The sequence below is a fragment of the Cervus elaphus genome, chromosome X, assembly GCF_910594005.1.
Source record: "Cervus elaphus chromosome X, mCerEla1.1, whole genome shotgun sequence".
NCBI classification, from domain to species: domain Eukaryota; kingdom Metazoa; phylum Chordata; class Mammalia; order Artiodactyla; family Cervidae; genus Cervus; species Cervus elaphus.
The window spans coordinates 27,536,076-27,670,845 of NC_057848.1; the positions used below are offsets into that span (position 1 = coordinate 27,536,076).

The following is a 134,770-nucleotide window of genomic DNA, read 5'->3' on the forward strand; positions in this document are numbered from 1 at the left end:
CATATTTTAGATTCCACATATCAGTGATATCATGTGGTATTTGTCTGCCTTCTTGTGACTTACTTCACTAGTATAATAATCCCTACCTCATATTCTTTTTTTTTTTTTTTTTTTTTGAAGAGTTGTCCAGGCTGTTATTTTATTATTTTTAAAATATTTATTTGGACATGGTATCTTCCATCTTCATTGTAGCATGCAGGAAATTTTTTTTTCCAGTTGAGGCATGTGGGATCTAGTTCCCTGATCAGAGATGGAACCTGGGTCCCACACATTGGGAACGTGGAGTCTTAAGCCACTGGACCACCAAGCAAGTTCCCAGGCCAATCTTTTCTTATGTCTATTTTTCTTAAGGAAAATATTCCTCTAAGGTGAGCCAAGCTCAGTGGCTCATTTTAACTTAGAGCAACTATTTGCTGCTTCACGTGTTTCAGCCATCTAACAGGATTCTCCTAAGTCAGCTCTCATTCCAGCAGTGCTCTGCATACCTGCTTGGGAAGCTCTGAGGGAAGCAGATGAAATTAATTAGGATACAGCCCACCAAAGCCAGGGCAAGTATTTTACCAGCTGTGTACAGGGACCTTCTCACAACCATGGCAAAGGCCACAGAAGAAATATTTTTACCACTGAGAGTTCCATAGTCACTGTCCTTTTTGACTCACTCCTCCTCTCTTCAGCTCTCTGCCCTGACAATCTCAGCCAGTCCACCATGTTTGTTCTCCCAGGGGCATAAGGATTTCTTTTTAGCTTATTTTTGTGGTTTACCCAACTAACTGGGAAATCAGGCCTGTTGGGACAGAAGGTAAAATCAAATAAACAATTCTCTGAATGTCTGGGAAATGGCTGCTGGGTGGTCAACTTCAGGAGACACTTGGGCCAGCTGTGCTCTTCTACACAGGGTCCTACTCATCTGTCGCCACGTCATCACTGGTTCATATTCTTTTTTAAAGGAATGAGTTTGGTCAAATGAGTTATTAGCACCTACTGATGTGATCAAGCTGGTTCCTCTAACTTGCTGAGGAATAATTTCTATGAAAAGATTTTCTCACGTTGAATTACCTTTGTATTTTTGGACTAGACGCTACTTGGTCATACATAATATCCTGATCTTTTGTTACATTGAGGGAATCCACACAGTTATTTTTTCTGTTTGCTTATAAAAAAATATAGGCAAGTATCTTTTTGACTTCAGGGTAGGGAAGGACTTCTTAAACCAAGCATAAAAGGCATTAATCCTTTAAATTTTTTGGTATATTTAACTATGTTAGAATTGGAGACTTCTGTTTAGCAAAGACTCAAGAAAGTGGAAAGGCAGGCCACAGACTGAGAAAATATGTGTAACATTTGTAACTGACAAAAGATTAGTATCTAGAACATAGAAATAATTCTTACAAATTAGTGGATGGGTAAACAAGGGAAACAGCAACTGACTTTATTTCCTTGGGCTCCAAAATCACTGCAGATGGTGACTGCAGCCATGAAATTAAAAGACATTTGCTCCTTGTGTTGTAGCCACATGTTCCAGGAAACAAACTCACTCAGAAGGACAATGCAGATAGTGGAGTGCAGTTTATTACACCCGCAGGCCCAAGGGAGGGTCTCCTCTTAGCCAAGGATCCTGACCAGTTTTTGTGAAAACTTTATATACCCTAAGTGTATGTGCCCAAACCCACATCCCCAAATTCCCTGAGACTAGTCTGAACAAAGAAAAAGAAAGAAACAATTAAAGTTAACCCGTGATTCATTTGCCTCAAGCCTAGGTAGTTAAGAGTGGACAATTATCAATAGCCCTGTGGTCATACCCCAATAAGCATAATAGAATTATGATGCTATTTGGTTACACAGATAATTAGGGTATTCTTTTAGGGAGAGTCTAGGTATGAGCCCTGGGGCTCTTCCTTCTGGGGTCCTGGTTTTCTAGTTGGTATGTTGTTTCCATAGTTACTGGGTGTATAGCTCGAAGTCCACAGTCCAGCCCAAGATGGAGTCCTGCTTTCAAGATGGAGCCTGTTCTGTCTGTTTCCTCCTTCACTTGGAAGAAAAGTTATGACCAATCTAGACAGTATATTAAAAAGCAGAGTTATTACTTTTTTGACAAATGTCCATCTAGTCAAAGCTATGGCTTTCTCAGTAGTCATGTATGGTTGTGAGAGTTGGACTATAAAGAAAGCTGAGTGCCGAATAATTGATGCTTTTAAACTGTGGTGTTGGAGAAGACTCTTGAGAGTCCCTTGGACTGTAAGGAGATCAAACTAGTCAATCCTAAATAAAATCAATCATGAATACTCATTTGAAGGACTGATGCTGAAGCTGAAGCTCCAATACTTTGGCCACCTGATGTGAAGAACTGACTCATTAGAAAAGACCCTGATGCTGGGAAAGATTGAAGGCAGGAGGAGAAGGGGATGACAGAGGATGAGATGGCTGGATGGCATCACCGGCTTGATGGACATGAGTTTGAGCAAGCTCCAGGTGTTGGTGATGGACAGGGAGGCCTGGCGTGCTGCCATCCATGGGATCGCAAAGAGTCAGACGCTACTGAGTAACTGAACAACAGCAAATCAGTAGGCAAATGGAAAAAAAAACACTACAAAAAAAGGGCAAAAATCAAAACCAGGTGCAACATAAAAGAGAAAATGCAAATGGCCAAGAAACCTGGGAAGGAAAGATTTGCCTCACCAGTGTCAATGAAAATAATCAATAAGCAATCTATAATAGAATAGAAAAGAGTTTTAACTGAGCCAAAGTGAGGACTCTGGGGACCCAAGGATGAAAATGCAGATAAAACCAAGGAGGGCCTTGGAATGCAGGAACAGAAAAACTACACCCTTATTGTCCTTCCCTCCCCCATGTAATTTCAGGTCCTCCTGAGCAGGATAACCTGTCTCCCTCCTACCCCATAGGGAGAAGGTATTTGCCTTACTCTTCCCTCCACCCTTCCATTGTGGCTCAGCTGGTAAAGAATCTGCCTGCAATGTGGGAGACCTGGGTTCTATCCCTGGGTTGGGAAGATCCCCGGGAGAAGGGAAAATCTACCCACTCCAGTATTCTGGCCTGGAGAATTCCATAGATTACAGTCCATGGGGTTGCAAAGAGTCAGATACAACTGAGTGACTTTCACTTCACTTCACTTCCCTCCACCCAGTATACGTGCCTCATACAATCAGCGAAGGACCCACAAAACCCCTATCCTACTCCTTGTACCCCGGGTATAAAAATGTGAGAGTTGAACTATAAAGAAAGGGGAGTGCCGAAGAATGGATGCTTTTGAACTGTGGTGTTGGAGAAGACTCTTGAGAGTCCCTTGGACTGCAAGGAGATCCAACCAGTCCATCCTAAAGGAGATCAGTCCTGAGTGTTCATTGGAGGGACTGATGCTGAAGCTGAAACTCCAGTACTTTGGCCACCTGATGCAAAGAGATGACCCATTGGAAAAGACCCTGATGCTGGGAAAGATTGAAGGTGGGAGGAGAAGGGGACGACAGAGGATGAGATGGTTGGATGGCGTCACTGACTCAATGGGCATGAGTTTGAGTAAACTCTGGGAGTTGGTGATGGACAGATAGGCCTGGTGTGCTGCAGTCCATGGGGTTGCAAAGAGTCGGACACAACTGAGTGACTGAACTGAACTGAAGGACCCCTGCTCAATGTCAGTTCTCCCTTGAGCTGGCCCGCTGTTCTAACAGTGTCTCCCACTCTGATAAACTGTATTTCTCTCTCCTTCTGCCTCACGTCTAGAAATTCTTTTCCAACCCATAACCAGACCACGACAGGCTCTAGCCTGGAAGACAGCCTCTCAGAGCCAGTCAGAGGCTGAAGAAGTGCTCTGGAGAGGCATGGTGTTCAGAGAAGTTCTATAACTTGTCAGAACAAAGAACATCAAACAAGTCAAGGATACATTCCTTTAAGTTTAGAAAACAAAAATAAAAACAGACCAGCATGTATATGACGAGTCAGCAAGGCCTTGGCACTTGGGAAGGGAGTCTTTTCATCCAAGCAGCCCCAGAAAGGGGGGCATTTCATTTTTATTTTTATCATGGACATTCTTTACTTCTGGTCAATGTGTTCTTTTCTTTCATAATTAAGGCAGATGTACAGTCTATGTTCAATAGGCCACAAATAGGCTAAAATTCAAGTTAAGTCACACATAAGCCAGAATGCCTTCCCCAGACCTCAGTGCGTGAACATTTCTACCATAATCAGTAATCAGGGAAATGCAGGATCATAGTGAGAGACCATTTCCACCCACCAGCCTGGCAGACATGAAGTCTGAAAATACCCAGTGGTTAAAAGGCAAATTTTGTGTTATACATATTTTTTTCCCAATTTTAAAAAGCAAGAGAATGATAAATCCACCTGTGGCCTATTGTCACCATGGGGCATTGGAGCAGTGGGGTCAGGATGGTATATGGCCCTGTGCCAGGGTTGGGTGGTGACTTCATAGGTTTTAATGAGCTTTATTCTTTAAATAAACAAAATGAAAATGGGCCTTGAGTGGACCCGTCAGATAGTGAGTGATCTGATTCTCTGCATCTGCATTAAAAAAAAAAAAAGCTAGAAAAGCAAATACCCATGTTCCCATGATCCAGGACTTGTTCTCAAAATGAACACGAGAAGCCCTTTGGGTCCACCATTTGCTTCCTTTATGTCATCAACAGGGTGTTCAGTTTCGCTACATGGAATAGCAGGAATAGTCCCTGACAACTACTGTCAAGTGATCTTTGACAAAAGAGCAAAGGCAATTCAATAGAGAATAATTTTTTCAACAAATGGTGCTGGAACAACTGGATGTCCATATGCCAGAAAAAAAATTAATCTAGACACAGACTTTATGTCTTTCAAAAAAATTAACTCAAAATGAATAATGTGGAATTCATTGGAATAATGTGAAACTAAAAAATCTGAAAGATGATGACCTAGAGGAAAATCTAGGTGAGTTTACATTTGGTGATGACTTCTTTGGCTATACCACCAAAGGCATGAGCCATGAAAAACACAGAGGCAAACCCAAAGAATTAGGAGAGTACAACCTCTTCATTCTAGGATTCAGGCAGGAGGTAGATGCCCCCACATCCCACCTCCTGTAAACCAATCGGAGATTCATTTCCTGTGGACCAAAACTCCAAGATGAAAAGAGCAGGACAATTAAGGGAGGAGGCTAGGCCCTGACCACATTTCTCATTCTAGAATTCAGGAGACCTCTCGACCACACATGTGCAGAAAGGCACCTTGGAGGTCAAAGTGGGGGAGTGATATCAAGGGATGCTCTACCCACAGGCCTCTGGGATAGAATCCTTCTGGGCTAAGAAATGTGTGTGCACACATGGGAATATCCTGAGCTGTACCAAATATGGACTGTGAACCAGGCAAATCAAAATGATTGGCCAAAGGGATGCCCCATATAAGTGATTTTAAACTACTATGAGGGAGTGACTCAGGGAGTCTCCCTCTGAGTCTGCCCATGTGTCTACCCACACATATTATTGTCCTCTTTTCCTCTCACTAAACACTTTACTTCAATACTGTCTGTCTTTGTGGGAATTCTTTTTTAAAATATATATATATATAGGCTGTGCTGGGTTTTGTTGTGGTGCACAGGCTTCTTTAGTTGTAGTGTGCAGACTTAGTTGCCTTGTGGCATGTGGGATCTTAGTTCCCTGAGCAGGAATTGAACTCATGTCTCCTGCATTGGAAGGCATATTCTTAACCACTGAACCACCAGGGAAGTCCCTGTGGGAATTCTTTCCTGCAAAGCCAAAGGGCCAGGGCTTTTGTCACTGACCACTGGTCGAGTGGCTAGGATCTGGTGCTTTTACCACCTCGACACAGCTTCAGTCTCTGGTTGGGAACCCAAGTTTCACTCCAGGCCGTCACAGGCCGAGGCCACCCACCTGAGATCAGGATAATGGATGATAAAGAGACCAGGCTCTCAAGAGATGAGAAGCTGGACAGTTTCTGGGTTGTGCTCTGGCTCCTGCTTCCCTGGGAGCTCCCTTCTGGGGATGCCAGTGGGTAAAGTCATGAATGACTACTGGGAAACAGGACTCCTCAGTGGGGCACCTGGCAGGGCAGAGGTGAGGAAATACAGTCACAAAAGCACCAGTCCAGATCAGAACCTGGGCCAGGGTCACCTTGGTATTCGATCCATGGGGATTACAGTGGTGATAAACCCACCTTGTCTGTCTCTTGTCTCTTTCAGCCTGGTTGCCTGCCATACCTGTCACCCTCCTGCTCTGCTGGGGTGGTCCTCCCTGTCCTCCTCTTTGCTGAGCTCAGATCAAAGCCCCTGCTCCTGGATCCATAGTCGGCCTTCCATCTTCCTCTCCCACACTCTCAGGTTTTGTACGTTCGGATTGTTTTTTGATCGCTGGAAGACATGGACTCGACCTTCAGCAAGAAAAGGGATTTATTTGGAATGAGGCTGGGTAGATCACCCAATGAGCAGGATTTCTCATCTTAAGCAAGTCTCGAGATGCACAGCTATCATTTGTTTTGAGAGTGGTCCAGAGTATGAAAGGGCCCTGCAGAAGGTCAGGGCTGCAGACCAAGCTGCTAGGCCACTAGAGCTAGAAGACACAGCCACTCTAAAGTCTCAAGGGGATCTGTCCATGGTAGATAGTGATGCCGGGACAGAGTCTCGGGGAAAGCTTCAGTAGAAGGATTCCAGTACAGATCCATAAAGGTTTGGAGCAAGGACACATCTTCCATGGCAGAGCTATTCACCACTCAAAAAGCAGCTGCTGTCATGCTACTGGGCTGTGGTTCAGACTTCGAGCCTGATCCCAGGATATCAAGTGCCTATGTGACTGGTGATGCCCATCATGATGTAAATATTGGCAGACCCGCTGAGCTCTGCAGCCAGGAGGGCACGACAGCAATCCAGCAGAGAGGGCACCTTCCTGACCAGGCCCAACTGGGGCCCAAGGCCCAAGTCGGGTACACGGACAGGTAGTCAAGACCCCAGGTCACCTGCCTGCATTATACAGTACCCTCTCCCAGCTCACACCTGTGGGCTTCTGGGCAGAGGTTTCCTATGATGGACCCATGCAGGGGAAACACTCAGACCTGGCTCCTGGGTGTGTCACCGTGGTAAGGTGAGTACTCCCGGTGGGCAGGGCACTTGGCTGTCCCCTTGGTAGAGAGCTATGGCCTGAGATAAAGATGTCATGGAAAACAAGTTGACTGATTGGTCTGGGACCCAGGAAGAATAAGACTTGGTCAGTAGAAAGGGTTTTGCACCCAGTTCCAATGTGTGGTATGGAGGTCTTCCCCAGTTCAGATCAGTTCAGTTCAGTCACTCAGTCATGTCCGACTCTTTGCCACCCCATGGACTGCAGCACTCCAGGCCTCCCTGTTCATCACCAACTCCTGGAGTTTACTCAAACTCATGTCCATCAAGTCAGTAATGCCATCCAACCATCTCATCCTCTGTCGTCCCCTTCTCCTCCTGCCCTCAATCTTTCCCAGCATCAGGGTATTTTCCAATGAGTCAGCTCTTCGCATCAGGTGGCCAAAGGATTGGCATTTCAGCTATAACATCAGTCCTTCCAGTGAATATTCTGGACTGATCTCCTTTAGGATGGACTGGTTGGATCTCCTTGCAGTCCAAGGGACTCTCAAGAGTCTTCTCCAACACCACAGTTCAAAAGCATCCATTCTCCGGCGCTCAACTTTCTTTATAGTCCAACTCTCACATCCATACATGACTGCTGGAAAAACCATAGCCTTGACTACGTCTTCCCCAGCACCAAGCAATTCTCACACATCGGCTGGTCTAATTCAATGCAAGAGCAACACATTTTGAGTCTCCCTGGAGATAGCATCAGATCCCACAGGTTAAGGGCTCAGTCCCATGAGACTGCCCCTCACCACTTCAGATGCCAAGCACAAGCCAAGTTGTCATCTGTGCTTCTGACCAACCAGCTACATAGATGAGAAATTCCCTCGACCCCTTCTGAGGATTCCATTAATTTGTTAGAAGGACTCCCAGGACTCAAAGCAACATTTCCCTTACTAGACCACCAGCTTCTTATAAAAGGATATAACAGAGGACCTGGCAGATGGATGTGATGCACCAGGTGCCACTCTCCCAGCACGTCTGCTGTGTTCACCAACACAGAGGCTCTCGAAACCCCATCCTGCTGGCTTTTTATGAAGGCTTCCTCACACAGGCATTATTGAAGAAAGCTTAGGCCCTCTCGGGCTAGAGGTCCTGATTTCTGGGTCTAGGGCATTGCTTCCATCAGAGCTCATGGAAAGGGCTCTGTAGAAACCTGCCATCTGGCTAACGTGGACTCCTCATAGTCAGGGATCACCCAGCCAAGAAAAGACCTCTGTATTGGCAGGGGAGTTGACCCTGAGAACTTCAGGAGCTAGCATTGCTGCTCTCCAATGACAGTAAGAAGTATGTTTGTGACACACAGATTCACTAGGGGTTCAAGCCCTGGTCAGGGAACTAGATCCTGCATGGGGCAACTGAGTTCGCAGGCCATAACTAAAGATCCCACACATGGCAATGAAGATCCTGCAAGCTGGCAACACACACCTGGCACAGCCAAATAAATAAATCTTTAAAAAATATTAATAGATAAGCAATTTAATAAACTTGATTGATAAACAAAATAAGCAACTGCACAATGGTGGCCTAATAAAGAGAAAACAATTAAACACTCAGAGCTGTGGTGGGTAAAGGTCTGGTTCAGTCCCCCAGGAGAATCACCTAGACCAGTGGAGATGCTTTCTGAGGGGGAGAAATATCTAGAATGGGTGATGGAGGAGGGTACGGTAGATGGCAAAATGGACACATTGGAGTCTGCACTCACGTTCGAGACACTCACGGTCCTATCGACTGTGACTTTTGTCTCTCCTCCCACCAAGAAGCAGAGTCCATTTTGGCAGGCTGAGAAGCTGGACTTGCCGATGTGTAGTGAGTGGGTAGAGCTACATCCTCCAAAAAAGTTCAAGTTCCTTTAAAAAAATTAAAAACAATGTACAGATATTTAAAAAAAAAAAGTTTAAGTTCCAGTCCCTGGTACCTGTGAACATGACCTTCTTTGGAATTAGTCTTTGCAGATGTGACTGAGTTAAGAGGGGGTCACACTGGATTTGGGTGGGCCCTAATTCCAAAAGGATTCCCTGGTGGCTCAGACAGTAAAGTGTCTGCCCACAATGTGGGAGACCTGGGTTCGATCCCCAGGTTGGGAAGATCCCCTGGAGAAGGAAATGGCAACCCACTCCAGTACTCTTGCCTAGAAAATTCCATGGATGGAGGAGCCTAGTGGGCTATATAGTCCATGGGGTCGCAAAGAGTCGGACACGACTGAGCGACTTCACTTTCACTTTAAGTCCAAAGACTGGGGTCCTGAATTTGTATTGATTTATTTTGCTGCTCAGCAGTGAAAGTGCAGAGTCCCAACCACTGGACTGCCAGGGTGTCCTTAGAAAGAAGGAAAGTTGGGCCCAGACACAGAGGAGACACATGGGGAAGAAGGTCATGTGAAGACAGAAGCAAAACCTGGAGCCATGCAGCTATAAGGCAAGGAAGAGCAAAGATGGCTAAGAGCCCCCAAGCAGCTAAGAAGAGGCAAAGGAGGACACCCCTCCCCCCAGAGCCTTCGGAGGGAGCACGGCCCTGTCAACACCTTCATTTTGGACTTGGAGCTTCTAGAACTATGGAGAAAATACATTTCTGTTTCTGTTGTTTGAAGCCACCAAACTCATGGTCCTTTGTGGTATGGCAGTCTCCTCTTGGGGCTTCCTTGGTGGCTCAGGTGGTAAAGAATCCACCTGCAAGGCAGGAGACCCCGGTTCGATTCCTGGTTCGGGAAGATCCCCTGGAGAAGGGATAGGCTACCCACTCCAGTATACTTGGGCTTCCCTGGTGGCTCAGCTGGTAAAGAATTTGCCTGCAATGCAGGAGACTGGGTTTGATCCCTGGATTGGGAAGATCCCTTGGAGAAGAGAAAGGCTACCCACTCCAGTATTCTGGTCTGGAGAATTCCATAGACTAAGTTCATGGGGTCGCAAAGAGTCAGACAGGACTGAGTGATTTTCACCTTCACCTTCACCAGTCTCCTCTCCGGGTCTGGGGTAGACAGTTATATCCAGCCTGCCCCTAGCAGGGTCAAGTCCCAGCAGCTTCAAGTGCCAACCAGCTTGAGGACATACCCTGACATCGGTTCTCATTCCCCTGAGACCACTTTCTGACATATGCAACTTACACACCAGCCCTGACTCCAGGGGCATGTCCATCTACCTCCCATTTCCAGACTCCAGGCAGGCCCAGCATATTCCTGATTTCTGTTCTCTAAACCAGGAGTCAGGGAGGAAAGGAGGGCTATGGAGGGGCCTCCACCAACCGCTGCGGTGTAATTAAACAGCCCTATGTGGTTAACAGGATTCCATCACTTGCCAAGACCTGGCAATGAAGCAGGCAACAATTGAATCAAGTCATCTCTGCAGCCAGAGGGCTTGGACTCTGCGGCTCTCCCTGGCACCCCATGGGAACCCGGCCCTCCATCCAAGGTCGCTTTCCAGACCAAGGCCTTCCCTCTCCAGGCTAGTTCAAGGAAGCCAGGGCAGGTTGTGGGAGAGATGAGGGAAGAGATGGAGGGAACGTGAAAGCGGCACGCTGGGCGCAGGCGGGGGCAGAGAAAGACGCAGGTAGGTAGCCGATCTGGTGCGCCCCGGGCCCAGGCATCCCAAACCGCTCGGTTGGCTTTCCCGGAGACCCACCCAACCTCACTCTTTTCTCTCTTATTAAAAAAAGTTTTTGTTTTTAAAATTTTAACAAAGGTGTACGTTTACAACGACAGAGAGAGAACTGTTGAGTTGAAGGAGAGAAGCGATCGTTAAAGGGAAGCCCGAGATACGGATGCTGCGCGGAGGATGTGGGAAAGAGGCTGAAATCGTGACCCCCTCCCCTAGTCCCGAGGCCGCGAGCTCGTTGGGGGATCCCGGGAGGCGCTCCTCCACCCCGGACCCTGGTATCCCGGGCTGGCCCCGCGCAGTCGGCATATCCAGGGCCAGGTGCTCCGGGCCGGACGCTGGCGATCGCGGGGAACCATGGAACCAGAGACCCCCCCCCCCCCCCCCCCCCCGGGACTCGGGGCAAGGCCCAGCCCCTGACTTCCAGCGCCTGCTCCCGCTGCCTCCAGCCTCGCGCTCGCCCACCCAGACCCGCTCCCCTCTCTCCCGCGCGCGTGCGCCCGCTCCCCGCGCCCCTCCTCCGCTGCCGCCGCGGGCGCGCGCGCGCCGTGCCCGTCGTCCCAGGCGGGAGCCGAAGACTGCGGGGTGGGCGGCGGGCCGGAGAGCGGGCGCCCGGAGCGCCGGGAGCGCGGCCCGGCCAGGCGGGAGCGCGGGCGGGGCGGGGCGGGGTGGGGCGGGGAGCCCTGGCTGCGAGCAGGGTGGCCGCCGCTCCCCCCAGTCGGCTGGCCCGGACGCGGCGCCAAGCGCGAGGGCCGGGCTCCTGGGGCCGGTGGCCATGGGTGGGAGCCGGAGGCGGCAGCGGGAGCCGCGGAGCCCGCGGGCTGGGAGGGTTTCGGCCCGCGGCCCCTGACGGCCCCCAGCGGCCTGGCGCGCCCCCGCGCCTCCGGGGGTGGGGGGGGGGACGGTAGCCAAGCAACGCCCGGTGCGCCCGCCCATCCCCCGCTGCCCTTTTTTTTTTCCCCCCTGGCGGGGTGCGAGGGAGCTTGCCCGCGCCGGGCCGCGGACAGCTAAGGGTTAACCGGAGGGGCGTGGAGCTGCCCCCATCTCGGGGGCGTGCCCCCCTCCCCCGCTAGGCGGCCCGCCCCCGAGCTAGGCTATGGCCCCCGGCCCCGGCCCGGGGCCCGAGGTCCCGCGATCGGGCCAGTGAAAGGCGTTTTCCAGTGGCCGCCCTCCTCCCCTCGGCGGCCGGCACCATGGGATGTAATATGTGCGTGGTCCAGAAGCCGGAGGAGCAGTACAAAGTGATGCTGCAGGTAGGGCGGCCCGGCCGCGGGGGCGAGGGGCTGGGGGGCGTCACCTGGGGCGGAGGGCCCGATGGAGGGGCCGGAGGGCCCCGAGCGGAGAAGGTTACGGAGGCATTTTCATCCTCCGTCTCTGGGGCGGCTGGATGTTGGTGTCCGTGGGAACCAGGCATAGATGGGGGAGCGGGTGGGAGTCCCTGCGTGGAGATCCGGGTACGGGGCGCATCCCTGGGGCGCCCGATTGATGGCGAGGCAAGCCCTGGATCCCGATCGGTCCGGGTCGGGAAGTTGGGCTGAGCCCGGGTCCGCTGCGCGAGCACCCTGGGACCCGGAGCCCGAAACCCGTTGCCACCGGCGCCGGCGCGGGACGGGGGTTGCATAGCAACGGCCTGTGTTTCCCCAATCTCGCTGGCCCCGCTGGCCCCCGGGCTGGGGAAGGGAGGTGGGCGCTCGCGGAGCGCCGGGAGGCGGGGGCAAATCGCGGTCCCCTCGGGCCAGGGGTACGGGGGCCCGCGGGCTGCGCCCCGGGACCCCGCCGACGCCCGGATGGAGCGATCAGGTACCTCCCCCTGCAACCCCTCTCTGCTCTGGCCCTGCCCAAGCCAACGGTGGGCTCCCAGGCCTTTGGGGCCTCGAGTGAGCGGCCGTCGCTGGGTCTGCTAGAAGGGCAGCCGCGGCCGTCGGTGCCCGGTCCGCCCTGTGCCCCGCAGGGCCTTTGGGCAGTGGGTGGGGGCGTGGACCGGGCAGTGCTCGACGCCCAGAGAGATGGGAGACTCCAGGTCGCGCTGTCGGACCCGGAGCAGGGCTCCTTTGCCTGTGCGTGGCGTGACTTCGTGAGTGCGTGCTTGTGCCCCGTCTGTGTGTGCGCGGAGGCTCCTGCCACCCCGCGTGTGTGTACTTTCTCTGTGCGCCCTGAGAACCGTCTAGAGACGTGTCCCGGTGGCTTGGCCTGAGACGTTCCCCGGGCTCTGTGGAGGGAGTTCAAGGTCAGAGGTGGGGGGGCGGATCGGGACCCAGGGGCAAACCGGGCGCACCCAGGTATCCGTTTCTACTCTGGGTTTGTTGGTCCGCACCGGGCGCAGGTGTAGGTCGGAGAGGTGCTGGTTGGGAGAAGGGGGTCTCCTTAGAAAAATCGGGGAATCTCCTGCAGGCATTGGCGGTGGCGCGGGGGAGACGGGGGAGGACGTGGGAGCTTTGGGTGCGTGGTGGGAGTGTAGGTCCTTGGACCCACCCGGGCAGAAGCCGGCGGCGGGCCGGACGCGGAATCATGCCCCAGCCTGGTGGCGCTCCTTCCCGCCTGTCCCAGGCAGGTCTCAGTGGACGCGCAGGCCTTCTGCTTTCCTGGCTGGTGGCTCTCTGCCTTCTTTCTGCCTCAGTACCCCCTACCCTCCCGACCCCACCCCCACCCCAGCCCCGTGCTTGGTTTCATCTCTCCTTCCAGATGTTTGGAAATCTTGGCCTGGCTATTTCTATTTCCTCCTCCTGTGATCGGGTTGGGGAATGACCCAGGTTGGGGTCACTAGACCAGGCGGTTGGGTGGAATCCCAGTGGTCAGCACCAAGGCTCCGGGGAGGGAGGTGGCGGGGGGTAGATGGGTTGCCCTGGTTGTTCGATAAGGCCATGCGATCCCATCTTCACGGCTACCTTTTCTTGCAATCATTCCATCAAACGGGCAAGCGAATCCAAAGCTCTTGAGTTGGCTCTTGATGGTAGAACTTCATTAAAGGCCAACCCCATGGGGATAAAGTGGAAAGCAACCTGCCCCATGCTGCAGGCCTGAGTTGAGCCAGCCAAGCTTGGGAGAGGATGCTGCTGTGATCCTCCAGATTCCCCAGGGCAGGAGTGGGGGTCCTCAGGTCTGGCTGGGTCGACCTTCAGGGAGGCTCCCTGTTGGAGGAACACTTGAGGTGAACCTGGGCAGGGAAGTCCTGGGCCAGGGTTTTCTCCTGGAGGGAGACCCCCAAGCCCTAGGTGAGCAGCTCCCCCAGGAGATGGGTCCTTTGCCTTTCCTGGTCTTTGCCAGCCCTCACCGACTAGGCCCTGGGGACGTTGATCCCTTTTAAAGTTCCCACAGAAGTTTGGACAGAATCGGAGACTGGATGTGGTTTGATTTTACCTTTTACATCTTTACATTGATCTTTTAATTTTTACTGCGCTATAGTTGATTTATATTATTGTGTTTCTGCTGTATAGCAAAGTGAATTATTTATACTTACGTCTACTCTTTCTTGGAATCTATTTCCATATAGATCATTACAGAGTACAGAGTGGAGTGCCCTGTGTTACACTGTATGGGTGCAGTTTTTAAGAAAAGAAGCTGTCCTTTAAGGGAAAATAAAAGAGAATTGAATTGTAAAAAATCTAGAGAGGAGGGAAAGCCATTAGCGATCCCAGATGACTCCAGGTCCGGGGGCTAGCAGGGAGCTTCTCCCGGCTTGAACCTCTTTTCAGAGCGAAGAAAGTTTTTGTCCAGAAGACCAGCTTCCAGGACCTCTGCCTACCCACCACTTAAATTCTGGTGCTTCCCGGTTTCAGAGATGCTTCTCCATGGCTTGTCCATACGTGCCTGTAGCCCCAACATCTTACCAAAATAAGGAACCCCACCAGGACACAGCGCAGCCCAGAGACATGCACAAGGCCACCTATACCACTTGCCATGTGGCTTCCTTATGCTCTGAGGCTCTTTCCTAGGTCCCCAGAGGCCTCTGACCCCCAGGTTAAGAAGTCTGAAGTCTCTATTCTAGCCTTGATTCCAGACCCTTTTCTCCAGATGATTCACAGTTATTAAAAAAAAAATGCACACACACAGAGCTCTACTGATGTATAATCCACATACCCTTGCAACATGTACAGTTGAGTGGTTTTTAGTATATTCAGAATTGTGCAACCATCACCAATTCCAGACCATTTTCATCACCTTAAAAAGAAACCTCATACCCATTAGCAGTCACATGCCCATTCGTCCCAGTAGCTCCGAGGCTCTGGCAACCACTAGTTTACTTGTCTTTATGGACTTGCCTGTTCCAGACATTTCATTTTAATGGAACCAGTTTCATTTCAGGAACAGTATGATACCTGATCTTTTGTTGTCCAGCTTCTTTATCATGTTTTTAAGGTTCTTCTACATTGTAGAATGTTCTCGGTACGAAATTTCTTATTGCTACTGAATAATATTCCATTGTGTGGCTATATACCACATAATATTTGTCATCATCCGGTGATGGACATTTGATTTATTGCCACCTTTTGGCTAGTGTGAACAGTCAGCCTGTGCACATGAGTGTACAAATACCTGTTTGAGTCCCTGCTTGCAATTCTTTTGGGTAAATACCCAGAAATGGATTTGCTGGATCATATGGTAATTATGGTTAGCATTTTGAGAGCTGCCCAAACTCTTTTCCACAAAGCCTACATCATTTTACATTTTACATTCCCAGCAGCAGTGTAAGAGGATCCTAATTTCTTCACAGCCTCTCCAACACACGTTTTAGATTACAGCCAACCTATTGTTTGAGGTGGTATCTGTCTCATTGTGCTTTCCAAATGCATTTCCTGATGAGTATCCTTCCTGTACTATTGACTATTTGCTTATCTTTTCTGGAGAAATGTCTATCTTTATGCCTTCACCACAGCTTTTACTAGAGCTTTGTAAATAAATTTTGAAGTGTGGGTCTTCCAACTTTGTACTCTTCAAGATTGTTGTGTCTGTTCTGGGTCACCTGCATTTCCATATGAATTTTCGAATCAGTTTGTCAATTTCTGAAAAGCCAGCTGTGATTTTGTAGGAATTGAGTTGAATTCATATTGAATATTGCATTGAATAGATATTGAAAATGTATTGAATATTACATTGAATTTGGGGAGTATTACCCATGAACATGGGATGTCTTTTTATCCCACTTGTGAAATCTTACTTCCCTGACTAGGGATTGAACCTGGGCCCTTGTCAGTGAAAGCACAGAGTCCAAACCACTGGACCATGGGGAAATTCCCCTGGTCTTCAATTACTTTTGCCAATGTTTTGTACTTTCGTTAAATGTATTCCTGAGCACTTTATTCTTTATGATGTTATTGTAAGAGTTGTTTTCTTAATTTCCTTTTCATTTTTCTTGTTGCCACTGTATAGAAATACAATTCAGTTTTTTGTATTGGTCATGTATCTTGCAACTTTATTAAACCCATTTATTAGCTGGAATAGTTGTTTTGAGTGGATTCCTCAGGATTTCCTATATATAAGTAGAGATAGTTTTCCTTCCTTTCCAATCTGGATGCCTTTCATTTCTTTTTTTGGTGGAGCCTTGTGGTTCCTGGATCAATTAGAGATCAAACCCCTACCCTGTGGAGTGGAAGCACCAAGTCTTAACCACTGGATGAGTCTTAACCACTCGATGGCCAAGGAAGTCCCGTCTCTTGCCTTTCTTTTACTTGCCTACTTGCTCTGGCTAGCACCTCCAGTGTAATGCTGAATGGAAGTGGTCAGTGGACATCCTTGCCTTGTTCCTGATCTAAGTAAGGAGTCTTTGTCCTGTGAGTATGAAGTTAGCTGTGGGTTTGTCATAGATGCTCTTTATCAGGTGGAGGAAATTCCCTTCTATTCCTAGTTTGAGAGTTTTTATCATGCAGGGTTGTTAGATTTTGTTGAATAGTTTTTCTGTGGCCATTGAGATGATCCTGTGTTTTTTTTGGCCCTGGGTTCTTCTGATGTGGTCTATCACAGACATGTCAGAAGTGCAGCCTGTCAGAACCCCAGTTCCATTTCTGTTGTCCCAGTCTTGTCCTCCAATGATATTTAACCAAGTGTGGGTGCTGGGAGCCTGGGGGGCACAGGGAGAGCTTGGAAAATCTGGAAATGACCCTTAGTGGGGGGTCGGGTTATGCAGGTTGTTAGGAAGAAAAGAGGCCAGGTCACAAAGGGTAGAAAGGGCGATAGTCTGGTCATCGTACACTGAGACACCAAAGCGCCTTCGAGAGCCATTCCTGGTGTCCCTGTTTGTTGGGCCTGTGTCAGTCTCTCTGTCTGACACCATGACCCCTTGTCCTGGATCTGTCTGAGTCATTGATAAAAAATTCTAGAAAGGCAAACTATAGTGACAGAAAGCAGATACTGATAGTGTGTGTGTGTGTGGGGGGGGTCCTGGTGGCCTGAAAGGGAAAGTGTTAAGTCACTCAGTTGTGTCTGATTCTTTGAGACCCCATGGACTGTAGCCCCGCAAGGTCCTCTGTCCATGGGATCCTCCAGGTAAGAATACTGGGAGTGGGTTGCCATCTCCTTCTCCAGGGGATCTTCCTGACCCAGGGATTGAACCTGGGTCTCCTACATTGCAGCCAGTAGGGAAGGCCTAGTGGTTAGGATTTGGAGCTTTGACTGCAGTGGCCCAGGTTCAGTCCCTGGTCAGGTAACTGAGATGCTACAAGCTGGCCTCAAAAAAAAAAAAATGCAGATGGGGAACATGCAGATCAGTATTTGCAGGGATGGTGGAAGGGGTGGGAGGACCCTTTCGGGGATGATGGAAATGGTCACTCTGTTGATTGTGGCGATGGCTTTACAGATGTGCACATACCCCTGGTATCAAAACTTTTCAAACTGTATGCTCTAAATATGTGCAGCTAATCATATGGCAATTATACTCCGGTAAAGCTTTAAAAGCAAGAAGGCAAAAGGAGAAGGGGGTGGCAGAGGATGAGATGGCTGGATGGCATCACTGACTCAATTTAACATGAGTTTGAGCCAACTCCAGGAGATAGTGGAGGACAGACAAGCCTGGCAGGCTGCAGTCCATAGGGTCGAAAGAGTCGGACACGACTTAGCAACTGAACAACAACACATACACTTACCAAAAGCACTACCCTTACCAAAAGCACATGAATGCGTTTAGCTCAGCTGGGGCCCCTGGTAGGGCCAAGTAAGTCTTTCTTTCCTTCTCCTTCAGGGCCCCTGCCAGGGAATACACGGTGTGGAGGTACTGAATGGCTCCCTGTCTCAGTTCCTCAGCTTCTACACGTGCCACATGGGAATACAGAGGGCCTGCCGCCTGGCGTCACTGCCATTGAGAAATCAGCAGGGCATTTGGTCCCCTGGAATCTCATCTGGGTGGGTGAGGAGTTGTGGCCATCTGATCAGGCACTAAGGAGTGGAAAGTGGATGGAGAAATCCTTCCTCATGAACCTGTCACAATGTCCAGTGACAGAAAAATGTCCAATATTATTGTGAGGGTTTTCCTAACAGGAAAGAAGGGGGAGGGACTTACCTGGCCCTCTGGCAGTTAAGATGCCGCCCTTCCAAGGCAGTGTGTTTGGTCCCTGGTCTGGGAACTAAGACCCCACAGGGTGGGGTACAAAACCAGACGGGCCCTGAGTTGTGAAGTAAAACATATGAGATAAGTCAGGCACTGGACAGATACCGAGATGGTGGCACACTGAGTCCTTCTACATAGGAGCCATGCCAAAAGAAGGAAGACTGAGAAGCTGGGGTTCGTAGCTGGCTTCGGGTGTCACAAGGCATTGCCTTTCTTTGTAAGTGCAGTCTGTCTCTTCTCAGGCTTGCTTTGAGCAGTGGAAATAAAAGGAATATTTTCATTTTGCATTGATCACTGAGGAAGGCTTCATTTGAATGAAAAGAATATTTCAGTCTTTATGGAGAATATCATTTGGATTACTGCAAGACATGGCCTTTGCCTTGGGGCCAACCAGGTTAGCCCAGAGGTACGTTGGTGGAAGGAGGTTTTCCTTTGTCATCCACGGGTGCCTGGGAAGCTGTGAGCACACAACCAAGGATGACCTTAGGAAGTGCTTTGCTTTGTTTATCCATCGTGGCTTCAGTGGGGGCATCCCTCACTCCCAGTCTCTCTCCAGGCAGGACTTGAGAGATGCCTGAGAGGCCTGCTCATCCCTGGAAAGGCAGGAAGTTCAGGGTTGCTGGGTCAGATTTCAGCTTGCCCCTGAGTGGGCACCACCTACCCTTTGGGGAGGGCTTGTGGGGAGGAGAGACCCTGTGAAATCCTTGCCTGTGGTCTGAATCCCTTCCAGGTGCCTGCAAGTCCCGGATCCTCAAGGGGGCGCTCTGGGCCAACACGACTATCCTGAGGCCCTTGTTAAAATGCAGAATCTGCTTCAGCAGGTCCAGGGTGGGGCCTGGGATTACTCACATGCTCCCAGGGGATGGATGTCCACGCTGCTGGTCTTAGCCTACACTCTGAGCAGTGAGGACCTCGAGCGGGACTTTGGATCAATCCATGAACCCACAAATTCCATCAGTATCACCTAGCAAGTAAGTTTATTACAAATAAAAGGGAGGAGGCCTCAGCTCATATCTGTCAAATCAATTTCCAGGGATGATTGTCCATGTGGGGCCCCCAAGGGACATAATCTGCTCTTCCAGGCCACGTGCAGCTAACTGAGCCTCTTCACGTCACCTACATCCTTACCAATAACCCACAGGTAGCTCACATGGGAACCCAGACACACACACCACCCCCATACTAAAGGATCCGTTGAGATGAAAGCTTCCTGAGTGCTTCATTCTCTCCGATCCTGCCCCTGGGCAGAAAGGGTGGGTAGATTTTTAGGGGTGGATGGTATAGTTTGTCCAGGCAGCCTCAACTGGGAGCACACCATTCACTGGGTCAGTCGCATGTTGTTGGCATGTAGTGCGGTTTCCATGCTAGAATTCTAACAAATGAAGGCATTTTGCAGCCACCAGTGCAATTCATCCAGTTGAACTGATCCAGCTGGGGAGCATCCTTGGGTGGTCAAACCATGAGATGAAAGTTGTTGTGGAAAAGAGAGTCCCTGGGTCTCAAGGTATCACCCAGATGACTTGTGCATTAGGAAGGGAGAAGGCAGCTTTACCAGGGAGAGACTGAGTGATCAAACAGCCTCCCTCACACTGTGTGCAGAGGGACACAGCCTGCCCTGGGTGGCCGCTCTCCTCAGAAAGCCTAAGCTGAATCTAACCAGGAAGGAAGGAGGCGAATCCAGACCCTGGGACTTGCTATGAGGCCAGTGCCCTGGACTCTTCCAAGAGGTCAGTGTCATGAAAGTTGTTTTTCAGTGCATAGATTGTTGTAGATTACAGGAGACTAAAGAGGGAGAAGGAACTGGCAACCCACTCCAGTATTCTTGCCTGGAGAATCCCATGGATCGAGGAGCCTGGTAGGCTACAGTCCACGGGGTTGCAAAGAGTCGGACTCGACTTAGCGACTTCACTCACTTCACAGAGACCTAAGAGACTTCCCAGGTGGCACTAGTGGTAAAAGAACCTACCTGCCAGGGCAGCAGACATAAGAGACATGGGTTTGATCCCTGGGTCAGGACGATCCCTTAGAGAAGGGCATGGCAACCCACTCCAGTATTCTTGCTTGGGAAATCCCATGGACAGAGGAGCTTGATGGGCTACAGTCCATGGGTTGGCAAAGAGTCAGACACAATTGAGCAGTGGAAGTGACAAATAGATTAAAGGGATTAGATCTGATAGAGTACCTGAAGAACTATGGATGGAGGTTTGTAACATTGTACAGGAGGCAGTGGTCAAAACCATCCCCAAGAAAAAGAAATGCAAAAAGGCAAAATGGTTGTCTTAGGAGGTCTTACAAATAGCTGAGAAAAGAAGAGAAGCAAATGGCCAAGGAGAAAAGGAAAGATATATCCACCTGAATGCAGAGTTCCAAAGAATAGCAAGGAGAGATAAGAAAGCCTTCCTCAGTGATCAATGCAAAGAAATAGAGGAAAACAATAAAATGAGAAAGACTAGAAATCTCTATGAAAATTAGAGATACCAAGGGAACATTTCATGCAAAGATGGGCATGATAAAAGACAGACATGGTATGGACCTAACAGAAAGGGGAAAGTGAAAGTTGGTCAGTTGTGTCTGACTCTTTGTGACCCCATGGACTATAGTCCACGGAATTCTTCAGGCCAGAATACTGGAGTGGGTTGCCTTTCCCTCCTCCAGGGGATCTTCCCAACCCAGGGATCACACCCAGGTCTCCTGCATTGCAGGCAGATTCTTTACCAGTTGAGCCACAAGGGAAGCCCAAGAATACTGGAGTGGGTAGCCTATCCCTTCTCCAGCAGATCTTTCTGACCCTGGCATCGAACTGGAGTCTCTTGCCTTGCAGGTGGATTCTTTACCAACTGAGCTATGAGGGAAGGACCTAATAGAAGCAGAAGAGATTAAGAAGAGGTGGCAAGAATACACAGAAGAACTGTACAAAAAAGATCTTAATGACTCAGATAACCACAATGGTGTGATCACTCACCTAGAGCCAGACATTCTGGAGTGAGAGGTCAAGTGGGCCTTAGGAAGCATCATTAAGAACAAAGCTAATGGAGGTGGTGGAACTCCAGCTGAGCTATTTCAAATCCTAAAAGATGATGCTGTGAAAGCGCTGCACTCAACATGCCAGCAAATTTGGAACACTCATCAGTGGCCACAGAACTAGTCCATTGTTCATTCCAATCCCAAAGAAAGGCAATGTCAAAGAATGTTCAAACTACTGCACAATTGCACTTGTCTCACACATTAGCAAAGTAATGTTCAAAATTCTCCAAGCCAGGCTTCAACAGTGTGTGAACCATGAAATTCCAGATGTTCAAGCTGGATTTAGAAAAGGCAGAGGAATCAGAAAACAAATTGCCAATATCCGTTGGATCATAGAAAAAGCAAGAGAGGTCCATAAAAACATCTACTTCTGCTTCATTGACTACTCTAAAACCTTTGACTGTGTGGATCACAACAAACTGTAGAAAATTCTTCAAGAGATGGGAGTACCAGACCACCTTACCTGCCTCCTGAGAAATCTGTACGCAGGTGAAGAAGGAACAGTTAGAACTGGACATGGAACAACGGACTGTTTCCAAATTGGGAAAGGAGTATGACAAGGCTGTATATTGTCACCCTGCTTATTTAACTTATATGCAGAGTTCATCATGAGAAATGCTGGGCTAGATGAAGCACAAGCTGGAATCAAGATTGCAGGGAGAAATATCAATAACCTCAGATATGCAGATGACACCACCCTTATGGCAGAAAGTGAAGAGGAACTAAGCAGGCTCTCGATGAAAGTGAAAGAGGCGAGTGAAAAAGCTGGCTTAAAACTCAACATTCAGAAAACGAAAATCATCGTATCTGATATCATCACTTCATGGCAAATAGATGGGGAAACAATGAAAACAGTGAGAGACTATTTTGAACTATGGTGTTGGAGAAGACTCTTGAGAGTCCCTTGGACTGCAAGGAGATCAAACCAGTCCATCCTAAAGGAAATCAATCCTGAATATTCATTGGAAGGACTGATGCTATAAAGAAGGCTGAGCACACTGAAGAATTGGTGCTTTTGAACTGTGGTGTTGGAAAAGACTCTTGAGAGTTCACTGGACAGCAAGGAGATCAAACCAGTAAAGGAAATCAACCCTGACTATTCATTGGAAGGACTGATGCTGAAGCTGAAACTCCAATACTTTGGCCACCTGATGTGAGGACTCATTGGAAAAGACCCTGATGCTGGGAAAGATTGCAGGCAGGAGGAGAAGGGGACAACAGAGGATGAGATGGTTGGATGGCATCACTGACTTGATGGACAGGAGTTTGAGCGTTGGTGATGGACAGGGAGGCCTGGTGTGTACCAGTCCATGGGGTCTCAAAGAGTCAGACACACTGAGTGACTGAACTGAACTGAGCGACTAACACTTTCACTTTCAGAGAACTAAGAACCAAGTGTGTAATCCTTGATTGGGTCCTGGATCTGGGGAAAAAAAAAGGTTATAAGGGCATTAGTAGTATAATTGGAGAGATGATTGCATCGGTGTTCAGTCCCTGAGCACATTAAGGGTGTTGGGATTTCCTGGGAGGGGAAGCTTGGTGCTAGCTTTTTGCTTGGGAATGTGTGTGTTGAGATAGGAGGGAGCACGTGGGTTGGATCTGGGTGAGGGGCATGCAGACGTCCCTGGGCAGATGGCCCTGTGGGTTGACAGTTTTCCAGCTCCAGAGATGGGTAGGCATGAATGAGGACTTCTTTCTGGGCCCCTGAAAAGAGCCTGCCCTGCTCTGGGCATCTCCTTTCTGGGTCCCGCGGAGCCAGACACCCAGCTGCGTCCAAGGTGTTCCCTGGACACTGGCGATAGCAGAGCTGAGCTAGCCAGTGGGACTGGGCGCCAGGGCAGAGGCTAACTTTGGTTTCTGTTCTGCCTGGCCTCGGTTTCCCAATCTGCAGAGTGGGGTTGGGAGAAGCAAACCAGCTGTGGGCGCCCCTCGAATTATGGCGTCAACCCCCTCCTCCTCTGCTGACCCTGGGTGAAAGGGGCGTTCCCCAGACCTTCCAGGGGGCCGCGGGGCCTGTGGGACCCTGAGTCATCCGGTCCAGGGCTCTTTTCTCAGACTACCCTCCTCGCCCCGCTCAGAGATGATCAAATCAGAGCATCTGGGACGGATGCTGAGGGCCTTCCACCTGGAGCCCCCGGCCCCCTAGGGCCGGGGCCGGAGATTCACCACGGCTGGGGGCGAGGGCGGGGTACCGGAGGGGTAGGGGCCGTCGATCAGGCCGCGAAGCGCGGGAGAGACCCGGCCAGCGCGCGGGGGACCGGGCCGGCTGGGCGGCCCAGCCTCGCTCGCGTCGCCGCCGCGGCGCGCTCTTTGTCTGCGGCTCCGCGCCCGGGGGGGGCGGAGCGAGCGCGCCCGGGCCCCGCCCACAGCCGCCGCGGCCCCGCCCCCTCCGGGGCCGCCGCCGCCTCGCCGCGGGCGGGAGTTGGGGCCTTGCCTCTGGCTTCGCTGATCAGGCACCTGCTTGATCCCGACTGCGTCGCCGAGCTATCTGCGTTGCTGTTTTCTGACCCCTTGCACCTGTGTCCTCTCGTTGCCCTCATACCCGCACCATGTCCCACCGGACACCGCTGCCCCTTCTGCTGCTCCGCCGCCGTTTGCCTCGCTCTTGCCCCCTCCCCCCACCACGTGTTTCCCTGGATCCCCCCCCCCCCCACATATACCCCCTTTTCCAGGTCTGTCCCTCGCTCTTTTTTGGCATTGAAATTTTTTTCGTCTTCTGAACCTACCTTTCCCAACAAGCATTCAAATGCTCTCACGCGTCTGTCCCGGTAGAAACCAAACCTAGGGCTCTCCCACACCCCCAAGCCCCTTCCACCCCATTCTCTGCAAAAGCTCCCAAAGGCTGAGTCTATACAGGCCGGCTGGGCATCCCCCTCCCTGACTGCCTTCTTTCAACCAATCTAGAGGGCCCTTCTGCGTCCTGATCCGGTCCAACCTCCCCTCCTTGGTACACTGTCTTGCCCAGCTTCCCTTCTTCACTTTCCTTCTCTCTGGGTGACTAAGCTCTGTGTCTCTGCAACTGCTCAATGTCAAGGTGCCTTCGGGTCCTCCTATCTCACCCTACACTCAATCCCTGGCTGATATACCTCCATCTCAGCATTTATAAATACTTCCCTTGTAGCTCAGACGATAAAGCGTCTGCCTACAAGGCAGGAGACCCAGGTTTGATCCCTGAGTCAGGAAGATCTCCTGGAGAAGGAAATGGCCACCCACTCCAGTACTCTTGCCTGGAAAATCCCAAGGACAGAGGAGCCTGGTAGGCTACAGTCCATGATGTCGCAAAGAGTTGGACACGACTGAGTGACTTCACTTCACTTCACTTCAGCATTTTAAGTCAAGAACAGTCAATCCCACTTGAATTCAACAATAATGGTCATATGACATTTGGTTTGGTGGCTTGGTTGGAGACGCATTTAGATGGAATGGGGGATATCTGCAAGTCTCAGGAACTTCAAATCAGAGATCAAGGTTTGCATTGGGGCTTCCCTGGGGGCTCAGTGGTGAAGAATCTGCCAGTGCAGGAGTCATGGTTCGAGCCCTGGTCCGCACATGCTGCGCAGCAACTGAGCCCATGTGCCAAGAGAAGCCACCGCAATAAGCCAATGCACAACAACTCAAGAGAAGCCCCAGCTCGCTGCAAGTGGAGAAAAGCCCTCTCAGCAACAAAGGCCCAGCACAGCCAAAAATTAACAAATTAAAAAACTTATTTTTTAAAAAACAATCTTCATTGAGTAAAACCAGTTCCCCAAGTCCTGCCTCTCCCCCACCTCTGTGTCTTTTCCAGTGGCCCACATCTTTGTGAGGGTGCCTGTGGTCTCTGTGGGTTCAGGGAGCAGTTTTAATTTTTTATTGTGGGCAACGAGGTATGTCATAAAGTTTCCCATTAGTGACATTTGAGTACTTTCAATGTGGTGTCATTGTCACCACCACCTAGTTCCAGAACATGGTGATCACTCCCAAAGGGAACTTCCTACCATTATGCAGGCTCTCCCCACTCTCTTGGCCCTCCTCAACTTTCTGTCCCAATGGATTTGCCTATTCTGGAATCATACAGCATGTGGCCTTCTGTGCCTGCCTTCTCTCACTTGGCTGGGCTGCCAAGCTGTATTCATCCATGCTGTATTATTAGCATGTATCAGGACTTTGCTCCTTTATATGGTGGAATGATCTGCCGGGTGGACGTTCCCCCATTATGCTTGTTCATCTGCTGGTGGACATGGAGGAGGCTTCCAAATTCTGCCTATTTAGAAAAATGCTGCTGGGAATTTCCCTAGCAGTGCAGTGGTTAGGACTCAGTGCTTTCACTGCTGGGGCCCAGGTTCAATCCCTAGTCATGGAACTAAGATCCCTGCAAGCTGCGCCACAAGGCCAAAAAAAACCCCAGAAAACAATAGTGCCGATATGAGCATTTGTGTACAGGCTTTTGTTAGGGTGCCTGTTTTCCATTCTCGTGGTTATGCTGGATTGTATGGCAGCTCTAGAGTTTTCCACATCCACTGTTCTCCATTGACGTTCCTGCAGCCTCATGCCCTCTTTTACTTCGCTCCTTCTAATCCCTCTGAATCCTGGAGAAGCCCTGTGGAGATAGCATAGCAAGGCCTTGTGCCTGGAATCCTTGTTCTCACCCCCTGGGGTCCCCCTCAGTGCACGGGCGGTGGGCAGTGACCCAGGTACCCAGACTCACTGCCCCAGTTCAGCCTCTGATGCCGGGGGGCCTCCCCTTCCTTGCTCATCTCCCCAACACCCTGGATTGTTAGAAGGGTCTTCCCCTGCCCACCACAACTGCCTCCCACTTAGCCTTTGGAGCTTGGGTTGAGCTGGTCCCTGTGCCAGGTGTGTGCCAACTGTGTCTCCTCTCCCCTACTCCTCCCACCCTCGCCCCTCTCCCAGCTGCCACAGGCACCTGCCCTCCAGTTGTTGGAGGGGTCCTATCCCAGGGCCTGGCTTACTTTGAGGGGCTGGGGTGGGCAGGGCCCCCTCTGAAGGCAGACCTAGGGGCCTGCTGTGTTCTCCCCCTGACTGGTGCCTCGTGGGTCAGTGTGCCCCCACCCCTGGGGCCTCCTGCTGCCTTCTGCTCAGACACGGGGCTGGGGGAGCTCAGGGCCCACTCCTTGGCCACCCACAGAAAACCCCTTCTGCAAATGCAGCCCTAGAGCCAGTGGCGGGGTGCACATGGGGGAAATGGAGGGTGGGAGGGAGTCTGCTCGGTCCTGCCCTAGGCCTGAGACTAATTGACAGCCCCATGACAAGCCCCTTCTCGAGCCTTCCAGAACCAGCTTCCTGGTGTTCCCTGGGGTGGGCCTGGGACCCTCCTGGCCACTTCCCCTAAGGGTGGGCACTGCGATCCACTCAGGGGATCCAAGATCCTGGGAGCTGCCCCTTCTGTTTCAGGGACACCTGGTCAAGAGTGTGCCTCCCCCGAGCTTCCCCAGCTCAGATCTGGATGTGAAGTCTGATGTGACTTCATCACCACTGCTCCCAAGGGGCCTGAGCCCAAAGGCCGCACCATGCCTCACCCCCCTACTGGGCCAGGGCTGCCCAGGGGCCAGGAACACAAAGCTTCCCCTGAGCCTGGGGCCTTGGGAAAAAACTCAGAGCAGGGCACAGGCTAGATTGTCAGTTTTCTCTAGGTAGCCAAGTAATGTTTACAGGAGAAAATGCTGTAAAGAACAAAAGACAAAAGTCACCTAGAAATACTAATTCCCAGAGATAACCAACCACTGCTGGGAGAGTCGCTCAGTTGTGTTCCACTCTTTGTGACCTCTGTGAAATTCTCCAGGCCAGAATACTGGAGTGGGTAGCCTTTCCCTTCTCCCGGGGATCTTCCCAACCCAGGGATCAAACCCAGGTCTCCTGCCTTGCAGGCAGATTCTTTACCAGTTGAGCCACCAGGGAAGCCCAAGAACACTGGAGTGGGTTGCCTTTCCCTCCTCCAGGGGATCTTCCCAACCCAGGGATCAAACCCAGGTCTCCTGCCTTGCAGGCAGATTCTTTACCAGCTGAGCTATGAGGAAAGCCCCAACCACCACTGACATTCTTCCATTTTGATGAATTTCCTTCAAGTCTTTAAAGAAAGGATTGTGTAATAATACTGATGCAGGTACAAATGAATATATATATGTCAGGCGTGCCCATTCCAAATAGTTTTCACAGCCCCGTGCAGTCTCCAAGCTGCACACTTGTGGCACTATGATGCTCCTGTGGGCTCATATCTCCCTTCACACCTGCACCCCATCAGCTCTCGAAACTGGGCTCACACTGAGCTCTCCCAGCAGGTCCTTTTTGCTTGATAGTTTATTATGAGACTTGTCCAGCAATGCTATCTTTTTGAAGTCCATAAACAGTTTTTCAAAAAACAATTTAGCCATGGTATATAAAGTTGGGAAGAAAGCAAATTCTCAGATCTTCATTTCCTTGGAACAAATGTTTCTATATATTCTTTTGCAGTCTTTTTCTGTAAACATACATTTTACATGATAGTCATCAGAATTCATGTGCCATTTTATATCTTTTTTGAGAAACGCTTGTTAGAAGACTCTGGTAGGGCAGCTGTACATTTCCATGAGGCAAACACTTGTACTAAAGACTACTGTAAAATTTTTGGCATTAGAAATAATGCTGGTACCTCCATACATTAAATATAGAATGACCATATGGGCCCAAATATTTGAAAACAGGGTCTCGAACCCTTGGACACAAATGTAGTGTGATTCACAATTGCCAAAATGTAGAAACAAACCAACATGTGTTGAGGGATGACCTATTTGTCCACTCAGTGCAGTTTTCTGGAATAGGTTGCAATGTTACCCATAAAAAAATGAAGTACTGATGCCTGCTGTCATATGGGTGGAGCTAGAAAACATTTTGTGGAAAAATGCCAGACATACTGGACCACCTGTTGTAGGATTCCACTTAGGAAATGTCTAGAGGCAGTTGAAAGAAAGAAAGATTGGTGAGTGCCGGCCAGGGGCGGGGGTGGGGGGGGTGGTGGTTGGTGAATTTGGAGAGAATGGGTAGGGCATCTCCTTTTGGGGGCTGAAAATGTCCTGGAATTAAATAGACGTGATGGTTGCATGACCATTCAGAGGCATGAAATGCCACTGAGTTGTACACCTGAAATGGTTAAAATGGTAAATTTGATGTTTGCTGTATTTCGTACACACACAAAAAATGAATGCTGCTCTGTTCTGAATATCCTTATCATTCATGTAATCTAAATTCTGATTATTTTAGGATCTATTATTTATAAGAAATGTACTGGATAAAAGGATATGATGAATATTAGCAAGGTTCTTTCTAGTTATCAAAAGATTCCTCCAGCAAGTTGACCATCTTGTGTTCAGGGGTGAAACTGAGCCCAGGCCCACACAGAATGCACCTGACTGGGGATTGCTTCTGGGTCTAAGCAGGAGCTGGGTGCCCCAGCTCTCCCTGGGAGACAGACGCGGCTAACAGCCCTGAGGGCCACTTGGAGCACTTCTCCTCCGAGCCAGGGTTGTGCCATCAGTCCTTGGGCCTGCTGACATGCACCCTGAGCCTTTGACCTCCCACGCTGGGAGGCGAGGCCCATGGGTAGCCTCCAGAACCTGATGGAATGCGAGTCACCCTGAAACCGCCTGCTTGGCATTCTCCCTGGGGTGGGGGGGGTGTTGCCAGGCCTGGCATGGCTGTTGGGCTCGGAAGGGACACACCAGGGCACTTCGCCTTAAGTGAGTGTAGGTGTCCGCAAAGCAAGAAAGAAGGGCATTGGAGGGGGAGAAGGCACCACAGGGGCCCAGCAAATGAAAAAGCTTGGCTGGAGTGCCAAGACCATCCCCACCCCATCCACAGCTGCCACCCCAAAATCCCCTCCAACTCAGCCAAAGCCCTACCTTCTCCCCCCATCCCAGGGGTACCCGCCATCCACACATCCCCAGCCCCTACTATATATAGTCCGCTCCCTCCCCCTCACCAGCTGGAGATGCTAACCATGGTGGGCATGTCTGGGTGAATGGATAGTCATGCCATGTTCTGTTCTGTGTGCTTTTTGGCTGGTCCTGGAAAACAGGCACTAAGAGACATCCACCTGACAGATGAGGAAATGGGGGAGGCTAAAGGATTCACCCAGGACACAATGCCCGGGCCAGAAGCCTCTGTGCCCCAAGTCTCACCCCTTCCGCATCCTAATAGGTAACAGCAGCTGTCCCTCCACATGGACGTGTTCTGCATTGTTTCTCGAGTATTGCACGTGTACTGCCATCCAACCTCAAGGTGGGCCTTGTGGGCCTCAGCGTTCTTTCCATCCCTGACCCATTCCTCCCCTCCCCTGTCTAGGGGGATTCAGGTTTGTCACCCCGAGGTACATTTTCTCCTATCTGTGATGTTCATAAGCATGTGTATTGCCACAAACCATGTGTATGAATATACCTCAGTTTTTGGATCCATTCTACAAATGGCAGACCTGCACTCTTTCTGGTATTTACATCCCAGTGTCCTGAAGGGGCATCTTCTCAACCCTCCTCAAAAGGGTTCGGGGTCCCTTTTCCTGGAATCCCTGCTTCCCTACTGAGTTCTGGATTTTTCCAGTGTTCAGTTCAGTTCAGTTCAGTCGCTCAGTCGTGTCCGACTCTCTGCGATCCCATGGACTGTAGCACACCAGGCCTCCCTGTCCATCACCAACTCCTGGAGTTTACCCAAACTCATGTCCATCAAGTCGGTGATGCCATCCAAACCATCTCATCCTCTGTTGTCCCCTTCTCCTCCCGCCTTCAATCTTCCCCAGCATTAGGGTCTCTACAAATGAGTCAGCTCTTCGCATCAGGTGGCCAAAGTATTAGAGTTTCAGCTTCAACATCAGTCCTTCCAATGAATATTCAGGACTGATTTCCTTTAGGATTGACTGCTTGGATCTCCTTGCAGTCCAAGGGACTCTCAAGAGTCTTCTTCAACACCACAGTTCAAAACCATCCATTCTTCAGCGCTCAGCTTTCTTTATAGTCCAACTCTCACATCCAGTCATGACTACTGGAAAAACCATAGCCTTGACTAGATGGACCTTTGTTGGCATTGTTCTATAGGAGTTCTTTACTCTGGATAATCCTGTGTCCGTTCTATGCCTGTCCTAACTGTAGTTATGATGTCTTTTGTTATCCAGAAGTCTTATGGTTTAACACAGTCAGAGTGATACCTTTTTCCATTCTTGTTTGCCCATGTTTTATCTTCAGGCAATTCCCTTGCCATTTGGCGCTTAGGCCTGGGTGCTTTCGCTGCCATGGCCCACATTCAGTCCCTGGTCTGATCCCTGGTCAGGGAACTAACATTTTGCAAGTTATGAGGCCCAGCCAAAAGAAAAAGAAAAAATGGCTTCTCTATGTCTGCACCATAAAAACACTTTTCTCACTCCTCCAAATTAGTTTTAAAGCTTGATCCATTTAGGACTTGGGTCCATTTCGAATTGGCTTGGTGTGGGTTTGGAGCAGTGGCAGCCAGCCAGGGAGGTGGGGCGTGCCTCTGGCGAGTGTAGGCTGTGGTCTTACCCTGCGGGGGACTCTGATGGGCTGGCTTTGCGTTCACACCTGTCCAGACAGGAGCAGGGACATTTGAATGGTGGCTTGGCCCGTGCGTGCACGTCTTTCTCTTCTTCGTGGCTGAAGGATGAGGGAGCGTGAGAAGTGCAGAATACTGCTTTGATTCTTGCCCTGAATGTCGCCATCTTGTCGGTAGCCCTCACCCTCCCTGGGAGGGGCTCACATCTTACCTGTCTTGCCCTGTTCCTGCCCCTTATTAGCTCTGGGGATTCAACAGGATGGCTGAGGAGGAGAGGAGGTTGAAGGTGCCCCAGGAGCTTGTGGCAGGAGCGGCCCTAGAGCTCTAAGCCTCCGCACCCAGAGCTCTGCTTCTGCCCAGTGCCACATAGGTCAAGGATCGGATAGCTGCAGGGTTGTCACAGGGGTAGCCTGGATCTGCGTGTGTGTGCCCATCCCCCTCTTGACATCCCAGCCCACCCAGCTCTCCCCTCCCACTGCCTGGGCCCGGTTTCCATAGTAACACTGCGGCTGGGTACCGTTTCCAGGGAGAAATACATCCCTGTGTTTCTCAGCATCACCTGAGCGTCCCACTGCACATCATGAAAATGTGAAACGCGCCTCCTTCCAAAAATCCTGAGTGCAGCAGCTCCACACGTCCCCTTCTGGACTTAAGGGCAATGGGGTATCAGTTAATGTTCTGAAAAACCCTGGTTGGGTGTGTTTGTCGATTTCCGTGGTGTGAATATTCCCACCATGACCACCACCCTGGCATCACCAATTGCCGGGTTGGGAAGAAACGCGCAGCCACCCACCTCCCTGTGGCGTGTCCTTCCACACACCCTAAGGGGCCAGATAACTGGAAATGTAGTAGTTAGAAAGCCATGAGTTTGGACGATTCATGGCCTTTGTTTTTAAGATAATTCATTTAGTTGTACACTTGTACCATCGAAAGGTCGATACTGGATGTGCGTTAATGGATGCTTCAAACATTCCCTGACCCTTTTGGCTCTGCTAAGGGCTTCAAGGCCAGTCAGCCCATTCCCTTGGCCCCCAGCCTTAACCAGACCAGCCATCACACACCCCCTCATGTACACAGCAGCTGGTCCTTTTCTCCCGCGCACCTCCTTTCCCTCCTCCTTTTATAACTGCAACCTCCTTGGCTCTCTTGATCCTCTAGGGCTGTGCTGACCACATTCTACAACTAATATCTGTCTCCTTGATACTTTTTGATCCAATAATTCCACTTCTGGAAATGTTCTCCATCACCACCTAGATTATACAAAGACATACATAGATAATAGGTACAGAATGTACAAAAAAAAGGTGTCTCTGCAACCTTCTTTCTGACTGAGAACCACTAGTGATAGACAGTAGAGACCAAACCAACACAGAGTGGATGGTCCATGCATAGGCTGCCTGTAGTCACAAAGTGGGAAATGACCAAGGAGGAGATATGCCAACAGTCACAGCTTTTACATCCCTGAGATGGTGGGTGATTTCTGTCTTCTTCTTTAGGATTTTCTGTCTTTTTCAAATGTTCTACAGTAAAACTCTTTATTTGCTGATTAGATGAACCTGATTAAAAAATCTTTCCCGACTATGGAAAGATTGGGGAGAGAGGAAAAAATTTCCTGAAATTGCTATCTACAAAGGCCATACCCAAGGTAGCCACAAGATGACTATCTGGGTTCCATGACTCAGAGGAGCCACCTGCTGTCCAGGGGTCCTTAGGACTCTATGCTTTCCTGGAACGACACTCAGGGGCTGGCCTGTTCTTGACAGCCTGGAAACCACGATTTTGCAACTATACTGGCCATCTTGGTGAAAACCTTCATTCCTGGAGATGCCCAGCTTGGGGGAGCACTGTCACAATTGAAGACTGGGACAACCATGGTCTTATCAGGGCCACTTCCTCAGCCCCTCTCTTGGGCTCAGGTGTGTGGCATCCTTTTCTCTGTGGCAAGCCTTGGCTGCCTTGAGGATGGAGATCCAGTCCTTCGAGCCTTTTTGCTCTTCGCGGCACTTGTATCTGAACCCGTTTGTGGACTGACTTCCGTCGGCAGAAGGCAGTCAAGGTCTCCCTCCCAACTCGGATGCTCAAAGGAGGAGGAGGGTGGCCCAGCAGGGCTCTAGGCGAGGCTCCCCAGCCCTCGAGGTGTGGCCTGTCATCCCCAGATGGCTCCATGTGGTGGTGGAGGGGGCCGGGGTCAGCAGGGCCCCAGCGCGTCCTCACTGGGGCGTGTCTCTGCCACAGGTGAACGGGAAGGAGCTCTCCAAGCTGTCTCAGGAGCAGACCCTGGAGGCCCTGCGTGCCTCCAAGGAGCCCCTGGTGATCCAGGTGCTGAGACGCAGTCCCCGCCTCCGGGGGGATGGCTCCTGCCACGACCTGCAACTGGTGGACAGTGGCACTCAGACGGACATCACCTTCGAGCATATCATGGCGCTGGGCAAGCTGCGCCCACCCACCCCGCCCATGGTCATCCTGGAGCCGTTCGTCCCATCTGAGCTGTGAGTCGCCTTCAGGAGGGCCCCGGACCCTGCCTCCAGAGAGGGCATTGTCGCAGCTCTGGGCATGGCGGGGAAACCCCAATTGGGTGCCCTCTATGGCAGAAAGTAGGCTCCTTGGCCTCCAGAACTGACTGTCATAGCCCAGGGCTCAGGAATCTCCGGGCTTCTAGCCTCTGGCTGGAAGCCAGCTGGTTTTGGGCCCGGGGGGTCTGACACGCAGGCTCCCCATTGTATCTACCCCCAGGGCCACGGGAGGACCGTCCTGGGACCTTGCTGCCGGAAGGTTGGGGTCCTCAGCTATTCTTCTTCCATTCTCTCTTCTCCTTTGCCAGCATCACCTCTCAAAACTTCTTGCATCTTTGTCTGTTCCATTCCTCTTCCTGCTTTCAACTTCCTCCATCCCTTTGACTTTCTTCTTTGGCCCGGTTGCAAGAAGGGCCTCTCCTCCGGGCCTGATGGCTCATGACCGTGTGAGCGCTGACTTGTCTCACTAGTCTCCCGGGCAGCAGGGAGGTGGTCCCGTGGTCCCATCCTCTGCAGAGAGGCAGACCCAGGGCTGGCAGTGGCCAGTCTTAGCCTCGGGGCCAGGAGGGCTGCCTCTGGATGGAGACTGGGTCCTGCTCCACTGCCCAGCCATCCTCCAGGGCCTGGATAACTCCTGGGGGCACTGCATGAGTGGGTCCAATGCCAGCTGGGAGGGGCGCCTGCTGGCTGGCATGGTGAGAGGCATCGAGCTGGGGGTCAGGACGGGATGGTCCAGGGCAGGGTGAGGAGCTTAGGCATGCCTGGGTCCTTGGTGCGGACGACCTTGCAATCTTGGTCAAGACATATTCCCAGTCTCTGCCTGGGTGCGTGTAGTGCAGGAGGAGGGGTACGGAAGAGGTAGCTGGGCTGCCACCTGATGCCCCACTTCTCCTGGGCAGCCCCCCCATCAGTCATGAGTATTATGACCCGGCGGAGTTCATGGAGGGCGGCCCGCAGGAGGCAGACCGGATGGACGAGCTGGAGTACGAGGTGAGACGGGCGGCCAGCCCTAGGATAGCTGTTGGCCGCCCAGTTGGGGCCTGGCTCCTGCCACCCCCAGGTGGCCAGATCTCATGGCCCTGTCCTGTGTGTGGCTTTTTACTCGGGCCCAAGGGCCAAGTTGGGCTGAGTCAGGGAGGGCACGCGTGAGATCCCTTGCTCGGTCTGTGTTGCTGAGTCTGTGTCCCGCGCCTTTGTCTATCCCATGAGTCCCGTGTGTCCTGTGTGTGTGTGTCCTGGGTGTTTCCTGCGTTAGGGGAGACCACGGGACCTGCACACCATTTGGGATGGTAAGAGAAAGCCTTGGGAGCTCGGCTGACGTGACACAGTCCTGGGGTCAGGACTGAGCCAAGGCTGCACCCACCCCCCGCGGCTTCTCATCATCTGTTTCTTCATCCCCCTTGGCAGGAGGTGGAGCTGTATAAAAGCAGCCACCGGGACAAGCTGGGCCTGATGGTCTGCTACCGCACAGATGAGGAGGAGGACCTGGGCATCTACGTGGGAGAGGTATGAAGCTGGGAGGAAGCAGGGGTCTTCTCGAGGGCTCCATGCAGCCTCCCTGTGCAGCAGCACCCAGGAGGGACCAGGGCACCCCAGGGCTCTAAGGCTGCCCAGAAGGAGCCCACTTAGCACCACAGGGAGGCTGCCGGTCGGCGAGGCCAGGGCAGCCCATGGCTTCTGTGTGTGTGTGCAGTCAGCTGGTCCTCCCCACAGGCACCGGGCTTGTAGTGGAAGAGCCCTTCCCAGTGATCGCAGGGGTCCTTCTCCTCACCTGTCTGCCACGCTCAGAAAGTCAGCCCCCTGTTCACTTGTGGGGCTGCCCTGAGACTGCCTCTTCTTACCAAACGGGCACCTTAGTGGAGGGGACCGAGGCCCCATTGATGCCCGTGCCTTGCAGGTGAATCCCAACAGCATTGCAGCCAAAGATGGCCGGATCCGTGAGGGAGACCGTATCATCCAGGTGAGCTTGGGGGACAGGCTCTCTCCTGCTCAGAGCCTAGCCTGAGGCCAGGCAACCCCCCACCCCCGTGCCTGAAACCAGGGCTAGGACTCACCTCTCTGCTGCACAACCACACCCCCAGCTCCTGTGTACCCATGGGATCTGCTGGCATGGCAGGCCACTTGCCAGCCTTTCCCTCCATGCCCCCGACATGAGCAGGTCTCCCACTCCACGTGTGTCTCTGAGCACACGTGCTCTTGGGTGGGCCAGGCGGTCTCTGTCCATAGCATCTTCCACTTGCCTCCGTCTTGCCAGACCCCAAGAACCCATCCTGGCCCAGGGTGCTTGCTTTGTAGCTCCAGGGGAGGGGGACCCCTGTAGCTCAACTGGGGCCTGCCCCCGCGCCAGCCCTGGGGTCTCCGTTGATGGTCCCTGGCCTGCCGCAGATAAATGGCATGGATGTCCAGAACCGGGAGGAAGCGGTGGCCATCCTGAGTCAGGAAGAAAACACCAACATCTCCCTACTGGTGGCCCGGCCTGAGAGCCAGGTGGGTGTGTGCTCACTCAGATGTCCTGGGCCCCCTGACCCTGGGTTAGGGTTCGGGCTTTCTGGCACCGATGGGGGGCGGGGGGGTGTGCGTTTCCAGGGCCCATTGCCCTCTATGGCCTCTGATGAAAGGAGGTGGGGCTCTGGGGTGGTCCTTGAGGCCACAGGGACAGCACAGGCCTGTCTCTGCAGCTGGCAAAGCGCTGGAAGGACAGTGACCGGGACGACTTCCTGGATGACTTTGGCTCTGAGAATGAGGGCGACCTGCGGGCGAGGAAGCTGAAATCCCCTCCGGCCCAGCAGGTGAGGAAGGGGGGGGGATGTGCGGGTAACGGGGTGCCAGAGGGCAGAAGGAGGAGGGGGTGGGGGGCTGTAGGAGATGGAGCAGACCCGAAAGAAGCCCTTGCAATCCCCACCCCCTGGCAATGAACCCCCCACCCAATGGGGCCCCCACTGAGCAGGACTCCTCTTGCCGCCCCAGCTTGGACATGAAGAGGAAAAAGGGGCCCCCGAGGCGGGCCCAGGCCTGCACAACAGCCAGGAGCTGGACAGTGGGGTGGGCCGGACAGACGAGAGCACCCGCAACGAGGAGAGCTCCGAGCATGACCTGCTGGGGGACGAGCCCCTGAGCACTGCCAACACGCCTGGGCCCTTGCGCAAGTTCGGCCTGCAAGGGGACGCCCTGCAGAGCCGTGACTTCCACTTCAGCATGGACTCTCTGCTGGCCGAGGGCGCGGGGCTGGGCAGCGGTGACGTGCCAGGCCTCACAGACGAGGAGTATGAGCGCTACCGCGAACTGCTGGAGATCAAGTGTCACCTGGAGAATGGCAACCCGCTGGGCCTGCCCTTCCCCCGGGCTGCGGCTGGCCACGGCGCCCTGGACGTCAACCGCAACGAAAGCGCGGGCCACGAGCTGGCTGTGCTGGAGGAGGAGCTGCGGCACCTGGAGTTCAAGTGCCGCAACATCCTGCGGGCTCAGAAGATGCAGCAGCTGCGGGAGCGCTGCATGAAGGCCTGGCTGCTAGAGGAGGAGAGCCTGTACGACCTGGCGGCTGGCGAGCCCAAGAAGCACGAGCTGTCTGACATCTCTGAGCTGCCCGAGAAGTCGGACAAGGACAGCACCAGCGCCTACAACACGGGCGAGAGCTGCCGCAGCACCCCACTGCTGGCCGAGCCCCTGCCCGAGAGCCCCCTGCGGCGGGCGGCCGCAGCGGTGGGCAACTCCAATCTCAACCGGACCCCCTCGGGAGCCCCTGGCGCCGCCCACCCCAAGGCTGCTGTCCCTCCTCCCCCGGGGAGCCCCACCAAGTTCCGATCCCTCTCCCGGGATCCCGACGTGGGTCGGAGACAGCACTCGGCCGAGGAGCGGGTCCGCCATGGCCCCAAGATGGGGGTGGCCCTGGAGCGCGTGGGCCCTGAAGGCAGCCCCTACCTGTCACGGCGCCACCGCAGCCCGGGCCAGGAGGGCGAGCACTACCACAGCTGCCTGCAGCTGGCAGCCCCACGCGGCCTCGAAGACCTGGGCCCCGGCCCCTTGAGTGTGGCTGCCGGCCCCCGGGTGGGAGGGGGGGCCGCGGCCGTGGCCCCTGAAGCGCCCCGCACGGAGTGGAAGGTCAAGGTGCGCAGCGATGGGACCCGCTACGTGGCCAAGCGACCCGTGCGTGACCGCCTCCTGAAAGCCCGGGCCCTGAAGATCCGTGAGGAGCGCAGTGGCATGACCACCGACGATGATGCAGTGAGCGAGATGAAGATGGGCCGCTACTGGAGCAAGGAAGAGCGGAAGCAGCACCTGATCCGGGCCCGGGAGCAGCGGAAGCGGCGCGAGTTCATGATGCAGAGCCGGCTGGAGTGCCTGCGGGAGCAGCAGAATGGAGACAGCAAGGCTGAGCTTAACATCATCGCCCTGAGCCACCGCAAGACCATGAAGAAGCGAAACAAGAAGATCCTGGACAACTGGATCACCATCCAGGAGATGCTGGCCCATGGTACGCGTTCGGCCGATGGCAAGCGGGTCTACAACCCTCTGCTCTCGGTCACCACCGTGTGAGCACCCTCTGTGCTCCCGGGCGTGGGTCCAGCGATCTGACCAGACCCCCATCTCCCGCCCTCCCTTAGCATCTAGCGTATGTCTGTGTGTGAGCGTGGGACTTTGCTACCCAGATAGAAGCCCCCGCAGAGAAGGGATGCCTCTCCTCATCAGCAACTTCCTTCTCCCCAGGGAGAGTGACCACATCCACAGGTGGCCTGGGGACAGACCTGTATCTGCCTCCCTTCAGCCATAGGATGCGTGTGTGTGTTTGTGTGTGACATGAACCCAGGCACATGTATGCACACACACATGTACTTCCCTCTAGAGTGGCTACTTGGGGACAGGAAAGTCTGCTGAAAAGGAGAGGCAAAGAAGACTGTCCTAAGCACAAGAGAATGTCCATTATTTGTAGACAGAGGCAACCCTGATTTTTTGTGGCTCTTTCCCTTTTCTGTGCTTGCTATTTGTTTTGGTTTGTTTCTTTTGTTTTGTGGACCTGCTCTGGAGCCTGGCAGCTCCTTCAGGCAGCCTGACCAAGGTGGAATCCCCAAGTTATGGCTGGGAAGAAGGGGGTGGGGGGAAGAAGGGACAGGGGGGGGAAGTTTGGGGGTGGGAGGGAAGGTGGGGAGATGAAGGCAAGAAGGGGAAGCAGCTTTGCTGGGGGCCTCCCCTCCGAAGTGTGGGGACAGGGAGCATAGGTGTAGCGTGCCAGGCTCACCCTGGAGGTCACCTCCTTCCCTGGTGGCTGTGGGGACAGAAGGGGCAGTCTCCATCCAAGATGTCAGGAAGCCCAGGCTGTGCCAGACGCCCCTGGAGCTTGCCTTCTCTCCCGAGTGGCAGGAGGGGTCCAGAAGCCAAGTCCCCTGAATTGCAGCAGAAGACCCTCGTGACGAGACCCACGCGGAGCTAGGGAGCGCCCTGGCACTGAGTGACAGGCAGGTGCTGCCAGCTGGGCGGACTGGGGAGCAGATGCCCTTGCACCCCACTTTGCCAGTGTGGACGGGGCCCCCTCAGGGACCTGTGTATCAGTAAGAGCTGGCCTCAGGATCCTTATGCAGTTCAGAGGGCCTCAGATGGGAGGCAGACAGGCTGCCCATCCCTGCCCCCTGCCGGCATCACAAGAATAAAGCAAGCTGCCTTTTGAGGGTGACTCCTGGTCTCCTGGTATTCATTCTCCAGCACTGGGGGCTGGTTTGGGGCTTGGTGGGTCACAGGGAAGCTGAGAAACAGGGAAGTGTCCTGCACAGTCAGTCTCCAGAATGCCGGGAGGGACAGAGCACCAGGATCATTTCCGAGATCAGGCTTGGTCACAGGGATGGTACCCAGGTGTAGGAAGCAGGGCAGAGACTGAGCTCAGGACTGGCAACAGCCTGGCGCTGGCATGTGCCTGAGGCCAACGCCCTAGCTCTGGTCGGGACCTAGAGAAGTGGTTCAGGGAGAGCCCTATGGGGCAATGGGCTGCGGTCTTCTGGAAGGCAACGTCTAGCACTCATGAGATGTAAATCAGTGTCTTTTGACCTGATGAGTACCAGATGGCTGTGGGAACTCCCAGAGGGTCCATTCAGCACAGCAGTCCTGATCAGTGCCAGGAATTCTGCCAAGTCTAGCAATTCCAGGGACCATGTGTGTGGCGAGCCCTTGAGCTTGGTCTCTTGAACAGACACAGGACAGGACGTTGCCAGCACCTTAAGTGGGTGGGGATACATTTAAACATTTTCTTGGAAGAACAAGAGACTTCCTCTGAATTTCTCTAATTTGCCAAGATTGGTGTGAGCAAGAAATCTGAGCCCATAGCAGAGTGCCCTGCTGTCAGAACAGCGGGGAGCGAAGACCCAGCATGGCACATGAACACCAGTGGCTTCTTTGTGAAAAGGGGCAAACAGCTGACACCCAAGGCCTCTGGAGCTGGGGGCTAGGCATGCCAACTCTAGGGACATGAGTGTCCTCGGGAGGGGATACTCCATACAGGTCCCCAAGACCCAACACGTCACAGAAAACTGGCTAGAGCAGGTGATCAAGGGCACTCACTTTGATGGCTCTAGAGGAACCTCATTCTTGCTCTGGGGTGGGGTGCCAGATGCCCAGGGCTCCTGGGATGGGGTCCAGGACAGGCCTGTAACCTTGGGTCCCCTGGCCATGTGAGAGCTTAGCTCTTATTGGCTCTAGCAGATGTGACATCACAATGGCCTGGACCAGTGACTTCACATTTGGGTCTAACCCTCTCTGGGCAGAGTAGTGATGGAGCCTGCATCTTAAAAGAACCCCAGGGTGGCCAACCTCTACCGTGCCTTTTTAGGAGCAGTGCTCAGCTAGCAGGCACCTCTGTCTGGAATACAGAAAGCCCCTCAGCCAGGGTGCCCTTGCCCCTTCTGGTCTTAGAGGTACTCAGCTGTGCCCTGGAACCTCCCCATTCCTGCCAGTCACCCCCTGCCCACCTGAAGGTGGGGGCAAGGAGCAGCTGGGACCCCAGATTCCAGAGGAGGTCCCCAGAGAAGTCCCTCCATGCTCCCGAGGACAGAGCCTGGAGGAGACCCCCTACCTGCTCAGGTAGGTTTTGAGTCTACCCTCCCTTTTGGTGCAGCCTCCGTGAAGGCTTGTTATTCACTCTGGTAACAGGTGATGGGCACCAGGTGCTCTGCTGGCAGATCCCAAAACAATCTCTCACTGATGCCCGGGAGGCAGCCAGGTCACAGCTGAGCATATGTGTGCAGCAGGGAAGGACCCTAGGCACTCCCCCCTCACCCACCGGTGGCAGGAGGGAAACCAAACTGGGCAGGAGGGAGGGCTGTGGGTTGACTCAGAACATGGAGCCTGCACAGGAATGCCTGCCAGGTGCTTGGAGGGGGGTTGCTAGGAAGCAAGGTGCAAGGCCAGACTGGAAAGGGCTCACTGTGGGTTCCTTGGAAGCTCGGGGGTCTGTCTGCCTTTCTCTGGGCCCCACCTAATGCCACGAGATAGGAGCATCCTGGGGTTAACTGGCTGGAGCAGAGAGCCTGCAAGGTCTATCCCTCAGAGAGCTACTAGAACTCGATTCAACAGCATCAGCTCCATAGGGGTGCCTGCAATACCCCCCAGGAAAAACACATAAAGTACTGGTGTGTGGCTTGTGCCCCGAGTTCCAAAGCCCAGGAACCCTTCCGAAGGCCAGAAGGGCTGTGCCTGCTTGTGTTGCTAACTCCTGAGTTCCAAGCAAGCTTCCCACACCACTGTCCCTGGGACCCTGCCCTCATATTGGCAGGTGGTCAGAAGGCCCTTCTCTAGGCGGGCCCAGGCAGGCTGGGTGAGGGCAGGTGGACAAGGCCACGCTCTCCCAGAAGACAGCTGGAAAACCACGAAGGCAACCCTGAGAGATGCCAGGCACTGGGCATTCGGTCCCAAAAGCCATCTGGGGGCTAAGAATGGAGTGGTAGTGACGGCCAAGGGATGAAGCAGACACACACGAGAAGGAGGACCTCCAGACCTGTGCCGTCCGCCTGGGTGGACAGATGCTGGGCACCCAGCGCTGCCCATGTGCGTAACCTAGCTCCAGTGCTCGGGATAGCCAATAGCTGTTTATTGAAAGAAGCAAGGGTGGGGGGCGGGCACCACCCTCAGGCCTGGATGTGGCTCTTGGCGCTAAAGGCCAGGTAGTAGATCACTAAGCCGATGGCTGCGGCCAGGACTTCGGTGGAGACCCAGGGCCCGTTCCAGGTACCCTGCAAGAAAGGAGACCACGGTCGTTCCCACGAGGACAGACAGGGGAGGGGGCCAGCCACTCCAGGGGGCACAAAGACACGCCGGCCACCATGGTGCAGCCCCCAGTGCCCCCTCAAAGGCAAGGCTGGCCGCGTGCCCCACCCCTTCCCTGGGCCGAGCCAGTCCCCTCCTCCAGCTCACCCGATGGTCAACGCTGACCGTGAATAGAGGTGGGATGACGGAAACGTCCTCGTTGTTTCTCTGAGCCTGCGAGGGAGGTGCTGGGGTCAGGGGGCTCTGCCGGGTGGGCTGGTCGAGGCAGAACCCTGCCCAGAGTCATGGGAGAAGAGAGGTGGGCAAAGGAAAGAAGGCATGGGGCTAGCTGGGGTGGGTGGTCAGGTAGGAAGGTGCCTACCCACCCATCCTGCTGAGTTGGGGAGGGGGACGGGGACCGCAGGGGGGAGACAGCTGTGGCTGTGGGCAGCACCCTCTCTCCAACAGGCCTGGCGGTGGGGGGCTTTGGGGACACTCACCTTCCTCAGAAGGCTGTAGGACTCCTCATCAAAGAACCGGACCTCATAGGTGCCCGCATGGGCGCTCTTGTGATCTAGGCTCCAGGAAACCTGGGTGGGGTACATTTGGCAAGGGGTGGATACAATGGACATGGTGCTGCTATCAGCGCACAGAGTCCAAGAACCTCAGCTCAGCTGGCCAAGCCGCCCAGGGCTTCAGGCTATGCCTGCAAACAGGTGGCCTCCCCCGGAAGTGATGACCACAGCCTCCCTTACCTGGTAACGTCCCACGTCCTGGCCCCGGGTGACAGGAAATTGTTTTCCACTGACGTCAGCATAGAGAGCCATGTTCTGGGGGAGCGGATAAAAAGAGAGTCACCTTCTCCCCTCTCGGGCGGTCTGTGAGGTTCTGCTGTGCCCATGGCCTGGGGTAGGCAGGCTGCCAGGCAGAGTCAGGGACTGAGCTGGGTCTGGTAGGGGAACCAAATGAGAATCCTGGGGGCCAGTCTCTCCATGCTGGTCTTGCTCCTTGGGGACCACACCTCCCCACTGGCCTGGCCTCCCTAATCCACAACAAGCCTGTTAGCTGAACAGGGGCGGGATGACTGAAGTGTTCTCCTTTCTTCTCTGAGTCTGAAAGCGGGTACTGGGATCAGGGGTGCCTAAGGAGCTGCCTAAGGAAGGTGGTACCTAAGAAGATCCAACTTCCATCTTTCTTTGGGCCTTCAGGTTGCAGGGGCCCAGGCCAGGGCTGCTCAGTTTTTAAATCACCAAACACCCATGCAGACACACGTTTCGGCCAAGAGCAACCAGGAAGGGGATACAGGAGCCCTGGGGCTGAGCCTGACTCTGTCTCTTCCCACGAGCATGCTTTCCAGACACAGCAAAGTGTCTACCTACACTGCTGCATGGGGGAGAAGTAGACCTGGCCGGTGAGCTGGATGTTCTTTAATCACCTGTTAGAATCTGGCCTGCCTGTGCCCCAATCTCACCTTCAGCCTGGCAGTGAAACCCTGATACTTGCTCTGTCCTTGTGGAGCCCCAGGCTACCTGCCCACCTCTGCCCTCACCCTCTTGGCTGAAGCCCTGCTGCCTCACCTGGACCCTGTTCTTGCAAGTCAAGGAGATCTCCACGATGAAGACAGTCTCAGTAGAAATGACAGCATCCGAGGTGGTATAGTAGGAAGGGGTGATCTGGGGCTCCACACAGGCCTCTGCTGCGGGAAGGGGGCAGAGAGGGAGGGATAAGGCCTGGTTTTCACCCACTGAGTTGTGGTGCAGAAGGGACCACCCTACCCCACTTCCCAGAGCTTATCTACTAAAGACACAACGGGCCCTTTGGACCCTGCCAGGTGGAGTCTGGGAGATGGATCCAAATGACGAATCAGAAGTGCAGAGGTCAAGAGGAGTGGGGTGGCCTTTAAGAAAGGCAGAGCAGGGGATGGGAAGACTTTGTACAGGTGGAACCTCGATGTCAGGGCAAAAAAACAGGTGAGCATGTTGGGGGGTGGGGAGTGCACTGCATGACTTCACTGCACAACTTGACTCTGCCTGGACCTACAGACAGAAAAGCCATGCAATGGTTTAGGGATGCAGCCTACCCTGGAACACCCCAAAAGCCCAGGGCCAGGCTGACCTCAATTCAGAGCCGCAAGGCCCTAGCTAGTTGACTGAAGGCATGATCTGCAGACATAAAAGCACAAAAAACTATGTGGGCTTCCCACATGAAAGGTCTCTGCCCCAGACAGTTGACAGAAAACCAAGACTGGCCCCAGTGGTTCCCGAGGAAAGGAAATGGGCGATCTGGGTCCAAAAGCACAACTTGTCCCCCTGCTGCCCTCAGAGAAAGGACACACCCTCACCATCTCCACACTGCTAGAGGCCACAGGGAAGGAAAGGTGTCACCGAAACCACCAGGTGCCAACTGCTCTAACACGGTGTCAGGGCAGGGCCATGACTTGGGCTGAGGCTTGGGATTAAACAGTGGGAGGAAAATGCCTGGGAACGTCGGTGGGAAGTGGTTCTCAGGAGCCACATTCCCCAGGTGCTTCCACACTTTGCCAAGTTTGACCTTCTTCCTCCAGACACGGGAAAGCAGTTTCATGGTCAGGTTTGTCCTTTCCAGGCATCACTGCCTACAGCCTGGGGAGTTCCTGAGGAGCCAGTGACCAGGATGCGGGTGGGGTGGCCACTGAGGCTGATGAAACACTCCAGGCCTCAAGGGCGCTGGCCTGAAGTAGGGCAGGTAAAGTGAAAGTGCTCAAAGTGGCCCTAACCCAGTCCAGACCCCCAGGCCCAATGTGGGCTCCTGGAAGGACCTCCTGCTAAACACACTTCTGGACTCCGGTGTCAGTTAGAACTCAGCCAGGCCACTGTTAACAACCTCTCAAGAATGTGAAGCCATCTGACTCTGCTGAAAAACCCCATACGGATCCAACAAGGCCTTAGGGGACACAAACCAAGCATCTGATTTAGACACTCATCTTTCCCTCTTCAGGTCTTTTCTAACTCACCTGCACTCTGGGCCCCTCTGCCTGGACCGTCCCTGCTTCCTCGCTTCACTCAGAGCCTCATTCCTAGGGAGGCCTGACCCCACATCGGGTCAGGTGGTTCCTCTCCACCTGCCCAGTTTCTCGCTCTGATCACCCTACGCTGCAGGGCTTCGCTCCTGTCCGACCGCCCGCCCCCCCCCCCCCAAATGCCAAGACCGGAGGCTCTAGGAGTGGCGGCAAGGACGAGTGTCACTTTCCCTGCTGGAGCTGGGGCCAGGCGCACAGAAAAGCTCTGGGAGTCTTCCTCACTGGAGCAGACGGGGCACAGATCAGGCTGTTTCTTCCAGCAGCTCAGCTGCTAGGTGAACGTGTGTAGTGCACGAAAGCGTAGTAGCCTCGGCCGCCGCGACCAGAGACCACCTGCCTCTCGGAGGGAGAAGGCCCAGACCCCCGCTCTGCTAGCACCCGTCCTCCCCCGACGCACCACCAGTCGTGGGTGAGAGGCTCGCCAGAAAAGAACTCCGGCCAGGCCGCTACCTGAGCAGCAGGAGAGGCCGGACAGCAGCAGTAGCGCCAGAGCGCCGAGAGATGCCAGCGCCGCCATCGCCTGTTCTCTGCCAAGGGAAAAAGAGAGCGGTTAGCCTGAACACGAGGAGCAGACGAGGAAGCGCGACGCGTCAGCGGCCGCCGCAGCCAATCGGGTGCCGGCAGGCTGGGCGGGCCTGTGACGTCACCGGCGGTACTGACGTGTCTCCTCCCCGGACCAGACGCCCAGCCGGCTGCCCCCCAAAGATGGCGGCGGCGGCGCCTCCGGCGCCGGAAAAAGGCGTGGGAAACCGGCGCGGCCGCGTGCGTGCGCACTGCTGGGACCACGCCCCCTCCCGAGACGTCGCGCTCTGCCGAGCTCTCGCGAGAGCGGCAGCTGCGTGTCGGAACCTGAGGCTGTCTTCACGTTCTGTCATGGCGCTGAAGGTGGCGACGGCCGCGGTCGGCGCTGCGAAGGCAGCGCTCAGGCCGGCCCTCCTCTGGCGTCCTTGGGAGGTGAGAGGGAGGAGTGGCCCATGGGGACAGCCGCCGCGCTCGCTAAGAGGTGTTCGCACCTCGGCGGGGTTAGGCGGGTCGCCGCCGCGCTCGGACAGTTCTGGAGCCAGATTGGCTGCGGGCCTCGCGAGGGGAGGGGAGAGTGTCGCGGCCCGGGGTTGATTGGCCACCTCCGCTGTCAGTGAAGGGATTAGCTGAAGTTGACCCTGGTCTGGCGCTCCAGGAGTCTGCATATGGTGGCAGGGGAGCTCCCGGAGAGCGAGGGGTAGTGTCACTTTCCAGTGTCCTTGTGGGAACCCTCGTGAGGCGGTCGCGTGTCCAGCCCGCCTTGCTCTTGCCCTCTTGGGAATCCGTTCCCAGCTGCCCGTCCTCGGGTTTCCCTCTTATGAACCGCTTTGCCACCTCTCCCAGTGGAGGTGGCCAATCGGACTTTTCGGTGCCCCAGGGGCTTTCCCCACCCTGCAGGCGCTGGGAATGGAAAGAAGCTAGGATTCCTGAAGCTGGTGGCGGGTCGGGAGGCCGCGAGGGCTTTGCTTCCGTCGTTCTCCGTTTAGGATCTTGCTTATTAGGGTCTGATTCTTCTTGTGACACACTTCCATGAGGATAGTATAGTCCCTAGGTGGGTGGGAAGTCCGAAGCGTCATCAAGTCGGGACTGGCCCGGAGGGATGAGAGGTCTGACCTACCTCTCTGGGCTCCAGTTCCCTCTCGCTGTCAAAGGATCCACCCACCTCTGACCTTCCAGAACTCAGTGACTTTGCTGACACTCCTTGCGGTCACATCTCCTGGCATGCTTCCCCCCTCTGAGCCCTTGGGAAGGCTGGCCTGTCACAATTTCTGCCTTATTAAATTCTGTTTAAAGTGCTGACTTCTCCCACTTGCTGGCGAGAGGCTTTCCAAAGGTCCCTGGCCGCTAGGCACTTGCAGGATCTTGGTGGGGACATTTGTCTCCTTGCTGACTTCCCCTGTGTGTGTGCTTGTGTTCATATTGGGGCAGGGATGAGGAGACTGAAATGCTGCTAGCTGAGCAATGCCTTGCCCTGAGACTGGTTGTCTTGGGTATGGGAACCTTTAGAGATGAAGCCCGAATTTTTGGTCCCAAGTAGTGGGACCTTATAGGAAAACATGCAGACACCATTGGTACTTGATCCAACAGAAACATGCTGAAGAGAGAAACTTCACTAAAGTGCAGCACGGGAGCCCTTTGGTTGAACCACATACCATTCTGGACTGCTTTCTGTGGTACTATCAAAGGACAAGGGTAACAGTCCACCTTCCTGCTTGATGAACAAGCTGGAGACCAATGCGTGTATCACATCTTGCCTCGTCCTGGGGTCCTTTGATGGGTAGGTTCACAGAATCTTTGTAACTCCCTGAAGGAAGGGACCTGAGTCTATCCAGAGCAAGGTCAAGGAAGTCGCTATCCCGAGAGCTCTCTGGGTCTTTGGCCAAAGCTGGATGGAACATGTAGCATTGGGACCAGGTGAGGGAGAGGTTCAGCCCTGGTGGTAGTCATGGGACCCACGGTCTGGTGGGGTTTCCTTGCACTGAAATAGAGCCAGGCCCAGTGTGAGTGGTGGCTTACAATCATGGCCAGGATACCTACCCTGTGCTCGTGGGCCTCAGAGCTGGAACCGAGGAGGAATTAGCTGGCAGCCATAGGGGCCAGCCCAGCATCTCCTCATTGGTCACCAGCCTTGCACCCTGGCCTGAGGGGCTGCTGAGGTGAAGGGGAGCCCTCATCCCTCAGCTTGGGACTGAACAGCTTGCATACCTCTTTTTGCTTAATGCTTCCAGTGGTCAGATAAAGTAGGCACCTCTGTTCCATGGATTTCAGGTAAGGGGAAGAAGCTTAGCAAGGTTAAGCTGTTTGCCACCAGGAGTAGTGGACAGAGGCTTTGGACTGAGGTCTCCCTAGCCTCAGAACCTGCCTTATCTTTCTTCATCTTCTGATGTGTTCATTTCACTCAAGAAATGTGTTTCATGTCCCAGCTCTGAACTAGGCATTCTCCTGGGTCCTGGGGTGATAGCAGGAGATCAGACAGACATGGCGTCCATTATGTGGGGCTCAAGTGTTGGAGAAGGAGTGAGGCAGCTGTAACCTAGGGAGATGGGGATTGGGAGGAAGGGAATGAGTAGGGCTTTGTAGCCCAGGGGAACCAGCAGCTCAGCAGCCTTAGGGCATCAGGGAAGGCTTCCTGGAGGAAGGGCAATCTAAGCCACCATGCGCAAGTTTGTGTCGAGAGCCTATAGACAGATGAATCTAGATACTGACAGTTGCTAGAAGGCAAACAGAAAAACCCCAAGTGTGTATCTGGCTCCTGATCCGGGGGCTCCGTGGATCAGTAGAAACCCAAGGAGCATCTTGTCCTGTTCCTCACCCCCTTCCTAACTCCTGTGCCTACAGAGCTTTGTGCAAGCGGGTACCTTGTGAATACCAGCCGGAAAGACCCAGATGGGATGGTTAGCCTCTGCCTGAGCTTTCTAGACTCCTAGCAGGAAGGCAAGGCTCTTTGAAAAATGGCCACGGTGACTCTGTCATTGGCTGGCATCCTCTGCTGCTCCCCCAGCAGGCAAGTGGCAGGGCATCCCTGAGTGAGAAGGAGGGACTGTGGCTCGGCCCCCACCTCTTTGCATTGAGGGGCACGCAGGTGGGGCCCCCAGGGAGGAAAGTGTGGGCCTATAGCCCCCTGTGGCAGGAGCTGGGAACTGGGCTTCTTCCTCCAGGGAAGTGTGGGGACTCCAGATGGGTCCCTCTGAGCACCTGTCCATTTGACTCAAGTGGCTGTTGCTCTGAAGCTCTCAGGCATAGCACTGACATGACCACATGTGGCCGTTGCGAGTGGGGGGTTGGGGACATCTGTCATCCATGCAGGCCATGAAGCAGCTTTGCAAACCTTTATGAAGGCCTTGATTAAGGATGAGCATCTGCTCTTCTGATCCTAGAGGGCTATTCCCCATGCGGCCAGTAGGGCTCATCTCTGGCTGGGCAGAGGGCTGGGTGCTATCTTTTCCCCTCTGGTTTCCATGATCCAGATCGTCGCCATGTTTTGACCGTATGCTGCTTTTGTAATAAGGAGACCTAATGGAAAAAAAGGATGTGGATGATGGTCGTGGTAGCCTTGTGGTTTGCTATTATGGTTTCCGTTTTGTACTGTGTTGAGTGTGCCAATTTCTGCTCACTCAACAGACCTCTCTGAGCAGGAAAAGTTTTCTGAGAAAACTCAGAAACAGCAAAAGGCGAGGAGGGAAGCATCATTTCTATAAATGTCTTTGGACAGCCGAAGCTCCAGAACCACAGGGCCTGTCTGGGCATGGTGGGGGTGCCCACCTCCCCTGCCAGGAGCTTGGCTGACCCTGGCCAACTTGACAACAACCACTGGCATCTGGGTTCTCTCTGGCAGGTTCTAGGTGCCCACGAGGCCCCCCGGAGGAGCTTCTCAGTAAGTAACCTGCCGTAGTACATACGGGCACGTGTCTGTCTGTACATGTGTGCAGAGGCGTGGGTGTGCAGATGCGTGCGGGTGGGTTTGTGGGCACCTGGGGTGCAGAGGGGTGTGTATGTGGGCACGTGTGTGCACCATGCCTCTTGGCTCCATCCCCTCCATGTCTCCCCTGAGGCGCAATCTCCACCTCTCCTCCTTCCCTCCTCTCCTCTCCTCCTCCCCTGAACCCTGGGGGCAAGGCCCAGTTCTCCAGGCCCTGCCTTGTTCTTCTAACCTCGACTGATCTGTGTCTTCTTCCTTCCTGTCCCCCCCTCTAGCAACAAACAATTGTGAGTATCCTTCCGGTCTGCCTGTTTGTCAGGTTGGGGGCTTTTAGTGGCTTTGGGGTTGACCCAGGTCCAGGCAGAGGTGGGACCGGCTTCTGTGGTTGCCCTCCTGACGTGGGGGTGCTGCAACCCCCCATGAGCAGCACTGCACCGTGGGTGGGGCAGGGCATATGGTTGGGGTACCCTGAGCTTGCACCTCCCAATTGGCTGGCCCACTGGGTCAGGGCTCGAAGGAGGAAGGGAACTGAAGGCCTGCCCTCCTCCCCCTCCCTTCCAGCCCCCGTCGGCAAAGTATGGTGGGCGGCACACGGTGACCATGATCCCGGGAGATGGCATTGGGCCAGAGCTCATGCTGCACGTCAAGTCAGTGTTCAGGTACAGAGCCCCCGGACCCAGCCAGGGGGGACCCTGAGAACTGGGCACCACAAGGGTAGCGAGCCAGTGGCGGGCAGCCCCTTGTTCTGGTGCCTGCCCTCCTGCCAGGCTGAGCCAGGTGAGGGGAAGGGTGGAACCCTAGCGGCTCATGCCGTCATGGAGTGTCAGGGCACCCCCGTCAGCTGGCTCAGTCTCTCCTTGGCCAGAGCCCGGGCAGAGTGGGCAGCAGCAGAGGAGAGACCCCCGCACTCCGTGGTAGGGGCCCGGGGTCACCATCCTGATCCCACTCTGCCGCAGGCATGCATGTGTGCCTGTGGACTTCGAAGAGGTGCACGTGAGCTCCACCGCCGACGAGGAGGACATCCGCAATGCCATCATGGCCATCCGTCGGAACCGTGTGGCCCTGAAGGGTGAGACTCCCTTTTGAGCTGACCCTTGTCCCTGGGCGCCCATGGGTGCTGCACCTCGGTGGTCTTGGTGTCTCTGGCCGCTGCGGGAGCCTGCCCAGGCATGGGCTACCTCCCGCCTGGGGCCGCCCTCTCTGCTGGAGTCAACTGTGGCTCTCAGGGTCTTCCTTCACACACCAGGTGTCACACTGATGTAGGTTTAAGCCCCCACAGGTGGCCTTGGCTCCAGTCGGCACAGCTGTGGAAGTTACAGCTGGGAGCTTGACCCTTGCTGAGTGTTCCTCGGTTGGGTCCAGCTCCTTAAACTGTTTCCATCACTCATTTTGCACACTTGAGCCCATCACCTGCTCTATAAGAGCAGTGAGCGAGCTGAGACGAAGGTAGAGATGCAGGCCCTGGCTGACGCCTGGAGGGGCTGACATGCCAATAATAGGGTGCCTGAGGCAGCCCTGGGGGGACCTGAGAAGGGCCCCCTCGACTTGGCATCCTCTGACTGCCTTCTCTCAGGGGCAGCTGGCCTTCTGGGTGCCCTGGTTCCAGCCAAGGTGAAGCCGTGGTCTTTTACAGGCAACTCCTGCCTGCCCCCAAGCTGGAGCTCTTGTGGCACCTTGACACAAGGCCTGGCACGAACCCTGGCCAAGCTGCCCTTGCAGCTTGACCCGGGCCTTGCCAAGCCTCACCCAGGGTCTAGCAAGACCTTCTGGCTAGCTGTCAGCTGTTTTCATCCCTTCCTTCATCAGTATTTATCGAGCATCTGTTACATGCCAGGAAGCTATCAGTGAACCCAACACACAGAGGCACATATCCATCCGCCCTCATGGTGTTTTGACTGCAAGTGTGCTAGGGTGTTCTATGAAGCCCTGCTCCCACCAGCTCAAATGTGGGAGTACACCAGAGCCAGGGCCCCTCTCCAGCCTGCTGGTCTTGTTTCTGTCCTGCAGGCAACATTGAAACAAACCACAACCTGCCCCCATCCCACAAATCGCGAAACAACATCCTTCGGTGAGAGCCAAGGGTGCAGCATGGGTGCTGGGTGGGGATGGCGGTGGCTGCGGCCAGCTGATCTGATTTGGTGCGCCTGCAGCACCAGCCTGGACCTCTATGCCAACGTCATCCACTGTAAGAGCCTGCCAGGTGTGGTGACCCGGCATCGGGACATTGACATCCTCATCGTCCGGGAGAACACAGAGGGCGAGTACAGCAGCCTGGAACACGAGGTGAGTGGGGCATGGGGGGCACCTGGCTAGGCCTGTGGTCAGGAAGGCCATGCCTGGAGGGAACCTCATGCCAGAGGGCAGGCTCTGACAGGATATGGGTCTCCGGACCCTCCTCACCTTCCCAGAGTGTGGCAGGCGTGGTTGAGAGCCTGAAGATCATCACCAAGGCCAAGTCCCTGCGCATCGCTGAGTATGCCTTCCAACTGGCTCAGGAGAGCGGGCGCAAGAAAGTGACAGCCGTGCACAAGGCCAACATCATGTATGTCCCCCATGCCACCCCTCCACGCTGGGGCCTGGGCCTGCTCTCAGTGCACATGTCGGAGGGAGGTGGAACAGGATTCTGCCCACTCTGCAGACGGAACTGGTGGTTCTGTGGCACCGGTGAATCCGTTCCCTCTGGCGGGCAGTGGCTGTGGCTAAGCCGGTGTCCTGCATTCCCCTAGGAAACTGGGCGATGGGCTCTTCCTCCAGTGCTGCAGGGAAGTGGCAGCCCGCTACCCCCAGATCACCTTCGAGAATATGATCGTGGACAACACCACCATGCAGGTAGTTGGGCTGCCATGCTGCACGGGCCCCTGCCCTGGGTGCATGGGCCTACTGGTGCTCCAACTCCTGACTGCTCCTCCCTGCCTCACAGCTGGTGTCCCGGCCCCAGCAGTTTGATGTCATGGTGATGCCCAATCTCTATGGCAACATCGTCAACAACGTCTGTGCCGGGCTAGTTGGGGGCCCTGGCCTTGTGGCTGGGGCCAACTATGGCCATGTGTATGCCGTGTTTGAGACGGTGAGTGCCACCAGCGATGCCAAGGCTATGGGCCTTTGTGAACTAGAGCTCAGTTCAGTCGCTCAGTCATGTCTGACTCTTTGCGACCCCATGGACTGCAAGCATGCCAGACCTCCCTGTCCATCACCAACTCCCAGAGCTTGCTCAAACTCATGTCCGTCGAGTCAGTGATGCCATCCAACCATGTCATCCTCTGTTGCCCCTTCTCCTCCTGCCCCCAATCCCGCCCAGCATCAGGGTCTTTCCCAAATGAGTCAGTTCTTTGCATTAGGTGGCCAGAGTATTGTAGCTTCAGCTTCAACATCAGTCCTTCCACTGAATATTCAGGACTGATGTCCTTTATGATGGACTGGTTGGATCTCCTTGCAGTCCAAGGGACTCTCAAGAGTCTTCTCCAACACCACAGTTCAAAAGCATCCATTCTTTGGCTCTCAGATTTCTTTATGGTCCAATTCTCACACCCATACGTGAAAGTTAAAGTGGAGTCGCTCTGTTGTGTCTGACTCCTTGCGACCCCATGGACTGTAGCCTACCAGGCTCCTCTGTCCATGGGATTCTCCAGGCAAGAACACTGGAGTGGGTTGCCATTTCCTTCTCCAGGGGATCTTCCTGACCCAGGGATCGAACCTGGTCTCCGTCATTGCAGGCAGACTCTTTACCATCTGGGCCACCAGGGAAGTCCACACACATAACTACTGAAAAAACCATAGCTTTGACTAGACGGACCTTTGTCGACAAAGGTCGGCAAAAAACTATAGTTCATATACTTTCTAGTTCAGTCATTGAAAGTAAGCGATTTAGTGGTTTCTAGAATATTCAGAATTGTGCAGACATCCTCACTAATTCTAGAACATTTTCATCACCATAGAGAGAAATCTTGTAGGCCCTCGCCCTCTGTGATAGCCCACTCTGTAGAGTGTGCTTCTCTCTGAATCTGAATAAATCCACTTCTTACTTACAAAAAAAAAAAACAAAACAAGAAATCTGGTAATTGTGGCCAGCATTCTCTGTCCCCCCCCCCCAGCCCCTGGCACCAATCTCATCTGCTCAGTCTCTGGATTTGCCTGTTCTGGACAGTTCACACCAATGCAGGGTACCCTCGACATTCTTACATTCACCAGTCCCCTCCTTTTTCATATTACCTCTTCCAGGCTACAAGGAACACAGGGAAGAGTATTGCCAATAAGAACATTGCCAACCCCACGGCTACGCTGCTGGCGAGTTGCATGATGCTCGACCACCTCAAGTAAGTGGCTTCTCAGTGCCCGGCCATCAGCCCCCAGACTGCGTCCAGAGGACTGAACTCTGTTCTTCCTCCTCAGGCTTCACTCCTATGCCACCTCCATCCGCAAGGCCGTCCTGGCATCCATGGACAATGAAAACGTGAGCCCCCCCCCAAACCCCAACCCCCACCCAGGTTGAGCTGATAGGACGCCCGAGGGGCTGGAAATGGTGACCTAGCGCCACCACGAGGAGGGTGACACCAGGTTGGCTGGGCCTTTTGGGCCTTAGCTGGTACCGCGGCCCACCTGGTGACCCTTCCAGCTCCTGCAGGCCACAGAGTGTAGTGGGCAGCCCTGGGCTGCCTGCAGGCCAAGGCTCAGGGATTGGCCGGATCCTAGCGTGTGCCCAAGCTTGCCTGTCTCCTGTAGATGCACACCCCGGACATCGGGGGCCAGGGCACCACGTCAGAAGCCATCCAGGACATCATCCGCCATATCCGCGTCATCAATGGCCGGGCAGTGGAGGCCTAGACTGTCCCCAGGACTGTGGAGGCCCACTCTTCAGACCTTCTTGGCGCCTCCATCACCCGGGCTGGCTCACTGGGCGGACCCAGAATAAACCCACTTCCTCCCCAGCCCTTGGCGGCATGCTTCTGTCACTGTGGACGCGGGTGTTTCAGGTCACACTTTATTAAGAAAAGAAACAGCACACTTGCCATTCAGAGGGCCCCTCTGTGAGGGTTGGGGGGCAGAACACATTCTGAAAGGGCCTGGCCCCAGCAGATCCCTCTGTCCTGCCCCACCCAGGTGGGTATGAGAAAGCTCCCACTCAGCAGGGTGGGCAGGAGCTGTCCTGCTTTCCCTGAAGGCACTGGGGGCCAGGGGGTTGGGAGGGAGCCGGGCCTGCCCCAAGCTGCCCAAAGTGCCCGCGGGGCCTAGGGATTGAGCCAAGGGTGCTGCAGGCAGTCGGCTGCGCTGGCCCGCTTTTCGGGGATGTATTCCATCATGGGCAGCAGGAAGGCGCTGAACTGTGTGGCCTGCTCCAGGGGCCACTCATACTTCTCCATGAGCACCTCGTACAGACCCCAGTGCTTGAGGTTGTGGATGTGCCGCAGCTCCCCTGGGGGCAGGCCGGCATGCCACAGGTCAGCCTCCGCCTGGGAGGCCTGTCATCTGAGACCCCTCGCTGGCCCCCAAGTTCCCACCCCGCCTCTCCATCCAGGTGGCCCCACCTCTCCGGTTGAAGAATTCCCGGGAATAGCGGCCCGAGAGGGCGAAGGCTGGGGGGATGTCTCCTAGCAGCTCCACGATGTGGGCAATGTGGTCTGTGGACAGAAAGGGAGCCAGGAGGTCGGCCAGGCGGCCGGGAGGTCCCGAGGCTGGACCCTAGGGTTTGCCACCTCCTACCCTCATCACGACTGTAGTCTTCTCCCGAGTGTGGTTCGAACAGGTAGTCACCAGTGGCCAGCTCAAAGGCCTGGAAAGGGAAGAGGGTAAGGTGGTTTGTCCCGGTGAGTCTGCCCGGGTGGGGGACAGCTGCAAGCAGACATACCATGCACGCCGTGCTCCAGATATCAGCAGGGGGCCCGTACTCGGCGCCGATCAGCACCTCCACAGCCCGGTACTGCCGCGTCTGGATGTCCTCGGTGAAGTGCTTGTGCTGGAGGCAAGGCGAGCCCAGGGGAGGGGCTGGGGCCAGGGCTGGCCTGCCCTTAGTGGCTCCCCACGCGTCTCCCACCTCCTGTGGGCCCATGCACCCCAGGAGCATCATGGGGCTCGCTCTGGGCATCAGGGGCCCCCCTTGTCCTAAGAGGGCCTGGCAAGGTGACCTGAGACTGAGGCCGGCCCCTGCACCATGGCCGTCCACCCCTGCCCGTGGGCCCAGTCCTGCCAACCGGGTGGGAGAGGTGCTGTTTTGGGTTCAGCCCTGGGACTGCAGCCTGAGGCAGGCGTGGGGGTCTGGTCAAGCCCTGGGGACCGGCCTCGTTCATAGCAGGGTGCCTGCTCATACCACCCAGCAGGCGTTGCCCAGGTCTGCGATCTTGATCTTGATCTTGTCTGCATTTTGGGGCTCTAGGGGGTTCACCAGGAGGTTGGAGGCACCAAATGGTGCTGGGGAAGCAAGAAAAGGGAGAGTGGCTGAGCTGGTCAGACACCGGCCTGGCCCTGCCCACTGCCCACTGGCCTGGTCCCACTTACTGCTGGGGGAGAGGAGGCCGCCGGCCTCCCGCTGGTTGGATGAGCCTGAGAGGATGGAGCACGAGGCGGGGGAGAAGAGGGAGCCGGAGAAGCCTGAGGTCTGGGAGCCTGGGCTGAGGCTTCGGTTGCCCCCGGGGGCCGGGGATGAAGAGGCCGGTGAGGGGTCAGCCCCTGCGCCGCCCGGGTGGCAACCGGAAGAGGACGTGGAGCCGCTACCCGCCTCAAGTCTGGAGCCTGAGTCTGGGGAGACATGCAGAGGTGCTGAGTGGGCAGCTGGCCCCGTGGCTGCCGCCAGGGGGCCCGCTCCCCGCTCCCATCCTCACCCTCGGCCTGGGCCGCGGCCTCCATGGCCTCCAGCTTCTGCAGGTCACGCAGCCGCTCCTCCAGCAGCCGCTTCTGCTGTTTCCGCTTGCGCCGCATCTTCTTCCTCTTGTTTTTAGACAGCTTCCCCGTCTGCCAAGAGAGATGGGGTCAGCCTGGGGGTGCCTGGCAACCAGCCGCAGAGCAGCCCAAGCCTGTCCACGGGGCCCCCCACAGGGGACAAGGTCTGTGGGTCCCAGGAGTCCATGGCCACCAGGACGTGGTCCTGCCACCTCAGCCACCTCCTGGGTCCCCTCCTGCACTCCCCACTCAGAGCTGGAGGCCAAGGAGGAACCAAGAAGCTTCTGGCTGGGCACCAGCCTCCCCTGGGGCCAGCCGTAAACACATTGTCCTTCTGCGGAGGTGGTGGTGAGCCCCAGTGGCCACTCAGGGCCGTTTAGGGCTTGTGGCCCCCTCTGTATCGCCCTCATCCAGGCCACCTGGCCTTTTGGAAATGCCCCTGCAGGAGTGTTGGGCAGCGGGGAGAGTTAGGGAGAAGGGGGAACCAGAGGCTGAGAAGTGAGCTCTGAGCAGATGGGAAAATGAGGCCTAGAAAAAGAGGCAGCCCAACTTACCAAGACCTCCTGGGGGGCGGTGCTGACTGGTGGAGCAGGCAGAGCAGGGAGGAAGAGAGAGGAACCGAGACTCAGGCTGGGGCTGAGGCCCACAGGCCCCACCCCAGCCCCATGCAGGATCTGGGTACCTGTGGAGCGGGATGGGGGTGGTGCCCCTGACTGTTGCCACTCTGTGGCCTCAGCAGCCAGGCGCCGGATGTAGGCATCCCCTACACACAGCAGGATGTTCTCGGGCTTGATATCTGTGTGGATGATCTTGCACTTGGTGTGGAGGTAATCCAGGCCGTGCAGCACCTGGAGAGAGCCAGTCCTGAAGTCCACCCACCCTGCCTTGGCTGCCTGCCACAGGGCTCTTCCTGCCGGACTCAGGAAGAGCTCACCTGCCTCACGATGCTCTTCACACAGGGCACGGGCAGGCCCTGGTAGTTGGACTTGATGATCCACTTGAGCAGCTGGTGGCCAAGGACCTCCAACACCATGCACACATCTGGGGCCAGGAGTGAAGGACAGCTGCTGGGCGTGCAGCTGGGGCCCAGGTCCTGCCCACCCTCAGCTGGAGTGGGGGTGCCCCGAGGCTCAGGCAGCATAGAGCTGGGTCTGGGAGGTCCTGTATCACCACTGTCCCAGTGGTGCTTTAGTGGCCCTGTCACTCTCTGGTGTGCCAGTTGGCACCGTACTTTCTATGGTCTTCCTAGGGACAGGGCACTGGAGGAGTAGACAGAGGTTTCTCAAAATAACCCCAGTCCTGTGCCCAGGTCTGCCCAAGAGCCTATTGACAGCCCCTCTGAAAGGGAAGGCACACAGAGGGTTCCTCCCACTTGCAGGTAACCTAGCCATGTGTTACCAATGCCAACCTGGTTATCCGTTCCACCCCCCAGGCCCAGACACAAACCCCTGAAGTGGTGGGGGTATTTCATAGACTAGTGTCGTTGGAAGGGATAAACCACCCATCACACAGATCAGCAAACAGGTCCCTGGAGCCAGAAGGCACCAGCCAGTTAGCTCCTGCTGAGATGCCACACTTGCTTGCTCAGCCTGCAAAGGATACGGACTCCATTAACCCCTGAGATCCTGAAGTCATCGATGAGCTGGACAATGGTTTCTCTTTTGGGGTCACTGGGGTCACTGTCTCGGACCTGCATTAAAACCCAAGGGGCCACAGATGGCTTCAACCTGCCCCTCACTGGCTGCTCCCCCGGGGCGGGCAGCCCCTTCGGCCCCCCTGTCCCACTGTTCTTAGGCCTCACTGGAATAAAAGCCTCAGGCCCGCCCTCCGGGTCCTCCCCTTCAGCCGAGCCAGCTGGAGCCTGACCCTGTGGGCACCCCGCCCCAGCCCGCGGAGCCCGGCAGGCCTCGCACCCACATTGCCAGGCCCCAGGCGGCTCCCAGGGAGCTGGGAGTGGGTAGGGGAGGCGCCTCACACATTTCAGGAGCTTGATCTCATCTACAGCTGTCTCCGTGTAATGCCCTGCGCTCTTCACCACTTTGAGAGCCACGAAACGCTTGCGCCTGCAACACCGAGACCCGCGTCGGCCATGGGCACCAGGCAGACCCGTGGGCCCTCACCATAGTCGCAGGCATGCCCAGGGGCAGGATCCCAGCTGGCATGGAGCCCGGGGTCGGGGGGGGGTGGGCGAGGGAAGACACTCACTGGATGTCCCAGCAGAGCCAGACGGTGGAGAAGTGGCCCCAGCCCAGCTTGCGCACCACGTGGTACCGCCCATTGAACAGGTCCCCGATTTTCACAGGGTAGTAGCCGCCTGGGGAAGGGAGCCCACAAAGGCCGCTGGGGGTGGCGCCTTGCCCCTGCCCTGGCACAGTGCAGCCCTGCCGGGCCCCCCTGGACCATGTGGGCGGGCTCCAGGCCCCCTCCTCCTCCTCCCCAGGGCCTCACCCTTGCAGTAGTCCTTGGGGTCTTCCTGCTCCTCGTCATCGGAGCCCAGCAGCCCCTGCAGCATCTGCGGCGCGGGGGCGGCAGGGGCCAGTTCGGAGCCAGAGGACTCGGGCCCGCAGGAGGCCTGCGAGCTGTGGGTGGGGCGGGCAGGCAGTGAGCGCGCGGGCCGCCAGGGGCCCCGGGCAGCCTGGCCCAGCCTTACCTGCTGCTGCTGTCGCTGTCGCCACCGCCGCCGCCGCTCGCGCTGGCGCTCATTCTGGCTGCGTTGCCCGCAGCTCCGGTGCCCCGGGCGGCCGCTCCTCTGGGGCCTGGCCGCAGCCCGCGCATTTATAGCCTCGGCCGCTGATCTCACCCGCCTTTATAAATAGCCTCCCAGCTGCTCGGCTGTGGGCAAGGTATGCAGCGGGGAGGGGGCGGCGCGGTGACGGCGGCCCTTGAGGGCCCGACCCCCCAGGACGAGCCCCCTGCCCCCATCCCAGGGCTGACCAAGGGCGCCGCCGCAGGGACACGGTGTGCCACTGCCTCCCCGGGGAACTCCCTGGCACCCTAGGACCACCACACCGGGATGTGACCTGGAGCCCGGGCTAAGCTCCTGCACCCCAGGACTGGCAGAGGGCGCTGTGGAGTGGCCACGTGGTGGTGAGCTGGTCCTCAAACTGGAGTCCCGGGACTCCAGAGCCTGCTGAGGGCCCTGTGGGCACGGTGCCCCCTCTCATATGCCCTCAGGCAGCGGCCACAACTGCAAACATGCTCTAGCTTCTGGCTTGTGCGAGCCTGCCCAGAGGCGACCCCAGCCATTCTCGTGGATACCTTGCTCCCTGGCCACTCTCAGTTGGGTTCCCACTTTTCCAATGGGTCCTGTAGCCCCAAGATGCGGCAGCCCAGTGTCCTCTCATCCCTCCACGTGGCATCCCTGAAGGGCCCTGGCCAGGCGTGGGTCGGGGCCGTGAGGTCTTCCCACTGGAGGTGCAGGCCTGGGGGCTGCCCACGTGGGACCCCAGCACTGCACAGCATCCCTGTGGCTCCCTGGGTCCACCTCTCCCTTCCTCCCTGGCTCCAACAAGTGCATGTGTCCACGTGGGACGCACAGGGAGGTGTCCACCCTGGCCCTGCCCTCAGGGAATCCTTAAGTGGGAAGCAAAGGAGCCCATGACTCTAGTGGTCTGGGTCACATAGCCCTCCAAAGCCTGTGACCATGGGGTGGTAGCCAAGGGACCAGGTTTTGAAGAATCTGGTCCCCCAAAACAGGGTGGGCAGGGGAACCTCCAAAGAGGGAGCAGAACACCCTGGAGACCTCTGTGGCTGGTCTTGGCTGAAGACCGGCTGTGGGTGTGGAAGATGAGGTGGGGCGGGGGTGGTGCTTAGGTGATCAAGGAGCCCACCAGAGCCTGTGGGCATGGGTGTGGGGTTTCCGCAGAGGGTCATGGGCACTTTGGCTCTTTAGAGAGAACACACTGATTGCTCCTGGGAGGGAATGGAGTCAGAACAGAGTAGAGGGAGCTTGGTAGTAACTGGTGATCCCAAGATGGGACACACTTGGTTCTACATCCCTGTACTAGGAAATAGTTGGGAAGGTGCAGGTGGGTATAGATGGTGGTGGGAGGGCAGGGGCACCTTTCCCGCAGGGGTCATGTGAGGGAGCAAGGCCTTGGGGTCCTCTTTTCAGCATGTGGCAGAACTTCTAGCTGCGGGCTGGGGGCTAGGCCAGGGCATCCAGGAGACTCATGGGGAAGGTGGGGCTGGGGACTGGGTGTTTTCTAAAAAGACATGTTTGTGTTTTATTTCCAGATGTGATCCTCCAGCAAGCATATAAATACAGTGGGGGAGGGGGAAGGATTGCTATAAATTAGAAAGAAGCCCCCAGCAGCGCGGCAAGGAGGGAGAGGGGGAGGCCCTCCCACTTTGTGCAGACCACGCCTGGGTCACAGGCTCCATCCAGGGCTCCATCCTGGGTCAAGTGTGGGAAGGCGTGGAGATGGCGGGTCCTGCTGCTGCCTGACTCACAGATCGGTCACCTTGTTCTCTACCAGCGCAGCGATCTGCTGCAGGCGGCAGGCCAGTTGCATCTTCTGGCCCACAGGGTCTTCCTCCAGGGCACCAATGATCTGCCAGGGCAGAGGAGGCCGCCCCGCCTGAGGCCTCGGCCTCTGACCTGCCTCCATCTCAGTAGCAGGCTGGGAGCCAGACCTTCCTAGGGAATCTTCCTCTGTGAGGAAGCCGAGCCCCTTCCCCAGCCCCGGGCCCTTCCACTCCTCTGCCTACACTGGACCTGGACACTCCTGCCCCCAAGGGAGACTCCTGGGGCCTCCCTCTGGGCTCCGGAGGCATGTCCCTCTCCCCGGAGCGCCCCCAGGTCTCACCTGGTCGTAGTACCTGTGGATGTGGGTGTAGAGTTCTTGCAGAGCTTGTAGGCAGTGGGGAGCCGAGGTGTAATTCTGGGGGCGGCACATAGTGGGTGAGGCCCCAGCCCAGACCTTGAGCCCCCAGTTTCCCCCTTCCCCTGTGTCCTCACCCCCGAGAGCTCAGTAAGAGCTGAGTTCATCTCCTGGTAGCTCGCTGGAGGGCTCTGGCGGATATCAGAGTAGTATCTGCAGAAAGGCACAGAGTTAGGGGCAGGCAGCCCCAGAGGTCCCTCGTCCATGTTGCCCAACACCTACCTCTCTACCATCTGCTTGTAGCGAGGGATCTCCCGGGCGTAGAGCAGTTTGTTCACCGGGGAATCCTGCTCCAGGCAGTGTGGGCATGAGCGGGGAGGTGCCCCCTCCTGGCCCCATGCCCCATGGGGGGCCAGCCCAACCCAGGGCTCAGCACGGAGCCCCTGTGTCTACCTCCCCAGCCTGCCCTCCTTGGCTCTCACCCGGCCCACTTTATGCTCCGAGACTGTGCAGGAGTCCATGAAGGTCTGGGCGATGACAGCGAGGACCGCGTCCACATTGTCTGACACCCGCACGTCAAAGATGAGCTGCGGGTTCTTCAAGGTGTTCACCCAGAACCGCAGCAACAGGCTGGAGACACAGGCCGGCGGCGGAGTGAGGCCTGGCCGGTCCAGCTCAGCTCCTTCACCTGGACCCCGGCGGCCCTGAACTGCCTTGGGAGCTGGCCACACTGGGGCGGGGGGGCGACTGGTCACCCGGGGTAATGGCCCCTAGGCCTGGGCTCCTGTCCTGGCTGCACTGGCAGTGTCCTGGTCTCTCTGGGACTCATCTGCCCAGGGCCAGGCCGGCAAGTGACGCACCTGTTAGTCTTCCAGATGTGCAAGGTCTCTGGGTCCTCAATGCTGTGTTTCTCGGCCAGCTCATCCAGGAAGTCAAACAGGTACTTGACGGCGATGGGCACGGGCCGGTTCACGCTAAGGATGGCTTGGAAGGCGTCATCCACAAACTTCTGCAGCGTGCCCTAGAAAGCAGGGGATGGGGCAGTTTTGGGGGGAGATCAGGGTGGGGGACCCTTCAAACTGCAGCCAGCCCCATCGTCCCACAGCGTCTCCCCAGGTCTGTCCAGGTGCCCTTGCTGAGCCTCCCCGGGGGCCCCACCTTCATGGACAGCAGGCGCGTGAGGTAGATCTCCGGGATGGCCTTGGCCCGCACTCGCTCCCGGTCCCGGTCCCTCAGGCTGCTCCGCCGTACCTTGGCCACCTCTGGCTCCTCGGGGGTTTTCACCAAGTGCCACAGACGGATCCCACCCTCCTCGCTATCCTCCAGCATGGGGGTGTCTGAGGGTGCAGAATCTGGGCCTCAGTCCTTGGCCCCCCTTGCACCCATGCCACCAGCCGGGGAGCTCCAGCTCGCACCCAGGAGCTCCCCGATGGTGACGCACTGCCACCCTTGTCCACCCGCGGGCCTGGGCCCAGTAGGGAGTCTTGGCTTCCCCGCTGACAAGGTATTGGGAGACCCAGGAAGGACCGATGCCGTGGCCTTGAGCTCCTGGGGGCCTGTGGTCCCAGTGGGACCACACTCACTCTCCCCCGATGGGCAGCTGGGGGCCAGGCTCTGGGAGATGACACCTCCTCCGTTGTGCAGCTGGGGGATGAGCCTCACCGTGGCACCATCTGGGACCTGGTGGGGAGGGAGGCAAAGGCTGGGCTCCTTCCCTTGCCAAGCCCAAGGTGGGGGCCTGCCCCCCCAAACCCCACCTGCCGGGCACCTTGTAGTGCTGCAGGGTGTTGAGTCTCTTCCAGCGGTTCTGAGTCACCGACGTCACGTCCTCATCTGACAGGGTGAGGTGACCCGCCAGGCCCGAGCGCCACTCTGGGGGTGCCAGGGGGGGGACCCGGGGGAGCCAGTGAGCCCACAGCCCATTCCTGCTGGGCAGAGCTGAGCTGCCAGAGGCAATGAGAGCCTGGGGCGAGCCCTCACCGAGATCCAGGGTGTGCGCTGAGGGCCTCTGGGAGAACGGGGTGCCCTTGTAGATCTGATCCAACACCTTTTCCTTGACCTGAGTGATCGTGTCCGTGTCGAGCACCCGGGTGGGGATGTGCAGCGCTACGTTGCTCCTTGATGGCCCGCCTGGCCCCGGGCCAGCCAGCACCATCAGCGTCAGGGCCCGGAATTCCACATCCTCCCGCAGTAGGCGGCTGTCGTTCAGGGTCCGTTTTGCCTTGCCTGTCACTGCGTCCACGGGGCCCTTGTCCACCTGGTACTGGATGGCCCGGAGGAGCATGTACATTGGTTCGCCAGCCACCTCCTGCAAGCATCAACCCAGGGATCAGCCGGCTGCATGAGCTCACAGGGGCAGCCGGCTGTGCGGAGCCAGGGCAGAGGGCGGCCCACACCAGCAGGCTCGGCTTCGCACGCGGCCAGGGGAAAGGTTCACCACCCGTCCCTTACCGACACCCTGCCCTTGTGTCCAAGGCCCCTGGGAGGGATCGGGCCACAGGTCAGGGAGGCCCAAGGCAGCAGCCCCAGCATGGGGTGAGGGGAGAGGGGCTCTCACCCTCAGGAAGGCGTACAGGCAGATGGACACCCAATTGGTGAGCAGCTTCTCCGCCATGGTCTCCGTCCTGCGTGGAGCGGGCCCCAGGTCAGAGGGGCTGCCGCAGGACTGTCTCGTCCCCCACCCAAGGCCAGTGGCGGAGGTCAGGCAGGGCTGACTTGCCCTACCAGTGGCTCAGGACCCAGCTGGCTGCCTGGGACTCCCCGGGCCCACCCAGCCCAGAGCCATCCAGGGCCAACCTGCGTAGCATGAGCTTGGGGTTCTTGCGCACATAATGGGAGGCCAGGTCACTGAGCAGCGTCCTCATGATCTCGGTCAGGTACTCGAGCTTGCTGTGCAGTGCCAAGGACAGCAGCGAGGCCACGTGGCAGCGGTCCCGCTGTGAGAAGCTGGGTTGCCCCTCCAGGGTGTGGATGAGCTAAGCCGGAGGGGGCGGGGGGCACGGGTGCTCACTCTGGGGAGCCCAGCAGCCCGCGTGGCCTCCCACCATGTGGCCCACGCCTGCTGACCACCCAGCCTCCCTCCTTGCCCCAAACCCTCCCTCCAGCCTGCCCACGTGGCCCTCACGGTCAGGAGGAAGAGCTTGCTGTTGAGTAGGTTGGAGAGCTGCATGAGGCCCTGGTGCATGGGTGCGCGGCGACCCTCTTCGCCCAGCCCCTCGACGGCCAGCTGCAGGGTGCCACCTCCGCGCCCGGGGAAGAGGACCCGCTCGGCGTAGGTGCGGTAGTCCACAAAGGGGATCCCGCTGGCCTCCAGGTCGCTGCTGAGGTCAGTCATCTCTGTCATCAGGTCTGCAGGCCGGGAGCCACCGGGGTCTGAGCTCGGGAGCGGCTGTGCGCACTCCCTGCCCCCGCCCGGCCCCGCCCCACCCCCCCACCCCACCTGTGAACTCCTTGCGGCACTGGTCACCCACGCCGATCTCCAGGCTCTCCAGCTGCACCAGAACCTTCTGGTAGTCCCGCAGGGCTTGCTTGCTCTTGTGCCTGCCGCCGGGGGACCGGGTGTCAGCCACACCAGCCAGCCTGCCTGGGCCGGGACCCCCAAGCCTAGATGGCAGGCTGTGGGAAACCCTTGCCAGAAGTGAAGAGGGGACTGGCCTGGACACTGGCGTGTGTGTGATCTTCACCTGTACATGAGGGTCAGGAGGAGCACGGCAGCGATCAGCAGGGCTGCACCTATGCCCAGGCCCACCTGGGCCTCCACAGGGAAGGCAGACAGCACGGGTTCCACCTCGTACTGGACTGGGCCCAGTGCCAGGCGCACGTTGCCCATTTGCACCTGGGGGTGGTGGGAGGCACAGGATTCCTGAGCTTCGGCTCTGATGGTTCCGGCTGCCCACACCCACGCCTGCGCCTGCGGTCCCAGCCTCACCACGAACTGCAGCAGGGTGCCCGAGCCGTTGCTGGGCTGTGGGACCCGGGGGGGCGGCTCACAGTACAGGTGGGTGAGCGTCAGTGTCTTCACCAGGCACTCGCCATCACCGATGTGCACGCGGACTTCCTCCTTGCTGATGGCCAGGTTGAGGCCCTCTCCCTGGGAGACCGATCGCAGGCCTGAGTGGAGTTGCCCAGCCTGTGTCCGCAGGTCCCCCCTGCCCCCCAGCACTGCTGGCCGAAACCCTGACCTCCACATCCAGCACGTGGCCTGGCTTGAGGCGGTAGGGGCCAGTGGGCCCCCCCTCGCGGTGGAGGGGGGCCAGCCGAGGGTTGGGCTGGTACAGGAAGTCCTGGCCCCCACTGGCGCTTGCAAAATCCACATGCACGTTGTCCAGGCTGAAGAAGACCCGCCGGGGGCTCGCCATGTCGGGCACCGCAGGGCTCCGGCAGAGGAGGAGGGTGGATGAGTTGATGGAGCACACGCTGGAGCACTGGGAAGGGGCAGGCCGAGACCCTGTGGGGTGAGCTGGGGGCTCCTGGCCCGCCCCGACCCCTTGCTGGGCACAGCCTCGCCTGCCGCTGCAGGCTCACCTGCAGCCAGCCCCGCTCCAGCTTGATACAAGCCTGGGGTGCCGCAGCTGGAACCTTGCAGCCACTCCTTGGGGTTGGGTCCTGGGACTGCAGCTTCACAGCCGCCCCCTCCGAGGTCTCCAGCCACACGGATAGCAGGGGCTGCTGTACCACGTCCAGGCTCGTGCCCCTGACTCGGATCAACCGCCCGCCCCTGTGCCGGGACGAGACTCAGCGTGGCCCAAGCAGTCTGGCCCCGTTCTGCCACCCCATCCTGCTGCCAGGGTGCACGGGTTGCCCCAAGTGCACCAGGTCCTCACCCCCGGAAGCTGACACTGGGCTCGGCTGCCACAAGCTGGGGGTTGGCAGTATAGTGGAAGGGGCTGGTGAGTAGCAAGCGCTGGGCCTGGCCAAAGACCACTCGGACCACTGCGTCTCCTGGGATAGCCTGGGGCATGGTGTGGCACACGATGGCCTCAGGACACACCGGCTCCTGGCTGCAGGGTGGGGAGCAGTTTGGCACCTTGGGTTTGAGCCTTGGCCTGGCCAGCCTGCCAGAGACCCACTTTGCCACCAAGGGCAGAGACCCCCCACCACCACTGTACGCCAGGGGACTCGGGCCCGTCGGGAGCACCCCCAGCTGGCAGCGACCAACTGGAAGCAGGAGCCACTTACATAGGGCAGGGTTGGCTGCCCACAAAGGCGCTGATGTTGCCTCCTGTCTGGAGGCGCTGTCCATGGATGGTGAGCTGGGTTCCCCCTGCCTGGGGGCCCCGCTGGGGACTCAGGCTCAGCAGGACAGGGTCCTGGGAGACAGGGCAAGCTAAGGCAGGCATAGCCATCTGGCCTGGCATTTCCTCACCTTGGCTCCAGTCCCTAAAGTCCTGTGCCCCGCTGCCATGCCCCACCAGGGGGTGGGGCTCTGGTCCCCTCCCTGTGTCACCTTGCCCTCAGCCCCAGCTCTAAGCCCTAAGATGCCGTCACCTCCTTGGGGATCTCCTCATCAGTTCATCAGGGTGCTGTCTGTGCCAAGCAGCACCCCCGATATGAATCGGCGCTGCCCCCCATTGCTCCCGCCCTGGGCTTCCTGGCCCTGGAAAAGGCCCTGGGCAGGACAGGAGGGCTCAGGCTGGCGCCTGGAGGCATCTCTGCTCTCCTGCATCCCTGTGCCCTTCTCACCCTCCCACCTCGGCCCCCACACTCAGTGGCCAGAGTGACCCCTCAGATTATGTGGCTTCCTTCCTGGACAAGAGGCAACTCTTTCTGCTCCCCTCGGGTCAAGTTGGAAGTGCTCACCCAGATGTCACTAGCCTTCTGCCCCTTCTTGCTACGATCCCCCAGTGTGGGCACACAGCCTGGGCAGGCACTGACCTGGTAGGTGAAGTACTGCGTTGAGATGCCTGGGGGCCGCCCCTTGATGGCCACTTGGATTGGCCCCATGGTGCGGTTGGGGGCAGGCGATGTGACACACACGATCCTGGTAATGGAAAGCCCATGGCTGCTCAGGGGCCCTTGCCCGGAGGGAGCCATGGGGCATTTGCCAGCTGCTGCCCAGGGCCCAGCCCCCCTCCCTCTGGCTTATCCTTTGGCACATCTGACCCCGGGCCCACGTGTCTTGGTTCCAAGCCTCCCTTCTTTCTGGGTGGCCAGTCTCTGCGGGCCTCCCTTGGAGGGCATCCCTTCACTCCTGGCTGCCAGGATGCCTCACCGGGTCGAGATGCGGTAGAGAGACGGCTCAGGCCTGCAGGGCCGGCCGGCCACGCTCACGGCGTCCTGCACGTCGGCGAAGTCCCTGCCCAGGTTGGAGCCCTGGATGGTGAGGACCAATCCGCCCTCAGGGGGGCCAGTCAGGGGCTCAACCTGTAACCGGGAAGGATGGTGAGGGAATGCCCTCGACCCACACCCACTGAGGTGGAGTGGGCAGGGCTGCTAGGGCCAAGAAAGTGGGGGCTAAGGGTTGAGGGGAGGAGGCGGGTGGCTAGGTCGTGAGGGGGCGGTGGGTGCAGGTTCAGGAGCTCACAGTCTCGATCCTGGGTGTGGGACACAGTGGCTCCACGGCTCCAGGTGGGCACAGTGGTCCATAGCGACAGGCAGGCTGGCCATGGCTGCACCACAGGCAGCCCAGACTCCTGTTGGCTGCCTGGCAGTGGCTGCAGTCGGGGTGGCCCACGGCACAGTCATACAGGGTCACTGGGGGGGGTTTAGGCGGCATGGTGAGGCGCCCCCGCCAGCTGCACACCCTGCCCTGCCCGCCCCACTGCCCCCGAGCTGACCATGAAGAGTGCGGGCATTGTCCAGCCGCTGGCCCTCGCCCCGGGTGACGTAGATGGGCACTGGGAGCTCCCGCTGGACCATGGAGGGCTGGAACTGTGGGTGGAAGGGAGGGTCAGGCCCGACGCAACTCAGAACCTCTCAAGACCCCCGCCCGCCTCCTCCAGGAAGCTCTTCCGGCATAGATGACCCCTCCCCCAAGTGCAGGGCACATCTCCCAGCCATGGCCTGCCCAGAGCAGGCCTTGTGAGTGACAGTGGGCTAAAGGGGGCGAGCGAGCCCCCGAGGGCCCAGGACAAGCCCAGGCAGCAGGAGATGTCCAGCGGCAAGTGAGACTGGTGGGGGTCGGGCACCTGCCCACCTGCTGGGCCTGGCAATGAATGAGGCCCGAGTCCCCAGCCACCTCCTCCAGGGACGCTGGCAGCCTCTGCAGTTGTCCGGGCAGCTCCAGCCAGCAGTGGTAGGAGGCAGGCAAGCCCTGGGGGGTGTATGCCGTCAGCAGCCTGAATGCCATTAGCTGCCCCCAGCCCCCACCTGCCGGAATGCTCACCTGGAAATGCTGAAGATTTTGCACGCGGAGGGCCAAACGGCTCTCCCAGCCCACCGGCACCAGGGGGGGGCCCACCAGGCCCTCGACCTGAGGACAAGCCCGCGGGCCACGCACCTGGATGTCCGCCTGGCCGGAGGAGATGGCTTAGCGCTTCGGAAGGCAAGGGGCCTGGGGGCAGGGGGGCGTGGGGCAGGGTGGATCCACCCACCTCTTGGGTGCTGTAGATGGTCCTCTCACCCTCTGGACAGTGTTCTCCATACACACAGTGGCTGCTCTGGGGGCACCAGTGGCAGCGCCAGAGGCTGCCCACACAAGCATGGCACCTGGGAGGGCAGGGTGCTGCTGAGACGAGGCACTATCTGCAGTCCCAACCCCTACCCCGCAGCCAGGCTGGGCACTCACGGGGCAGCTGCCTCCAGGGCTGCGACTGCGCCACAGTCGTAGAAGGAGAAGTTGGTGGCAGCCACGGGCACGTCCTCGAACATCAGGACCAGGGGCAAGGTGATGTGGTCTGGGAGGGGGATGGCATCGGCAGGGCAGGTCAGGTGGCTCCTGCCCCTTCCAGTTCCCACCCTTGCCCCTCGCCCCAGGGGCCCCTCACCTGTGCCTGGAGGGTTCAGTGGCAGCTGGTCCTGGGGAGGGGTGACGCAGGCCAACTGGGGCCCTTCCACATGAGCCAAGCTGTCATAGTTGCCAAAGGCGCAATGGAAGTATTCATCCACAGCCAGGGTGGGCAGCCGGGGTACCAATAAGGTGACCTGGGGCACGTGAAAGGAAGCCCAGCAGGTGGGGCCTTTGGAGGGGGCCACAGGGCTGAGGCAGAGGGGTCCATGCAGGGAGGGTGTGGGCAGAGGCAGAAGGAGAGAAGGAAAATGGGGCTCACCTGGCCCTGCTCCTGGCGGGGGTGGTGGGCTGGTAGCACACTCTGGATGTGCAGACAGAGGCCGTTCTCGTACGTCCACAGCCACTGGTTGGGCTGGGTTGCCCGCCTGCATTGGCTCTTGCGGGTACACCTGCGGGGCAGGGGCCCAATGGGTCCCTGCATGAGACTCAGGCTCCCTGGGTGATGGGCAGTGAGGGGCATGATGCGGTCCAGGCGGAGCGCAGCAAGTGGGGGGCAGGGAAAGGGACTCCGCTCAGACAGGAAGGGGTTGACCCTGCAGGGCCTGGGGGCTGATGCACGGCCTTTGGCCTTGACTATCAGTCGAGGCCTGCTGCTGCGGTGGAGACTTGCACATGGACCTGAGTGAGGGGCGCCATCAGGGATTGATTCCTGGGGCTGCCAGGTGGAGGGGAGCTGGAGTGGGCCAGGGGGCACCCGAGAGAGGCCGACAGAGGCCCTGCCCAGCCTGGGGCAGTGTTGGCAAAGGGACACCAACCAGGCTGGGGGAGGCGGACTGACCTCCTGGCCCACCTAGAAGCACTGCAGGCGCAGTGCCCCGACTCACCTGCCCTGCAGGACGCACCAGCCGCACAGAGGGTCCTGGGCCTGGAGGCAGCTGCTGCAGTCCGGGAGCTGTGGGCAGGCTGCCACAGGTACCCGGGCCACCTGGACAGGAAGCAGAGGGCAGAGGTGGTAGGTGCAGGGCCTCAGGCCTCGTGTGCCTGGGCCCCTGGGACAGCCCTCACCTGCTGGGACGTCAGCACGTAGAGGTGGCTGCCGCTGCTGTCCACGAGCAGGTCGGGGCTGATGGCCGAGCCCGGGGTCCCCACTTGCTGTGAGTGGTACACCTGGCCTTGGGTGCCATTGAGAAAGACCTGAGGGAGTGGGGGACAAGGCCTGCTCTCAAGATGGCCACAGGCCAACCATTTGGGGCAGGTGCTGTCACAGTTGGGGTTCCAGGGGAACCTCCTGGCCCACAGAGCCAGCTCCCATTCCCTCCCCAGATAGGACAGCTGGGTCAGGCCATGGAGGGTGGGGCAGGCCCCTGGGCATCCAGCGTGCCCAAGTAGCCTTCTCGATTGAGCCTTACCCAGCTAAGGGAGACACGCAGACCACAAAGAGGCAAGAGTACCCTGTTATTGGCTGTGGCTGCCCGTGGGACATCCCTAAGCTACACATCAAGAGGTGGAAGGAGATGGATGCTTCTGTGAGCTATCCCAGGGCAGGAGGGCATCCAGTCGGGCCACTGAGGCCAGGCCCAGCCTGGCAGCATAGAGGTGGGGCATCGGGGGTCTGGCCAAGGGCCACCTTGCCTTCCTCAGGCCCTTACCTTGTGCAGCTGACCTCGGACATCCCCCAGGAAGGCGATTGTGTGTCCATCTGCCTGGAGGGCCGCAACAGCACTGATGGAGTGTTCAAGCTGCAGCAGAGGCCCTGCCTCCACGGGCTGGCGGCCTGCAATGGGGCTGGGCGTGTGTTCATCACCACAGGGGTATGACTCCGGGGAGTCCTGCAGAGGTGAGGACAAAGGTGGGAGGAATTAGTGCCCAGAAAAGGGAGGCCAGAGGTGCCTTCCCTGGGCCCACGTCTGCAGTCTGTGGAGGAGGGCAAGGCAGCTGGTAGGACATGTGCAAGGTCGCACCTAAGAGGGAGAGACGAAGAGCCAGGAGACTTAGCCTAAGCTGGCCCTCCGTGTTATCCTCTAAAGCAGAGGTCACTGGTGATGGGGAAAGCATCCAGCCACCTTTGGCCAGACAGTGGCTGGATGGCTCAGACAGTCTGGTGGCTCAGATAGTGAAAGCGTCTGCCTACAATGTGGGAGACCTGGGTTGATCCCTGGGTCGGGAAGATTCCCTGGAGAAGCAAATGGCAATCCATTCCAGTATTCTTGCCTGGAAAAATCCCATGGACGGAGGAGCCTGGTGGGTTACAGTCCATGGGGTCGCAAAGAGTCGGACATGACTGAGCGACTTCACTTTACCCTTGGCCAGGACGACTTGTGACAGCCGCGGCTCTGGGCTGGGAGATGCTTCAGGTCCACAGAGGGCCAGGGCCAGGGAGGCAGGCTGGGATAAGATAAGGTTGCCAGCTGCCAGCAGGCAGAGTCTCAGGGGACAGGGCAGGTGTGAGGCCTGGGCCCAGTCACTCACAGGCGGCAGGGTGACACAGCGCGACGTGACACCATATTCCACGGTGGCTTCCTCGGCGCCGCTGGGGCCCCGGCCGCCGGCCGTGTAGCAGAGGCGCCGGGCCCGCTCCATGCTGGCATCCAGCTCGGCCAGGGGAAAGGCGCACAGGGCCGCCTGCACCCCCCTCGGGCCGGCGGCAAAGGCGCCCAGTAAGGCACCTGGGGCGAGGGCGGCAGCCTGGACGAGCCCATGGCCCCGGCAGCTGAGGGGCACCTCCACGTAGGAGTAGAGGTTGGCGTCCCTCAGGCAGACCCGGGCCACGTACGAGCGATACTCAGCCTGTGCCCGGTCCCCACGGCGCCGAAAGACAAAGTAGGCCGACTGGGCGTCGGCGAGGGCCGCCACATAGCTGTTGTTGTAGTCGGAGAGGTCACCCACCACCAGGCGGCCCAGGCCCTCGCTGGAGAAGGGCTGTGGCCCGGCCAGCTGGCGCACTGTCAGGGGTGGCACCCCTGCTGACAGCTTGCCCGCCAGGCCCCGGGCCACCAGCAGGAGGTCCTGGTCGGGTCCAGACACCACCAGGCCAACTGTGGGCACCCCCAGGGTGTTGGCGGCCACGAACTGCCCGTCGCCCGGGTCCTCGGCCCGGTAGAGGAGTTCTGCCACATCCTCCAGCCGGCGCTTCTCACACACGCCCTGCCGCACCTGCCCGCAGGCCACCAGCTCCCGGGCCCGCCCACTGACCAGCAGCAGCTGATTGGTGTTGTCCATGAGCTGGGCCTGCGGGCACTCAGCTGGGTCCCGGAAGGGCACGCAGTCGGGGCTGTCGAGGACGGGACCCGTAACGGCCACTGACTCCAGCCGCAGCTCGGGGCTAAGTTGGAAGAGGCGATTCACCGCACCCACGTAGAGTGCCCCCTGGCCCGGTGCTAGCGCCAAGTGGTGGAGGGTGGTGTTGGGCGCCGAGAAGCGGTGCGCCCTGGTTAGGGCGGGTGGCAGGCACAGCAGCGGCATCACGAGCAGCAGGCGGGCACCCAGCAGACACCAGGGTGCCATCTCTGGGCCCTGGGGGAGGCCGGTCAGGAGGGCGCAAGTCAGGGTGGCCGTGGGAACCGAGCGCCCAGGAGCAAGAGGGACAGACAAACAGAAAGGGAGGGAGAGAAGGGAGGAGAGACAGAAGCAGAAAGCTGGGGCAGACAGAAGCAAAGGCAGAGGAGAGAGAAAAAGTCCGAGCAACTGGGGGACCGAGAGAGGGATGGAGAGTCCCCAGGGGATGACGGTGGGGTGCCCGTGCGTGTGCAAAGAAAGAACTTTCTTCATCTTCCACTTTATATGCAGATCCTACAAGGCTACGAGAACACCCGCAGAAGGACTGAGTCACCGAGAGAGGAGAAACCCCTGAAAGGCCCTGCAGACAGCAAGAGCCAGTGGCCAGGGCCAAGGCAGACAACAGAGGGCTTGGGGGATGGAGAGGGGTGGCCCAGACTGAGCTGGGGGTGCTCAGTGCCGAGGAAGGGGAGGTGCAAGGGACCGAGAGACCATTCAGAGTGCAGGGATCAGGGGAGGCCAGTCCTTTGCCCCATGGCTCCGGCAGCCAGGGGTCCACCAGGGTCCAGTACAGAGAGTGTTTATGGGGATGGGGTATGAGAAAAGACAGTGCAGGGACTTCCCTGGTGGTCTGGTGGCTAAGACTCCATGCTCCCAATGTAGGGGCCCTGGGTTTGATCCCTGGTCAGGGAACTTGATCCCAGTGCCACAACTAAGACCCAGTGCAGTCAAATAATTAAATAAAAACTTAAAAAAAGACAGGGCATAGAGAAGACAGGCAGAGAGTGGGCCCAGGGGAGTGAGAGGAGCGCTTGAAAGAAAGTTTGAGCCAGGAGTTAGGCATCCCCACCCCCCGGCCTGCAGTCATTTGGGGCCCAGACCAGAGGGAACCCACTGCAACCCCCCACCCTGCCCCGGCCCTGTAGGGGCCCAAGGTTGAGCCTGAAGCAGAAGGCTCCGAGTGGGGTCCCTGTTGCACCTTCCAGCTCACCTCCCGGCCAGGGGCAATTAGCCGCCTTGTGCAGTGCCCAGGTGACAAGGTGAGGGACACTCGTCACAAGCACCTGGGCCCATGACCTCTCGAGCCTCCCTCCTCCTGAACCCGGGGGCAGAGCCCCAGAGACGGGCAGAAAGCAGATCCTGAGTTGTTGACCGAGGGTCCCACACCGCTGGGGGTGCGGGCAGGTGCCAGCCAGGAGGGCACTGTGGGCATTCCATAGCCAGCAGCTCCAGCCCCCATGGGCGTGCCAGCTGCCGGGAGAGCCCCAAAGGAAGGTCCCTGGGCCCTTATCTTGGGGGCACAGACAGGAAGGTCAGGCCTGCCTCGGGACTGGGCCATTTCCTCTGGAGCCCGGTATCAGTGGCCATGTCTGGGGTGGGTCTGAGGCTAGAGGGCTTGCAGCTGGAGGTGCAGGGCAGGGGACCCCCGGGCTCCAGGCTTCTCTGTGCTCAGGGGATTCAGGCACTTACCCTGGCAGACGGCAGCAGCAGAGGCATCTCCCGGGCGGCGTGGCACACACCTCCTGGGTTCAGCTGCCCTGGGGCAGTGGTGACGGGCACAGGACGGCTATAGGGGGCATTGTCCTGAGTGGGAGGGAGACAGTCGAGGCTTGGCCCCATTCACATTCACCCCGCGGGAGGAGGGGGCCAGGGCCTGGCAAGCAGGCTCCCCCACAGCTGGCAGCTTTGTCTCTGCCCCAACAATGTCCCTTCTGTCTGGAGGCCCAGGCCAGGGACCCACTCTCTGGTGTTCCTAGTCCCACATCCAGGCTGCCCTGACCCGGGGGCTCCCTGTCACTTCCCACTCGCAAAGAGACACCCCCTGGGGATCTTGGGACAAAGGGGGCAGAGTTGCCTTCAGCCAGAAAAAAATGAGACCCACACAGCCAGTTCTCCGATGCCCACCCGGTGCCAGCCACCAGGCTCCTCCCCGTGTGCCCCCAGGGATCCCTGTGAAGGGCCTGGAGGAGGTCACGGAGCACCCCCCACCCCCGAGGGTCAGCCCCTGCATGGGCAGCCTCACCCTCCGCAGCCTTGGCGCCTGGCTGGAGGCGAGCCTTGGCCCTCAATGGCTGCCTTTGTCCAGGCCGGAGGCAGGGGAGAGGCCGGCCAAGGCAGCACCCCCTGCCAGGAGACCTCCCCCTACACTCCCAACTCCCCACCCCCAGGGACTGGCAAAGTCGTGCCAGGTACAATCTGGTGCCAGCGGAGGGGGCCGTGGCCAAGAGGATGCACAGGAGCAGATGGGCACCCAGCCTTCAGCCTCGGGTGGGGATGAGATTACCAGCAGGCGGCCGGCTTCCCATGCCAGGCTCACATGGCCCTGTCTGCATGCCGAGCTGACAGCGCTCAGGCCCTGACTGTGGGGCAGGATCTGGTCAGGGTCCCCCTCTCGCCCATGATGTGCAACCGCAGCAAGCTCCAGGGTCCAGTGGCAGTGGCAAGGCTGGCAGCCACCTGCCTGGGCCAGTTGGGTGGCTGTGGGGGTGGGTAGCGAGGCGGGCTGCTTCCCTACCTCCCGTGCCCTGCCCCCTGGCCAGAGGCGCCAGCTGTCCCATTTGGGGCCACAATGGGAGTCTTACCACCCAGCTTCCGGGCCACCCCGCTTGCCAAGGTGAGGAGATCCATCCCCTCCACTCCCCCACCCTTGACCCAGAGGCCCCTGAACCCTGTGCCTGGCCAGCCCTGGCTCCTGCCTACCTGGGCGGGGCTCCTGGCCGGGGCCGAGGAGCAGCTGGCAGTGCCAGGAATGAGTACCGGCCTCCCTCCCCACAATGCAATCGCGCCCAACCCGCCTCATCCCAGTGGCCCGGCCTGGGCAGTCCAGCCCCTCCTCTCCCGCCCCTTTGCCCGACGCCTCAGGGCAAGGCACTGCTGCCCTCTGCTGGCTTCAGTGGGCATGGCAAGGGGGCCGGCTGCTCACTTGACCAGAGGAGATGGTGACCTCCCATGGCGGGACTGGCAGGCACGCAGTCCATAGCCTGCCATGAAGTGCCTACTGAGTGCCAGACACAACCCCGGCACTGGCACCATTCAGAGACAAAGCCCACTGCTGTCTGTCTCAAGACACTCCCAGATCTAAGAGGCATAACTACCTACCAGCAAATGAGACCCCAGCTCATCTGTGGATGGCACTGTGGGTCACCAAGGAGGGGGACTCAAGTCTAGGGCTGCTCAGCATCTAGGGGTGCTCTAGATGTACAAACTGGGTTTAGAAAAGGCAGAGGATCAAATTGCCAACATTCGTTGGATCACGGAGAAAGCAAGGGAATTCCAGAGAAACATCTACTTCTCTTGCATTGACTACATGAAAGCCTTTGACTGTGTGAATCACAACAAACTGGAAAATTCTTCAAAAGATGGGAATACCAGACCACCTTACCTGACTCCTGAGAAATCTGTATGCAGGTCAAGAAGCAACAGTTAGAACCGGACATGGAACAACGGACTGGTTCCAAATTGGGAAAGGAGTACGTCAAGGCTGTATATTGTCACCCTGCTTATTTAATGTATATGCAGAAAGCATTATGCGAAATGCTGGGCTGGATGAAGCACAAGCTGGAATCAAGATTGCTGGGAGAAATATCAATAACCTCAGATATGCAGATGACACCACCGTTATGGAAGAAAGTGGAGAGGAACTAAAGAGCTGCTTGATGAGACTGAAAGAGGAGAGTGAAAAAGCTGGCCTAAAACTCTACATTCAAAATACCAAAGATTGTGGCATCTGGTCCCATCGATTCATGGCAAATAGATGGAAAACAATGGAAACAGTGACAGACTTTATTGTGGGGGGGTTCCAAAATCACTGCAGATGGTGACTGCAGCCATGAAATTAAAAGACCTTGCTCCTTGAAAGAAAAGCTATGAGAAACCTAGACAGCATATTAAAAAGCAGAGACATCAGTTTGCCAACAAATGTGCATATAGTCAAAGTTATAGCTTTTCCAGTAGTCATGTATGAATGTGAGTGTGACTGTGGCTTAGTTGCTCAGTCACGCCCGCCTCTTTGCGACCCAATGGACTGTAGCCCGCCAGGCTCCTCTGTCCACAGGGATTCTCCAGGCAAGAATACTGGAGTGGGTTGCCATACCTTCCTCTAGGGGATCTTCCCGACCCAGGGATTGAACCTAGGTCTCCCACATTCAGGCGGATGCTTTACCATCTGAACCAGTTGGACCTTGGAAGGCTGAGCACCGAAGAATTAGTGCTATTGAACTGTGTTGCTGGAAAAGACTCTTGAGAGTTCCCTGGACAGCAAGGAGATCAAACCAGTCATCCTAATGGAAATCAACCCTGAATATTCATTGGAAGGACTGATGCTGAAGGTGAAGCTCCAATACTTTGGCCACTTGATGCAAAGAGCTGACTCCCTGGAAAAGACCCTGCTGCTGGGAAAGATTGAAGGCAGGAGAAGAGGACGACAGAGGATGAGATGGGTTGGATGGCATCACCAACTCAATGGACATGAGTTTGAGCCAGCTCCAGGAGTTGGTGATGGACAGGGAGGCCTGGTGTGCTGTAGTCAATGGGGTCGCAAAAAGTTGGACACGGCTGAGGAACTGAACAATAGCAACAAGTGCATCAGGGAGAGCTTCACAGAGGAAGTGAGTTTTCAGCTGACCTTGAACCACATGGCCTTACCCCTACTGTTGTCCTTCAGTGAACAAGGGCTGATCTCAGTGTTGGATGTATATGAATTCATTCAGTCCTTCCAATGACCCCGGAGGGGGTTGCAGTTATTTCCCCTGGTTTACAGGTAGGGAAACTGAGGCAGGCGAGGTTAGGGAACTTGCACCAAGTCACATGGCTTGTAAGTGGCCAAGTCAACCATGGGCCGCTGCCCTTAACTATCAGGTCATGAAGCCCTGAAGCAGGAAGCAGGCATTGGGCAGGAGGGGAGAAGGGATCTGCCTGAGGCCAAGCCTGCAGGTGATACGCCCATAGAACATTTCCTCCAGCCTTGAAATCAACTTGGTTGAGGTGGTGAAGGCAGGAGAACCCAGGAGATCCCTAGAGAACAGGACTGCCTCTAGGAGGGGAGGATGGGGGGTCCACAAGGCAGAAGGAGGTGGCCAGTAGAGCCGGTGAGGTCTTAGCCTGAGAAGCTTGACTTGGAGTGATGAGCTCTGGGGGTGGGTGAGGGTCACAAGAGGGAACTTGGGAGACCAGGGTGTCAGGGGAGGTGAGCCACCCAGAACCTGAAGTCCAGCAGATTTGGAGTGTGGGTGCTCAATGAGTTGTCTCTGTCTACACCCTTCATCTCCTAGGCAGAAGGCCAAATGCCCAAGAAGGGGCCTAGAATGGAAGGACCTAGAAAGGTGGGATCTAGAATCTCTGGGTGGGGCAGGCTGCTGGCAGAGTGATGCGGCAAGGGTCTCTGGACACTAAGACTGGAAGCAGAGACAAAAAAATTGCAGATGTCTCTGCTTTTCAATACTGGATGGACCGTCCTTCCCCCTGCCCATAGAAAGTTTTAGAATTTTCAAATGAGCTTGTCAAGTTCCAGGAAAAACCGTTGGTACTTTTTTGAGCAGGTAAATGGAGATTTTGTTGAATTTTGAATCCCTTTCTAGACTAATCATCTCTAAAATATTGTTTCCCCATCTCTAAGCATGGCACCTCTCTCTACTTATAAACATCCTTTGAATACATTTTCCCCTAAGGACTTGCACATCTCATGTTAGATTTATTTATTGTCTGATGCCATTAGAAATGGTATCTTTTTTTAAAAATTCACTTTCTGATTGTGCTGCTGGTACATAGAAGCACAACTGGTTTTTAAAAAAATTGAAGTTAGCTGATTTACTGTATTATGTTAGTTTCAGGTGTACAACAAAGGAAACACAGTGGACTTTGGTGTATAGATTTTGGTGTTTTTTTGGCCACACCACGTGTCATGTGGGATCTTAGTTCCCTGACCAGGGATCAAACCTGGCACTGAAAGAGTGGAGTCTCAACCACTGGACCACCAGGGAAGTAGTTGTCTACTTCCGATGTATGGATTTTGTATCCGGTAACTTCATAAATGCTTGCATGAAGTCTAATAATTCTTTCTGGATTCTTTTTTGGTGGATTCTTTTTGGTTTTCTACTTACATAGTCATACAATCCACCAGGAATGAGTGTTTTGTTTTTTCTTTTCCAGTCTTTTTAAGTACAATTTCTTTTTCTCACTTTATTTCCCTAGACAGTACAAAGTTGAATGGAAGCAAAGAGAATAATATTAAGATTTCATCATTAATTATGATGCTTGCAGGGGGTGTTTATAGACAACTTTATGAGATTAAGGAAGTTCCCTTCCAGTCCTAGTTTGCCATATGATGAATGTTATCAAATATTTTTCCTGAATGGATTGAGTCGATGATAGAATTTTCCTCCTCTCATCAGTTAATGTGGTAAATTATGTTAAATGATTTTGTAATTTTAAACCCCTCTTTCAAAGAAATGCATACTCTTGTGTTTTTCGGATTAAACTCAAGTTTGTCATGGTGTATTGGCTGGATTGGTTTTGTTGCTGTTTTTGGAGCATTTCCTCTTTTTCTGTTCCCTGGAACAAATTATCTAATACAAGGGTTACCAGTTCCTTGAAGGCTTGATAGAATTCATCTATAAAACGATCTAGGCCTTCCTTGTTTTTGCAGCCACCAGCCCCTCTGTCCATATATTTTAAATTACCAATGTATTTAATAATTGTGGGACTGTTCAGGTTTTCTGTTTCTTTTTGAGTCAATTTTTTGTATTGTGGTAAAAAAATGCATAGTATAAAGTTTACCATCTTAACCATTTTTGTTTACATATCAGTAGTGTTAAGTATACTCACATTGTTATGAAACAGATTTCCAGAACTTTTCCATCTTGCAAAACTGAAATAATATATTCATTAAACACATCTCCTTTTCCCCAGCCCCTGGCACCCACCATTATACTTTCTGTGTTTATGAATCTGACTACTCTAGGGACCTCACATAGGTGCATACATGCTAAGTCACTTCAGTCATATCTGATTCTTTGCAATCCCAAGGACTATAGCCCACCAGGCTCCTCTGTCCATGGAATTCTCCAGGCAATAATACTGGAGTGGGTTACCATTCCCTTCTCTAGGGGATCTTCCCGACCCAGGGATCAAAACTATGTCTCCTGCGGCTCCTGAACTGCAGGCAGATTCTTTACCTATGAGCCACTGAAGAAGCCCTCACATAGGTGGAATCATGTATTTCTCTTTTGTGACTGGCTTATTTTGCATAACATAATGTCATCAAGGGCTACCCATGTTATAGCATCTGGTTGGATTCCCTTCTATTTTGTGTATAGACCACATTTTGTTCATCTATTCATCTGTCAGTGGACATTCAGTTTGCTTCTGCCTCTTGGCTATTGTGGACAGTGCTGCATGTGAATAGAACATGGATATGTATATAGCTCTACTTTCAGTTCTTTTGGATATATACTCAGAAGTGGGAATGCTGGTGGTAGTTCTCTGTTTGCTTTTTTGGAGAACTTACAGACCATTTTTTTATGGCAGCTTGCACCACTTTACAATCCCACCAACAGTGTGCAAGGCTTCTAATTTTTCCACGTTCTTGCCACTATTTGATGTTTTCTGTGCTTTTTTAGTAGTAACCATTCTAATGGGTGTGAAGTATTTTAAAGTGGTTTTGATTTACATTTCTTGATGATTAGTGATGTTGAGTATGTTTTCATAGGCTTGTTGGCCATTTGTATATCATCTTTGGAGAAATGTCTATCCAAATCCTTTGCACATTTTTTAATCAGGTAATTTGATCTGTTGTTGTTGAGTTGTCAGTGTTCTTTGTGTATTCTAAATATTAATCCTTTTAGATATATGACATAAATATTTTCTCTCATTCTGTAGGAGGCCATTTTACTCTGTTCATTGTATCCTCTTACTACACATATGTCCCCAGTGTCAACGGGAGGACAACATTACCAATGACTCTGAAGCCCCCATATACCCTCTTCCTTCCTTGACAGAGGCAACCACTATCCTTACTTTTCTTTGTACTTGGCCCAAATGTGGATAATCCTTAAACAATATACATAGTTTGGTTTTATATTTTTGGAATTTATATAAATGGAGTCATACTGGATATATTTTTCTGTAACTTTTTGCTTTAGTTCCATATTACATTAGTGACATGAATCCAAGTTTGAAACATATAGCTGGAGTTTATTCATTTTTATTGCTGAATAATTTTCTATCATATGACTGTAACATTGTTCTGTTAATGGACACCTGCTTTTTTTTTTTTTCCTGGCTTTTGCCTATTATAAATAAGGCAGCTGTGAATGACCTGTACATGTAATCTGGTATATTTGTGAAAGATCTTCTACAGGATACACTCAGGAGTGACATTGTCAGCTTGTAAATATGTACATCTTCGATTCCACTGGGGTTTAGTTGCTAAGTTGTGTCCAACCCTTGCGACCCCATGGACTGTAGCCCACCAGGCTCCTCTGTCCATGAGATTTTCCAGGCAATTCTACTAGATAATGCCAAATTGTTTTCCAGAGTAATTGTACTAGTTTATATCTCCCCCACAGTGTATGAGTTCTTGATACTCCAGATCACTGCCAACACGTGGCATTGTCTGACTTTTTGTTGTTGTGCAGTTGCTAAGCCTTGATTCTTTGCGACCCCATGGACTGCAGCACGCCAGGCTTCCCTGTCCTTCACTATCTTCCTGAGTGTGCTCAAATTCATGTCCAGTGAGTCAGTGATGCTATCCAACCATCTCATCCTCTGTTGCCCCCTTCTCCTCTGCCTTTTTCATTTCTCTCAATCAGTGCATGGGACTAAAACGTTATCTCACTGTGGCTTTTTTTTTTTTTTTTTTGACTGTGCTGTATGGCATATGGGATCATACTTCCCTGAGCAGGGACTGAACCCACGCTGCCTGCATTGGAAGTGCAGCCTTAACCACTGGACCGCTAAGGAAGTCCTCACTGTGACTTTAATTTGTGTTTCCACAGACCTTCTTTTCTAACTCACCAGAGAGTAAAGTCAGCTTTTCTGCATGAGGTGGGACAAAGATGTGAGAATCTAGCAGCTTTATATATACACATATATATATATATACATATATATATGTATATATATATGTATATATAATTGAAATACATGTGATCTAGTAGCCTCTTATACAGACTCTCAATGGATCCTCCTGTTCCCCACCCCAGCACACACCCCCGACACACACGCACGCGTGCACACACACACACAGAGTATTTCTTCTGAGTTATCTGGTGCTTCCAATTCTTGTGGAAACCAGCCTCTGCTGCCGGCTGCCTCTCATTGCTGTTTTCAACAAAACCAAAGGTTGGTACTTTGAAATTAGTTCTGCTTTCTCAAAACACTACAGAAGTGATGGTAAGGGGATGACAAGTGAAAAAGGAATAAATGTACCACAGAAAAGGAGTACCTTTCAGGGGCTACACGGGTGTCCACGCTTCCATGCTTTATCCAGAGCCTCTCATTATGTTGGCAAGGGCCGTGGCAGCTGTGATTCTACCTCTTTTCCCTCCTGACATTGTTTATTTGAATACCCTCCTCTTTTCATTCTTGCCAGTGAAAGTGAAACTTGCTCAGTCATGTCCGACTCTTTGCGACTCCAGGGACTATACAGTCCATGGAATTCTCCAGGCCAGAATACTAGAGTGGGTAGCCTTTCCCTTCTCCAGGGGATCTTCCCAACCCAGGGATCGAACCCAGGTCTCCCACATTGCAGGCGGATTCTTTACCAGCTGAGCTACCAGGAAAGCCCATCTTTCTTGCCAGAGCCTTATCTATGTTACTAATTTCAGAGAACCAACTTTGGTTTTATCTTTGTTTTTTCTCAATTTCATCAACTTCTACTGTCTCAGAGAGTTCCTTCCTTTGGCTTTCTTTGAGTTTATTCTACTGCGGTTTTTCTGACTTCCTGTGTTCAGCTCCCTCAGGTTAAGGTTGTACGTTTCCTCATAAGTCCTGCTTGAGCTACATGCTGCACATCTTCATTGTCATTCAGTTCTAACATTTTTTAGATTTTCATTATCATTCTTCTGGACCAATAAGTTATTCAGAAGTGTATTTTTAAATTTAACTGTGTAAATTTAAAATTTCAAAAGTGGGAGGACTTCATTTTAGCTTTATCATCCATTTATGGGTTTATTCTATTGCAGTTTGAGAACATGCTCTGTGTGATACTCATTCTAGTATTTGTTGAGATTTGTTTTGTGGCTGAGAACATGGTGGGTTTTAGTAAGTGTTCAAGGTGAACTTGAAGTGTGTACTCACTAGTTTTCGTGTATCTGTTAATCAAACTTGTTCAACTGGTGCTACATTTTGTCTGCTTGAGCTACCAATTGGAGTGAGGGGTAGTGTGATTTATTGTGGTGAATTTACTAATTTATTAATTTTTCCTTTTCCTGCTACTTTTTTGTAGTAGGTTACACACACACCTTCAGAATGGTTAGTGCTTCTCAATGGATTACTTCTTTAATCATTGGGCAGCAACCTCTTGTATTTCTAATAATGATTTGTGCCCTGAGGTCTACTTTGTCCAAAGTTAAATTCTCTTCACTAACTTCCTTTTGAGTGATATTCACTGGGTATGTCTCTTTCCATCGATATCAATTAGGGTTTGGTGGCAGACCACAGAACCATTCTAGCTTTGTAAGCTGAAAAAAAAAAAAAAAGGATTTATTATCAAGTAGGGACAACTTGCATAATCTTTGCAAGATACAGGGGAACAACTCCTAAACCTCTGAATTGCTAGTTCTCCCAGGATCACAAACAACTCCTAACCTCAAAGCTCAGATAAAACGGAATCTGCCTCCTGTTTCCCAGATAAGAGACCAAGGCACCTCCTGCCCACGCTGCTTCTCTGCTGGCCAATGCCCCCTCAGAGAACCTCCAGCCTGGAGCTCTCAGCCAGCTGCATCCTCCTAGCACCAACTGCCTGCTCATCACTTCCACTCGTGCCTTTTGCCGGGCCTGCAGGCCCGGGGCCAGCAAGCAGTCATTGGGCAGAGCACATTCTCTTCGACCTGTCCCTCCTTCAGCAGAAGGTGCTACCACCCACCTGGCCACCCAAGCATCACCTTGAGTCTCACCCCACCCCTTTCCTGCCCCCGAGTTTGAGCTGTGCTCCCCCCATCCCTGTTGACGTTTTTTTTTTTTTCTTGGCTGCCCTGCACGGCATGCACATGCAGGATCTTAAGTTCCCCCAAGCAGGGATTGAACTCGGGCCCTCTGCAGTGGAAGTGCAGAGCCTTCACCACCGGACTGCCAGGGAAGTCCCCCTGTTGACTTCTACTTACTCTCTAATCCATCTGGGGTTTCAGGCCTCAGCACATCCGGCCTGGGTTGTCAAGCGGTGTGCTCCTTTTCTATGTCTCTCTGTATCACTTCACCTATTATCCATCCATCATCATCATCAATCTATCATCTCTATTATCTATTGGTCATCCATCACTTCTACCTCTTTAGGATCAGTGTCTCTATCATCTATTTTTTGAGGTACAATTCACATAAAGCCATGCCTTTTAAAGTTCACACTTTGTTGGCATTTAGCAGACAGACAGTATTTACAACCATGGCCTCTACAGTTCTATAACATTCTTATTACCCCAAAAAGGAAAACTGAACCCATTCAGCAGTCACTCCCCAGCCCCCGGCAGCCATCAGTCTACTTGGGAAGCAGAATAATACTCCATTGTATGGAGAGACCACATTTTACTTGTGCATTCATCTGTTGATAGACATTCCAGTTGTTTCCACTTTGGGTTACCATCAACAGTACTGTGAAGAATATTCATGTGTAAAGGTTTATGACTGAACATCTAGTTTCCATTCTCTGGGTCTAAACCTCTGAGTAGAGGTGCTGGGTCACATGGGAACTCTGTGCCCAGCTTTCCCGGACCTGCCACCCTCTTGCCCACCATGGCTGCCCCGTTTCCGGCCCCACCAGCAGGGGATAACAGCCAGGTGCGGTGTTCTTGTCTCCCTCTGCTTGGCCTCCTTGAAGCATTAGCTCCCATGTTACCTCCATCCTGTTTCTGGAGTAAGTCCAGGCTCTTTAAGCAAGGCCCTGGCCCCTCCCTTTCCCCTGCACTTGGCATGTGGCACAAGCATCTCCCACTCCTGCAAGGTCTGGAAGTCCTGTGTCCCACTACCCTTGGCCTGGTTGGCTCAGGACTCTTGTTCCTCCGTGTCCCCCACAAGCCCGCTGCTTGGTATCTCTCTCAAAGCTTTTCATGCATGGACCAGGCCTCAGCCCCTTCCTCTTCCCTGGCACAGGGTTCAGGGTCCTCTTGGCTTAGCCATCATTTTGGGGAAATATTGCAGATGCTTCCTTGCCATGGCCGGGTCCAGAGGACATGTGGGCCAGCATCTTTGGCTGCAGGTGGGCCACCGAGGTTGCCCCTCACCCAGGCCTACAGCTGCCCCTCCTGCCTCTCCCCCAACCAAGCCCCTGTGTGGACAGAGAGGCTGGGAGGCAACAGTGCACTTTCCACGGCAGGTCTTTACTGAGGAACTCAGGGAAGCTCCCCGACCCCAGGGCTGAGGGCCTGAAAGGCACACGGCGGCGTGGCAGCAGTGGGGGTCTCCCTCTCAGGTCAGGGCTGCCTTTGCAGACACAGCTTCCCCGCTGACCCCTCTTTGGCACTGGACTGGGCACCACGGTGCCCTCATGCCTCGTGGCCCCAGGGTCTGTCGCCCCTGGGGCCGGCCCGCACCCACCCACCCTCTGGTGGTCGGCAGTGTAGGCTGGTGGGGTGGTGGGCGGGCCAGGGGCTGGCTGACCAGGTGCTCCCGCTGGCGATGGAGATGTCTACAAAGAGGAATCCAATAAATTAGCTTGAAGAAGGGGATAGAGACGGGGCTACATTCTTATCATGGCTCGGTAGGAAAAGCTGTGCAATTCTTTTCCTTGCGGATTCTATAGAATGATGGGTGGGGGGGGGGCACGAATGAGGGGTTCTGTCTCATTCTGAGGGTATCACTTGGCTGTTTTTACAGCAACGAGGGCATCCCAGGGGATGGGAGCCTCGCTGGGTCCCTGGGATGATGGCAATAGAGGCATGGACCATGATGTCTCTGAGGGACCACAAAGCCAAGAATGATGGGCTGCAGCCTGGGGAGGTGCTACCCGGCAAACCCCAGGACTCCAAGGCCCAGGCTGCTGCTGGCAGCGGGGTGTGCCTCTGGCCACTCTCCCTTCCCCACTCAGGTCCCCGGGAAGGGTGCACGGGTTTCACGGGTGATCCCCTGGGAGGCCTGCGAGAATGGCGAAGCATGCGACGGGGGGCGGGGGAGGGGGGCGTGGGGCCGGGTTGCACAGGCGCTCTGTCTCCTTCATGTGATCCGAGGGTTGGGGCAGGGGTGGAGGGGGGCCGAGGGCCAAGCAAGAGAGAGCCAGGGCCCTCGGTCAAGTGGCAGCACCCTGGGTGGCCCCAGGACCCTGGCCCAGGATCTGGCAGAGCTCCTGGTGGCGCCGCTGCATCTTGGGGATGCCCGCCAGCTGCTGCTCGAGCCGCTGCTTCTCCTCAGTCAGGCTCAGGCGGGCGGCTGAGTCCAGCTTCTCAAACTTCCAGCCGCCTTCCCCATCGAACTGCAGCAAGTGGGTGTGGTACTTCCTGCGTCAGGAGAGGGACCGGGAGGAGGCACTCAGCGGGCTGCCAGAACCTTTGGCCAGAGTCCTGTGGGAAGGGAGGGCACACCTACCACAGGGAGGGTCGGTGGGTGATGGAAAGCAGCGCAATGCCTGCGTCCTTGGCTGCCTGGAAGATCTTCCCTTCCACATCGATGCTCACGGCACTGGTACACTCATCCAGGAGGGCGTACTTGGGCCTTGGGGTCATGGCCATGTGGGTGAGGCTGCGGGCCTCTGGGGCTAATGCCCTGGGCTGGCCCCAGCCCCTCAGGCGGAGGCAGGGGGAGCTTGACACCCCCATCCCCCCCCATTCCCCCCACCCCCCCGGGCCCCCAGGGCTGGGGCCAAGCCTCCAAGCAGTTCTGCCTCCCTGCTTCAGGAGGTCCCAGAGAAAGAGGTTTGGGGAACTCCTGGTGCCCAAGGGAGCCCAAGCACCTTGTTACTGGGAGGCTGGCAGCTCACCTGTGGTAGAACATGCGGGCCATGCCAACTCTCTGCTTCTCGCCCCCCGACAGGACATCTTTCCAGTCGCACACGGCCTCCCAACCTGGCACAGGACAAGGGTTGCTGTTCAGTTCAGGAGGGCTGGGCAGCATCTGCAGAAGGGCCCGGGCCCAAGCCCAGGCCCGGGCATGGTGGGTGTTGTGGGAAGGCTTGGGGTTGCTCAGAGGGCTACAGACACGAGTGAGAGCAGAACACGGCAGGGAAAGGCCAGCCACTGGGGACGTCTGCAGACACTGTTTTAGTCCAAAAGGGCTCGTTCCAGATTTACACACATTTCCTCTGATAAGACACCAGGTAGTCCTCACTTGCAGGCCCTGAGGATGCCACCCACCGCATGTGGACACTGGGTCTTCTTAGGACTGGTCGAGTTAAAGGGAGGTCACGAGGGTGACCCTAATCCAATGGGACTGTGTCCTTATAAAAGGGGACACTTAAAAGACACAGCCACACATGGAGGAAAGATGACACAGGGTGCAGATGGCCTCTCCCATCCCAGGAGAGAGGCCTGGAACACACCCTCCTTCACGGCCAGTGGGAGGAACTGACCTTGCCCACGCCTGGATCATGGACGTCTGGCCTCCACGACTGGGAGACAATACATTTCTGTTGTTTGCCCCACCCAGTCTCTCGTGCCAGCAAACTCACACAGGACCTAACGGGGCTAATGAAGTGCCACTGGATAGCAGACAGTCAAGGCAGAGCCCCAAGAATGGCTCTGGGGGTCTCTCTGGAAACTTCTCACCCACAGGGACGAGGCCTGTGTGTCCCAGTGTGAAGCATGTCAACAAGGCTCAGGAGAGTTCCTTGGATGAGGAGGGAAGTGGGTGATTCATGAGAAACGCCTCCTGGCTTGCTCTTTCCACTCTCTTTCCAGAGAACTAGAATTTTCAGTAGGGCATGTGGCCACCCACCAAAAAAAAAAAAAAAAAACTTTACTGTCCAAGTTGCCCTGATGGGAGGTTTAACCACAGAATTGAATCCTGGCCAATGGGATGTAAGTTTACGTGTTACACATGTGGCAGTTTCTGGAACTTTCTTTAAAAGACAGCATTCACTCAGTGATTGCCCACACCTCACCTTCTCTATCCTATGGCTCGGGATATGTGATGTGACATGACGCCAAAGCAGCCACCATGGACTGCGAAGTGACCTCGGGAATGGAGACCACATACAGCAGTGACTCGGGGGCCTTTATGGGGTGGGGCAATCCCCACCAACTGCAGCTTGCCTTCCTCAGGACTTCTATGTCCCAGTAAGATAAACTTGTAAATGATCTGAGCCACTGTTGGTGGGTAGTTCTGTTACTCACAGCTGAACTCAATGCTAATGGGGTGTAACAGCCAGCTCGGGGACCCCAGGCACTCAGGGGCACGTGGAGCCCAGGTGGAGGGGAGCGCTCTCAGGGTGAGCAAAAGGGGCCCCAGCAGGCCAGGAGGAAGTGAAGTGAACTGAAGTCGCTCAGTCGTGGCCGACTCCTTGCGGCCCCATGGACTGGAGCCTATCAGGTTCCTCCGTCCATGGGATTTTCCAGGCAAGAATCCTGTAGTGGGTGGCCATTTCCTTCTCCAGGAGATCTTCCCGACCTAGGGATTGAACCCGGGTCTCCGCATTGCCAGGAGGAAGCTTAGGATAAAGCTTTGCAGGGATCATGGCAACAAGGGGCCCCAGAGGAGCCAGCCCACTGAATCCACTGTCTGCGGCCCCTTTCTGTACAGGTGATGACACCTGTCGGCCCTGAGCTTGAGACTGGCACCTGCCCCTGTTACAGGTGGAGGGCATGTCCAGAGGTCAGGTTTGGCTCAAAGTCAAGCTGCCCCTCAGTGGCCAAGGCAGGACTCTGATTTCTACTATTCGGCTTTCAGTACAGAAACCCCAAAGCCAGCAGTTGGGCCACCCTCTCCTCCTCTGGGTGCCGTGGGCATTTAAAGACCAACCTGAGAGGCCCCCAAGTACTGGCCTGTCCCTCCTTCCTGTGGTCTCTTCCCAGGGGACACAGCCCCAGGCTGGAGGCAGACACGTGGGAGGGCAGGCGTCCCCTCCACTTCCACTGTTGCCATGCACATACCAGGCTGCCCTGCCTACACCTGGGCTCTGTACTCTCACTGAAATGCCTAACGTACCTGTGCATTCCCTGCCTGGCCCGAGGGGGCCTTGCCTGCCCGAGCCCACCGCCCAGAGACAGTGCCCTGTTGGATGCCCCTGCCAGGGTTGGTTGCCTTCCATGCTCAGTCTGTCTGGGGCTGTGTGCTTCCTGTGGGTCCTCCACTGGGGTGAGGCTCTCCCGACTCCATTGTGCTTTGGACTCCTGCATGTTGCTTGGGGTCATTTTCACCCCTGGGGGTGGTGCTAGGAGGGAGGCGGGGGCAGCACTGGTGGGTGGGGATGCCCCTTCACCTACCTCCTTCCCGTTGCAGGATGTGGTTCAAGTGCACGATGTCCAGGATGCCTTCCAGATGCTCCTCAGAATAGCCCTTCCGGCGCATGTCTTCCACCGAGTCGGGGTAGATCACCTGGTCACGCAAGGAGCCCACGGACATGTAGGGCCTGCAGGAGAGCCAGGTGGCCATGGAGGCAAGGCTGGCACCTCGGCGGGGGGGACCAATCGGAGGGAAGCACTCCCACCCCCTGGCAGGCTCAGACATACTCACGTGTGCACATGTGCCCCACTGTGGTAAGGTTTCTGGGCCAGCAGGTTGGGGCGGGGGGCTGGCAGGTGGAAGTGCCCATCCCCTCCGACCCCAGGGGCAGCCTCTTGCTACCCTCTGCCCCCTCAGATCAGAGGGGGCGGAGGGTGCCGCTCACCTCTGGGGGATGTAGAACATACGCTGGGGCGGGGGCTTGTAGAGCACACCGCCGTATGTGGGCCACAGCCCACCCAGGATCCGGAACAGGGAGCTCTTGCCGCAGCCGTTGGGGCCAGTGATGAGCAGGTGCATGCCTTCTTCCACCTGCAGGGGCGGCAGGCAGCTGTGGGCATGGCCCAGGCCCCCTCCCCTCACCTGTGGCTGACCTGCCGGCCTCAGGTCAGCACCTGGCCCATGCCCACTCTCCATCTCTGGCTGCAGCACGGCAGGGCCCCCAGGGCAGGCTCTCGAGTTCAGCTGCAGGGCCCTGGCTTGTCCCTGATGCACGCCAGAAACCACGGGAACAGCAGGACAGCCTGTTCTGCCGTGGTCCAGCAAACAGTCAGTGGCGCCCCCCTCCAGCACACCCGGAGGCCATGCGGGCAGCGAGTGCTTCAGGTTACGCAACGAGCCTGATATCTGCTGATCTGGAGACACCTGGTGGGGGGGGCTGCTGTCTGCAGGGTAGGGGACGGCACTGAAGGCGCAGCTCCCCAATCTGATCCCCACCACCACCACCTTGTGTGATTTCACCGTGACACCCCGGGCCTTCCAGCCAGGGTGGTCCTCTCACTATCCCAGAGCACGTGTCCCAGGCGGTCTCCCTCGCCCCCTTCCCTGAACCTCTGTGATCGCCCTTCTTACCCTATCACCTGGCTGAACAGAGCCGGGGGCCCCCCATCGCTAACCTAACCAGAGCCCAACTCCACCAGTGGCTCTGCCAGGATGGAGCTCTTTCTCAGCCCCCGGCCCCCACTCCCTCACCTCACCTCACCTTCTAACTAGCTGCCCACCTGGGCCTGCCTGGCAACCATTCAACTGGGATAAACCGGCCATCAGCAGCACCCCAACCTCCCAAAGGTGACTACTCCCAGGGGTAATGGCGATCATACCACTGCTCTGTGCCCAGCCTCCAGCTGGCCGCCTGCCCACCTGCCTAGAGGCTCCTGGGTGAAGCTTCATGTGATTTCTATGCCCCCAGAGCTGGTGAGCTGGGGTCCTTGCTGAACCTGGAGAGCCATCTGACCCGGGCTCTTTGTAACCCTTAAGGGCTTCCCTGATTTACCTCTGGTTTACAGTGCCCAGCCTGGAGCTCAGGGAACATTAGGTGAACAAATGAATGACTTCCATCCCCAGGACGACCCTTCAGTCCATCACTCCGTCCAAAGCCCTGGCTAGGCACATGGGTTACTGGTGGCTGTCGGCCCCCAGGGTGTCCTGTCCACAGACAGCCTGCATCGTGGATGACAGCTCTCCCAGGGAGCCAGGCCATGCCCACCACTCACTTTCCCTGGGTGCCTCTCACAGCAGATGGGTGGGACTGCATGCCCAGGTTGGTGGAAGAGCTTCCACCAACCTGGGACCAGAGTTGGACCAGAGTCCCCAGGTCCTGGGCTTCTCAGGGACGGGGTGGGGTGTGGGGTGTGGGGTGCTGGCAACAATACGGCCAGGAACCTATGGGTGACTGTTGCCCAATCCTGGTAATCACAAGGCTCTTTTATCAGTTCTGACTCCATTGCCCCAGAACTAATAGGTAGACACATTGCTCTTTCACCTTCAGCTTCAGCTGCCTGCCACGTAGACCTGGGGTCAATGGCTACTGACAACACAAGGCAGGCTGACCAGGCTGGGTCCTAAGGGCTGAGACTTGTGGGTGGCTTGTGGGTGCAAAAGGCCAGGCCCAGGGCCTCAGGGTTGGCTTCAGCCCCACCCGAGCTTCTGGGCTGGTGCTTGGCCACGCCTTCTACTTACCCTGATGTTGAGACTGGCTACCACCACCTCCCCGGTGGGCGTGATAATGGGGATGTTCTCACACACGATGCCCTGTTCCACATCCACCACTTGGCCTGGAGAGAGGGCGTGAGGCAGAGAGAGGGGGGTGGAGCGCTCCCCCACCTTCTGCTGGCTTCCGTGGGCCCCCACCCCCCAGCAGCCCACCAGTGTGTGGCTTCACCATGCTTCCCTTGCTGTGCTCGGGGCTGGGAAGAGGGACAGTGTCTGCTCCTGCCCTGCAGCGCCCCCCAACGCCAACTCCAATGCTTGGGGCCTCTTCCACAGCACACCGACCCCCCCCCCCCAGCCTCTACTCCACTCAGGGGCCACCCTCCACCTCTTTTGCAAAGAGAAATCCTGGCCAGGGTTACTGCTCTGGGAAGGGGGTCAGTGGGGACCACAACTTGCCTGGGAAGCCCTCCAGGGCACACCGGGCAGTGGTGGGAGGTCCAGGACCCGTGGGGCCTCTTTGGGGAGGGCGACCTTACCTCGGATCTGCAGGGGCCCCTCCACGCGGACGCCAGACTTCACAATGGCCCCGGACCCCGCCTGCACATCCTCCGACTCCCCGGGCCTCTTGAAACGGCACTGCCGGACATCTTCGAATACCTGGAACATCTCGTAGACCCTGGCTGTGTAGCCAGCCAGCTCTGTGACCTGCAGGGAGGGTGATCCTGGCTTAGCCTCTGCCAGCAGGGGTGGAGGGGAGAGGGCACGAGTGGGGTGGGGGGAGGGCCGGGGCAGGGGCTGGACCGGGGGCTACCTCCTTGTAGGATGACATGACCCGCTCGATGGCATCCGCGGCAGCAGTGAGGAGGTTGCGGGCGATGGTGAAGGCTTCCGTGCGCTCACTCACCAGTTCCCCCTCCTTCATCGCTTGGGCGGCCTTCTTCACCGCCTCTGAGTCTGCAGAGCATGGCAGGGGTTGGGGGGTGGGTGGGGAGGGGGCAAAGACAGTGGAAAATCAAAACTGACCCACTAGGGGAGAGAGGAAGTCCCTCTAGCTCATGGTGCTTGGACAACCGGGTCTCCACGTGCCAAAGACAAACCTTGACCTCACACAACACACAAAAACAAACTCTAAGCAGAGCCCTGGCCTGCACACAGAGCTGAGACTATGTAACTCTTAGAAGAAAGCACTTGGGCATTAGGTATGGCTCCTTGAATAGGACACCAAAAGCAAAACAGAGAAGGAAGCTTCATCAAAGAGAAAAAGTTGGGGGCACCAAAGTAAATCCACAAAGTGAAAACACAGCCTATGGATTGGAAGAAAGTACCTGCAAATCATGAATCTGATAAGGGCCTAGGTCCTAGAATATATAAAGAACTTTGTCGATTCAATAGTAAGGAGATAAACAACACAATTAAACAGTGGGCAAAGGATCTAAATAAATGTTTCCATTTTAAGATACACAGATGGCCAATAAGCACATGAAAAAATGTTGATTGACCCCGTTTTACCCTCATCTCTCCCCTTAATGCTGTATTCTGTGGCCATGCTCAATGCTGCTATTTCTCTAAAGGAGCCTGCTTCTGTCTTGACTTGCTTTTTTCTTTTGTCTCAGTTGAGACCTCATGGTTGCCCAGTACAACCCTCTCTTGTCCATGGCTTTGACTCTCTTGATCCTTGGGTCCCCTAGAGGGGCAAGGCTTTTATACAAGAAATGTTCTCTAAATGGTGATGGGAAGCAAAACAAGCTGACTCTGAGGACTACCTCTATCCACAGGCATAAACAGTTCTGAGGCAGGAGCCCTCAAGGATATGATGGTGAGGGTGGGGTAGGAAGGGGAAGAAAGGTTAGGGCAGGTGCAGTGGGGGGTAGACAATTCTGGACCGGAGGCCAGAGCACCAGGAATCCAGGGCACTGGGCAGGGGAGGGGACTGGCGATTCTGAGAGTCTAACATCCCAGACCTTCCTTCCAACTGTGGTCCTAGGTGGGGCGGGGGAGGGGGGAATACAAACCATCCTCTCTGGACATCCTGAGAGCTTGAAAGGGACTGCACACAAAGGGGAAGGGTCTGCAGGGACCCTGGCAACAGCGGGTACCTCCCTGGAGACAGCATAACTCTCTGCCGCTGTCCTCAGTGCCCACAGCTAGACACCCGACAGCTATTCCTGGCCAGGTGGTCCCTCTCTGGCCTTCTAGCTTGGCGGTGCCGGCAGGCCAGAAGGGCAAAGTTAGCTACATCTGTTTCCCCTGGTGATTGCCTGCCTCTTTACCTCATTCCCAGCACTCTCCAGTTTGCAGTTACTGGAGACACAGCAGGGACAAAACAGAAACACCTCTGGCTTCCTTGAGTCTGGCCATGAAGGTGGGCACAGGAGCTGAGGCCTCCGAATCGCCCACAAAGCCTAACACGGCAGAGGCTCCGGAAAGTCCTAGGCCTGCAGAGGAGGGAACTGGTCGCAAGTGCTTCCTCCCAGAAACCGCAGGTTGGTTTCCTCCTGGGTCCCTTCCCATGCTCCTGGCCAAATCAAGGCCACCCCTTGAATAGGTCCATTGGTGGAAACAATGACCACTTCCAACTAGATCTTTCCTCTTGGCAGAGAGAGACAGACAGCTGAGGATACAGAAGCCCCAAGAGAGAGGCACCGATACGGAAAGAGTGAGAGACACTTCTTGTTCTGGAATGTGCGCATCAGGCTCCCTCTCTTCACATAGTACTGAAAACCCTCTAACCACCCAACTGCACAAGATACAACACCTTTTCCATTGGAGCTGTGCTTGCAGGAAAGCGAGGGAAATTCCCAGGAGCGAGAAGAAAAGCTAGCAGCTAGTGCTCCTGTGACATCCCTGGAGACGGAGATGGGAGCTGCTGTCACACAGCCAGGGCTCAAGATGCAAAGTCGCCTCTCTGAACTGGTAATTATGTGTCTAGGGCTCAAATTAATATCACCTCCAAGTTCAGGAACTCCTTCACCCCAAGTGGAGAAGTTAACAGGAAATGGCCTCCAACTGGTTCCTTACCTGGGAGCCCAGCTAAAACCAAAGCCAATGAGTGTTCTGGGGAATCCTACCCTCCAGTGTTTGCTAAGCCCACAAGGACCTTGAGCAAAGAAGACCAGCAGCTGGAAGATGAAGTTGGCTTAGACGCTCAAGAATTCAGACAACCAAATGGCTGGATAAATAGTGAAGTGGCTCAGTCATGTCTGACTCTTAGTGACCCCATGGACTGTAGCCTACCAGGCTCCTCCATTGGTCCATGGGATTTTCCAGGAAGAGTACTGGAGTGGGTTGCCATTTCCTTCTCCAGGGGGATCTTCCTGATCCAGGGATTGAACCCAGGTCTCAATGGCTGGATAGAGACCCTGGAATAAGCATGATTAGTATGGTAGCTGGCCGAAGAGGGGCAGCCAGAGAGATGAGAAAAGCAGACACAAACACAGCTTGAAATTTCTATTTTCAAATGTCTATTTAAAAGAGAATAAAGTATAACTTTACAGAAACATCATTGAAAATGAAAATAATTCAAATTAGATGCAGCCGAAGAGAAAACGAGCCAATGAGTGAACGGGAAAATTGGAAGACCCCTCCCAGAATTTAGCGCAGACAGTGCGAGGTGGGCCAAGGGGCAGACAGAGGCCAGAAGGAAAGAGCACAAAGAATGAGAGAGACAATATTTAAAAAGGGAACAACTGAGAACTTTCCATGATGGAAGCAATCTGAATGACGGAACAGTCTGGATATTCACAGGACATACAAGAAGTTTCAAGCAGAATAAATGGAAACACACGGGCAAACACCTCCCAGAGAAACTGCAGAGAAAAAGTCTAACCAGGGAGACCATGCAGGCAGCTGAGAGCAGTTAAGCTGATGGCAGGTTTTCCAATAGAGGCAATGGGATGTTGTCAACAGGCTAAAGAGATACCAACAGACCGCCTCAACTCCCTCATCCAACTAAACTTCAGTTGTGGAGGGGAGGGTAAAATAAAGACATTTTCAGACAACAAAATATTCTCAAAGCTCCCTTGACAAAAGCCTCACGGTAAGAACTTCTGAAGGACATCTGTCCGAAGGAGGGTTACCGGCCTGTGGGGAAGGGCTTTCCTAGAGAAAACTGCAGAGAAAGAGAACCAAAAAAAAGCAGAAACTCATGGGTGAAATCTGAACATGCAGTGACCCGATAAAGCCATGGCAAAATTGATGGCAGGCTGGTCCTCCAAAGTGTGGTAAGCAAGGGCCGGGATGAGGAGGAGCTATTGATTAACCCAGACTTTTCTCAAGTATGCACATTAACCTTTGAAGGGCAACCACGAAGACTGTAAATAGAATGAATTCTTTGCAAACCAGTAGAGGAACAAACGGAATCCTTCACAGTCCCCAGGCCTCAGGCAAGAGGGCCCTGCCCTTGACAACCTGCAAGAGCTATTGTGGGTGTGGGAAAGCCCAGGTTTGAGCCAGAAAGGGGCTCCTTAAACGTACTTCCCCATCCTCCCACTGCCAAGATGGGTCAAGACAGGGCCAGGTGGGCAACAGTGCAGATGCCTGTTGAAGGGTGTTCCTGAACTGCCATCCTCAGGCTTGGCTGAGTGGGACCAAGAAGCATGAGATACTATAATGGGGACCCACATGTAGTTTGGCAGAGAGGAGCTCCGGGAGAGTGCAACCTCAGATGTTTCCCAAGGGTGCCAGCTGGGGTCCCCAGCAGTAGAAGAGGCAGGTGGGCCAGCTGGGCACCAAGCCCTCCCAAGTCTAGTCCAGTGGTCCAGAAGGCCGGCCCCCTCTCACCTGACTCTGAGTAACCAGTAGCAGTGATGATAGGGACAGCCACCATAAGCAAGCCTGAGGCGCTCCACACGTACTTCATGAGGAACTGCTCCAGCATGACGTACCACAGGCGTTCCAGCAGAATGAGGTTGATCTGGGAAGCCAGGTCCTGGTAGGAGTGCTGCAGAAGGGCCAACTCCACCTGTGAGGAAGGGGTGCCAGAGACCCAGAGGCATGGCAGTCAGTCCCCCGGGGCAACAGTGATCATCCCTGAGTGCCAGGACACACAGGCCATTCGAGGGTCATGTTGGGGCTGAGAGCTGGGGCTTAGGACTGGGCCACGCTTGATGAGTCAAAGCGTCGTTTACCAGAATTGGCTTTGCTTAATGGCTCAGCCTACCTGGTCCAAATGCCATGCCTCTTGCCACCTCCAGGCTGTGAGCTGGAGCAGATCACTTTCCCTGTCTGGACTACCATGGACAGGGGGACAGGTCTCAAACTCGGGAGAGGTATGGCATAGACAATGCAGCGCTGGGGTACAGCGGCAGTGAAGGGGCTCACCCCCCTACTTCTGAAGCTCCCACCCCCTTTCCACTGTCTCTTCAGTTGGGATGCTCACCATGCCCCTTCTCTGCCCCAGAGAGCTTTTCAACACGGGCCGAGGGCAGCCACCTTGCCCATTCTTTGAGCAACTGCCAGGGGGCCACCCTGAACGAAGCGGAGGGGAGCGCAGGAAACCCAAAAGCAATAGCTGGTTTCAAAGAACGCGCTTCGGTCATCTCTACCTCCGTAGGCCCTGGCCTCCCTTTCCTTTCCCTCAGTTCCTCTGGGTAACAAACTTGCACTGCGTCCTCCCACAGAGACCGGTAGGGCACACTCCCAAGCAAACTCGTTCAGGAATCATCCTCAGTGGACAGCCCCATGCCCAAGCCAGCTGAGGACACCAGCCCACCAGCCAGGCCGCTAGGGGAACTGCCCTGCCTGCTCCTGCACTGGCCACCACTTGCCATCTCAGGAGAGTGGGCGAGAAACAGGCTCTCTGGGACAGCAGCAGTTAGATGGGCTGGAGTGGCCAAGAAGCAGTCGCAGCAAGGTGGCCATTGGGTCCTGGATGGCTTGGTAGGGGCGCCTGCCCTGATTCTGTCTCCCCACCCAATGGACAAGAGCTGCCCAGCCTGGAATAGTTTCCTTTGCCAATTCACCATGTCATAGCTGACTCTCTACTTGATTCTCACCACGTCCCATCGTATGTGTGTCCTCCTGTCCATGGTAGCCCAGACAGGCAAAATGACCTGCTCCAGCTCACACAGCCTGGAGGTGGCAAGACATATGGCATTTGGACCAGGTAGGCTGAGCCATTAAGCAAAGCCAATTCTTGTGAATGATGCTTTGACTTATTAAGAAAGGTCTACCCATGCTCAGGCTAATAAGAGGTTGGGTGTGTTGGTATGAGCCCATGTAATAACCCTTCTCCTTGACATCCCAGGAACAGCAAAATACTCGGCGGTCTGCCCTCCAGCCTGCTGATCTGAGCCTGGGCCAGTGTCCATGGGGATATCAGCCAATGGGACTGGGCTGAGTCGCGTGCCCGCACAGCGAGGGCAATCAAGCCACCCATGAAGGCCCATCACATCACACAGCCCTTTGCCCGAGGCCTCGACAGACAGGTTGGGGACGCACGCACAACCAGGCCCCTCCCACCCCTGCCGGTGAATCTTCCCCGTGAACGTGCCATTTCCTGAAACTAGCCCAGAGGAAATCCTTCAAAGAGCTAGCGATTCTCCCTTCTTCCCACCTTCCCTGTCCCCAGCCAGGTCTTGGGCATCGCTTTGCCTTTCCTGAAGCGAGCACGCCTACTCTGAGCGCCCTGGCGATCCAGGCTCGTGTTGGGAGCTGGCAGGCGTGCCAGCTGGGGCTGACAATGTAGCTGCGGGGAATGCGCCAAGTGCCTCACCCAAGGCCACGGCTGCCTGCCAAGACCCTGCGTCCCTGGAGCACAGGGGAGGAGGACGGGGGGTTGCGGCTGCAGAGCCGGCCCTTTTTCTCCTTATCTGGAGCCCAACTGGGAATGCCCCCTATCTGCTCAGGGATAAGTCTTAAAAAAAAAAAAATCAGGGACAAGCCTGCCTCCCTGCCTGATAAGATTGACTGCCAATGAGACAAGGTTGAGGACACAAGGCCATCTGACCTAGGGAGGATCCGCGGGCCTTCAGGAGCTGGATGCCATTGTACCCCTCCCCCAGAAGCACTGGGGAACCGAAACCAGAGTCGCAGAGAACCTAGCCGGAGGCAGCTGCAACCCAGGCAGGAGGAGGGGAGGGGCTAGAGCACTGGCCTGGAGTAACCTCTCCCAGGCCCCGGCTCCTGGCCCTAGCCGGCTGGCCGCTGACCCAGCCTGCTGGGGAGCTGCATGGCTGGGACCTGGGCGGAAGGGCGGCCACGCTGGGGGCAAGGTGGCCGCCGGGAGGGCAGGAAGTGCGTCTTGCTGCAGCGGCGGCTTGGGCCCCGGCACCCTAGGCTGGGGCCTCGGGGAGACAGCCAAGCCCACAGCCGGGCGAGCCTTTGGGCTCCAGAGAGGGGGGAGCTTGACCTGGAGCGCTGAGCTCTGATCGACACACCGGGCGCTGCTGCTCGTTAACCTCCGCTTGGGCTGAGTCATGCCCATAATGCCCACTTGCCTGGCCGGACGCCGGTCTTCAAAGGGTCTGGGGGACTAGGAGGGGGGCCAGGCAGCAGGCCACATCCCGTCATCCCTGCCCCCAGGTGGCAGGAGCCCCCTCTCTGTTGGCTGCAGGCAGGGGGCAGGCTGGGAGCTCTTGGGTCTCCCATCACTAGGGTCTGTAGCCCTAAGGCCAGGACAAGGGAGGCGGAGAGGAAGCAGAAGTGACCCAGGACAGTCTCCACCCAGCCTTCCTGCTTCTCCATTACTGTGCCAATCTGGGCTGCCCACGGCTCTGGGCGTCCCCAGCCTCCCTCTCCCATGGCCGGCCCACACCTGTGCCATCAGCCGCAGGCAGCCCCCGGCCTTCCTGCCCCGGACTCCCCCAGCCACGCGCTTTCCGGCCCCACCTCATGGCCCCCGTAGAAGGCAATCTCCTCTGAGTTGGCCACCACTCGGGAGTGCATGTAGCGCAGCTCTCCCTTGCGCCGTGCCTCCTCGGCCACCAGCTCCCCGAACTTGGGCGAGAAGGCTCGCAGCACGTTGGCTGTGAGGAAGACCACGAGGCCAGCGATGGCTGAGGGCCAGGCCGTGCCGGCCCCGCGGGAGCGGGCCGCTCGAACCAGGGTGTAGGTGGTCACGGCCACGTCCAGGAGTGGCTTGGTCAGGTTGGAGTAGAGGTGGGCCACAGAGGCAGCGAAGGCCACCACGTCCTCCGTCAGGGACTGGTCCGGGTTGCGAAGCCGCCCGTCCATGTTGCTGACCCGGTAGTAGGTCTGCTGGGAGAAGTAGAGGCTGTAGGCGTGGGCCACCAGCCGGCTGCGGAACCCCAGGGCCAGCTGGCCCTCCAGGTAGCGGATGGCACTGTTGATGAAGGTGGCGGGCAGCGCGATGAGCAGCCACTGCACGAGCTGCCAGCTGAAGGCCTGGGGGTCCTTGCGCACGATGCAGCGGGCCAGCCGGCCATCCAGGCGGGCCACGTACACTGACAGGAACGTCCGGCTCACCAGGGCAGCCGAGTGCAGCGCCAGCAGCCCCGTCTCCCGGCACAGGATCCTGGGGAAGAGCAGCCGCAGGAGCCACAGGAGCCGCTGCAAGAACACCCGGTTGACACCGGCCTTGGCCACTGCGGCCACAGGGGCACCAGAGACGTCCTGTGCGGGCTCCCCAGCCACCGCCGGTACTTGAGGGCTCCTGGCCGGAGTCAGGCACTGGCGCACCAGAGGATAGAGTTTGTGGGCTCCATAGGCCACGAGGGCCAGGACCACAGCAGTACGCTTCAGCGTGGTCACCCGCGAGGCTCGGGGGGTAGAGAGCACCGTCATGTCACCTGGGCTGGACTCACGGGACTAGGACTGGTGCCTGAGGCGGTAGAGGAGGCAGGTGGCTGCAAGGGTGGTGGCTCTGACCCCGGGCTCGTTGTCTAGGCAACTGGAGACCTTGTAGTGGTCCCTGAGACTGTCGCTTTAGGCCACCCGGGTGGTGCTGGGGCCCCTGGCGCGGGGGGGCTCAGGGGCCTCCAGGGTCGCGGCCTCTTCAGGCGGCCGAAGTGGAGGAACTTGTCAGTCCCTTGGCCCTTGGGGTCAGAGCCTCCAGAGGTCCGGGCCGAGAGGGCGTCTTTTTCTCTCCACCTCCTACTCCTCCTCCCCTGGTGGCGCCCCTCCCCGGGGTACCGGGCGCGTCCGTCCGCTCCGCAGCCCGGCTGAAGCGACTGTGACTCCGCCACCCGCCCAGAATCCCCACCTACCCACCCACCCACCCCTCCCCAGGGGCAAGTCGGGGGAGGGGGAGGAGGCGGAGGAGGGGCGGGAGGCGGAGCCCAGGCGCGGGGCGCCCCACCCAGTTCTCGCCCCACGGTGGGGCCCCGCCCCCTCCCCGGACCACAGAGACGCGGGAGGACCGCGCGGGCTAGAGAAGCGGCACCTCGCCTTCCCGCCAAGGCCGGGGCCCTGTCGCTCCGTGCGCGCGCGCAAGGCGAGGCTTCTTCCCCAGTCCCAGGCGTCGGGAGCCTCGGCTCGGGGGCGGGGCCTCCGGGGCCCTGTGGCGGTTGGGGGCGGGCCGGGACTAGCCGGGCGCTTCCGGTTCCGGCCGCGGGGAAGGGGCGGGGCCGGGCTGGTGGGAGAGTTTGGCGGCGACGAAGCGTGCGTGGTGACTCTGGAGAACTCGGTAAGCGGACTCGCGCGCTGCGCTGGGCTCCGGGGCCGTCGAGATCCCCCGGCTCCTCGACGAGGAGGCCCGGGGCGCGGGGTGCAGGGGCGGGACCGGGCGGAGGGAAGTCAGGGTGGCGGCGGGTGGAGTCATCTCCAGGGGTGGGGGGCGACGTCGAAGTCCCTCTGGAGGAGCCGGCGGGGTGGGGCTTGGGAGGGCGTGCCAGGTCGGGGCCCTCTCTAGGGGTCTTCTGGACCTGGGTAGGCCCCGCGACCGACCTGGGAGGCTGGGAGGGGTTTCTCTGGTTTCGGAGGAGACAGTCTTCTAGAACTTTCTCTGGATGGGGCCGTGAGGTGCTGGGTCGAGACCCGCGCTTGCCCTTGGCTCCGACTCTCGCCCTCTAGGAGTCGCTCTCGGGAGCTCTCGGAGGTATCGAAAGCCCGAGCCGAAGGGGCGGTGGTTGGGAAGCTTTGGCGTTCCGCTCCTGCCCTGGGAGGAGCTGCTCTCTCCTTTTCTGTCGGCCCGGGTGGAAGGGCCTAGAGGCGTCGCAGCTTGGGAGGAAGCGCGAAGGCGTTACTAGGACCGAGGCTGCGGTGTGGTGGGTGGTAGCCTCTGGCGCCCCTCAGCGGGGTAGATCTCCGGGCTCCCCGAGCTGCCGATTCCCACCCACTGCTGCTCGAGTTCCGCAGGCGGAGTCTCCCGGACTCCACGGGGAGGAATTGTTTGGAAAGGTGTCTCTGGAGGTGTCGGCAGCAAGGCTGCAGGGCTTGAGGGCTGGGAAGACTCAGGTCTAGGGCTGGTGGCTGCCGAGCTGTCGCGACGCCTGTTCGTTCTGTGCTCCGTCAGGAACAGGCTCGCATCTTCCCGGTGGAAAGCTGCTAGCAACACGATGAGTCTGCAGTGGACTGCAGTCGCCACCTTCCTCTATGCGGAGGTCTTCGCTGTGCTGCTGCTCTGCATTCCCTTCATTTCTCCCAAAAGGTATGGGCAGACAAGCCAGGAAGAGTCTCGTTAGCTTGTGCCTGCAGAGTTGGGGGCCCATGGAATTGAAGCTAGCCAGAAACAGGTAGAACCTGTCTGGGATGGGGTGGCAAGGACTGTGTTTATTATCTCCAGCCAGGCCCACAATTCTGCTCAGTCACATCTTGAGAGGTCCTTTCCCCTGCACCCTACGTTCTGGTCTTCAGAGTGTGCCACAGGGGAGAAGACTGAGTGATCATTCTGTGAATGATGCCCTCCGGGTGTTTAGGGGATAGCATTGTGAGATCTGCAAGACTTGCCCCTGGGTTATGTTCCTGTTGATTTGGTGACTTCTGTCCTCCTAACTAGTTTCTCTGGGGTTGCGTAGTGGCCTCATGAGCATTACTCAGCTTAGGAAGGCTGAAGCCATGTTTCTTTTCAGTGAACAGAGGACTTCTGAAAAGTTATTTTGAAATTCATCTTGATTACACATACTATAGGAACACATCTGGTCTTAAGTTAGAACATTACAAATACGACTTTTTACAGATGTTTTCATAAAAGCGGCTTTTTAATGAAAAATCATAGGCCACTATTGTGATAGAAAGTGTACACTGCTTAAGGAATGTTCTTGACAAAAGCTAGATCTGAATCACCTCATACAGTTGACAGGAAATGCAGAGACAGCGGCCCACTTGGAGCTGCTACATGGAAAGCTTTGCAGGATGAACAGCCTGGTTTCTGCAACAGTGAATTGGGAGAGAAAACAAAAGAGGGCAAGGGAGGGGGGAGTTCATAGAATAAGAGAGGTTTAAGGTACTTATAAACAGAATGCAGAATTTGAAACTTGTCAGGATTCCAACAGACCAATTGTTAAAAATCATTGCCTCAATTGGACTTTGGAGTTCTGATTCTGATGATGAGAGATTTTTGTTGACATTTTTTGAGGCCTGGCTGTGGCATTGCGATTGGTAGCCATTTCTGAAGGCTCTTCTCTGATGGAGCTGTATGCGGAAGTATTTATGGAGAGAAAGGAAGGGAGGTCGGGGGTCTCCTTCATGGTAATCGGGGGTGGTGGGAGTCTAGATGAGCCAAGATTGGGCACATAGGAAAACAGTTTAAAGAAATAATGTCGATTTGGCAAGCATTTTGATACTACAGGGGGGACACTAAGTTTTGCATTTTTCTACCGAGAGCCTACCAGTATTTTAAGACTTTTTCTAGAAATTTCTGTACTTGGACAGGTATCTTTTTTTTTTTTTTTTCTTTGTAACACTGTTGAACGGATGTCATAAGCTGACGAATTGCAAGCAGCTGAGACTGAGTCTGTATGAGATAGTCAGCCTTTGAAGAGTGCAAAACTGTTTTTCTGTTTTCAGGGCCTTGGATTCTAGGTGTGTGTTCTTACTCTACTGACCTTAGCCTTTTTGTCTTCTTCACAGATGGCAGAAGATCTTCAAGTCCCGCCTTGTGGAGTTGGTAGTGACCTATGGCAACACCTTCTTTGTGGTTCTCATTGTCATCCTCGTGCTGCTGGTCATTGGTGAGTGAGTTGTGGCTGATGGTAGCTACCTGACTTAAACCTTTTGCCATGGCCTCTGCTACAAAGCCCTGTGCCATGTGCCATGTTCCATGATTAGAGTATAGCTTTGGATTCTCAGAGACAGACCATTTAGTGCACCTGTCTTTCTCTTGGGGGAAGAAAAGCTCCCTTCGTCCACAAAGACGTCAGCATCCCTGCTACTGACTGCTGGCAGGGTCTTCACTTTGACCAGCAGCCTTTGTGCCCCTGGTGCTGACCACCTCGTGTCTCAGGCAGCTCCTTGGGTCCTTCCAGAGCTGAAACCAAGAGAGGCTAATGGACCTGTGCTGACCTTGGTCTCAGTAGGCTGCAGGGTTTAGGAACTGGGTGTGTGTGCTTTTGCTTTTGGGTATGGGCTGGGGGCAAGAGTTGGGGTGGAGAGGGACCATGCTGGGGGTTGTTCACTTAGAGCTTTGCCCTTCTGCACACCAGATTCCACGAACTCTCCTGGTATGGCAGATTGGGTGGGAGAGGCCCCTTGCAGAAGGTGGTAGTTGGCAAAAATGCCATTTTTCTTTTCGAGGGGTCAGGGAACTGCCTGAATGTTCTAGAGCGACATCCTGCTATGATAACAGGCTGCTTCATATCTTAATGTAATCTATAGAGGCCTGCCTAAATAAGTTGTTAGCTAGTAGCAAATGCTAGTGACATAGCATAACTAGCTGGAAGCTGCAGCCCTGGCTGGCCCCTAGCCATCCTTGGGAAGGGGCCTAGGGCACATCTCACTGGGGGAGTGGGCTTAATGAGAGTTCAGGGTCAACTGCCTTGGGCTGGAGGCCTGAGATAGAGAGGGTAGCCCTCTGCTGTATGACTTGAGCTTGTTTGGCCCAATGCCCCCATTCCTGGTTGGTTCTTTGCCATTAGTCAAGGTGGACGTTGAGGTGCTGGGGTCTCTGGATGCAGAAGACAGTGTGGGAAAACATGTTTTTTGTTTAAATCACAAAAATAGCATATCTTTAAAAATTTGCAAATTTAACTTGCAAAGTTAAAGGTCCCCATAAACCCATGTTTCACAGGTAATTATTTTAACAGTCTGTGTTATGTTTTCCACAGTCATTTTCTCTGTTGCCATGTCCTCACATGGAGGAAGGGACAAGGGAGCTCTCACTAAACCCACTCATGAGGGCCTTGTGCTCATCTCCCAAGGGCCCTGCTTCCTAGTATCATCTGGTTGGGAGTTAAGGTGCCCAAATGGGAATTTTGGGGGCTGGGAACCCACATGTGTGCACGCTGAGTCGCTCAGTTGGGTTCGACTATTTGCGACGCTGTGGACTGTAGCATGCCAGGCTCCTCTGTCCATGGGATTTTCTAGGCAAGAATACTGGAGTGGGTTGCCTTTTCTTCCTCCAGAGGATCTTTGCAACCCAGGGATAGAACACACGTTTTCTGTGTCTCCTGCATTGGCAGGCGGATTCCTTACTGTTGAGCCACTTGGGAAACCCACGGATGTAACACAAAGATACCAGTAAGTGGAGGTGTGTTTTTATAATGTAAAATCAGCCTAAAAAACAAGCAGTATTGTACCAGAAATTAAGAAGCAGATAGTAGCCTTACATTGCTTCTCTCATGGGGATCCATTAAGAGCCCTTTTTAGGTAGATCTTTCGAGTTAAAAAGATGTCTCAGATGTTCATTTCAGCAGCACATATCCTGAAATTGAAATGAGACAGAGATGATTATCATGTCCCCTGCATAAGGATGACATACAAACTCATGAAGCATTCCATATTTTTTTAAGCATGTTGTAGGGGATACAGAAATATAAATAAAAAGTACTAATGGAACTTATATAATGTTACAAATCAGTGTACCTCAGTTGAGAAGAAAATGATAGCAAGGTTGAGGGAGAAAAGCAGTAGGTATGGGATGGTTCCATTTCTAGCCTGCAAACCTACAGATGTGAATATATATATGAGTGGCCAGCAGTGGCTCTGTAGAGCAGAGGCTGTTCACTGTTCAAGTGTTCGTGCTGCCCCGTATGCCTAGAGCTATGTTAGGCCTTAGGGATGTAATAGGAAAGGTTTCTGCTCTTGTGGCACTGTAGTCTAATTTGGGGGACATGGACATTGATTTTTAAGTGTGTGTATTACGAAGAGGATAGCATTGACTAACGGGACTGAAAATGACTGCTTTATTTAAGCTGGCCGCATGTAGCAGGTTCTGCTGGAGGTGACTGATTATATTATGGGCTTCTTTCTCCTGCATTGAACGTTGATGAGAGTGAATTTCTTTTGTAAGCAGAATACACCAGTTTAAGTAACTGGTTATAAAGCTTAGACACATAGAAATGAAAACATTTGAATCTTTAGCAGGCATGCTCCAGGTCTTGACTCCTAGGCAGCTCATGCCGCCCTCGTGGGCATTTCCATAAACAGGACTTGCCTGGCTTATCAGTTTGGTGGCTGGTGGCCAGCCCAGTTTGTGATGAATAGAACCAAACACTGGGGGCATCGTGGGAAAGGGAGTTGCCCCGGTTGCCGGCAACATCTCAGATTCGGTGAGCTTCTTGACATGGAGAGCAAGCTTGTGGTCTGGGTAGAATGGGTCCAGAGGGTGACATGAGAAAAGCTGGAGGAGAGAACAGGTCGGAGAGCAGCACTTCTGACAAGGCATCCACCAAGATGTGTGTAGAAGGGGAAGACCAGGGGAGACCGTTTCGAGGAAAGCAAGGCTGCCCAGACTCATGCCTTGCATCTCAGCTGGACTGATCTGGGGCTGAACACCTGTATCTCTGCTCTGCCACAGATGCTGTTCGTGAGATTCGAAAGTACGATGATGTGACAGAGAAGGTGAACCTCCAGAACAACCCTGGGGCTGTGGAGCACTTCCACATGAAGCTTTTCCGTGCCCAGAGGAACCTCTACATTGCTGGCTTTTCCTTGCTGCTGTCCTTGTAAGTAGGGAGGGGTGAGGGACTGTGAAGGGACCTATGGGCTAGTCTGTGGCCTTGAGTTGGAGGCCCTTTCTGCGTTTAGGGAACCACACAGTTTCTCCAGAGGCAGCATGGAAGATGAGAGAGGGCTGACTGGAAGGTCAGAAGACCATGCTGTGGCTCTGCCATAACCTGCAACATGTTCTTTTAGGGCATGTGTGTTACTATCACCTTGCTCTTCACACAGAGGGAAGAAAGTGATGGGTGTTTTCCCTCCTCTGGAGAGGCCCTATGGAGCCCAGCTTTAAAAGGGAACAACTGAATGTGGCCTTTTTGTGTATGGGGTCCTGTCCTGAGAAAAGTGGGCAGAAAGGGCACAAAACAGGGCGGAGACCAACTGTGTCCCCAGGGCCTTCCCCAGTGTAGACCTATCGCAGGAGCATGAGACCTATTGGAACCTGAGGGCTGGCATGCTGCCTCCTGTTCACAGGGTTTCTGATGGAGTGAGGGGCTGGCTATTCTCAAGTGTGCTTACCTGGCAGTGAATAAGACATTGTGCTCGGGACAAGGGCTTCCAGGAGTATTGGGAAAAACTTACTGTGAGGTTACTCAGAAGTAGGGTGAGTTTGTGGATTCTTAGGCTGGGCTCTCTTAACTCCAGTCGTCTCCTTCTTCACTAGGCATTGGAATGACTATCTTGCTTTCCCTTTTTCACAAAAAACGTCAGTTGCTTAGCTGAGCCTGGCATCTCTGGGTCAGAGTTGGAAAGTGACAAGAGGTGGAGCTGGCAAGGGCTCTTCAGGGGGATACACCTAATCCCAGGAGTGATCTGCAAGCCTGCCGTGTTCCACCTTCCAATAGTCAGAAACTGAGAGTGCTGGGAGGGGTTGGACACAGAGCCCAGAGTTTTAGGGTTTCAGGAAGCTCCAAAAAAGAAGTATGATCTTGTGGATTGAAACTGAAAGGGAAGCAGATTCAGGGGACTGAGTCCAACCGCAAGTGAGCCAGAGGGTGGGAAGAGAGAGCTGGCTGTATCTGAAGGACCACAGAGGCTCTTGGGGAGGATTTCATCTGGAAGTTAGGAAGGACAGAAAGAAAACTAAGGATTGCACTGGAAGAGGACAGGGAGCTTTAAGAATAGTATTGAGAAGGCAAAAGTCTGGTGAGCACTGGATCGGGAGCACCGTGAGGCCTGGGAAAAAGACAATCCCTTCAGTGTTTCTGTGTAAAGTAAGGAAGTGGTGGGTAAGGGGTCAGGGCAAAGTAGCCCTGGGATGAGAGAACTGAAATCCCAGATGGGCAAGGAGATACTGGAGCGCCCAGCTTCTCTGACTCAGTTTCCGCTTGGGCTGATGAAATGATGTCCAGAGGCTCTGGAGTTCATTTGCAGCTGAAATCACCAGTCCTTGAGGAATTGCAGGGTAGGAGAGATTCTGCACGACTGCAAGATGGCTAGCATCCCAGTTTCCAAAGGAGGGAGATAGTAGGTGAGGAAACAGACTGGGAGGGTCTGGTCTGACTTTGATGTCAAGCTGTGTTTCAGAAAGAACAGCTTGTATGCTTTTAGAGAAGAGAGAGGGATCATTGGCAACCACTGTGAATGCTTAGGGTACAGGTTCTGTCAGTCTTATCCCTGCCTTTGCCCATTTGGGGTGTGTGGATTTTCCGCAAAAGGTTTGCCAGTCTCCTATTCGAGAAGATTCTTGTGGACCAGGTGCTGAAGTGTGGGCAGAGTGCTGGCATAATAGTGTAGTTGGGTGGGGTCCTAAGTCCCAGGAGTGGCTGCTGTATGGGTCAGCTTCATCCAAATAGGGGTCTCAGGAGCTTGCACTCCGCCGCTGGCCTGCTCAGTGCTTCTCTGCTGAGGACATTTGTTATGGCGAGCAGGTGCAGGGAGAAATGGAAGTGGGAGGAGTTGAACAACAGGTATGTGAGCTACTGCTCAGAACCCACGGCCATCTAGACAGGTTTGTTGATGGGGCCAACTCAAATGAGACTTGAGTTTTTAACAGGGTTGTGTTTGCAAACGTGTGTGTAGGTTCAAAAAGGGCAGTGGAGACAAGGCCAAACAGGAACTCAGAAAGACTTGGGCTTGTGCCTTACTGCAGCTTAGTAGGAGTTCATGGCAGAGCTACTGCAGCAGCTCATGAACTGTTAGTCCCCTCTATTTTTTTTTTTTTTTTAGTCCCCTCTATTGAGGGCTGGAGGCACCAGCCTTGCTTGGCTCAGTGTCAGCCAGTGCTGTCTGGAGGGTTGCAGTTGGGGTCCCACCTTTTAAAGAGATTCTGGCAAAGCTCAGGTGGTGAATATAGAAGTAGTCATAGTGCCTGTGCCTGGAATGGTGTTCATTCCCCGTACAGTGGTTTTGAAGTCTGACTCTCCTGACTGCCTTGCTTTTGTGATCTCTTCCAGAAGAATGCTTCCAGGGCAGGTATTATCTAAGTGAGCCGGGGGACAGTGGGTAGCCAGGTGTATCAGATGAGTGTGTGCTCAGCTCAGTTCTCTGTGACACCATGAAGCTAGGCGTTCCAGCTTAATTTCTGCAGTTGACTTTAAAAAACTGACGTAAAGCACAAGTCAGCATCTAGTTCTAGCTTGACCAGTGCAGAGTAGGATAACACCACCACAGTCAGGGTGCAGAGCAGTTGGCAGTCTCCTTTTGAACCCAGACAGGTGAATTTAAAGAAGAGCAGTCGTCCTTTATATCTCTGCCTTTTCCTAAGGGGGGCGTGGAGTCCACGAGAGGAGAGTGAGATCTGGACCGCTGGTCCAGTGCGCTCTGTCCTCTCAGCTGCCTCCCCCACTGTGCTGTGACCTCTCCATCTGAGAAGCGTGTAAGGAAGGTTTCAGCAAATTCCCTTTAAAATGTGTCAGACAGTAACTTCTTGGGCCTGGTTGTTCCTGCAGCTCCCCATCTGTTCGTTGTCTGTCTTGGCTGAAAGAGGCTTTGCTGTACCTGCCACACCCTTCTGGATCCCTGTCCAGTAGCTGATCAAAAAAAAAAAAAAGGATGTGAAGTCGTTCTCGTGTGACATTTTAGAAAAGGAAACAGTGACCCCAAAGATCGGTGTGGATTCACTAGTTGCCCACGGATGATCTGTTTAGTTTCTAGAATTTTCCAAGATGATACACTCTTCCCTAGTCTAGGGGTCAGATCCTGTATGGTGGCTGTGACCCTTGAGGAATTTCTCTCTGCGTGACATTAGCCATAGAATTGTTCTTGTCCAAATACACAGCTCATATGCAGCTTGCAGGAAACGCTTTAAGAACACAACTATGACCTTTGTTATTCTGATTACAGAAGTTATCCCTACTCACTGTAAAAATAAACAGAGCCCCCCAAACTTCAAATAGTAATGTGTGGTGAGAAACTGCAAGTTTTCATCTCCAGAGATAGGTATAGGTAATAAGTGGGATGTTTCTGAAACTTTTAAAAATAATCTTTTACATATATGTTAACTTTTTTTCTTATGAGTACTGTGGGTATTTTTTTTTTCTCTGCTTTGACTTGCCCTTTTCACTCAATTATCTTGGCAGTTTTTCCAAATGACTTGCACAGACTTCTGTACTTCATGGCTATGCAGTGTTCCATGCTGTGAGGGCACCATCATGTATTAAATCAGTTCCCTGGTCACACATATGTGAGATGGTTGGAAATTTTTACCGTTAAAAAACCATTGTCCCACATTGATGCTTTCTAATCTGGCACAGGATGCTTCTTTTTCCCCCGCTTTTCTCTTTAATCATTGGAAATGGGATCTGTGGGATCCTGGTTCCCTGGCACCTAGCTGCTCTCAACGTGGCCTGTGGCCAGCAGCACTGGCCAGACCTGGGGGCTTGTTGGGAACGGAGACCCTCCGCCCTGCCCCTGGCCTGCTGACAAGGACCTGTGTCTTGCTGAGCTCCCAGTGACCCTGGCGTTTAATTGTTAACCATTAACAAAAATTCTAACTATAGTTCATTTACAACATTGTGTTAGTTTCAGGTGTACAGCAAAGTGACTCAGTGGTCAAGCGCATTTAAAACACTTGGTGTACTCTCTCCTCTCCTTGTGTACCTGGTTGACATTTCCAGAAACCATGCTCTGTCTGTCCTGTAATTTTGGAAGTGCTTTCTCTTTGAAGGCTGCCTTGTCTCCTCTGTCTGCCCTACATGGGCTAGTTCCTTTATTGTCCTACATGGCTTTGCTTCCATGCTCCTCTCAACTTTTGTACACTTTTCTTTTGCATAAATGACCTAACAACTCTTGTTAGCCGTGTGCAAGTCTGTGTGAAAGAACAAGAGAGATACTCTCTGTCACGGCTGGGTCAAGTTAAGGTATATCAGAATCCTTTTGTGGAGTCCCGCTCATGGTCTTAGCTCCATAACCGGAACATCATTGTGCAGGAGACAGAGCTGACAGAGCTGCTGCAGGAATATCAAGGGAGAGTAGTTGTGTGTGAACTGCTTGGGTTCTGGTTCAGCTTGAAGTCACTAAGGACTTCTGTAAAGCTTCATAATTCAGGGGGCCTTTGTAAGTGGAAAAGGGCAACCCAGGAGAGAGGAAGCATTGGAGAGATGGCCTGAGTTGCACAGGTTCTAAGTGGCCAGCCCAAGCCTCTGCCTAGTTCTGGTGGTACCAGTTCGGATGCCCACTTGTTTGTGTTGATGTGAGCTCTTAGTACCACATTGTTGGTTTATAGTCTGCCTCTGACTGTGGACTGGATAGTAGGCTGTTTGTTCCCTTGGATTTTGGTAGGAAGGTGCCAGGGTCAAGCACATAATCTGTGCATCAGCCTTAGCCTAAGTTTTAGGAGTCCAGTGACTTTAATCTCTTAGTCCCTTTTGTACTCTGAAGATTATTTATTTGGCCACATCGGTCTTACTTGCAGCCTGCAGGATCTTTGCTGTGTCGTGTGGGATCTTTCTTTGTGGCCCATGGGCTCTCTAATTGTGGCACAATCTATGGAGTGCACGGGCTTCAGTAGTTGTTACACGTGGGCTCATTTGTCCCAACCAAGGATCGTCATCTGCCTTGCAAGGCGGATTCTTAACCACTGGACCACCAGGGAAGCCCCCATCTGAAGATTATTAAACAATCTGATAGCATATAGCCTTTGGAGGAAGTTGAGGCTTTAAATAAACAAATAAAATATGTCCTCTAAAATGTCAACCAGTGTTGCCACATGCCTTTTTGAATATCTTTCTAGACTGATATCAGCTACCATTTGTTAAGGATTCCATGTGCCAAGCACACATTAATTTTTACAGTAGTTCTGCAAAGAAGAGGCTGAGGTTCAGAGACCCAAGTTCCCAGAGGTAGTCATCAGCAGAACTGAGAATTCCAACTTAAAGTGATAGGACTTCAGCACCTGGGTTCTTTCCCTACAGCAGCCACACATGTCTTCACATTGGAACTACCACAGGCAAACTCGGATCTTCCACTGTTCGTCATGAGCATTGTTCTAGGACAGCCCATCAGTTTCCAGCGCTCTTTCGAATCTACCAGTTCCCCGCTGCTGAACATCAGGCTTATCCCCCCAACTTTCTCTCATAAACAAGGAAAACCCCTCTCAGTTGCCACTTTGCATGCCTCTCAGCTGGACCTCCTGGTCATAGCATTTGTGTCAGTCTTCCTATCTGTTTTTCTCCTCCGAATTTGCACATGTCTCACTGGCAGGTACTGGCCCAGTCCCAGAACCCTAGTGGGATGTTTGAGAAGGAGCACGTGGAGCAGGATGGATGACTCAGGAGTGGCCAGAGACATGGTGGAGGGTTTTTAATACCAGTTTCAGAGTGTGTACCCGACCTCTGTGTGGTAGGGAGCTGCGTTTTTCCAGCGGTTCTGCGCCGTGGTCCGAGTTGCACATTTGTACTTAGCAGCAGCACCTGGGGTGGGGTAGTTTTTAGCGCAGGAGCACCTAGAAGCAGGGGGCACAAAGGGGAGATCACTGAATTGGGAGATGCTGGTGGCCTGAACCAGGTTTCCAAGATGCCGGTGGGAGAAAGGGGGGGAACTAGTGGGGACCCCAAGCCTCGGAGGCAGAGGCAGTGGTGGTTCTGCTGTGGGTGCCCGCAGAGTGGCAAAACCCAGAGGAAGACTGGCACACGCACATGCATGCGGGGGAAGGGAGCTCGAGAGCCCTGCTGGAAGGCGCAAGGAAGCAGGGGCCAGGCAGTGGAGGGGGTGGCTTCACGGAGGGGTCGAAGGATGGCGGATGGGTGAGAGGGTTGGGCGACCACTCCCTGGAAGCCAGGTTAAGGGTAATGAAGGCTGATTCAGGGAGAGGCAAGACTAGGGGAGACAGACAGCAAGTTAGTGGTGAGGGGACCACAGAGGGAGAGACCAATGCTAGGAGAAGAGCCTGGGAGTGGTGCTGGCTCCTTCTGGGTCTGGGGTTAAGAGCACGCAGCGGGGAGAATTCCCTGGTGGTGGTCCAGTGGTTAAGAATCCGTGGTTTGACTGCTGAGGGCTTGGGTTCAATCCCCGGTCAGGGAGCTCAGGTTATGCGGACGACCACCACCAACCGAAAAAGAGCACATGGTGGGGGGAAGCCTTGAGCAGCCCTCGTGATTGCAGATGGGGGCCGCAGACTTAAAAGAATGCATCACATCATTAAACAAGTATGTCCTTCCCCACAAAGCTCTGCCCTGCTGCTCCATGGTTGCTCTGACTTGGGGCAGCTTGCTACCTTTTCAGATCTCAGTGCTTCCTGCCCTGTGGGCTGGGCCGCGAAGTTCAAGAACAGCTGTCTCCACACAGAAGCCCGGGGAAGCTCTGCCCGTTTTTCTCATCACAGGTGATTCCCCAGCTCCTGTGGTATCTTTTTCATTCGTTTGTTTGTAATTGTCAAACGTACATAGCATCAAGCGGGCTATCTGAACCACTTTTTGGTTCTTCTGTCATATATGAGATTGTCAGACAGACTTTCTTATACTCGTCAGTTGCTATTTTGGCCTGGCTGTGTGGCTTGTAGGATCCTAGTTCCTCTACCAGGGATTGAACCCGGGCCCTCGGCACTAAAGGCACAGAGTCCTAACCACTGGACCACCAGGGAAGTACCCGCCCCCCAAACCATTTTTAGGTGTGCAGCTCTGGAGTGTAGTTCAGGCAGCCCTCCCGAACTCTTCATCTTCAAAACAGAAACTCCATCCCCACTCCACAAACCAGGGAGCTTACCTCCTAAGCTTCTCTTCCTCGGTGTCCAGAAAGCACTGTGTCATCTCAGGTAGGCTTCCTACCCAAGAGTTGCCCTCGTAGCCTGTCTGTGCTGCCTGGTGCAGCCAAGTGTGCTTTCTGATGGTATAAAACCGCCCCACAGCCCCTGCTTCCAGTGTCTTCAAAGCGGCTTTGACATCAAGGCCTGATCCCGAGACCTTCGGGATGTGACCCCTTCCTGCAGCCCTCTGAGTCTTTGCTTTGGTCTCTCTCATGAACCAGCCACGTGGGGCTCCTTCCCTATTTCCGTGGCCTCAGCCTGGAACCCCACCCCTACCCCCTGGCCTGCCAGTCCAGCCCAGACCCCCTGTTTATGCTTCCTGCCTTCCTGATTCTGCAGTGCGAGGCCTGTGCTGTGCTGACCTCAAAGGCCCTGGTGACCTGGGACATGGAGACCTGGGGTCAACCCCTCTAGTCTTGCCAGCTCTGTGCCAAAGGCCGGACACACACAGTGCTGCCTTCCCCTTTTGGGCCTGAAGGGAGTGTCCTGGGCAGACAGGACCGGCTTCAGGCCCGTGTCTAGGTTGAACTCCTCGAGCTGCTGTGCTGACTGTTCTAGGTTGGACGCCCAGCTCTTCAGGTCTCCTGAGCACTGGGAGCAGGAATGCTGGGGCTGGGGAGAGTGCGTGTGAAGACACATGTGTTGAGGACACGGGTGTTGCTGGTTCTGGCACCGCGCTCTGGGTCTCTGGTCTGTGAGGGCACAGTGTAGGTCACCATTTAGTACGGGCCCGGGCAGTGTGCACTGTGTCTCATCCGTTGCCTTTGTGCCTTCTTCCCTGTGCCTGAGTGGGGCTGCAACTGACCGGTGTCCCTCTGCAGTTGTGGATGTGGCTGCCCGGCAGCTCTTGCTGGGCTGAGGTTTGCAGGTTCTAAGAGTCAAGCGCTGTTTTCTTTGCCTTTGAGGAAATGTGAATGGTCAGGACCAAAGTAGTAGTTGCATCCAGACCCGGGAAGGGCCTTGTGTGTGAAATTGCCCCATCTATAACGACCTGAACTTGGTCCGCGGTTCCCTCTTGTTTTCTGCCTACTCCTTTGAGGCTGGGTTCTGTCACCACAGTCAGTACAGATGGGGCAGCCTGGGCTTTGTTGCAAGGTTTCCTTGCCCAGGGGACCGTAACAGCCAACGACGGCCCTGAGAAGCAGGTGGCTGTAGTGAGAGTGGGTGTTGGAATAAGCTGGGTTTGGGCCCTGGGTCTGTTACTGTTGAGCCATGTCATCTTGAGGAAATCAGTCAGTCTCTGGAGCCTTTTCCCTCCCCCATTAAATGGCTGAGGATTCCTTTTCACAGGCTTGGTGTAAGGATCGAGGTGACTGGGGCTGTGTTCTTGGCATCCTGCCTGGCCTATGGGAGTGCTTCATAAACAGTGACTGTTCTTGGTATCACCCCAAATAGTGAGAGAGTTTTGTGGGGTTTTCCCCACTTGTGTGGTGGGCTCTGCCACAGAGAATGCCAGGCCTGGCCCTCAGGATCTTACATTCCAGGCTGGGCACAGGGTGGGGAGAGTGAGTGAAGGAGGATGAGTGGAGGGCCGGAAGAGGCCGGCCGAGGAAGGGCTGGGAGGGGGACACACCGAGGAAGCCTCAGGGCCCTGGCGTCTGTTTGGATGTTGCTGGGGGTTCTCAGGCCTGGCTGAGCACTGGAGGCAGCAGAGAAGAGCAGCCCCCCGGGGGTGTCACTTGGTTTCAACGGTGAGCGTCTCCTTGGCCAGGCTAGTTTGATCACCCCCGTTATCCTCTGGAGTATTTTGAAGCCAATCCCAAATAGGATGTTTACAGGCACAATAGGATTTTGGCCTATCGCTTTGAAAAGAGAGGGACTTGGTTAAAAAGTCTTAAGCACGCTAGCATCTTGTGTATGAGAACTTTAGAGTAACTTCATAGTAACCAACTCAGTGGTGATTGGTCACATTTCCCAGATTACTTTGCAGGTTTTGCTTATACTTTTTTGAAAGTGACCATGAAAGTGGCTCAGTCATGTCTGACTCTCTGTGACCCCATGGACAGTCCATGGGACTCTCCAGGCCAGAATATTGGAGGGGGTACCCTTTCCCTTCAGGGGATTGTCCCAGCCCAGGGATCAAACCCAGGTCTCCCACATTGCAGGTAGATTCTTTACCAGCTGAGCCACAAGGGAAACCTAAAAAAGTATACTTTTTTACTCTTACTTTAATCTGCATCTAAATAAGGTAACTGAGGGGTTTCTAAAATCTGATGTTCGAGATCATCCCAGAGATAAAGTGATTTAACTGGAGGGCTGACCTTAGAAGGCCAGGTAGAGGGATTTTTGGCCTTAATTTCCTCTTGATCTGTCAGTCAGCTTCCATCATTTTCTGAGACTCCAAATATAATACTGCTTCAGAGCTAAGCACTGAGTAACAGCCTTTTTGATAAGTCCATTGATTTCTAGTCCCCTCCTCCTCCAGCCAAAGTCCCACAGCTGCATTAGTGTGCTGGTGTCCTGTGGGTGCTAGGCCCAGCAGGGGCTCTGATAAAGTGGGGACTGCAGTAAAGTGGGGGGAGTTGCATACGAAAAGATCACAGAAGACTATCTGATATGCATCAGCTTCTTTTAAAATTGGATTGTTTGCTCAGCCACTTGGTTTTGGCCAGAGAATTCTCTTCCTCATACTCTAAAGGTCCTCATACTCTAAAGGCAAATGGCAAAAGAGCAGTTTGGGGGCAAGGTGCCAAACAATAGGGATTCAGTCTTCCTGATTCCAAGGTCATGGGATGGAAGCCTGATGTTCCAGCAGGGCCCCTTTCTCGGAAGGCAGAGGGCTGGAGGTGTGGAGATGGGAAGGACTGTGAGCTCCTCCATCTCAGCACAGTCTGACCAGTTGCCTCCAGGCTGGAAACATGCTCGCTGTGAACAAGTGTGGCTGCTGTGACTGAGGAGCTAGATTTTTCATTTAATATCATTTCGGTTCAGTCGCTCGGTTGTGTCCAATTCTTCGTGACACCACAGACTGCAGCACGCCAGGCTTCCCTGTCCATCACCATCTCTCAGAGCTTGCTCAAACTCATGTCCATCGAGTTGGTGATGCCATCCAGCCATCTCATCCTCTGTCGTCCCCCTTCTCCTGCCTTCAGTCTTTCCCAGCATCAGGGTCTTTTCCAGTGATTCAGTTCTTTGCATCAGGTGGCCAAAGTATTGGAGCTTCAGCGTCAGTCCTTCCAATGAATATTCGGGACTGATTTCTTTTAGGATTGACTGGTTTGATCTCCTTGCTATCCACGGGACTCTTAAGAGTGTTCTTCAACACCACAGTTCAAAAGCATCAATTTTTCGGCACTCAGCATTCTTTATAGTCCAACTCTCACATGCATACATGACCACTGGAAAAACCATAGCTTTGACTAGACACACCTTTGTTGGCAAAATAATGTCTCTGCTTTTTAACATGCTGTCTAGGTTGGTCATAGCTTTCTTCCAAGGAGTGAGCGTCTTTGAATTTCCTGGCTGCAGTCACCATCTGCAGTGATTTTGGAGCCCAAGGATATAAAGTCTGTCGGTGTTTCCATTGTTTCCCCATCTATTTGCCATGAAGTGATAGGACCAAAATTTGAATTTATTTGAATGGAAAGGCCACCAGTGGTCTCTGTGTTGGATCGAGTAGCTGATACCACCTCTAGTCATTTGCTTTGTTCCCTGTTTGGGCCAGGCCTCTTTCCTGGGCTCATTGCCTTGCAAGAGACACTTTGCTTTGGATTGGAGTACTGTTGGGGCTTTCCTGGTAGCTCAGTTGGTAAAGAATCTGCCTGCAGTGCAGGACACCTGGGTTCGATCCCTGGGTTGGGAAGATCCCCTGGAGAAGGAAATGGCGACCCACTCCAGTATCCTTGCCTGAAAAATCTCACGGACAGAGGAACCTGATGGGCTGCAGTCCATGGGGTCGCAAAGAGTCGGGCACGACTGAGCGACTAACACTTACCTACTGTGTGGGGCACATCTGGGGTGACTGCTCCCTCCCTCTGAAAGGTTGCTGCTGCAAGCCGAGCTGTGACCTCCGGAGGACAGGAGTTCGATCCAGGGTCAGAGACGAGGCTTGACTACTTGGAGCATTTTGTGTGGCAAAGTTTTATTAAAGTATAACAGATAGGGAAAGCTTCTGGCATAGACATCAGAAGGGGACAGAAAGAGTGCCCCCTTGCTAGTTTTTAGTAAGGTGTTTTATGTCTGTTAGCAAGCTTATTAATCACATAAGAGAGACACCTCAAGGCTGGGGGAGTTTCACCAGGCCCCTCTCCCACAATATATATGCATTTTTGAGATAGGATGGCACAAGGTGTCTCGACCCCCCCCCCCCCCCGGCAGCCATAAAACAATTGACATGTATACTAGTTTGTTGAACCATTATCAGCCCAAGGTTTGAGAATAGAAAAAAAGTTAATCTTGAACCACTTCGAAGAAAGGCAGATTCTAAAGCAAATATATAGTTTCACTAAGAAAAACATTTCCATAAGAAAAACACTTTTGTATGTGAAAGTTACTCAGTCCTGTCCGACTCTTTGTGACCCCATGGACTATACAGTCCCTGGAATTCTCCAGGCCAGAGTACTGGAGTGAATAGCCTTTCCCTTTTCCAGGGGATCTTCCTAGCCCAGGTCTCCTGCATTGCAGGTGGATTCTTTACCAGCTGAGCCACAAGGGAAGCCCAATGGAGTGGGTAGCCTATCCCTTCTCCAGCAGATCTTCCCGACCCTGGAATCAAACTGGGGTCTTTTGCATTGCAGGTGGATTCCCTGATAGCTCAGTTGGTAAAGAATCTGCCTGCAACCAGGGTCTCCTGCGTGGCAGGTGGATTCCCTGATAGTTGAGTTCCATGTCCGGTTCTAGCTGTTGCTTCTTGACCTGCATACAGATTTCTCAGGAGGTAGGTAAAGTGGTCTGGAATTCCCATCTCTTGAAGAATTTTCCATAGTTTGTTGTGATCCACACAGTCAAAGGCTTTGGCGTTCATCAGTAAAGCAGAAGTAGATGTTTTTCTGGAACTCTTTTGCTTATTCGATGATCCAGCGGATGTTCGCAATTCGATCTCTGGTTCTTCTGCCTTTTCTCAATCAAGCTTGAGCATCTGGAAGTTTTCGGTTCATGTACTGTTGAAGCCTCACTTGGAGAATTTTGAGCATTACTTTGCTAATGTGTAAGACGAGCAATTTTGCGGTAGATTGAACATTCTTTGGCATTGCCTTTCCCTGGGATTGGGATGAAAACTGACCCTTTCCAGTCCTGTGGCCACTGCTGAGTTTTCCAAGTTGGCTGGCATATTGAGTGCAGCACTTTAGCAGCATCATCTTTTAGGACTTGAAATAGCTTAGCTGGAATTCTATCACCTCCACTAGCTGTGTTCTAGTGATGCTTCCTAAGGCCCACTTGACTTCACACTCCAGGATGTCTGGTTTAGGTGAGTGATCACACCATTATGGTTTTCTAGGTCATTAAGATCTTTTTGTATAGTTCTTCTGTGTATTCTTGCCACCTTTTCTTAATATCTTCTGTTTCTGTTAGGTCCACACAGTTTCTGTCCTTTATTGTGCCCATCTATGCATGAAATGTTCCCTTGGTATCTCTAATTTTCTTGAAGAGATTGGTAGTCTTTCCCATTCTACTGTTTTCCTGTCTTTCTTTGCATTGATCACTGATGAAGGCTTTCTTATCTCTCCTTGCTATTCTTTGGAACCTTGCATTCAGATGGGTATCTTTTCTTTTCTCCTTTGCTTTTAGCTGCTTTTCTTTTCTCAGCTATTTGAAGGTTGTGGTGGAGAATTCTGACAAAACATGGTCCACTGGAGAAGGAAGTGGCAAACCACTTCAGTATTCTTGCCTTGAGAACCCCATGAACAGCATGAAAAGGCAAAAAGAATGGCCACTGAAAGATGAACTCCCCAGGTTGGTAGGTGCCCAGTATACTTCTGGAGATCAATGGAGAAATAACTCCAGAAAGAATGAGGAGGTGGAGCCAAAGCAAAAACAACACCCAGTTGTGGATGTGACTGGTGATGGAAGTAAAGTCCAATGCTGTAAAGAGCAATATTGCATAGGAACCTGGAATGTTAGGTGCATGAATCAAGGCAAATTGGAAGTGGTCAAACAGGAGATGGCAAGAGTGAATGTCAACATTTTAGGAATCAGTGAACTAAAATAGACTGGAATGGGTGAATTTAACTCAGATGACCATTATATCTATTACTGTGGGCAAGAATCCCTTAGAAGAAATGGAGTAGCCATCATAGTCAACAAGAGTCCAAAATGCAGTACTTGGATGCAGTCTCAAAAATGACAGACTGATCTCTGTTCGTTTCCAAGGCGAACCATTCACTGTCACTGTAATCCAAGTCTATGCCCTGACCAGTAACGCTGAAGAAGCTGAAGTTGAACGGTTCTGTGAAGACCTACAAGACCTTCTAGAACTAACACCAAAAAAAGATGTCCTTTTCATCGTAGGGGACTGGAATGCAAAAGTAGGAAGTTAAGAGATACCTGGAGTAACAGGCAAATTTGGCTTTGGAGTACAGAATGAAGCAGGGCAAAGGCTAATAGAGTTTTACCAAGAGAATGCACTGGTCATAGCAGACATCCTCTCCCAACAACATAAGAGAAGACTCTACACATCGACATCACCAGATGGTCAACACTGAAATCATATTGATTATATTCTTTGCAGCCGAAGATGGAGCTCTATACAGTCAGTAAGAACAAGACCGGGAGCTGACTATGGCTCAGATCACGAACTCCTTATTGCCAAATTCAGACTTAAATTGAAGAAAGTAGGGAAAGCCACTAGGCCATTCAAGTATTACCTAAATCAAATTTCTTAGGTTTATACAGTGGAAGTGACAAATAGATTCAAGGGATTAGCTCTGGTAGACAGAGTGCCTGAAGAACTATGGATGGAGGTTTGTGACATTGTACAGGAGGCAGTGATCAAAACCATCCCCAAGAAAAGAAATGCAAAAAGGCAAAATGGCTGTCTGAGGAGGCCTTACAAATAGCTGTGAAAAGACGAGAAGGGAAAGGCAAAGGAGAAAAGGAGAGATACACCCATCTGAATTTTATGTAGAGAAGGCAAAAAACCCTGCACTTTATTTCCTCCTGCTGCTTGGGGAGCTCTGGCCTCCCTACCTGTTAGACACTCACCTCCCACTCCATCCAAGTAGCCAGAGTGCCCCCAGTGTATTTCAGCACTAGAACATCTACCTGGGGTGTGTGGCCTCTTTTGGTTGCTCTCTGTCCCTGGTTTCAAAAAGGCAACGTGACAAGCTTGCTCCTGTTCACGGCTTCTCTTTAGCTCCAGAGGGCCTGCCACCCCTGTGCTCTGTATCTGGACTTGCTGTCCCCAAGGTGGACATTGGGGCTTAAGCTTGTGTTGCTGCAGGGCCTTGGCCTTTCCCTGACCACCTCCCATTTATTCTGACTTCACGGGTGAAGAGGACCTCTGAGGGCTGAAATGTACTCCTGAGATGAATGGATGGGGGCAGCCTTCAGATTTTTTCCTGGACAGTTTCTGAGTCAGCTCTCCTTCCCCTTCTGCCGCCTTCTTATTTCTGTGACTCCCGACTCATTAGGGCAAGAGTTCCCTGGGGCCACTTCAGCCCTGCTATTAGACTTTGCCTGTCTCCTTTGCCTCAAGCTTTTCCTGGGGCGGCACCTGGCTTTCGGCTCCTCACCAGGGTGGCCACCTCCCCGTGTGTCTGCACTGCAGCCTCTATGTTTTGTCTTGGCATCCACCTGTGGCACAGGGTTGTAGTCGGCCTGAAATGTCAACAGGTGGCGCTGTGACCCCAGCTTCCTGCTTGCCTGGTGCAACAGGGTGAGGTAAGGTGCCTGCCCATTTGTCTTGTCCTGTCGTGTCCTGAGGGCCGAGTGACCTGGTAAATGTTCGTGGCAGGATCGGAGACAGCCAGGGTGGAGCGGGGTGGCCACAGGCCTAGAATATTCCATTTGGGATGTGTGAGGACCCTCCTTCTTGCTCTCGTGTCACTTCCTATGAAGCCAGCGTCTGCCCTCCCCTCCATTTTACCCAGAGGAGGCAGACAGGATTGGTGGAGAGCACCTGTGAAGCACGTCCCTGCTGCTTGATATGCTTGGCTCTCTCTCTCCTGCCGACTCTTGTTTACTCAACCTTTTAGAAAAGCAGGAAAGCCCTCCTCAGCGTCCAGAAACATCTTACCAGGTCTCTGGGGATGATGTTTGTCCGCCAAGGCCACTTTTGGATTCTCTTACGGTTCGGGCCCTGACGTCTCCCTCTGTCACTGGGTGCATTTATAACCCAGACCCCGGGCCCCTCTGCCAGCCCTGTGCCTCTGGGAAATCCCTTTGGCGGTGGCTTCTCACCTGTTGTCCAGAAACAGCTAAGAATAGGTACCTGCAGAACAGGACTTGGGCGGTCGAGCCGAGCGTGATGGAGCGGTGCCAGCAGGCATGGGGAGAGCAGGCTGCCAGCCTTCTCTCTAGGCTGACTGCTGTCTCTGCGCTGTTGAGACTTGGAGATTCTGAAGTGGAGTGCCTTCTGCCGTGTGCCCTGCTCTGTCCTGGGTCTGGGTCCCAGGGGAGACTCAGAGCATTCAGGAGAGAGACAGAAAAAGGGTGCACTGATGTGCCTGAGAGGGAGTGGAGGGTTCCAGGAACTTTGGAGCTGGATCTTGGGTGAATGAAGGGCAGGCCCAGGAGCATGGGCCTAACATGTCAGGGGCAGTAAGAAGTTCTAGAATGCCGACTCCTGGGTAGCCCTGGGTGGCCGTGCTAGGGAGTGCTGCTGTTGGTTTTTCTGGGTACCCGGCAGGGGCACCCTTTGGACTTGGGCCGGGGCACTGGGCTCTGCCCCCAGCTTTGATGATGAATGTTTTTCCAAGTGCCTTCTCAGCTACCACGGCAGTCACAAGCCTAGCTGGCTCATCACCATGGGTCTGACATGGCACCTTTCTGTTGCCATTTGCTGTCACCCTGTGGTTCAACTGACCGGCAAGCCCTGCCTGTGTCCCCCTTCGCCGTGGCCGGGCTGAGGGAAGGCTGAGTCTGGGGAGAGCCAGGGCCCCAGACCTACGTTCTGTCCTGGCCAGAGGTGTGGTCTCACAGCTGCGGGGGGCGGGAGACGTCATTTGCTGGGCCCCTTCCGGTGGACCCGGGACAGGAGGGTTGGGAGACTGAGGGTGCCGTCCTGGGCCCGAAGGCATCTGTAGCTGGGCAGCCAGGTGAGGAGCAAGTGACACAGTGATATGGGGAGATGATCGGGAGAGAGCAGGGACCGTGCAACAGGCGGAGGGGACCGTGGGCATTCAGGAGAGGCTTTGAGGGGAGAGAGGGGTTGAGCAGGCTGGCTCTTGAGTCATCAGTGAGTGTGCTCCACCAGGAGGGGGGACTGGCGCGGGCCAACATGCAGTGGCATGGAGATGAGGCAAGCGAGGACTGGTGTGTTCACGCGTAGCCAGCGGTTCGGTGTTACTGGAGCAGAGGGCCATGCAGGTGGGGAGGGGACAAGAGCTAGCTTGCCGAGGGCCGTGTGCCAGCCAGAGGCAGTAGGCGGGCATCAGGGATCGCAGCAGAGGGGTGACACGCTCAGACTGTCTTGGAGAAGGGTCGCTGGCTTTCCTTGGGGTTGTGGTTTGCAAAACTGTATGATCAAGGGTAGGGAGGAGGCCGGTTAGGAGCTGTTAAAGTCACCCAGGAGAGAAGCAGTGAGGCCTCAGGAGGACTGGGGCCCCAGGTGACATGCAAGTCTGAGAGCTCAGGTAGATCAGCGATGCCATCTACTGCAGGGCTGGTTGGCTTGTCTTGGATGGGCTGAGTCGACCATGCCCTGGGGATACACAGGAGCCACCAGAGGGTAGGCCGCTGGATGTCGGGGTCTGGCCGAGATCCTGAAGGCAGGCAGTTGGGGTGTTGGAGGGAAGGGGAGGGGAGAATTGCAAGGGGGTGACCTGTCAGCTGCCCCAAACGCTACAGACAGGCTGCTTCTGGGATGTGGCAGTTACTGCTGGTGGTGTGGTCAGGGCAAGGCTCAGGTCAGTGTAGGTTGGGGCATGGAGGGGCCAGGGGAGTCACGAGGGCCTTGGGCTGCTGGGCAGGAGAGCCTGGAGGGCTGAGGCTCCTGGCAGAGGGAATTACCCGGAATCGCCAGGGGCTGGGTTGGAGGAACAGGTCTAACAAGAAAGGAGAGGACAAGGATGAAGATCGGTGGCATGAAAGACACGTGGCGGGGGCAGGGCCCTGATCCTGGAGGCTCCTGACCTGAGTCCGGGAGGCCCTCACGGTGGGCATTTCTGGGGCTCGGTACCACATGTTCGCTGTTGCTGCTCACCCTGATTCTCCGTAAGCGGGGCTGGGCTGGGAGGGCCCCGAGCAGAGCTGGGCCTGGCCTCCCTAGCTCGGCCGCTGCGGACACTCACAGTCCTGCTGCAGTCGGCCCGTGGGGGCTGGCAAAGGGGGAGCGTCATTTCAGGTTGGCCCGCCCTGTCGTTGCCGGCTGGGTCTGCCAGGTGGCACACGTGCCCTCCCCACCAACCCAGTCTCCAGCTGGGAGGAGCAGCCGGCTCCACCCCGCCAGGATCGTCTCGGGGTTGAATGAGACTTGCCTTTCCTGCGGGGCTCCTCCGGGGACCGCCACTCTGCCTGTGTGCCTCAGGCACGTTGCTTCTCTCTCTCTGGCTCCCGGGGCGCTTGAGAGGTCCCTGTATCTCCAGGGCTCCAGCCCAGTGGGGGGCAGGCTGGTGGGCAGTCGGGGCTGAGACAGGGAAACCTGAGCCCCAGGCCACGAGGTCCCGCTCGCTAATTTTAGAGAGCACATGTCACTGGAAACTGTCCCTTCCTGCCAGGAATCAGTCGCCTGGCTCTCCCCGTCCTGACAGGGGCCCCTGGAGCCACTTTCTGAACCAGGAAGCGTGATGGGTCCCTCACAGCCCCCGTGAGCCACTTCGCCTCAGGCTCATCCCTGGCAGGGACTCTGCCAGGGCCTGGCCAGGGTGAGCTGGGTGTCTCGTTGGCCCTCCCATCTCTCCCTGCTCCTCTTGGCCGGTGTGAGTAGCAGGTGTCCACAAGAGCCCTGCAGAGGCTGGAGATGATGCCTCAGAGCAGGCGGCCTTGGTTGCTTTGTCTCCTCTGAGTGAGCACTTCGTTGGGGAAATACCCTCGCTGTGTCCTCCCCTTGCCCCTGGGGCCCTGGCCGTCCTGCACCCTCCTTGGGGCAGTGACTGAGCAGGTCCATCCTAGCCTTTGCCCTGCTACATTCTGTACTCCAAGGCCAAACTTGCCTGTTCCTCCAGGTGTTTCTTGACTTCCTACTTTGGCATTCCAGTCCCCTATAATGAAAAAGACGTCTATTTTGGGTGTTAGTTCTAAAAGGTCTTCATAGAACCATTGAACTTCAGCTTCTTCAGCATTACAGGTCAGGGCATTGACTTGGATTACTGTGATTTTGAACAGTTGGCCTTGGAGACGAACAGAGATCTTTTTGGCTGGCAGCGGCGTGGCTAGTCTGGACCTGAGATGTGTGCCTGGGCCGTGATCCCTCATCCTCTGTCCCCTCGCCCTGGGAAACCGCAGGGTGGTGATCCTGTCTAACACATGTGTTCTGGCAGCCGCCTGTGGACTGCCCATGGGAAGGGGCTGAGGAGAGAAGAGGTGTCTCCATCTCGCGGTTGCCCTGGGGCGTGGTTCCCTGGAAACTGAGAACATGGCATGGTTGCCAGCTTGGGCCTTGGGGTCAGAACGGGCAGGAGTGCACATTCCAGCCACATTGGTTTCTGGCTCATAAGCGATGGCTTCAGCTGCCTGAGTCTCTGTTCCCCTCTGTAAAATGGGGGCAGCGTTAGTGTCTGCCTCCCCAGGTGAGTTGCACGATTCGGCTGGCCTGTTCGAAGTGCCCCCAGCACGGGCTGCTCTGGGTGATCAAGGCAAGCGCAACCTTGCAGCAAGGAAAGGAGCAGCAGGGCTGCTTTGGCATGTCCGGGCCCCGCCCTGCAAAGTGCCAGGTTCTGGGCCTCCAGGTTGGATGTAGACCTGGTCCCCATTGTCCTGTCAGGCCCCTGCTGCCTGTGTCTTCGAGACTGGAAGAGAGCCCCAGGCCTGGCAAGCAGCCTTTTGGGGGCGGTAGCAATCATGGTGGCAGAGGACAGCTCCCAGGTCCATCTTTGCCCTCGTGTTGGCAGTACGTTGCTCTTCTCCAGGCTGGCGATCCAGAAGGACAGGTCTTGGTTGGAGGCAGGTGGAGGGTGGGCGCAACCCAAAGAAATTCATGTGAGCCATTTTTTCCTCTCCCTTCATTTTATCAACAATTATAGCCTGCTTAGACGCCTGGTGACTCTCATCTCCCAGCAGGCCACACTGTTGGCCTCCAACGAAGCCTTTAAAAAGCAGGCAGAGAGCGCCAGTGATGCGGCCAAGAAATACATGGAGGAGAACGACCTGCTCAAGAAGGTCAGTTGGGTCCACTTGACCCCCTTCCTTCCCCCCTGCCACGTGACATTCTTTGTGGGCCTCGGAAATGTGTGACGCTGCTGTTGTCTGAAAAGTGAAGCAGTTGGGCAGATGGATGAACGGACATTTCTCGATGTGGAGGGCGGGTGTCCGGGAAGGGTCTGGGGGTCGTGTTGGCCAAGGGGGCGCCCTGGCTGCTCTGTTGGCTCTGCTGCAGCCAGGCCAGACTCTTCCCTGATAAAACCGACTCCCTAAGGAGCCGAGCACTGGGTTTCGAGCATGGGGCAAGTTAGCACAGAAACACCCAAGATAAGACCCCCCTGGTCTTCCCGAGTATGGCTATCAGCTGGAGACGAGGTGGGGCAATCCTCGAAGGCTTGTCCAAGGAAGTGAGGTGTGAGCCAGACTGGGGAGGAGGAGATGGAGCTGGATTCAGAGGCAGAAGACAGCTGGCTGGGCAGTGCTGCGTGGGGGCTTCCTGACTAGAGTGAAGGGTGGCCCTTGGGGAGAGGAAGACTGGAGGGCCTGAGTCAGTTGGGGGTGACTGGCTGCAGTCTCCAAATGACAGCAAGTTGAGTTGTTGGCTAGCTTGGGGGTAAACTTGGAGGCACTGCTGAGAATGGAGCCGGGGCAGGCAGGGCATGTAGCCTGTGAGCTGTAGCAGGTGGCTGGGAACACTCAGTGGCTTGATTCTGCCCTGACATTTCTGAAGGGGCAAGTGCCCAGGGCAGCTTGAGGAATCCCAGCTCAGTGGGGAGGACGGATGAGGCCTCCTTTCCCTCCCTCCCTCCCCCCCTCCACCTCTCCACCTGAGTGACCCGGATCCTTGGCGCTTTTCCTAGGAAGCTGGCGGTGTCACCAAGTTGGGCGGCAGGGACAGTGAAGTGAAGGTGCAGGAAGAGAACAGGAGCCTGAAGGCTGATCTCAAGAGGCTGAAGGATGAGCTGGCTGTCAACAAGCAAAGTGAGCACTACCCTCGGGTCACCCATGGCCCCCAGAACTCCGGCGCTTCCGCGGGTGGCTGCCGCACCTTCTGTGCCAAAGGATTCATACCAGACTTGCACGCAGGCTGAAGAGCTGGGTGAAAGTGAACAGTGGCTCCCAGCTTGCTCAGCCCAAGCCCAGCTGGGGTTGGCCTCAGCCAGCGGGGCTTTGTGGTTTAGCTGTCTGTGCAGGGTCCCACCAAGGAGGGCCCAGGCACCCCAGAGATGCAGGGGCTACCTCCAGAGCATCTCAGCCAGTGCCAGGCATGGGGAGTGGCACTTTGTGTCTTGTCAGCAGGGGCCTGGTGGGTGGGGAAGGCCGGCTAAACCAGAGCCGCTAGAGATGCTCCTATCTGCTTCCTTCCTAAAGGCCTTTCTTGACACGTCTCTTGTTCCCAGCTTCAAGACTGGGGTCCTGCTGCTGCTGTTGCCCCCATCCTTTTCAGAATGTCTCTCCCAGGCCCCCAGCCCCCTGAAGTCACTCCTACTGAGAGCCATGCAGGGTCTCTCCATGACAGGGATTGGGGGGGAGTCCCGATGTCTTCCTGTTGCCCCAGGTTTGTTGGCCAGGCCTCTCCCACTTCTGGAGACTCTCCTTCTGGATGCTTCCACAGCAGCTGGCGGAAGTCGTCTTGAGAGGAGGGGTCTCCTGGACACCCTCACTGGGGACAGACCTGGGGCAGCCGCATCTGCTGTCTCCAGAAAATGGGGCTTTTCTCCCTCAACCTGATCTTTTCCTTTTCCTTCCTTTGCCACTTGTGCTCCCCCCAGAATTGGAGAAGGCGGAAAATGAAGCTTTGGCCATGCGGAAGCAGTCTAAGGGCCTCACCAAGGAGTACGACCGCCTGTTGGAGGAGCATGCGAAGCTGCAGGTCAGCCCCTCAGCCTCCGGGCCGACCTGTCCGCTTGACGAGGCCTTGGAAGCAAGCTGGCCACAGTCTCCCAGTTCCCCTTTCCTCTAGTGCTGCTCTGGCCAGTGCCAGTCTGGGCCCCAATAGCCAGAACTCCTCCTTGGGCAGGAGGGCTGTGGCCTGGTAGATGGCAGTCACTTAGCAAGTCGGCCTTGGCCTCCAGGCCAGCCTTCTGCACTGTGGGCCTTCCCAGCCTCGTGCCCAGCATCAGTGCCCTCGAGAAGAGATCCTTTCCTGCTGTGTACCCCTGGTACACAGTTTGGAGCCCCCCTGACTCCCGTTCAGGTTCACTGAAGGACCCCAGCAAGTACCAGAGAGGTTCATGGGAAACTCCCCTCCCTGCCCCTGGCCTTCCCTGCTCTGGGGCAGAGAGCGGGGAGCATCACAGGTCCTAGTCACTTGCCCTGTGTCCAGATGCTCCAGGAGACCGGAAACTGGGCCTGAGGGCTATGGAAATACCCCTGAGCTCTGACAGCTTGACTGACTGCTTGGGGGCCCAAGCTGGGGCACCACGGAGGGCTGGGTCTTCGGGGCTGAGGGGACTGGAAGGCAAAGGGGAGGAGTGCGCCTTGCCCGCCCCCCACCACTTTGCAATCTTCTGTCCCCTCTGCAGGCGGCAATAGATGGCCCCTCGGACAAGAAGGAGGAGTGATGCTCCCCGCCTCCCCGCGGCCGGCTGCTGCCTGAGGGCCCGGCCTCGCTCGGTACTGCAGCTCGCTCCTTTGCGCTTCTGTTCCCTTGTGCCGCTTGCCGTTTCACGTGCTGCTCGCATTCCTTAGGGGACCCGGGTTCCCCCCAAGAATGAGCCAGGCTGCGGCAGGGCTTGCTTCCCACTGGGCTAAGCCCCTCGATGTCACGTGCTGATATTTTGGGCTCCTAAGGCCCCTCTCCTCTGGTCCTGCCGCAAGGCAGGCAGAGCAGGAAGAATAGCTTCTTGGGGGGCAATAAAGTTTGTTGTGTTGTGTCTGTGCCGCGTGCGTGTGACTGAGGCCGCAGGGAGGCCGCCTTGTGATCCCCCCACCTGGACCAGCTGAGATGCTGATGGCAGGCAGCTCGGACAGAGACCCCGGCCCCAGAGGCCTGCAGGATGCTTTTCCCTGCCATTGTTCTAACTCCCAAAGGCTCCCTCCTCCCGGGCCAGGCGTGGGCTCACACTTGCCCCATCTGTGTCCTGCCTCGGGCACCCCAGGCCAGGCCTGGCTTGACAGCCACGCAGGGCGTGTTGGTCCCGAGGCCCAGGGGAGCTCGGGAGACTCAGGGAACCCACCGGACTTCCGGGTGGCAGCCTTGCCTGCCTCCTCTGGGTCCTGTTCATCACATCGAGGCCAGATAGAGCATGGCAGACTGCCACCAGTCCCTCCCTGGCCCGCCCCCTCCTGAAGGTTTCCAGGATGACCTCTGACTAATGCCGGCAAGAGCGAAGACGTGCCCTTGGCGGTGACCTATGCCTGGCCCAGGGCAAACGGAGGCAGTAGGCAGAGCCTCTGGGTGGCTCTGGGGTCCCCTCCGCCACCCCATGAGCCTGCTCTGGTCTGGGCACTGCCTGGGCTGGCTTGGCAGGTGGCCGCCATCACAGAGGCTCTAGTGTTTCTCCTCTGCTGCTCCTGAGGACTGGGTGAGGGGGTTGGGGGCAGGTCAGAGGTGTTTTCTGCTGGCATTTGGGGGCCCCTGGAAATGGGGGTGCAGACAGCCAGCCTTGGGCACCGGCTCCTCCCACCAGGCTCAGGCTGGTAGCTCCCTTCGGCAGTGTTCTTTGCCCACGTTCTCGTGGGGAGTGCCACCCCCGTTTCCGGGCAGCCTTCTAGGTGGTGTCTGCTGCGGAGGGAGGCTGCAGGTGACACCCTCTGGTTGCTATGCCAAGGCTGAGAGCTCGTCCCACTTTTCTAGGAAGTGTTCCCTGACTACCTCAGCCTCCCTGAGCTTGCCTTGCTCTGAACTCCTGCAGGCCAAAGTCCGCACTGTGGGCCCTTAGGTTCTTCCCCGGGCTGGGCGGAGGGGAAGCAGCTAGCTGGGGATGAGAAGAGAGTGACGGGGATGGCCAGCTCTTAAAAATGGAAAGCATGGTGTCGCCTCGCTTAAGACTGGAGGGCCAGCTGTGGACACTGTCCACCCTGGCCCATTCTGAGGGCAGCTTTCAGCCGGCAGTCTCTGCTCAGAGTGGGGCTGTAAGCCACTGTACCCAGTAGTCTTCCCTGCCTTGCTTGCACCTCTGGTAACCTCGTGGGCACCACGGGGCTGGGCTGATCCATCTTCTGGTCTGTCTTTCCCACTGCTGGTCCGCATGTCCTCCATCTACCACAGGGACGGGTTCCCGAGTTAACGGGACCCGGCCAAGCAGCATGACCTCTGTCAAGTGCCCCGTACTGCGCTGTTGATGTTTTCTGAGTCTTTGGTGGCCTGGTGGCAGGTGGCCTGCAGGCCATTTGGCAAGAGGTGACAAGGATGTGAGCCAAGGCACGGCCACAGCTAGAAGAATGGAGATGTGAAGGAGCTGGTGTGACTCACGGTCGGAAGATCCCTTGGAGGAGGAAACAGCAACCCACTCCAGTATTCTGGCCTGGGAACTCCCCCGGACAGAGGAGCCTGGCGGCTGCAGTCCATGGGGTCATAAAGAGGCAGACACAACTTGAGCACATGCAGGGTGGGGAGTGGCGAGGGCCTAGGGCAGCAGGGACTGTTGACGGAGGAGGTGGGGGGTGCAGGGGCCTTCTTGGGAAAGCCACACTGGTGGTTTGGGGAGCTGCCAGCACACAGGCTTCTTGGGACTGTGGGTGCGGCAAGAGCAGAAGCTTGTAGGATGAGGAGCCTTTCAGAGAAGGGTGAGACAAGGGTTGGGTTGGCAGGCCAGGCACTGGCACCGCAGGGGCTGGGCCACCACCTCGCCAGGGAGGCGCCTCCACCAGCCAAGGCTCCAGAGGCCCAGGTTGACTTGGGGTGGGGCCTACTCAGCTGATATTTCTCCGCAGGCTCTGGTGACCCACACCCCGTCCAGGTTCTTGGTGACCACCGGAACATTTGCTTATGATTCGCACAAGTTAGAGCCCACCCCTGGCTGTTCAGTTCAGAACTCAGGCCCTCCCCTCACTAAGGGGTCGCCTGGCTAAACAGGGGGACTGGTGTGTGAGGAACTGAAGAGGAGCCAGTTGTCTACTTTCTCTGAAGGGCCACCCCCTCCCTCCTGCCCAGGCTGGCATTCAGAGCAGGCAGCTGGTGCCCTACTTGATGCCCACCCCAGGAAGACCCGCCTCAGCTGATTAGCAGACTGGCCCTGTCCACCCCTGTATCTGTGTCCCACCCTGCCCTCCCTCCTGTTACTCTGGATGGAGCCTGAATGGGTTTCCCTGGTCCACTTCTTCCCCGCCCCTCTGAAACCTCATGCCAAAACTTCCCCTGGAACCATTTTCAGGATGGCAGTTGAATGGCAGTAAGTGCATTTCCGTCATGTGCAGCCATTCCCATTGTGTGTCTCCTGAACTGTTCCCTCTCTCCAAGTCCCTGTTGAACACTAACTTCCCCCCTCCCCTTGCTCTCTGTCTTGGAATTGGACTCCTCAGAGAAGTCGAGTCACACAGGATGTGTCTTTGGCTGCTTTCCGCTGCGTGTCATGTCCCAGAGGTTCATCCATCTTGTCGCAGGTGTCAGAATTTCCCTCATTTTTCAGGATGGAGCTCTTTTTCTTTGTTACTGTCTGTGGAGACTTGGGTTGCTTCCACCCCGTTCTTAATACCATCAAGTTTTTGCCTTTCCCCTCGCCCCAGATTTCTCTTGTCCCGTGTGATCTTATCACCAAAGCTCCGACAGAGCCCATCACCCCCTCCTCCCTGACACCTGGAGGGGGTGATGGCAGGCCCTCATTTGTGTTCCAGGTGGTGGAGGGTGTCCCTCCCAACCTTCCTGACTCTGCAGCCAGCTCCCCCTCTGCTCTGCCGCGTCTGGGAGTATCTCAGGGCTCATTGCCTGGGCCATGGCTCTCTCTCCAGCTGCCCAGGGACTCATCCAGGCTCGGGGCCGTCTTTATGTAATGAGAACTCCCAAAGTTCTGTGTGCAGTGCAGACTTTCCAGAACTTCAAACTCCTTGTCTATCTGCTGACTAGACATTTCTACTTGGTAGATAACACTGTCCCCTCTGAACCTCCTTGTCTTTCTGGTGCAGTGCCTGGCAACACCACCCTTCTTGGGATCCCGGCCATTCACAAACCTGTTGGTTGTTCAGTTGCCAAGTCATGCCCAACTCTTTGCAACCCTATGGACTGCAGCATGCCCACAGGGTCAGTGATGCCATCCATCTCATCATCCATCGCCCCCTTCTGCCTTCCACCTTTCCCAGCATCAGGGCCTTTTCCAGTGAGTTAGCTCTTCGCATCAGGTGTGGGCAGGTCACTTACCTGGAGACTTTGCACCTGCTAGTGCCTTGGTCCTGCCCAGTGACCAACCTTCCCCTGGGCCCTACCTGCTCTCAGAGGAGGATCCTTGAGAAGCTACAGAGCCTGGATTTGACACCCACCTTCCCTGCGTTCAGTGCGTTCCTCTTCAGTTGTCCTTGGTCCCCAAGTATGTCAGCTCCCTGCACTGTTTCTGGAACTGTGCCGGGTGTAGAGACCTCAGAACCAACACTTGCCCAGGGAAGCTGCTCAAGGTGGGGAGGACCCCCCCACCCCGCCATCCCCTGACTGCCCCCCAACACCTGACAAGCAGGAGCCAGCTTTGGAAAATGACGTCTTTATTGCTATGTTTGCAGTGGCTTTTAGCACAGTAAGGGCGTCCCCACTGGACCCTGGCCCTCCCCCAGCCCCACCCATCCAGCCCTTGTCAGGGTGTGAAGGAAGCCCCTCAAGGGCCCCCGCGGGACTGGACATGACAGACACACGGGGTTCAGTGAACCTGCCACATGGAGGATTTGAGACGTGGACAGGGCATCAGCCTGAAGCTCTCAGGTGGGAGCCATACCTAGGCAGGTGCCCACCTCAGGTCCCTGCAGTAGTGGTGCCCATCCCAGAGGGCAGGGTGCGGGCCAGCCTGAGCAGGCCAGGTGGGCAGTCCCAGGCCCAATGATGATGCATCAGCCAACCCCACTGACTTGTGGGGACACCCAGTGAGGCTCCCCCCAACCTTGCACTTTTCCACTGGTCTGGGGCTGGGGACTGCACATGCATACCCACGCGACGGACCTGCACACTTGATAGCTTGAAGCTTCTGTTTTGCCTATGAAAATTAGATCTAGAAATTCACACTCCTTGGCTGGGGGCAGAGGTATAAGAGGGGCTGAAAGGGATGGGGCGTGGCAAGGAGAGGGACATCGGGGTGTTTCTCTTAGAAATATACAAGCAGAAATCTCTCAAGTTTTTATAAAATGTGCAAAATACAAGCCTCATTTGCCCACAGGCACAACTTACACCTGGTATTCACCATTGCTAAGAGAGAAGAGATCTATACCCTACGTACTCACGCACACGTGCACTCGTACACAAGCTCACACAATTGATATTGGTGGCAATTGGCGCAGGAACCGAAGGTCCCGTTGCTGGCTGGCTCTCTAAGCATCTAGATTTGGGATGGGGAGAGAGGGGTCTAGCCCAGCTGAAGTATCTGCCTTGGTTCTGAGGCTGTGCCCACCTTCCCCCTCTGCTCTCCAATCCTGGGCCCCACACTGCCACCTCTGGGGTGGGGGCCACCCAAGGGTGTGTCAGGCAGAACCTGGAGGCAGGCAGGGAGCAGCGGGCTCAGGTGAAATGTGACTGCAGCGGGTACTAGCGGGGGGCTGGGGAGCAGCGTGTGCACCAGCTTGGTTATGGGGGTGGGGGAGGCATCTATTTTTGGTGGGTTGTGGTATTTTTTTTGGTGTTTTATTAAAAATGGAAAAAAAAAGTGAGTTATAAGCACTCTGGTGCTTCCTCCCCTCCCCCCACCCCAGGCAGGCAGACCCCCCCCTGTTGAATGGCAGGGAAAGGCAAGCCCCCTGGGAGGGGTGGGGGGGGCTAAAGCAGGGGTGCTATGGCTACAAGAGAGGGAGCTGGTGCCGGGGGCCCATCACATGACACTCTCCACCACCACCACCTTGCTGCTCTCAGACACTGGGGTCAGGGTGGTCAGGCCCCTGACATCCGAGTCTTGAGCTCTGTATTCCAGGTGGTGGAGGCCCCAGATGGGCTGCGTCAGGTGCTGCCAGCGCTGTGGGAGAGAGGGGGGGGCGCCTTGAGTGCCTGGGGAGGGGACCCTGCTCACCCTGGGCCTCTGGCCACTTCCCGCCACCTGCCACCAACATGGAGCCCCAGGCCAGCCCTCCTGGGGTCGCTGGCCAGGCTGGATACCTGCACTAGGGAAACTGGGTTCAGGGGAGGGTTGAGTGAGTGAGTGAAGTCGCTGAGTCGACTGCAACCCCATGGACTGTCACCCACCAGGCTCCTCTGTCCATGGGATTTTTCCAGGCAAGGGTACTGGAGTGGGTTGCCATTTCCTTCTCCAGGGGGATCTTCCCAACCTAGGGATCCAACCCGGGTCTCCCATATGGCAGGCAAATGCTTTACCATCTGAGCCACCAGGGAAGCCAGTGGAGGGTTGAGGGGCTGTAAAAACAGAGGCTGGGGACAGGTCTCTTGTCTACATGACCTGAGGCCCTGGAGGGCCCACTTCTCTTCCACCTATACCCCATCGAGGGTGCCCTGATCACCTCTCCTGGCAGCTGGTGGGACAGGCACCCTGGAGGTCCTGTCTGCACCCAAGAAGGGGGGGGCATGGACGGAGGGGGACACGGAGCACTGACCTCAGCCACGGTCCCCTTGGCCCTGAGGAGGCAGCCCAGGAGGTGGAGGGGCACACACAGCATGGAGGAAAGCGCAAAGGCCCAGCCCACGGCCTCGCCCCACCATGGGTACACGTAGGTGTTGTTGTAGACCAGCGGCTCGTGGTAGACCATGTTGAAGATGAAGATGCCCTGCGAGTGAGAGAAGCTTGGCACTCACCCCCAGCAAACGCAGCCAGCCGGCCCCTGGGTGCCCTGCACCCTGCCCAGCCTTCTCCCTTACCATGCACACAAGTGGGGTGAAGAAAGACCAGCACCATTTCATCCAGGGGCAAGGTCGGTACCCGATCATGCAGGCCACGTCGTCCATGAAGCGATCAGCTCCTGGGGAGACAGGAGGCAGGGAGGGCCAGAGCTCAAGACACCCCTCACCACCGCCCCCAACTGTGCCCCAGCCCCGGCTCACCTGTTGACCCCGACCTACCGTACACCCAGGCGACCACCACACACTCCCAGAAGGCCTGCCAGAGCAGCGTGGTGCCGCTGGCCGAGTAGTAGTCAAATAGCTGGAAGACATACATCCCGCCCTGCAGAGGGGGCCAGGTCAGGGGGGCCAGCAGCTGGCCACCTGCAAGGCGGGGTGGGGGTGGGCAGCCCATGTCCCACTCGCACTCACATCGGTCACCATGGAGAGGTCGATGACAAAGCAGAGGGT

General features: G+C 55.4%; 8 protein-coding genes and 1 non-coding gene across 20 annotated transcripts in view; 4 read left to right on the forward strand and 5 right to left on the reverse strand.

Moving 5' to 3' along the window:
* Positions 1-11,365: 11,365 nt before the first annotated feature.
* PDZD4 (PDZ domain containing 4) lies at positions 11,366-38,968 on the forward strand. Of its 2 annotated transcripts, XM_043895479.1 has the most exons (8): positions 11,366-11,957; positions 33,026-33,279; positions 34,203-34,293; positions 34,711-34,809; positions 35,201-35,263; positions 35,689-35,790; positions 35,982-36,092; positions 36,271-38,968. In XM_043895479.1, the coding sequence occupies exons 1-8, from the start codon at positions 11,898-11,900 to the stop codon at positions 37,834-37,836; spliced, it is 2,346 nt and encodes a 781-aa protein (XP_043751414.1). In that variant the 5' UTR covers positions 11,366-11,897; the 3' UTR covers positions 37,837-38,968. The 2 variants fall into 2 exon arrangements, with proteins under 2 accessions (XP_043751414.1, XP_043751415.1); XM_043895480.1 differs by lacking the exons at positions 33,026-33,279; positions 34,203-34,293 and having other exon boundaries at positions 11,369-11,957.
* Positions 38,969-41,350: 2,382 nt separating this feature from the next.
* SSR4 (signal sequence receptor subunit 4) lies at positions 41,351-45,239 on the reverse strand. Of its 2 annotated transcripts, none has more exons than XM_043895484.1 (6): positions 45,035-45,239; positions 43,104-43,222; positions 42,282-42,356; positions 42,027-42,116; positions 41,695-41,760; positions 41,351-41,513 (listed from the first exon to the last, which is right to left on the reverse strand). In XM_043895484.1, the coding sequence occupies exons 1-6, from the start codon at positions 45,099-45,101 to the stop codon at positions 41,409-41,411; spliced, it is 522 nt and encodes a 173-aa protein (XP_043751419.1). In that variant the 5' UTR covers positions 45,102-45,239; the 3' UTR covers positions 41,351-41,408. The 2 variants fall into 2 exon arrangements, with proteins under 2 accessions (XP_043751419.1, XP_043751420.1); XM_043895485.1 differs by having other exon boundaries at positions 43,104-43,219; positions 45,035-45,190.
* A 52-nt stretch (positions 45,240-45,291) lies between these two features.
* Positions 45,292-53,950, forward strand: IDH3G (isocitrate dehydrogenase (NAD(+)) 3 non-catalytic subunit gamma). 2 transcript variants are annotated; one of them, XM_043895482.1, is made up of 13 exons: positions 45,292-45,538; positions 48,942-48,980; positions 49,301-49,312; positions 49,587-49,684; positions 49,982-50,094; positions 51,033-51,093; positions 51,176-51,308; positions 51,434-51,567; positions 51,752-51,854; positions 51,946-52,092; positions 53,244-53,338; positions 53,415-53,475; positions 53,745-53,950. In XM_043895482.1, the coding sequence occupies exons 1-13, from the start codon at positions 45,458-45,460 to the stop codon at positions 53,844-53,846; spliced, it is 1,179 nt and encodes a 392-aa protein (XP_043751417.1). In that variant the 5' UTR covers positions 45,292-45,457; the 3' UTR covers positions 53,847-53,950. The 2 variants fall into 2 exon arrangements, with proteins under 2 accessions (XP_043751417.1, XP_043751418.1); XM_043895483.1 differs by lacking the exon at positions 49,301-49,312 and having other exon boundaries at positions 45,385-45,538.
* Positions 53,951-53,989: 39 nt separating this feature from the next.
* Positions 53,990-59,448, reverse strand: SRPK3 (SRSF protein kinase 3). Its single transcript, XM_043895481.1, has 15 exons — positions 58,546-59,448; positions 58,344-58,474; positions 58,101-58,209; positions 57,871-57,958; positions 57,498-57,585; positions 56,830-56,936; positions 56,578-56,743; positions 56,450-56,475; positions 55,838-55,967; positions 55,515-55,754; positions 55,327-55,427; positions 54,868-54,975; positions 54,723-54,792; positions 54,548-54,640; positions 53,990-54,435 (listed from the first exon to the last, which is right to left on the reverse strand). Exons 1-15 carry the CDS (start codon positions 58,668-58,670, stop codon positions 54,251-54,253), a joined length of 1,767 nt encoding a protein of 588 aa, XP_043751416.1. The 5' UTR covers positions 58,671-59,448; the 3' UTR covers positions 53,990-54,250.
* A 653-nt stretch (positions 59,449-60,101) lies between these two features.
* Positions 60,102-74,928, reverse strand: PLXNB3 (plexin B3). 8 transcript variants are annotated; one of them, XM_043895478.1, is made up of 36 exons: positions 74,802-74,928; positions 73,572-73,685; positions 71,799-72,119; positions 70,256-70,435; positions 69,672-69,800; positions 69,491-69,591; positions 68,926-69,055; positions 68,644-68,800; positions 68,445-68,553; positions 68,251-68,365; positions 68,043-68,168; positions 67,854-67,970; positions 67,495-67,588; positions 67,242-67,411; positions 66,930-67,081; positions 66,593-66,698; positions 65,897-66,027; positions 65,542-65,718; positions 65,243-65,435; positions 64,900-65,142; positions 64,647-64,808; positions 64,402-64,553; positions 64,158-64,258; positions 63,843-64,066; positions 63,515-63,693; positions 63,276-63,342; positions 62,699-63,026; positions 62,487-62,590; positions 62,302-62,398; positions 61,877-62,055; positions 61,579-61,739; positions 61,201-61,348; positions 61,001-61,065; positions 60,856-60,931; positions 60,704-60,778; positions 60,102-60,448 (listed from the first exon to the last, which is right to left on the reverse strand). In XM_043895478.1, exons 2-36 carry the CDS (start codon positions 73,596-73,598, stop codon positions 60,344-60,346), a joined length of 5,001 nt encoding a protein of 1,666 aa, XP_043751413.1. In that variant the 5' UTR covers positions 73,599-73,685; positions 74,802-74,928; the 3' UTR covers positions 60,102-60,343. The 8 variants fall into 8 exon arrangements, with proteins under 8 accessions (XP_043751413.1, XP_043751411.1, XP_043751405.1 ...); XM_043895476.1 differs by having other exon boundaries at positions 60,717-60,778; positions 71,076-72,119; XM_043895470.1 differs by having other exon boundaries at positions 71,076-72,119.
* Positions 74,929-84,607: 9,679 nt separating this feature from the next.
* Positions 84,608-100,116, reverse strand: ABCD1 (ATP binding cassette subfamily D member 1). Its single transcript, XM_043895341.1, has 10 exons — positions 98,658-100,116; positions 95,610-95,790; positions 91,642-91,784; positions 91,367-91,535; positions 90,858-90,952; positions 89,065-89,210; positions 88,661-88,806; positions 86,221-86,305; positions 85,830-85,955; positions 84,608-85,741 (listed from the first exon to the last, which is right to left on the reverse strand). The coding sequence occupies exons 1-10, from the start codon at positions 99,570-99,572 to the stop codon at positions 85,534-85,536; spliced, it is 2,214 nt and encodes a 737-aa protein (XP_043751276.1). The 5' UTR covers positions 99,573-100,116; the 3' UTR covers positions 84,608-85,533.
* A 148-nt stretch (positions 100,117-100,264) lies between these two features.
* Positions 100,265-128,281, forward strand: BCAP31 (B cell receptor associated protein 31). 2 transcript variants are annotated; one of them, XM_043895343.1, is made up of 8 exons: positions 100,265-100,413; positions 101,242-101,376; positions 102,798-102,898; positions 105,682-105,829; positions 125,286-125,421; positions 126,264-126,384; positions 127,176-127,276; positions 127,929-128,281. In XM_043895343.1, exons 2-8 carry the CDS (start codon positions 101,285-101,287, stop codon positions 127,965-127,967), a joined length of 738 nt encoding a protein of 245 aa, XP_043751278.1. In that variant the 5' UTR covers positions 100,265-100,413; positions 101,242-101,284; the 3' UTR covers positions 127,968-128,281. The 2 variants fall into 2 exon arrangements, with proteins under 2 accessions (XP_043751278.1, XP_043751279.1); XM_043895344.1 differs by lacking the exon at positions 100,265-100,413 and adding an exon at positions 100,676-100,824.
* On the forward strand, positions 104,565-104,669 carry LOC122691027. Its single transcript, XR_006340277.1, has one exon. It is a non-coding gene; the product is annotated as a U6 spliceosomal RNA (small nuclear RNA).
* A 3,738-nt stretch (positions 128,282-132,019) lies between the features above and the next one.
* Positions 132,020-134,770, reverse strand: part of SLC6A8 (solute carrier family 6 member 8) — an 8,536-nt gene continuing 5,785 nt past the window's right edge. The window contains exons 9-13 of the mRNA XM_043895342.1: positions 134,732-134,770; positions 134,540-134,642; positions 134,339-134,439; positions 134,077-134,247; positions 132,020-133,484 (exon numbers count right to left, since the gene is read on the reverse strand). The exon at positions 134,732-134,770 is cut by the window's right edge and continues 99 nt beyond it. Of these exons, the coding sequence (XP_043751277.1) occupies positions 133,344-133,484; positions 134,077-134,247; positions 134,339-134,439; positions 134,540-134,642; positions 134,732-134,770 (555 nt within the window). The 3' untranslated portion in view covers positions 132,020-133,343. The remainder of the gene's footprint in view (positions 133,485-134,076; positions 134,248-134,338; positions 134,440-134,539; positions 134,643-134,731) is intronic.

Coding starts and splice junctions, on each gene's coding strand:
- BCAP31 (XM_043895343.1), top strand. CDS start 101,285: ATGAGTCTGCAGTGGACTGCAGTCGCCACCTTCCTCTATGCGGAGGTC. Junction 101,377..102,797: donor CCCTTCATTTCTCCCAAAAG/GTATGGGCAGAC, acceptor TCTTCTTCACAG/ATGGCAGAAGATCTTCAAGT. Junction 125,422..126,263: donor AGAACGACCTGCTCAAGAAG/GTCAGTTGGGTC, acceptor CGCTTTTCCTAG/GAAGCTGGCGGTGTCACCAA.
- SSR4 (XM_043895484.1), bottom strand. CDS start 45,101: ATGGCGGCGCTGGCATCTCTCGGCGCTCTGGCGCTACTGCTGCTGTCC. Junction 43,223..45,034: donor CGGCCTCTCCTGCTGCTCAG/GTAGCGGCCTGG, acceptor CCCTTCCCGCAG/CAGAGGCCTGTGTGGAGCCC. Junction 42,357..43,103: donor CTTGCAAGAACAGGGTCCAG/GTGAGGCAGCAG, acceptor CCGCTCCCCCAG/AACATGGCTCTCTATGCTGA.
- PLXNB3 (XM_043895470.1), bottom strand. CDS start 73,598: ATGCCTCTGCTGCTGCCGTCTGCCAGG. Junction 67,971..68,042: donor AAAATCTTCAGCATTTCCAG/GTGAGCATTCCG, acceptor TACACCCCCCAG/GGCTTGCCTGCCTCCTACCA. Junction 62,399..62,486: donor ACACCCTGCAGCACTACAAG/GTGCCCGGCAGG, acceptor CCTCCCCACCAG/GTCCCAGATGGTGCCACGGT.
- SRPK3 (XM_043895481.1), bottom strand. CDS start 58,670: ATGCGCGGGCTGCGGCCAGGCCCCAGAGGAGCGGCCGCCCGGGGCACC. Junction 57,586..57,870: donor AGATCAAGCTCCTGAAATGT/GTGAGGCGCCTC, acceptor GTTTTAATGCAG/GTCCGAGACAGTGACCCCAG. Junction 54,641..54,722: donor AGACTACAGTCGTGATGAGG/GTAGGAGGTGGC, acceptor TTCTGTCCACAG/ACCACATTGCCCACATCGTG.
- IDH3G (XM_043895482.1), top strand. CDS start 45,458: ATGGCGCTGAAGGTGGCGACGGCCGCGGTCGGCGCTGCGAAGGCAGCG. Junction 45,539..48,941: donor TCCTCTGGCGTCCTTGGGAG/GTGAGAGGGAGG, acceptor TCTCTCTGGCAG/GTTCTAGGTGCCCACGAGGC. Junction 53,476..53,744: donor CATCCATGGACAATGAAAAC/GTGAGCCCCCCC, acceptor TGTCTCCTGTAG/ATGCACACCCCGGACATCGG.
- PDZD4 (XM_043895479.1), top strand. CDS start 11,898: ATGGGATGTAATATGTGCGTGGTCCAGAAGCCGGAGGAGCAGTACAAA. Junction 35,264..35,688: donor AGGGAGACCGTATCATCCAG/GTGAGCTTGGGG, acceptor GGCCTGCCGCAG/ATAAATGGCATGGATGTCCA. Junction 36,093..36,270: donor AATCCCCTCCGGCCCAGCAG/GTGAGGAAGGGG, acceptor TTGCCGCCCCAG/CTTGGACATGAAGAGGAAAA.
- ABCD1 (XM_043895341.1), bottom strand. CDS start 99,572: ATGACGGTGCTCTCTACCCCCCGAGCCTCGCGGGTGACCACGCTGAAG. Junction 91,536..91,641: donor TCATGTCATCCTACAAGGAG/GTAGCCCCCGGT, acceptor CCCTCCCTGCAG/GTCACAGAGCTGGCTGGCTA. Junction 86,306..88,660: donor CATCCTGCAACGGGAAGGAG/GTAGGTGAAGGG, acceptor GTCCTGTGCCAG/GTTGGGAGGCCGTGTGCGAC.